The sequence below is a fragment of the Crinia signifera genome, chromosome 12 (genome assembly GCF_055691185.1).
Source record: "Crinia signifera chromosome 12, ASM5569118v1, whole genome shotgun sequence".
In the NCBI taxonomy this organism is placed as follows: domain Eukaryota; kingdom Metazoa; phylum Chordata; class Amphibia; order Anura; family Myobatrachidae; genus Crinia; species Crinia signifera.
Genome location: NC_139228.1, coordinates 77,458,278 through 77,584,418, shown reverse-complemented (window position 1 = coordinate 77,584,418; position 126,141 = coordinate 77,458,278). Strand labels below are relative to the sequence as shown.

The 126,141-nt window shown below is 44.5% G+C and overlaps 3 protein-coding genes across 3 annotated transcripts in view; all 3 read right to left on the bottom strand.

Moving 5' to 3' along the window:
* Positions 1–21,064: 21,064 nt before the first annotated feature.
* On the bottom strand, positions 21,065–44,912 carry LOC146049552 (embryonic protein UVS.2-like). Its single transcript, XM_083166079.1, has 14 exons — positions 44,695–44,912; positions 38,009–38,040; positions 32,798–32,845; positions 30,903–30,962; positions 29,717–29,851; positions 29,507–29,624; positions 28,996–29,174; positions 28,823–28,904; positions 28,561–28,688; positions 27,697–27,812; positions 26,164–26,389; positions 23,138–23,256; positions 22,529–22,739; positions 21,065–21,318 (listed from the first exon to the last, which is right to left on the bottom strand). The coding sequence occupies exons 1-14, from the start codon at positions 44,910–44,912 to the stop codon at positions 21,314–21,316; spliced, it is 1,677 nt and encodes a 558-aa protein (XP_083022205.1). The 3' UTR covers positions 21,065–21,313.
* A 16,913-nt stretch (positions 44,913–61,825) lies between these two features.
* On the bottom strand, positions 61,826–84,201 carry LOC146049551 (embryonic protein UVS.2-like). Its single transcript, XM_083166078.1, has 13 exons — positions 83,921–84,201; positions 82,549–82,673; positions 75,633–75,680; positions 73,207–73,284; positions 71,847–71,963; positions 71,640–71,757; positions 70,331–70,509; positions 70,158–70,239; positions 69,896–70,023; positions 68,693–68,808; positions 66,675–66,900; positions 64,467–64,585; positions 61,826–62,044 (listed from the first exon to the last, which is right to left on the bottom strand). Exons 1-13 carry the CDS (start codon positions 84,199–84,201, stop codon positions 61,826–61,828), a joined length of 1,836 nt encoding a protein of 611 aa, XP_083022204.1.
* Positions 84,202–110,232: 26,031 nt separating this feature from the next.
* LOC146050618 (embryonic protein UVS.2-like) overlaps positions 110,233–126,141 on the bottom strand; it is an 18,612-nt gene continuing 2,703 nt past the window's right edge. The window contains exons 3-13 of the mRNA XM_083167713.1: positions 123,072–123,119; positions 119,965–120,024; positions 118,564–118,698; positions 118,354–118,471; positions 117,042–117,220; positions 116,869–116,950; positions 116,607–116,734; positions 115,266–115,381; positions 113,220–113,445; positions 110,865–110,983; positions 110,233–110,451 (exon numbers count right to left, since the gene is read on the bottom strand). Coding sequence (XP_083023839.1) covers positions 110,233–110,451; positions 110,865–110,983; positions 113,220–113,445; positions 115,266–115,381; positions 116,607–116,734; positions 116,869–116,950; positions 117,042–117,220; positions 118,354–118,471; positions 118,564–118,698; positions 119,965–120,024; positions 123,072–123,119 — 1,430 coding nt within the window. The remainder of the gene's footprint in view (positions 110,452–110,864; positions 110,984–113,219; positions 113,446–115,265; positions 115,382–116,606; positions 116,735–116,868; positions 116,951–117,041; positions 117,221–118,353; positions 118,472–118,563; positions 118,699–119,964; positions 120,025–123,071; positions 123,120–126,141) is intronic.

Sequence of the window (126,141 nt, the reverse complement as noted above, 5' to 3'; positions counted from 1 at the left end):
TAGGCCCTCAGTCACGTACAGGATACTTGGCTGTAATATATACATATCTCCAGGTTGTGCAGGATACAGCGGCGGATTGGCATGCAGGGACACCGGGTCAGATTCCGGTGGGCAGGCCCTAATTCCGCCAGAACCTGCCGCTCACCCTACTTGCAGGTCCGCGGAGTGGCGATGGGGATTTCCAGTAATATGCGGCGCTACAGTGGCCAGGGTCGGTGCTAGCAGCACAGCAAGGTATGCAGTACAGGTGCAGGGAGGCGCTGGCATGGATAGGCGCTCTCTCAAAGGCTGCTGTGCACTACTAGCTGCCAGTCTGCGCTGCTTCGCTGCCTGTCACACAGATCATGCTGCTGACATATACGCAAGGCCACCACCCGGCTCTCTCCTCTCTCCTCCCCTCTCTTGACTCACGTGCACACTGGAGACTGGATTGAGTGAAGTCACCTGAGGAGCCCAGCGGATGAGATAAGTGCTGGCTGAAGCCAGCATTTCAGCCAGCTTTTTTTGCTGGCTGAAATGGTACCCAGGCTGGCTCAGAGGGGACCAGCTAATGCTCAGTGTCAGACCCCCTACCCTTCCAGAGTCCTGCAGCTTTCCTCACTGCCTGCAGTGCGGGAGCTCCTGCCAGGGCCACCGACAGGGGGGTCTGGGGGTACTTGAGTCCCTGGCCCCGCCGGCTCTGGGGGCCCGGGCAACTCTCTGGTTTCCAAGTGAGCAGCACCAGCCGCCTCTGGAAGAGCCCAGCCTGCCCAGGAAGGGCAGCACAGAGCCTTCATAGTCCAGCAGCCTGGGCTGGAAACATTGGCGCTGCGGAGAGCCCCTTCCGTGCGGGGATGGCTGAGCTGGAGGCCGGCAGCACGGAGCCATTCTCCTCAGACTCGGGCTGCCTCATCCAGCCGGACTCGCGATTGCAGTCTACAGACATAATGCCGTCTCCTCCCCGGGGCAGCAGTGAGCTAACAGCGGCAGCCCTGGCTCCTGCTAGCAGTCTAGGTGCGGGCTCTGTGCCTGATCCCCTCTATACCTCCAATAGGTAACTGCCCAGCTCATCTCCGGGATGTGTCAGCTGCTTTCACACCGCAAACCTGCTTTTTACCAGGTATTTACATGCGATGCAAAAGGGGTTTAACTTGCTCTGACCCGTTTAAAAAAAAAAAAAAAACGTTTTAAATACCTGGTCTAAGCAGGTTTTGTGGTGTGAAAGCAGCATAAGAATATAATTTTCTGTACTTTAATTAATATTAAAGTTATTAAAAGTGTGTATTTTGCTCTGTACCTGTGTTTATGTGCATATGAGTACAACATGTATTTACAGTAATTGCATACAAACACTTGTACAGCGCAAATCAAACTAATAACCTGCAAATAATTAATGACTGTTTCCAATGAGCAGTACCCAGGAAATAGCAGCCCCCCTTAAGCAGGGCTATTTTTTAGTAGGCTCCAGCAGGAACTGAGGCCCTTATTCTAGTTCACTCTTTCTGACAAAGTGCACATGGTTTTGTCCATCTAAGAAATATTTTGTCAGAAAGAGTGAACTAAAATATGGGCCTCAGTTCCTGCTGGAACCTACTGAAAAATAGCCCTGCCCTTAATTCTAAAGGCAGGAGCCGCCACTGGGTATAACTGTGTGCTTTGGGAGGGGATGGTGTATAATTATGTGTGCTGGCAAGGGGGTGTATATTGTGTGCTGGGAGTGGGGTTAATGGTGTATAATTATGTGCGATGGGAGTGGGTGGATCATGGATGGTGTATTATGTGGGTGGCGGAAAGACATAATTGTGAGGTGATATAAACCAAGCACTGCTACGTAAAGAAAGCTGGTGGATATTTCACCTGGGAACTCTGGCTCCCAATGGCCTCAATGAAGGAATAAACGTCAGTGCCTTTCTCTAAAACAAACCTAACACTGTATACTCCTCTATTGCTGTGCACACACGGGAGAGTGATAGGGGCTGAAATCGCTGGGAATATGGTTGCTGAGCGACCATATTGCCAGTGATTGGAGTGTGCACCAGCGATAAATCGCCGGGTGCGTGCTCCCGTTTTCAGCCCCTGAATGGTCGCTGGTCGGAGGAGCATGCTCCTCCGACCAGCGACATCCCCTGCCTCTTCACCCAGCAGTGTTTAAATTTTCATCTGCGACCATCTCTGGTCGCAGATGAAAACGGGACATGGGGCAATATGATTGCTGAGCAATATATTGCTAGCAATGTATTGCCAGCGATCATATTGCCCCGTGTGTACGCACCTTATCTGTTTGACACTAGTCAGGTGTGAATACAACCTGACAGCATCAAAGTCCTTTAAAAGAGAGACTCTTACCTAATACTAATAGGCGAAAAGTTACATTATTTCTTTCATTTTCTTTCATTTTCTTTTTCTTTTTAATTTTTATTTTATTTTCCTAGCACTTATCTCCGTGTAGTTAAACTTACGTACTGCCTTTGCTTTATATACTCTTAATTATGGAATCATAACTATACAAATCACAATAGATATGCAGGACATTGTTATTCTACACCATCAAATCCCCTGAACAAATGAGATCTACATTCATTTCCACACCCAGTATGACAACCTGTTCCATGCCAGTTCCATCTTAGATTATTTCACTTCATAAAGTTTATCCATTGTAAACTGCCTCATAAATCAAGAATAGGCTGTTACTATAACTCTGGCGCAAACCTTGCCTCAGCATGGCTCCATTATATAACATGCATTAGCATTATTGTCACTTAGCATACTCTAACGAACTGAATCCAGTACCGGAGCCTCCCACCAGATGGATCTTTTTCTCCATTCATGTTACCTTTCTTTCCTCTTTAAACCATAGTTTTATCCCATTTGCTGTGTTATGTGACTTGTTCATAAAATATATATCCCTATATTAGGACTATTAGTTCACGCCAATCTAACTTCTATTAACATGCTTCACATTAAACTTTAAATAACCCGCCCCTCCATTGGGCAATCCAGGGCTGGGATAGGCATTCGCTTACATCATGGAAAAAAGGGGTGTCGGTCAACAGGCTAGGCGCTCGATATTTCCAAAGTGGATATGATAATGATCTGGACCCACAGTTGGGAATTTTTACCAGAACAAAAATTTATTATACATAAAATTTACAATTAAAAGTGCAAATGCAAAAGACAGGTGATTTAAAGTGCAAGTGCAACAGCAGTACATTTGATGATTTCCAAAGTGACAATGCATAAATATTTCAAAGTGCATTAACAATGGATACGACGGGGAAATCTGATGTCTTATCTCACCATTCCAGGGAAGTGCGGTGGGCTAGGTGCTATAGATGGTGGGTCCCAGGTAGCAGGAAAGAAAGCACCACCGCACAGGCTTTGGATGGGGATACACAGGTATAACAGCAGAGTCCTCCCGTCAGAGCGTTGGCATCCTCATAACATGTTTCGGAATCAGGTTCCTTCTTCAGATGTGGATGCCAACACACTGAAGGACAGGGTTTTTATACCCTAGGTAATTGGCTAATCCAAATCACCTGTACAACACACCTCCGTTTTTCAGGAAGTGACTTTTTTTTTTTTTTTTTTTTTTTTTTAAAGAAGTGCACTACAGAATCTTTTCCCTGTTTGTGCATGGAATACAAGTCCTCCGCATTTTAGTTCCGCTTAGATGTGAACATAAATGGACAGAACATCAGAGGATGTTTGCGCAGCTTATTTCGCTCACGGATGACAATACATAATTTCCACAATGAAATTGGCGATTCTTGTTTATATTGACACCGGTGACATTGCATCCTTCAATGTGATTTATTCATATGAGGAATCTTTCAGCTTTAATTGGATGTTTCTTGTGAATCTCAAGTCTCCATTTTGAAAGCTGGCAGGTCAATAGATTTGAGCAAAACGTCCTCTATGGCCACATCTATAATCTAAGCCCTACTTCATTCAGGCTGAGTCCATCCCTGATGTGGCCATAATTAATGTGCAGATCCGACAAGTTCCATATAAAGTGAATAAATAGATAAAACAAAGAATTAAAATACTGATAATACATGTAATAATACAAGCTAAAATCTAATTAATCTAAAAACCACTTAAGCTCGAAATCAATATTGAGACCATGTGGTGTGAGGGTATTTAAATTAAAAATCCAGCGCATTTCATTCTGGGCGAGAAGTTTCTCCACATTTTTCTCTTTCCAGGAGTTTTTTGCGACTTGGATTCCTAAAAACCTTTTAATATGTTTTTCATTACTGCCGTGTTTTATTTTAAAGTGCTCTGACACTGAATGGCTCATCAGGCCTTTACGAATATTGTATATGTGTTCGGCAAGCCTCACTTTTAGGTTTCTGGAGGTCTTGCCAACATATACAAGGCCACAGGAGCACTCTAAAAAATAAATCACGTTTCGGGTATGACAGGTGATGAAATCTTTTATTTTGTAAGTTTTTTCATTAATCCTGAATTCAGTATATTTCCTATCAATGTTGGTTCTTGTGGTAGTTTTGCACATTGTGCACTCCCCACATCTATGAAAACCTACATTTCTAGTACTCGGGGGTTTTTCTATAAGCGCACTCCGTACTAGTTGATTTTTTAAAGATTTGGCCCTCCTATAGATAAAAGATGGTCTTTTCGGTATTTTTTCACCAATCACAGGGTCATCCTGAAGGATTCTCCAGTTTCTCTTTATAATATTTTCTAATTTTTTATGATGACTCCCATATTGACTAATGAACGACCATTCTGTTTTATTGTCTTGGGCTACTTTATTTTTTTCTATTAACAAAGTACTACGATCAACTTTTTCTAATTCAACCAAGGCTCTGTTTAGATTTTGCTCTTGGTAACCTTTCTGTTTAAAACGATCTTTCATATCCCCAATTTCTTTTTGGAGAATAATTGGGTCTGCACAATTCCTTTTTAGCCTCTTAAATTGACCCAAAGGTATGTTCTCTAACCACCTTTTATGGTGCTCACTTTGTATGTCAATATAAGAGTTGGAGTCAGTGGCTTTTTTAAAAATTTTTGTGCATATATGATTATCTTTAATATAAATCGTGAGATCTAAAAAACAGATTTCTTCCTGACTTGTTGTGAAGGTCAGGTTAATATTAAAATCATTAGAATTAAGGCTTACACAAAATTCTTTAAGATTCGCTTACATCAAACAGTTACAAGCCTTTACATTGAATTCCCAGCCTTTTTAAGACAGGCCCCTCAATCTCTCCAGTACAAATCACTGTGATCAAGCCAATCGAGAAACACGTGTCAAGAAGACGCCTCTGACATTCCCCCTGTCCACGGCTTGGATGTGGCAATGATCCCATACTCACGTCCCTGGCTGTTCAAACATCTGGCATCCAGGTCCTCGGGCGCCGTGCAGAGTGTGACCCATCCCGGCTCCCTGCAGACTAGGTGAGCCTGCACAGCTGCCGTGACCCGCTGGTCACAGGCGACGTGTACTCCCTAGGACGGGTGCCTTGCATGGTGGGATCATCTCCGGCTTCCCGTTCCCTCAGCTATTATAGCACAGCGGCTTTAAGCCATTACAAATAGCATTTTTTCAGCTAACTTGATGTGGCACAGGATAACTGTGCCTTTTTGTGCTGCGAGTACTTTCCTTAATTGCCAATTTACTCAGTGGAGCTCTAAAATAACACTGATTAACTGTGCTGCTTGTCTGCAATTACCAATGTACCTTGCTAATTTCAAGATGCTTCCGTCTGATATTTTTCTTTACTACTGTGTGTTGTTGAATGTCTAGATTATTCAGTAATCCAAAAACCTATTTAATGACACTGCCTACACTGCCAAGTTAGCTTCCAGTTAATAGACCCAGGTTAACAACTTAATGACCTATTAACCAATCCAACACCTGCCTCCTCAGGCTGATCACCCGGTATTACTCAGCTACATAAGCATGTGTATTTAAAGTGTTTTTATGGCAAATTTGTGCTGTTTGGCGAATTTCTGACTAAAACGGTGAATCATCCTATTCAATGACCACATGGCGAATACATTTCAAGGTTTTTTTCACCATGATTCACCGAGTAGCAATCGCTATCTTTTTATGGTGAAGCGGAATGTGAACTTTTAAAATAAAGTGTTTTGTTTTTTACATTTGGTGTCAAAAAATCAGGAATTTTATTCTGAGGAGGGGCATGCTATTTTTATTCATGTGCTGTAAGCACATGAATATATATTTAATTTATATTTAATTAAATTTTTTTTACACAGCAGCCAGCAGGGGGCGCTGGAGCCGAGCCGCTCATTACATATTCATATATTCACTGCACCCGATCGTTACGATCGAGTATAGTGAATATATGGTCCCCTGCTGGCACCCCTGGGGGGCAGCCTGTGCTGCCTGGCACCTGGGGAGCCCACCTCCCCCCCACAAAGTTCTGGGGCAGGCAGAGAGACTTCCATCTCTCTGCGTGCCACCGTCCTCAGGCTCCCTGCGGCAATCGCCGCAGGAGCTCATATTCGCCAGTCAGGGGCAGCGAGCCCCTGACACGTTGAATACCGGAGCCCGCCGGCTCCGGAACGTGGCGAATGTGCAGCGAATCCTAAAAAGGATTCGCTGCACCTCGCAGGTATTCTCATTGAATACCGCCCCATGGACAATATGCATTATATTTGATAATATTTCCCCGTGGGTGTAACCAGGTATTCAGTGACATCAATACTGACACCAGGTGCACCACTCCTCATTGGAGACTTGGGTACACTCTTACCAACTTTCTTCTTTTTCAGGTGGGATTCTTGTTGACCTCTATTACTCTCATTTACCATTTGATACCATAGGTAGATGGTGAACAGTAGAAGGGGGGTACAGCGATGCCCACCTCTTTCCTAAAACATTCTAATATTTGTTGCTCTATCCCCAATTCCTCTGCAATGCCATTTGGCAACAGAGGGGTGGAGGCTATATGTGATAAAAAGCAGAAGCACATCTGAGCAACTGTTCAAAAGACCCAGGTGCACTCTCATCTAACCGCTAGAATTACTGCCATACATCACTGGCACGCCTGAATTCCATTCCGAACTGAGAAGCTAAGCAGTAATAGGCCGGGTCAGTACCTGTGTGGGAGACCAACAGGAAATACCCGGTGCTGTAAGATACCAGACAGTAGAAACAACTCAGTCTGGTCAACGGAGCACCCTATACTGTCCCTCACAGTCTCTTATTGGCGATTGTACATATACATTATATATACAGTATATATATATTTCTTTGGACTACACCGCATTATAATCCAGACAGGGGTTGCAGTGTCAGGTGTTTTTTTCCTGACAATACACATATTGTGAGTCTATTCTTGTTATTTCGCACTTGAATTTAATATAGTGACCAGTACGTTATTACGTCATTGTATATTTTTTCTCTTGTACGTACTGATATTTTAGCTAAGATATCCAATAAAAGTTAAATTTTAATAATAACCCACTTTTCATTTGATAAGCGTGCCCCAAAAACCCTTTTTGGTTCTTCTTTGTCGTCACTCTTGTGACCCAACCCCTTTCATATTGCATGCTGAACTTTATATGGGAGCACCACCAACCAGACACTGTGAACCATTCTGAATATACAGTAAATACATTGGTATAACAATTTTAGAGTACTTATTGAATTATTACCTAATTTTCTTCGGCCAGTGCCAACCCCCACCCATATTGTATAGATATAATTGTGTTCGTTTGGGGGGGTGTATAATTATGTGCGCTGGGGGGTGGCATATAATTATGTGCACTGGGGGGGGTGTATAATTGTGTGCTGGGAGGGGGCAATGGGGCAGATGTATTAAGCCTGGAGAAGAGATACTGTAAACTGGAGATAAACTGGAGATAAAGTGAAAAGAGATAAAGCACCAGCCAATGAACTGTGTTTGAAACTGAAAGTTGGGAATTGATTGGCTGGTGCGTTATCTTCTTTTACTTTATCTCCACTTTATCTCCAGTTTATCTCTTCTCCAGGCTTAATACATCTGCCCCATTGTGTATAATTATGTGCACTGGTGGGAGGGTGTACTGTATGTATAATTTTATGTGTTGGGGGATGGCGTATAATTATGTGCACTAGGAGGGGAGATGGGGTATAATGATATGCACTGGGACGTGAGGTTAAGGTGTATAATTATGTGCCCTGGGAGGGCAGGTGGTGGATATGGCATAATAATGTGTGCTGGCAAGGATATTTATGTGCGCTGGAATGGGGGTGGCATATTAATGTGCGCTGGGTGGGGGAGTGGCATATTAATGTGTGCTGGGGAGTGGTGCAGGGAGGCAATGGTCGTGTGTGCAGAATGCAGGATAGCGGCTATAGTGTAGTAGAGGGGGTTCATTATAGCTGCAATAGAGGGTTGTGTGTGTGGAGATAAGGGTGCAGGATAGCAGCCCCTCGCGGGTAGGATGAGAGTGACCATATCTGTATTTGTAGGAGTACACAAAATTTATAGTCTGCAGGAGGGCGCCAGACACCCTACAACCACCCTGGTGGTGGCATCACTCACAGTAAGTGTCGCAGCCTGTCCCCCTGACATTGATGAATAGTATTAATATACATACTGTATATTATACAGCAGCAAGACTGTGTACTGTATACAGCATATTGATACTATTTTTGTAATATATTGATACTATTTTTGTAATATATGTATATATATTGGTAGATGTTGTAATTAATATGTTTTTGATAGAAGAATATAAATAGATAGATAGATAGATAGACAGATAGATAGATAGATCTATATATCTTTCTAGATATAATACACATATTTATAGTGTGCCTTCTAGGAACTAGGGCGGGCAGATCGTGCTGCATGGAAGCAGCATAAGGGGGGTGGACCGGGCCCGACGACATCACTGTTTTGGGTGGTCCCGGGCTGCCAAAGTCACAAAAGGGGCATGCCTGGGCCGCGTCATGATGAAAAGGGGTGGGCGTGGCAGCCGCCGTCAAGAAAATGGGCAGACCCGGCCGCCAGCAACACTAAAGGGGGTGGGCCCGGCCACCCCGAAGGCTCTACACTGCCGGGGAAGCACCGGGCATCGCTATCTACAATGGCACCTGGCTTCTCCGGTTACACCAGAGGGGTCGGAGGCGGGCTGTTTTAGTGGGGCGCTGCCAGAGGGGAAGGGCACACTTTGCCCTAAAACAACCTAGCGGGAACACTATATTTATATTCTATGTGTGTATATAGAGATAGATATGTGGGGTGCCCGGTTCTCATCTCTGCCACCGCTGGACCCCTGGTAGGTTTTCACAGCAAATAGTGCTTCACTGTCCCTGCGTCCCCGTTGCACTGTCCCATCCCCACCATCACTGTCCCTGCGTGCTCACTGTCACTGTCCCGTCCCCACCATCACTGTCCCTCTTGCTTTTGATTAGAAAATATCCTGCTCCATCACTAGACCGCGCCTCTCAACAGACCCCGCCCCTCATCAGACCCCGCCCCCATTAGGGCTGCTTCCAGATTTTTCCCGGGCTGGTTTTCCAACCCAATCCGACCCCTGGCAGGACATTCTGAACATACACAACAGGAAAGATTGCTACAAGATTGTTTATTACAGCGCCAACAATTTCCAGTTCCTAATGTGTTTTTGCCCATCTATTCTGTACCAAGGATCTATGTTTCGTTTGCTCCAAGCTTAGCCATAGATTGGGGCATAGGGTTATATCTGACAGCTCACTGATAAGCAGACAGCAATAAGGTCTTAACTGTCATTTCTCAAACACAGAGCAAGATGTTTTAAAGAAAAAATACATTTTCCATATGTACTAAGCCCTGAAGGCCCCCGTCCGCCACTGTCCGCCCCCAGCCCTCCCTCCCAGCTCCGAACATTGTAAATCACCAGGCCCCTTGCATTTGGGATGTGCACGTGCTTAGACCCTGATCACTAGGACAGGGGCCACATTTGTTTCTCTACATGTGATCCAGAAACAGCCCCTGAGTGTGTCCAATTGGACATAAGTTATTATACTTTGTGTATGTTTCAGTACTGACAGTTCTGCTGTGTGCATTATACTCAGTGTGACTGTGACCCAGTAATTATACATCCTCACACCTGACACCCTTAGTTATTAGGGAGTGTCTGTAATTTAGAAGAATTATATATATCCTGACTAGAGGCTAAGAGATGCTACATAAGCGGAGTTGCACTTTCCTATTGTTTGTTATACTTTGTACAGCAGCCTGGTGAGGGAATCTCCTAGCACCAAACAATGGAGGAAATTTACTAAGAAATATGAATACGGCCGATGCCGGGTACAGATTCATACGTCCGGCATCGGCCGTATTTTACCATTCATACATTTACTAATCTGCCCTATTATGGATTCATATTTCCACCATGGCTTTGGCGGCCGTATTTTTGTCCGTTCGTTTTCGTATACAAATATAAATGCTGCTATCCTCGTTCACAAGGAGACCGCGCAGCCCCAACAATGACATTTAACCCCTTAGAGAGCTGCAATAAAGTTTCCCTTTACTGGATTTCAAGAATAAAGTTACCCTTTATCTTTGCCTCTCAAGAAGTTCTCACCCCATTGCTCGCACGGCTGTGAATGGCAGCTGGATTTCTGGAGGTCCAAACATCTCGGATGTAGCCGTGCTCAAATCCTATTGTCTCTTGTAATCCCAGACAGACTCTATGATAATTAGATAAAGGATCTGAAATGGTCCTACAGTATAATCACTCCAGGACTCCAGGATTTTCTTTAGGGTAAAGATAGTTCTTAATTCATTTATTTACAGTGTCTTATATAGCGCAGGGGATTCCATTACAGTCACTTATATAGCGCAGGGGATTCCATTACAGTCACTTATATAGCGCAGCAGATTCCGTTAAAGCGTCTTATATAGCGCAGCAGATTCCGTTACAGTGTCTTATATAGCGCAGCAGATTCCATTACAGTCACTTATATAGCGCAGCAGATTCCGTTACAGTGTCTTATATAGCGCAGCAGATTCCGTTACAGCGTCTTATATAGCGCAGCAGATTCCGTTACAGTGTCTTATATAGCGCAGCAGATTCCGTTACAGTGTCTTATATAGCGCAGCAGATTCCATTACAGTCACTGATATAGCGCAGCAGATTCAGTTACAGTGTCTTATATAGCGCAGCAGATTCCGTTACAGTGTCTTATATTGTGCAGCAGATCCCGTTACAGTGTCTTATATAGCGCAGCAGATTCCATTACAGTCACTAATATAGCGCAGCAGATCCCGTTACAGCGTCTTATATAGCGCAGCAGATTCCGTTACAGTGTCTTATATAGCGCAGCAGATCCCGTTACAGCGTCTTATATAGCGCAGCTGATTCCGTTACAGCGTCTTATATAGCGCAGCAGATTCCATTACAGCGTCTTATATAGCGCAGCAGATTCCGTTACAGCGTCTTATATAGCGCAACAGATTCAGTTACAGTGTCCTATATAGCGCAGCAGATTCAGTTACAGTGTCCTATATAGCGCAGCAGATTCAGTTACAGTGTCTTATATAGCGCAGCAGATTCCGTTACAGTGTCTTATATAGCGCAGAAGATTCCGTTACAGTGTCTTATATAGTGCAGCAGATCCCGTTACAGTGTCTTATATAGCGCAGCAGATTCCATTACAGTGTCTTATATAGCGCAGCAGATTCCATTACAGTGTCCTATATAGCGCAGCAGATTCAGTTACAGTGTCTTATATAGCGCAGCAGATTCCGTTACAGTGTCTTATATAGCGCAGAAGATTCCGTTACAGCGTCTTAAATAGCGCAGCAGATTCCGTTACAGTGTCTTATATAGCGCAGCAGATTCCGTTACAGCGTCTTATATAGTGCAGCAGATTCCGCTACAGTGTCTTATATGGTGCAGCAGATTCCGTTACAGTGTCTTATATAGCGCAGCAGATTCCGTTACAGCATCTTATATAGTGCAGCAGATTCTGTTACAGTGTCTTATGTAGCGCAGCATATTCTATTACAGTGTCTTATATAGAGCAGCAGATTCCGTTACAGTGTCTTATATAGCGCAGCAGATTCCTTTATAGGTTCTTATATAGCTCAGCAGATTCCGTTACAGTGTCTTATATAGCGCAGCAGATTCCTTTATAGGTTCTTATATAGCGCAGCAGATTCCTTTATAGGTTCTTATATAGCGCAGCAGATTCCGCTACAGTGTCTTATATAGCGCAGCAGATTCCGTTACAGTGTCTTATATAGCGCAGCAGATTCCGTTACAGTGTCTTATATAGCGCAGAAGATTCCGTTACAGCGTCTTAAATAGCGCAGCAGATTCCGTTACAGTGTCTTATATAGCGCAGCAGATTCCGTTACAGCGTCTTATATAGTGCAGCAGATTCCGCTACAGTGTCTTATATGGTGCAGCAGATTCTGTTACAGTGTCTTATATAGCGCAGCAGATTCCGTTACAGCATCTTATATAGTGCAGCAGATTCTGTTACAGTGTCTTATGTAGCGCAGCATATTCTATTACAGTGTCTTATATAGAGCAGCAGATTCCGTTACAGTGTCTTATATAGCGCAGCAGATTCCTTTATAGGTTCTTATATAGCGCAGCAGATTCCGTTACAGTGTCTTATATAGTGCAGCAGATTCCGTTACAGCGTCTTATATAGTGCAGCAGATTCCGTTACAGCGTCTTATATAGCGCAGCAGATTCCGTTACAGTTTCTTATATAGCGCAGCAGATTCCATTACAGCGTCTTATATAGTGCAGCAGATTCTGTTACAGTTTCTTATATAGCGCAGCAGATTCCTTTATAGGTTCTTATATAGCGCAGCAGATTCCTATGCACTTTACAATTGTAGACAGTGATAAAACAAACTGGGTAACAACAGACAGACATAGAGATTGGAATCCCTTCTGCAGGCTTACAATCTATAAGGATAAAGGAGGGAAACACAAGGACAGGCACCAGTAATAACATAGCAATCAATGCAACCCGATGAGAGTCCTGTAATAGTGAATGGGAGCTGGTGATCCCTGCAGAAGAGACATACAGATCTTGCGCAGAGTGGAGTGGTCGATTTGGGAGATTTTTTTAGAAACAAAGCAGAAGTATTTTATATTGAATACAGTAAAATACAGGCAACCAATGGAGGGACTGGCAGAGCGGATCAGCATACGATAAGCATCTTGCTAGGAAGATCAGCCTAATAGCAGCATTTAAAATAGATTGCAGTGGCGCGAGTCTGTTCTTGGGAAGACCAGTTAGAGGACTATTGCAATCGTCAATGTGGAATATAATGAGTGCATAGATTTAGTAGTGGCTTATGTAAGATATGGTCCTATTTTTGATATTTATTTATGTTACTTGTTTCCTAGCACGGCGCCCATCGGGTCCCATCGCATACCTTAACTTAAGGTATGCGATGGGACCCGACGGAACCGATTTCGGGCTTTTTTTTAAGTTTATTGACAAATGTAAAATCGGGTCCATTGCATGCCATTATAATGGCATGCGATGCGACCGACGCGACCAACCCGATTTTACATTGTAAGCATTGTATGTAATGTTAAATTCCTATATAAAATCGGGGCCATTGTATTATAATGTCAGACAATGCAATGGACCCGATTTTACTTAGGAACCAATGTTAAATGGCCCCCCATACCCAATTTTTGATTGTTTACCCACCCTGATGGGTAATTTCTATGTCAAATGCCCCGAGCGCAGCGAGCCCGCGAGAGGCGGCGATACGCGTCCTCCGACCTTTTCATACCCCCACTATCAACGTCGTCATGGAGTTGACTCCCGAAGTGCGGCGAGCGCAGCGAGCCCTGCGAGGGGACGCGTAATACGTCTGAAGTAATGCCCTCTCCACGCTTCGGGCTCGCCACGCTATATAAAATCAACTCCACGCTGATGTGGGTAGTGGGGGTATGAAAAGGTTGGAGAACGCGTACCGCCGCCCCTCTCGGGCTCGCTGCGCTCGCCACGCTTCGGGTTCACGTTGATCGTGGCGTGGCGTTAACAATGGGGGGGCATACAATGAAAAATGGGGTCTGGGGGGCATTTAACATTGGGGCCAATGTAAAATCGGGTCTCAGGGACCATTTAACATTGGTTCCAATGTAAAAAATCGGGTTGGTCGGGTCAATCGCATTGCATGGAGTAGTCTGGGGTTGCTCCAAGGTAGGTAGCTCTTAGTTCAGATATATCATTATCATGTGGCTCCTTGCTGGTTAATTGTAGACCCAATTTAGGGTAATGGTGGTGTGGGTTGCGGTGCCCCTGGTCTGGTTGGGCTGCGTGGCTTTAGTGCGGCATCCCCTTACATTCTATTAACACTTTTCCCTTACTAACACTATCTTTCTCTTATTTTAATTGCATTCCATTTTTTATTTTATCTATCTCTCTTTATATATAGCTTCGGCTTCCTATCACTAATTATTAACACTATAGTATCTCACTGGCATGCCGCACTGGGCTTCCTAGCTTATGATAGTTTTTGGGGTGCCACACCCTGCACCTAGATATAGGGCTAGGGACCCCCAATAGACAGAGAAGCCTTGACGCGGCTTGGGGGCATGTCATACACCTGCGCAGGTATATGTAACCAATATCTCTGAATTCTATTATCATGTAGTGTTCAAGATTGGTTACTAATACTATTCAGTGTGCTAGGGGAACCAATGTCTTGTTACTAATTTACCCCTCCCTTGCATGCACCTGAATAGTATTACTGAACTAATTTGAGCATCTTCCACTATCTATCAGTAATAGCATAGCAGTCCCACCAAGTTACAAGTCCAGAAGGGGCACTATATAATACATAAGTGCCTCAGAGGGTTATGTGTGTGGTATATAAATATGATAGGCTTGCCTGAAGAGGTGAGTTTTCAGGGAACGCTTGAAAGTTTGGAGGCTAGTGGAGAGTCTTATTGTGTGTGGAAGGGCATTTCATAGGATGGGAGCAGCCCGATGAAAGTCCTGTAATAGTGAATGGGAGCTAGTGATCTGTGCGGAAGAGAGACGCAAATCTTGTGCAGAGCGGAGTGGTCCAGATGGGAGATATTTTGTGATAAGTAAAGAGATATAAGCTGGTGCAGTATGGTTAATAGCTTTATATGCAAGTAGAAGTGTTTTATATTGAATACGGTAAGATACAGTCAACCAATGAAGGGACTGGCAGAGCGGATCAGCAGACAATGAGTGTCTTGCAAGGAAGATCAGCCTAACAGCAGCATTTAAAATGGATTGCAGTGGTGAGAGTCTGTTCTTGGGAAGACCAGTTAGGAGACTATTGCAATATTCAATGCGGAATATAATGAGTGCATGGATAAGAGATTTGGTTGTGTCTTGTGTGAGATAGGGTTGTATTTTGGATGTTTTTTAGATGCATTTAACACGATTTGGAGACAGATTGAATGTGGGGAAGAAAGCACAGTTCAGAGTCGAGAATGACCCCTAAGCAACGAGCTTGTGGGGTAAGGTGGATTGTCAACAGCGATGGAGATGTCAGGATGGTAACTGTTCTTAGTTGGCGGGAATATAAGTAATTCCTTTTTGGAAATATTACGTTTGAGTTGGCGAGAAGACATCCAAGATGAGATGGCAGAGAGACATTAAGAGACTCGACCCAAAACCACTGGTGACAACTCTGGGGTTGATAGATTTGAGTATCATCTGCATATAAGTGATACTGAAATCCGAAAGAGCTGATTTGTTTGCCAAGAGAGGAAGTATAGATTGAGAAAAGCAGAGAACCTAAGACTGAGCCTTGCAGAACTCCGACTGACAGAGGTAGTGAAGAGGAAGTAGAGTCAGAGAAGCAAACACTGAAAGAGCGTTCAGATAGGTAAGATGTGAACCAGGAAAGGGCTGTATCCTTAAGACCTAGGGAGGAAAGTGTTAGTAAGAGAAGAGTGTGATCCACAGTGTCAAAGCAGAAAGATCTAGAAGAATAAGTAGTGAATAATGGCCTTTAGACTCAGCAGTTACCAGATCATTCACCACTTTAGTCAGTGCTGTCTCAGTGAAGTGTTGAGAGCGAAAGCCTGACTGAAGCGGGTCTAATAGGGTGTGAAAGTTAAGAAAGTTTGTGAGGCGAGAGTAGACAAGTCTCTCCAGTATCTTGGAGAGGGATGGAAGCTGAGAGATAGGACGATAGTTAGAGAGAGAGTTAAGGTCAGAATTGTGTTTTTTTTCAGAATGGGAGTAATCACTGCATGTTTGAGCAGAGAAGGAAAAGTACCAATACCAAGAGAGAGATTGCAGATTTTAGTTAAGGTTGGGATAAACACAGGAGATAGAGTTTTAATGACTTGTGCAGGTATAGGATCAAGAGGAGAGGTAGTGGAGTATTACTCTAATAAGTATTCTAGCTTGGAGACAATCTGGTGGTCAGTTTGAAGAAGCGCATATAGCGAAACACGTGTCATTATAGCGCTAGATAGCAGACTGTTAGAATGTAGATGCAGGAAATGTATTGTCCGGATGTCTAATATTTAAATCACATTTTTCACCTATCATATTCACTTACAGTATGCACAATATATATTAAATATACACATTCAAAGATATACCATCCATCCTCGTGTATACCAGTAAACATCCATATACACAGATAAGAAAGGTAATTATACAGAACACGGGGCCCCACACTCAACATGTATAAAGGTATAATATAGGGCAGTAAAACACAAGAGGATACATATCTGCGTAACCACTTAAAGGAAACCGATATTATGCTCATAGACTGTACATATATAAAAGTACACCTGCAGTCAGAGAAAACACAAAAGTTTATTTACATGATGATATTATTTAGCATATTCGGCAATACACATTCCAGGGCTATTCAACAAGCAGACATACTTCTGGGTCCAGACTACAAAGACCCAGGATTGGCCGCAGCCGCACATGTGACCCAACACGTGATCCGATGCTTGGACCACATGATCGACAGGGTGACATCACAGTTGGTGTGCAGCCGCAAGACACATAATACAGAGTGGCAATGTACACCGTACCAATACCCATATGATTGGAACAATTACCCCATGTGATCGGAGCAGATCCAGCCATTGGCTGGACACTCAAATAAGTATTATAGCTTAGAGACAATCTAGTGGTCAGCTTGAAGAAGCGCATATAGCGAAACACGTGTCCTGTCATTGTAGCGTTAGATAGCAGACTGTTAGAATGTAGGTGCAGGAAATGTATTGTCCATATGTCTATTATTTAAACCAGGATACTTATCTTCGCTTAGCAGGCTCATACATCAAATTAATTCACCTCCTGACAGAGGGCAATATCAGTAAGAACCATCTGAATACGGTTACTAATTACCTGTAAAATCCAGGTTCAAATCAGTTTTGACACTGCTATAAAAAATATAACCAGCAGGTTTCACCGGTAATCCAGGGTTCATTCACCGCATATACTCTAATAGTTACTTTCTCTTTCAGTCGATCTGGGCATACAGCCAAATTGAGAAATACTGTAGTTACTATTGAGTCAAATTTATTGTTTCCAATTTAGCCACAAGAGTTCTATGTGGAGATTATTTTCCTTGTTACACAATAAACAGCCAATTCAGGCAACAAATAAAATTGTAACTTGGAAATTCTTAATCAATCACAAATAAAATTGAGTTTATTCAATATTGGTCTTAGTACCCTGGTGGGAATTTTCTTTCCCAGTACAACAAGCACCACTTCTTTCAGCTACTTCTACCTACATTTTAAATCTAAATCACACAATTTCTTCCCTTTTGTTCACTACGTGTGTGTATGTCAATGTAATTCTAACCCCTCATTTCCCTACTTTTTTGTGGGTGTCTCCATATCCAAGTCATGTTTAATAAAGATAGAAGGAGCTCCCACAACTTTTAAAAAATAATCAAACTCGCTAAGGTTTGGTGGCATGAGAAGAGATGAGAGATTGAAAGTATGGTTGTTTGGCAGTGTCCAAAGCATTGCAGTAAGAGGTAGTCTTATACAGTATATGAGGAAATCACTCAGATTACGAGATTTACACCATTGGAGTTCTACTTTACGTGACTGATTTATAGTTGTCTTGTTATTTTTGAGTGCCACGGCTGGCATCTAAGCCTGCGTGGGGTGTAGTTGGTGGCTCACACTTGAAGAAGTAATAAGTAAACATTATAAAACATAAATTGAATATGTTCTATTAAAATATGCATAACTGTGAAACATTATAAAAAAATACACATGAAAGTGTGGGAAAATTTACAAATGTGATATTTAGGACTTTTGGTTGGTCACCTGCGCACTGAATCTCAATTTGTTTGGTTAGCAGCCGCACTTACAGATGACTGTCTCTGGTTCATACAATTTTTGGGTGGTTTGTGCTGCGGTCTACCTTTAATTGATTTGCATAATGATGTGGAAGCTACACAGTACAAATCTCATGCACTTTCTAATTTATTTAAAAATCCTTAATAGTAATTAACATTAATTGCGTGTATATACAGAACAAAACATTTAAAATGAAAACTAAATTATAAATGACAAAACCTGAAGATAGGAATAAAAATGTGTAGCAATAATGTCCTGTTGATATTGGTACTGATATACCAGTGCCGGTTTAACGGCTGAGTGAAAGTTCCTTAGTTCTCAGTCAATAGCTGAAGCGGCGTCCCGATTTTATAGTGACCAAACACCAAATTTGAGACAGAAACTGGATCAACATCTGAGACATGGCAGCAAAAAGGGCATTATCAACCAACAGGAACTAAAGTTCATTCAGTGATACCCGTGTTCTACTATCTACCCAAAATACACAAAAACCCAATAAACGCACCAGGACGACCCATCATATCGGTGATAAATTCACTGTCTTCAAATCTCTCTCAATACCTGGACACTCTCTTACAACCTTATGTACAAAATCAGAAATCTTACACACGAGACACATCCTTGGACATCTACAAGACATTGATTGGGAAGAAGACCTATGGTTAGTAACATCAGATGTAACCTCATTGGAGAGAACACCCCTGTAACACAGGTTCATTGACCAGACGTACTTTGGAAACAGCTACAGTGAACTGCATGGCAGCGGCAAGCAGTGTGTGCACACACTGTACAATGACCAGAGGGAGATCGCCAAGCAGGAAGTCCTGACAAGAGGTGAGTACAGAGAAGGGGAAGTGGTAAAGTGAACTACAGGACCTGTAAGGTGGTGAACAGTCACCGTGACGGGTAATTACAAAGCAGTGATCTCAGTAACCGCCGATAGACAAGGAGCAGCGTCTGGCTAGTCTCTGCCTGCACGGTTGGCTGTGTGATACACGCAGCTCTCCGTAGCAGACAGACGGTGCACGCAGCCCCAAGAGTCCAGGACCCAAAAGTGCACTAAGTAACTACAAGTACCTAATCGGGAAAACTGAAAAGTAAAGAGGTACCTGAAGTTTTGTTCCCAAAGTAAGACACTATAAAATGTGATATTTAAATCCAAAAAATTGTGGGAAGTCTAGTGCTGCAATCCCAATATCCAAAGAATATATTATAGAACAGTGGTATTAATAACCCAAATCCCATGATAACTGAGTAGTCAGTCATTCACTTTGCATTTACACTATGGCCCTTATTCTGATCGGTGTGGCCGGATCCGAATATGCGGCCAGGACCGTGCGTTCGAAACCCCGCCTTCCATACGGATCGCCAACTCCCGAAGCTGGCCGAACGGACCGCACGTGTATTTTTCATGGAATACGCCTCCTCCATCTCAGGGAACCTCCCACATAATTCGAGACCACACGAACATTTTCCCGTGCAAAAGCAGGGATCTGGGCGGGCAGCTGACATCCGGCAATGTCATATGTCCGCCCCCTACACGTGCGTCACGGCCGCATTACCATACGTACGCGCATTACCATGGGAACGCGCATGAAACGCGGGGCGTATGCATATGGTAATGAGCCCAAATAGCCCTTCACGCCCCTCTCCACCCCCTGTTCGGAGTGTTCACATTTCATGCAGGATTTGGCCGTACGCCCCGCTCGCACATGCGCAGAGACGCCTCTGCACATGCGCAGACACAAAAGATCGGCGGTACGAATGCACGCGGATATTACCGCACCAACCAGAATAAGAGCCTATGTGCTTCCATTGGAACTCGCTTTCTTATGTTACCACAAAAGTTGCTTACTGGCCCAGATCTCTCCTCCACCAGTTACCCCAGAAGGCTGAACCCCAGACAGCTCACTGAGACTCCTCCTTCAGTGAGCGTGGCTCTGCCTCCACACAACCCCCCTACAGCTTACCCAACGGCCTGTAACATTTCCCCTTTACATACCTCCCAACAGTCCTGAAAACCGCGGGAATGTCCCGGTTTTCGGGGACATTCCCGCGTCCCTCCTGCGGCCGGCAGTGTCCCACAGCGAGGGGGGGCTGTTGGGTGTTCCCCCTTTTGGCTGCTGAGCAGCAGGGAATAAACACTGTGCGCACAGCTTCTATTCCCGCAGCCAGGGGGCTGGGGGCATGGCTAGAGGCTCACAGAGCCTCTGAGTCATGCCCACATAGCGTAACAATGGGGGCGTGGCCTCATGGGAGAGCCACACATATAGACCACACCCCTAAATTAGGCCACATCCCCAAAATTTTAGGCGCGCCTGCGGCATGCAACACTCTGTCCCTCCTCCGTCCCCAAGAAAGTTGGAAGGTATGCCTTTATGTGGGGTGTTTATTTACTACAGTTCTCCTCCGTGAGGGGTACATAAATCTTATATATTATCAATATTAGCATAAACCTATTTATCTACAGTGTGTCCCTATAACCTATAATGTAATGTCCCAGACAGTATACAATATCCTTCAGCACCACCCCGGAAGGGGCACAAGTAGGCTTAATGGGGTGTCACATACTTAATACGTATTATGAGACATACTGTGGCTGCGTGCTGGTCTACAGTCAGGCATGGCTTGGGTCTGGTCTCATATATCCTGGTACAAATATCATAGAGTAAAGCAATAAGCTCTCTTTAATAATCATTGACCCCTTCAATGCTCCAACTTTCATTAGGTTTCCTTAGAGTCACGTAATATCGAGCATGATGTCATAAATCATATCACACACAGGTGTACCATTTGTCTGCTTTATTAATTGCACATTCTACTGTCCTAACTCTTACTGGTCCTCAGAAATACAGTGTAATCACAGTCATAAATATACAGGGATATAATAAATAACTGTCTTCATATTGCATACAATGGTTTTCATTTATGGTTCTCCGATGACATTTGTGAGAATGACGGAGATTTGCTGCACCACATATACAATGGTTATTATACTGTTCCTGTGATGTTCGTTGTACAGTGTGATATTGCTGCGGTGTGTGATATGCCTCACTTATACTGTAAGGAAACAGAAATAAACAGACGTTAGTAAATGATTTGTTACACATATGTACATACTTTAATAGGGTCCTTGATTATATAAAGTGTTGGGTTATGGGGCCTACACACATAGTGACGTGTGCCAGCGATCTGAGTGATGCTAGATGGCTCAGCACACAGCGATGCACCAGCAATGCGATAGCAATGCGTTTTTTCCATATATGAGGTCAGCAGCAGGGTCCCTGCGGAAGATGGGAACTAGCAGCAGTATTATGACCGCTACTAGTTACCATCCGCCGCAGGGACCCTGCTGCTGACAGCATATCCGCTGCTGGGACTCCACTGCCGTGGCCCGTGGGTGCTCCTCACTTTCCGTCAGTGCTCGGGCCCCGGAGCACCCACGGTTTCGGCGCCTATGCATACATCGGCTAGTAACAATAAAAAATATCACTATGTAATTCGTTTCACGTATCAGTGTGGACTTATCTCTTTCCAACTTTTGATAAATCACCCCTATATGATGTTATCAATGCAGAGACATTGGTCTGTGTGTTGAGCATTTATGTTCTTAGTCACCAAGACAAATAATTTCACCCCAGGTGTCATGTGGGACCATGATGTATCATTACCAATCAGTATTAGTCAGGGATGCTTACCTGACCCTCTCTATGAGGATGAAAATGCTCTGTTCCTGGGCTTCCCTGGCAATGTGTCACCCGTGGGGAGCTAGGTCATTGATAAGAAAGGTGTCACCATAGGTGCTGACAATCATACATTACCAGGGAAGCCCAGGAGCAGAGCATTGTGTACGCCTTGAGAGGGGAATGTTGGGAGGTATGGATAATGTATGATTACCAGCACCTGTGGGGAGCCAGGTAACTGATAAGAAAGGTGTCACCATAGGTGCTGGCAATCATACATTACCAGGGAAGCCCAGGAACAGAGCATTGTGTCCTCCTGGAGAGGGGCATGCTGGGAGGTATGGATAATGTAGGATTGCCAGCACCTGTGGGGAGCTAGGTAACTGATAAGAAAGGTGTCACCATAGGTGCTGGCAACCATACATTACCAGGGAAGCCCAGGAGCAGAGCATGTTCTCCCTGAAGGAGAGGGTCAGGTAGGCAACCCTGGTATTAGTATAGGAGAAAACCCCCAATTCTAGCTAATAAATGACACCAGTAAGACCAATAGTGTTTGTGTGGTGAATACATGGGGATATATTACTTACTGAAGGTGTAGGAAGCATGGAAACCCTTTCCCTGTGTGCTGCGATTACTGTGGAACTTCAATGTCAGAGTATTCCCAGAGGAGGTTATGGGAGGAATATCGTAATCAGCACAGAATGGACCATACACCGTATTGCGATCCCGGACCTGCATATAGTCTGAGATGCAGAATTGGGATTTCTCCAGTAGAAAATCTGTTACAGTCAGTGATATCTGTAAAATTCAGAAATATCATTTATGAGGAACAAATAGACATATAGAAAGCAGACAAGATGAATAAAACGTTGTTCTCAAAACTGTGCTGACGTCTCTTATAACACACAGTGGTCTGTATTTACATGTCCTACCCAGGTGCGCCATGTTTATAAGTATATTCTCTAAGTTAGATTCCAAGATTCAGTTATACAAGCTGTGATCTTATCAATATTAGCATCCTCCTCCTCCCCCTCCTCCTCCTCATCATGTGTCATATCTGTGACCACCCCCAGATCATGCAGGCACTGTAGAATGTAAACTGTAGGTATATGTTACACATTCCTGATAACACTAAAGCTCCAATACAATAACTGAAACCACTGCACAAATTATCTTAGGCCACAAAAGTTCCTTACCTTATATCCCACAGGGGCTGTGATGTTGAAGGTACAATCTAAGTTTGGACTGTACGCAACGGGGTATCCAGGAGATGTAAAGTTCTTCTCGGAGGCAAAGAAATTTCCTCCACATTGTACTATAGGGAGATATGGTATAAAACAGAGGAAAATAGCATTTAATATAAACCCAGTAACGTAGCAGGCTATGTAATAAGATCTGATAGATAAATGATAATAATGAATAGACTGAGAGAGGAAGACAGATGGCGTTGGCAGGACAGGAGCTTATGGGATGATTGGTAGAAGATGTCTCAGGTGAAGTGGAGGTATTTGAAGAGGTCAAATTTGACGGCCAGATTTGAGGTGAGGCGGTGAAGAGCCTATATATATATAACCTGGATTGTACATAGATGGAGAACAGTACAAGAGGATTCGCTTTGTGGAAATAGTGGCCCTTATTCAGATCTGATCACAGTACAAATTGTTCTCAAAATGGGAAAAACCATGTGCACTGCAGGTGGGGCAGATGTAACATCATGGGGTGGCATTACAGGGACTCATTACGCCATGAGCTTCGCAGCTTACGGACTCAATTACAATGATCCCCATAGTGTATTCCATTTTAGTTTTATTGTCAGTAATTAGTAAATCTTCTAAATAATTAATTAAAATCCAGATATAGTCACGCTCATTGTGGCTGCAACTATGCGCGGTTGTGACTAGTTTTCTGCACTGTGCACACGCCGCTGACAAGCCAATCTCACCATTCACACCCGTGGCCACTAAGATTTAATTAGACAAAAAAATGTAAAGGGACTATGAGTGCCGGTGCCGCTGCATCAGAGTACAATGACCTTGGCTACATCTGAATATATGCCACGGATCACCATTCAATGCAATAAGCTTGGCTACATCTGTATATATGCCACGGATCACCATTCAATGCAATAAGCTTGGCTACATCTGTATATGTGCCACGGATCACCATTCAATGCAATAAGCTTGGCTACATCTGTATATGTGCCACGGATCACCATTCAATGCAATAAGCTTGGCTACATCTGTATATGTGCCACGGATCACCATTCAATGCAATAAGCTTGGCTACATCTGTATATGTGCCACGGATCACCATTCAATGCAATAAGCTTGGCCACATCTGTATATATGCCACGGATCACCATTCAATGCAATAAGCTTGGCTACATCTGTATATATGCCACGGATCACCATTCAATGCAATAAGCTTGGCTACATCTGTATATGTGCCACGGATCACCATTCAATGCAATAAGCTTGGCTACATCTGTATATGTGCCACGGATCACCATTCAATGCAATAAGCTTGGCTACATCTGTATATATGCCACGGATCACCATTCAATGCAATAAGCTTGGCTACATCTGTATATATGCCACGGATCACCATTCAATGCAATAAGCTTGGCTACATCTGTATATGTGCCACGGATCACCATTCAATGCAATAAGCTTGGCTACATCTGTATATGTGCCACGAATCACCATTCAATGCAATAAGCTTGGCTACATCTGTATATGTGCCACGGATCACCATTCAATGCAATAAGCTTGGCCACATCTGTATATATGCCACGGATCACCATTCAATGCAATAAGCTTGGCCACATCTGTATATGTGCCACGGATCACCATTCAATGCAATGTGCTTGGCTACATCTGAATATATGCCACGGATCACCATTCAATGCAATAAGCTTGACTACATCTGTATATTTGCCACGGATCACCATTCAATGCAATAAGCTTGGCTACATCTGTATATGTGCCACGGATCACCATTCAATGCAATAAGCTTGGCTACATCTGTATATGTGCCACGGATCACCATTCAATGCAATAAGCTTGGCTACATCTGTATATGTGCCACGGATCACCATTCAATGCAATAAGCTTGGCTACATCTGTATATGTGCCACGGATCACCATTCAATGCAATAAGCTTGGCCACATCTGTATATGTGCCACGGATCCCCATTTAATGCAATGAGCTTGGATACATCTCTATATGTGCCACGGATCACCATTCAATGCAATAAGCTTGGCTACATCTGTATATATGCCACGGATCACCATTCAATGCAATAAGCTTGGCTACATCTGTATATGTGCCACGGATCACCATTCAATGCAATAAGCTTGGCTACATCTGAATATATGCCACGGATCACCATTCAATGCAATAAGCTTGGCTACATCTGTATATATGCCACGGATCACCATTCAATGCAATAAGCTTGGCTACATCTGTATATGTGCCACGGATCACCATTCAATGCAATAAGCTTGGCTACATCTGTATATGTGCCACGGATCACCATTCAATGCAATAAGCTTGGCTGCATCTGTATATGTGCCACGGATCACCATTCAATGCAATAAGCTTGGCTACATCTGTATATGTGCCACGGATCACCATTCAATGCAATAAGCTTGGCCACATCTGTATATATGCCACGGATCACCATTCAATGCAATAAGCTTGGCCACATCTGAATATGTGCCACGGATCACCATTCAATGCAATAAGCTTGGCTACATATGTATATATGCCACGGATCACCATTCAATGCAATCAGCTATGCTACATCTGTATATGTGCCACGGATCACCATTCAATGCAATTAGCTAGGCTACATCTGTATATGTGCCACGGATCACCATTCAATGCAATCAGCTAGGCTACATCTGTATATGTGCCACGGATCCCCATTCAATGCAATGAGCTTGGATACATCTCTATATGTGCTACGGATCACCATTCAATGCAATAAGCTTGGCTACATCTGTATATGTGCCACGGATCCCCATTCAATGCAATGAGCTTGGATACATCTCTATATGTGCTACGGATCACCATTCAATGCAATAAGCTTGGCTACATCTGTATATGTGCCACGGATCACCATTCAATGCAATAAGCTTGGCTACATCTGTATAACGTTACATAGGGTCATAGAGTAGGATAATATAACACTTACACATTTGATAACTTAGTATAGTACCTGAGGTGTAAGAAGCTTTGAATCCGACCCCTGTAACGCTGCTGTCACTGGCAAACTCCACCAGCATCTCACTAGTGGAAGCAATGATTAGTGGGATCAGACCAGTCCCACAGGTTCTGTCCAGCAACAAAGGATGATTCTTGCTGGGACCGTCATAAATCTTGATGTAGTCAGAGGAGCAATCAGTTGTGGATTGAACATCAAAAGCAAAGAAGTTTAGGGCAGCCTAAACAAGAAACCGTAATTGATCAAATGCTTGTATGTTGTCAATTAACTTTGACATTAAACTCACTCTGTATTTTCATGTATTTACTTTTTTATACCAAACTGGAGGACGGGAACACCTAGAGCAGAGGATCTCAAACTATTTTGCTCTTGGACCCGGTCAGACAATAAAAGTTATTAAAGGTCCCCAGCAAGTTACCACAGAATGGTTGCCAGACGTGTCTGGTTAGCAGATCCCACAAGCATGGCAGCATTGTGAGGGTATAACACAGAAGTGATGTGCCCGCTAATGCAATCCCTTCATTTCTCACATGATAGCGGGGAGGAGATCCCATTGGAGTCCCTGCCCTATATGTGTTATTTTTTGTAAATAATTATGCGATGGTAAAAGCGTATTCCTGACTTTATGGATGACAGAGGGGCAGTTGGGGAAAACTGGAGGCAGTGGGGACAAAGATGGCAGATAGACAGAGTGGCAGAGGGTGATTAGGGAGAGGCAAAGGGTGGCTAAGGAGAGTCAGAGGGAGACCAGATGAATGTGAGGAAGAGAGTGGCATGAGGAAGCAGTCGGAGGTGAGATTGACTGGTTGTGGCAGTAGGTGGAAGCAAGTACAAAGGTTATCTGTGAAAGAAGATAAAGCAGTGGCTGCATGGCGATGCAGAGGATGACAGGGAGAGGCAGAAGGTGACAAAAATGGGAGTGGGGAATTGTGAAAGGTAGATGGTGATAGAGGGATGTATAAGTTGGAAGGGTGATTTTTCATATTCGTTGTCATCAGCCTCATAGTCAGCAAAATCGAGTCATGACCCTATGCTGAGTTGGTCTTGACCCACTTTAGTTCCAAGACCCACAGATTGAGATCCACTGTCCTAGAGGATGTGAAGAACTAGGGGACGTGGTAAACTCTCCCACATATTTGTGACACAACCTCAGCTTCCTTCCTAACTGACCACCCCCAACTTCCCCGTATTGCTCCATCCAGCTCTCCCCAGTGGCGCCAAGAGGGGGTGGATTAGGTACTATTTACCAAGTCTGTTGGAGGAGTCTGAGTCCCGATTCCCCCACCACTGATGAGAGAATGAGAGAGCTAACCGTTGCAGCAGCAGCCTCTCTCTCTCCATCCCCGCAGACGTTGCTCAGTGCTGTGTGCTATGTGAGGAGAGAGGCAGCAGCAGAGGCAGTTTTTTTATTATCAAGGAGTATTGGATATGTCTCCCAAAAGTGACTGAACTGAAAAGCGTCAAATTATTCCTGTGTCTTACACCTTCCTTCTGTCTGTCACCCGATCCTCCCATTGATTACTGTACCTGTCCAGATGGGGTTCTGATCAACCAAACACAGCTGGCACTGTTGGGATAGGCGGAGGGATAGTTGGCGGAAGTCAGAGTTCCATTATTATCATTCAGCAAATTAGCACAAACACCTAAGGGGCAAAACGTGACATCAATAAATGACTGTACATGAGGTAATGCATAACACGTTACATATTACTAGGAATTATTGTGTGGTATCTGACATAGAGGCAGCCGTTGTTACTCATCCTTCCAGAATATAAAACATATAAGCCAGGAATTGTACAGTATTGTGTAGTATGATCACTAATCTGATAGCAGACACATTCCCTATTGTTGGGAACCTACCAGTATGTTCACCATTATATATACAGTATAGAGGTAAGCATCGCACGGTGGTGATATGCACTATTTATTCTCATAGTCTTCGGTCCTCTTATAATGAAGCAAGATAGTCCCCCAGATGATCATTGCTCCAGAGAAACTACAAAGATGAAGCTGATGAACTAGAATACTACCTACAATAAGGTGGTCTTACGTCAGTGATATTTCTAATACTAACTATAGTCCTATGTTGTTTGGAACATGCCCCATCTAATGACTGGCCAGCCATGTCTTGTGGTTAAGCATTCCTATCTGATGGTTGGTAACTACACCTCATTACGTGCCCCCATGTCACTTTGGGCACTCCATGCTCCAATCTGCCAGTTGATTTTCTAAGGAGATAATATGTCCTTTCCAAAATAAATAATAAAAACTATATATACACACATATACCAGATAGAAAGCACGGGCACTCAGGGACTCACGCAGTGAAAATAATGACCAAGTTTATTCCATAAATAGGTCTGTCACACATATATATATATAATTACTTACTGCACTGGTAAAGCCGGTTAATTTTAGAAATGTCCAAGATACTCAGTCCATTTTTTTGACCAAGGGGCACGGTTGGGTCAGGCTTGGGTACAATGGTGAGTTTATTTGTAGTGTTAGAGAATGCATAGCTGTCAGATAGATAAGAGACAAGATATAGGTGTAATCAGCACAATATAGTAATAGGGACCATTATAAGACCAATGTGCACTAATTACATACAAGCATCATCCTCTATCAGGTAATAACTGTGGGCACAACTTACTTGGCATAATGCATCACTGAGCCATAGTCATACTCCATACCCAGGTTATTAGTGTTTACCTTCTGAAAGTTTATCTGATCACCTGTAACAAGGAATCTGTCATTACTACAAAACACATTCGCATGGAAATAACGCAAAGCACAACAGCTATGGAGTTGTTCTGTGTATAATACCTGGTGAGATGTACTGGTAATTGATGGTGACATAGTTATCACGGTCACTCCGCATATGCTCATGGTAAAATCCCAAGGCATGATCTAGCTCATGTTGTATGGCCCCTCTGGACATACAGCCATTAATAGCTATTCCAACCATCTGAGGTCCACCTAGTCGTCCAACAAATGAGGTACAGCTGGAAGCAGGGAGGAAGGTATTAGATTGTGTTCTATGGTTACAGGCTCGGACACTGTATACAGATACGGAGACTCAGTCACACACAGATATACAAGATGTATAGTCAGCACAGTCAGCAGAATCTCCCGGGACCAGGGGGACCTAGATTGGCTGTTTGACACCACAGCAGCAATGATGTATGAGGACACATCTGTACTTCCACCATTATCACTGCCAATTGGCTGAATGTCCACAGACTTCATAAAGTTTAATAATTTCCTAATTAGGCTTATTTGTCTCACCTAGACTCTAAGTGGACATATTTCTGTAACATAGAATGGAAGAACCTACCCATATGATGTATTAATGAAGATGTAATCCTTCTCTGTTGTCCGAGGTACAAACCTCACACACGTCAGTGTCTCAATTTCCTCCATAGCATTTGTAAACACCTTGACTTGATCGGCATCTGTAGGGAAAGGAGGTTGGATATATATTAATATAATAGAACAGAAGTTGGCCATGACTACTTCAGGACACTGCTATGATGAGGATACTCACTATAAGCAGTGGATAAGGTGTACGGAACAGGCACAGTCCCATCTGCAGCTTTTTTCCACAGGCAACTTGTACAGCTGATTGCGCTGCGTCCAGTTTTCACAAGCATATCTCCTTCATGTACGGTGAGGTTGTGCTCTACAGTAACCAGACATGGACAGGAAGCATTCATATGTGGTGTACGATATGACATTCATTTCAGGGGATTCATTTCATCTTGTAATATTATAAGAGAGATAAAGTAACCAGCTGACTGCATGTTGTATGAGCTTTATAGCCTGTCATAGCTTTGGGCCTGGTCATTGAGGGGTGCCCAGCGCCAGTGGCACAGAGTAGTTACAGCTGCACCTCCCTGCAGGATTACTGACAGGGGACCAGGAACAGCTGCTTGTGGGTGCAAATAAAGATGGCAGCAAAATACTAAAGCAATGAAAAAGATTGGGAGATATTATCTTGAGACCAGTGCTGTCACTGAGGGGTGCGGGCTGCACGTGGGACGCACTAGCTAAGCTGAGGGGTGACACAATATCTCATGCTTAGTGACAGCAGCCAGGAGCCGCACTATAACATTACTGTACACAGACTGATCCCAGAGGGCAGCCCGCATCTATAGGATTCCCAGACGATGACAACCGGGGTTGGGCCCACAAGACTGTCCCCCTTAATCTTGAGACTTCACCCCTATACCAGTAAGTGAATGCCCATTTTTTTCCAAGGCACTCCAAGGGCATGCGAGCAGTGTTAACTTTACTTTTATACCTGGTCTAATAGTTAATTTCTATGTGTGACCACTAGTAGTGTACCAACCTCGGGCATTTACACAGCAGTGAGTCCCAACCGTCATTTGGTAACAATCTCTCATGTGTAATTGGCTGAGCTGTGTAAGAGACTCTTCCTGATTGGCTGACTGTCTACTAGTTATCCATGTTCATAAGAGATTAAACCCTTTAGCAATTGATACTACTTAAGAACAGCCCATTGTCATCATAAACATATTTCATGTATAAAGCGTAATTCTTCTAATTGGGGATGCGATGTATAAATGCGGTACACACCCGGGTTATTTTTAGGGTTTATTGCATTTCAGTGTTTGGTTACCCTACAGAAGCCCACATTTCACCCTTACATCTTTTAGTTACAGTAATGTTTCTGCAGTATTTTGGCATTATATATCTCTGCATTGTTTTACCTTTGTTGGTTGCAATAATCTTGCTGAAGATATTTTCTTGTTCTCCATCATCTGAATGTTCTGTAAATATAATTATAATAAATTAACCACAAATAACGTATCTGAATATAATGTGACCTAAACATATGTTGCAGATGGTGAAGTGTAAAACACAGCATCATTCTAGATTAATAATATATTGTTTCATTTGTGTTTTATTTGCCACACATACCCTTACGTAAGACAAGATATAAACAGTTATATAATATTAATGAGCTCTCATGACGCAGTGGCGACAGCTAATACATACAGTTGCAAATGGATTAAAGGCATTCATTGGAATTGGGTACTACTGGAGGCTTGGCTCTGGGGGAGATCAAGCTCTGGGAACTGAGGATATGAGATGACGTGCCGCTGGCCCCCTCTCCTACATTCTCTGCTGCGCCAGGAGAGCAGGCTGGCAGGTGATGCAGAGTCTCCATTCATATTCAGATGGAGACCCTGCACCCCTCCTTCACCTCTAGCATCTGCCAAGGGAGTGTAGAGCACACAGCACTAGCCGTAAGTGTGAAATTTGGGAGTTTGGTGGCCCTACAACCCCTGGTCATGAGCATGTAACCCCCCTAGCAATGAGCAGGCAATCACCTGGAAATGAGCATGTAAACCCTTCTGGCAACACAAGGAAAAGGAAGCCATTGTGGTTTGCGAAAAAGAAGTAGCAAATATTGTAAAAGCAAAAAAGTTGGCCTTTATGAAATTTAACAGACGCAGAATAATGAGGGCAAAGAGGTTTATCTTGTTAGACAGAAGTAGGCTAAGAAGGTAATCAGATGTGCAAAAGCACAGGCTGAAGAGAAAATGGCCCAGTCAGTGGGTAAATGGGGGGAAACTTTTTTTAGGTACAGTATACTGTATAAGTGAAAGGAGAAAAACAAAAAGTGGAATAATAACACTAAAGACAGAGAGTGGAAGTCTTCTTCAAGGGGACAATGTAATAGCAGATAATATTAATAATTATTTCTGCTCAGTATTCACTGCTGAAAGAGAGGGGAAGGGGCCACAGTTAAGTTGCAAGTATAGCCAGAAAACTGAGGGAGAGACAAGTACATTTACAGAGGAGAAAGTCCTCACAGAACTCTAAAAACTGAAAGTGGATAAATCAATGGGGCCAGATGGGATACATCCAAGGATACTAATAGAGCTTAAAGGGGATCTGATAAAACCATTAACAGAATTATTCAACCAGTCACTAGCTACTGGAGTAATCCCAGAGGACTGGAAAACAGTGAATGTAGTCCCACTGCACAAAAGTGGAAGAAAGGAAGAGGTAAGCAACTATCGACCAGTGAGCCTTACATCACTAGTAGGGAAATTGATGGAAACACTCTAAAAAAAAAGAGTTGTAGAATATTTCAAAACCAGCAATTTACAGGATCCAAAACTGCATGGGTTTACTGGGGAAGATCATGTCAAACAAATCTTATTGACTTTTTTGACTGGGTGACTAAAGTAATAGATCAAGGTGGGGCTGATCCGTCACGTGGTCCAAACTACATTTACAGGATCAGCAATGGTTGCTACCGATCTCACTGCTGCCAAAGGCTAATCTGACCCGGGTTATAAAAATGTCAGTCTGTATAATGGGTGACCTGAGTTTAATGTGAAAGTGCCAGACCTCAGTCAGTCCCGGCAATGTTAAAGAGACATTACTGTCACAATCATCTGCCTGATTGCTGGCGATGACTGTACACTGTAATAAAATCCCTATATTATTTAATTTCCAGTCAGTGCTAATTGCACCCTTCCGACAATGCACCCCCTAATAAAATGTGCTACGCACGCCTATGATTGCATTGTACTGTACATGTCTATTGTGTATATAAAATAAGATAATGATTAATTCTCAAAATACATACCTGGGGGGGAATGTGATGTCTCATTTGCCATTTTCAGGGCTTTTGGATCTGTAATACACAAAGTCAAAAATATTTGTGATACATAAAAACAGCTACATAAGGTAAGAGATTGCCTTGGCCGTACACTAGCTGTATAGTGTGTAACTGGGGTCAGGTGTTGCTTTGTGGTAGTGAGTCCCCTGATATCTGTACCGGGTCACTGATATATTCCATCATATGTGTGTAAAATGCACACAAAACAACCCTAGTAAATGACCATAACAATGGACACTACATTTACCTCATACTGTAGTCTCCTGAGTGGGGTCAGATTATAATATGGACCAACAGCAAGTTTGGGTAATTCAGATGCTAATTTACCTAATGTTTTAATTAACCAAACCTACATAAAATGTCTCAGTGATGACTGAGAAGCTGCGTACACACGGTGCGATTTCAGCATATATCGCTGGCAATATGGTCGCTGAGTGCGCGCTCCCGTTTTCAGCCCTTAATGGTCGCTGGTCGGAGAAACGTGCTCCTCCAACCAGCGACTTCCCCGCCTCTTCTCCCCGCAGTGCCATTTTCATCAGTGACCATCTCTGGTCGCAGATGAAAACGGACCACTGAGCAATATGATTGCTGAGCAATGTATTACTAGCAATACAGTATATTGCCAGCGATCATATTGCTCCATGTGTACGCACCATAAGGGTGTAATTAAACACTGCTGGTGATAGTGGCAGTGGGTATAATCTAGGATTGTAGTTCCCAAACTATCATCAATCACAGCGCACTAACGAGTTAGCATTGGTTTCACAGCGCACCTACATTGTCTATTGATAAATCTGATAAACCATCACTGAATTGTCCAACACATTAACACAGAAACAATATGATTGTGCACACTATTCATTAAAGAGAAACAAACATATCTACTGTACAGTGCGATTTCAGCATATATTGCTGGCAATATGGTCGCTGAGCGCGCGCTCCCGTTTTCAGCCCCTTATAGTTGCTGGTCGGGGGAGCGTGCTCCTCCAACCAGCGACTTCCCCGCCTCTTCTCCAGGCAGTGTCATTTTCATCAGTGACCATCTCTGGTTGCAGATGAAAACGGACCATTGAGCAGTATGATTGCTGAGCAATATATTACTAGCAATACAGTATATTGCCAGCGATCATATTGCTCCATGTGTACGCACCATAAGGGTGTAATTAAATACTGCTGGTGATAGTGGCAGTGGGTATAATCTAGGATTGTAGTTTCTATTGATAAATCTGATAAACCATCACTGAATTGTCCAACACATAAACACAGAAACAATATGATTGTGCACATTATTCATTAAATAGAAACAAACATATCTACTGTACAGTATATACCATATATACTCGAGTATAAGCCTACTTTTTCAGAACATTTTTTATGCTGAAAAAGCCCCCTTCGGCTTATACTCGAGTGAGGGTCCCACTTGAGTCAATAAGTTTTCCCAGTTTTTTTGTTGTAAAATTACGTGCCTCGGCTTATATTCGGGTCGACTTATACTCGAGTGTATACGGTACCATGTACTGTGTATATAACCATGGGAATATATATTTTGCCTATTTTTAAAATTCATACCTGAATGGGATTTTGCAATCACATTGATCATTGTCAGTGTATTTGGATCTGTTAAATATACAGAGAGAGATATTGGTAAAGGAAACATTACATAGTAGGGGATTAAAAACAAAAAGTGAGGAGAGAGACAGAGAGAGAGAGAGAGATACAGTAGGTTATTGAACTACTGTACTGTGCTATAAGAACTGAGATCTGATAAGAATTCTCCCTAGTGATACATTTAATGAATTTGACTTCAATTGGTAAATTGTCATTTTGGGTCTATTTACTCTGATTCTCGGCATCTCAGTGACTCCCGTTATCTCTCTGTGTACCTGCTTCTGTTTTCCTACTTACATGAAGGCCAATTTCTAAAAAAAAATATTACTAAAATAATCTGAAAAGGGGTTTTCACAGCTTGTTCACATTTCTTTAGTATAAAAAAAATTAAATAAATAAAACACTTTAATTCACATTTGTAAAGTACCCAGATCACATTTCCCATACTTAAAATTGGAAATGGGATCTGTCCAAATTTAGTAAAATAATAAATGTAAAACCCCAGCTTCAGCTGGCGAATTCCCCGGACCCACATATAAACCCGCTACGCCTGCACAGCTTTGTCTATTATTTCTCTGGCATCCCAGACATGATAGAATCTGATTGGTTGCTATGAGCAATGTCACCTCTTCATGTTTCAGAAGCTTTAGTAAATTTACCCCTATTTCCAACAGTCCAGACAAAAAGAGCCGCCGTCTATTTAATGCTGCCATTTCAGACAGCATTGTAGGCGGATCCCGACAAAACAGATCCAACATTTAATCCAGTCAGATCTATTTTATCAGAAACTGTCGTGGGTTGTCAAATTCACGCTCGGATCTCAACAATCCACGGCTGTTTTCCTTTTTGCCACTCGACAGGCGGAACATTGAATTCCACCTGTCGATAAACTGTCCAGCCGGGTGAAAATGGGCCAGGATTCCACCTGTCAGAACATTCAGAAATCAGAATTAAATACCGCCTGAGTGTCTCCAATATTATTTTGTACATTTTAATAAATTGTGATATTGACTCCCAAACTTTTATTTTGCATTGAAAATTTCCTTTTAAATTGACCATTTAGTGGATCGTGGTATTGTCTGTAGTGGTATAACCTGCCAGACACTGAGAGAAGTAGTAATAATACAGCAAAGGAGAGTATGAGAAGTGTATAATTACATGAAAATACAAATGTCAGACACAATAATCAGTAATGTAGCAGAAAGTGACAGCGGCAACATTACAGACAAAATAAAATGCTAGTTATGAAATGCAGCTTACCCAAACCATTCATTTCATGCTGGGAAAGCTGGAAGACAAATACATTGTGGTTTATGTGACATTGCCATTTGTGATACCCACTGGTCTCACCTGGAGATGGTACATTTTGTGAGGACATCACATGGTACATTTCCTGAGGCTGAAGAGATGAAGTTCCAGCTCATTGCTACTGGACTCGTTCTCACCCAATACCGCTATGTAGTCAGTCACTGACCTCCCCAACCAGTAGTTATATATGGAAGTGCAGCGAGACGTGTCACTGTGAGCTTCCTCCTGCAGTCACTGGTCGCTGAGTATGATGACTGACAGGTACTTGTACTCACTCCTCTATAGAGTGCCACATATAATCCCAATACCGCTATGTAGTCAGTCACTGACCTCCCCAACCAGTCAGGGCCGGATTAACAATGGGGCTGATGGAGCTACAGCTCCAGGCCCATTCTCCAAATAGGCCCATTCTGTAGCTGAGGGCCAGAGCTTTCCAACGAGCCCAGCCCCGTGTCGGTAGCCCCCCGGGAACCAGAGATACCGACAGGCAAACCTGGAACGTTTTCCCCATAGGATAACATGGGACCCGCTAATTCTGACCTCCACCCGGTTCCAACGGCTGCCAGTTCCCCCTACGGCATCACAGAAGCTTGAGGTTGATTTCAGTCGAACTCAAATCGCTGGGCCTTCAATCTGATACCTGGTCCATATGGGTTCATTGGTTCTACAGATATTGCGGGTAAACCAATTTTTTTTCATTTCTGAAATGTAATTTCATGGCTGTTCATGTTGTTTGACAGATTTCTCTGGAACCAAATGGCCCAGTTTCACGGGACCAAAATCATTTGAAGCCTACATGTAAATCAGTCATTTGGTTCCGAAGATGGTTGTTTAAAGGGGGACGGGGGTTGTTTTCTCTCCCCCTCACACAAAAAAATGCAGGGACTAGGCTGGTGTAAAACGGTCCAGTCCGGGAATGTCCCTGCATGATCTTGGGGCCATATTCCCAGGTAAATCCCTGCATTTTCTGGTGTGAAAGGGGTATTATTACAAATAGCCGGGACATTCAGTGCTCTGAATACAGCCAGGCAGCCCCTGCTCTCTGCCCAGCTGTCAATGGCTGTCATTTCTGCCCGGCGGCGGCTATCCCCCAGTTACCGCAAGCATGTATTCCCCCTTGGCAATGAGCATGTAATCCCACATGGCAATGAGCATGGAACCCCTGGCAATAAGCATGGAACCCCTGACAATGAACATGTTGGTAAGCAACACTTAAGTAGCATCATTTTTCATAGGCATTATGGTGTTTGGCATAATACGTAATGGAGAATATGGTGTTTGGCTTAATGGGCATTATGGTGTAAATTTTTAATGTGCGCCTTCAGTGCGCAATGCCCCTATTTATAAAGCATATTGTGCATTATTGCTCAATCTGTTTGGTATAATAATGTGTATTTTGGCTCAATCCATGTGGCAAAATGTGTATTTTGCCTTAATCTGTGTGGCATAACGTGAATTTTGACTCAATCTGTGTGCCATAGTGTGAATTTTGGCTCAGTCAGTGTGAATTTTGGCTCATTCCATGTGGCACAATGTGTAAGAGGCAAGTACAGTATAAGGGGGTTACTATTTTGTTGCATGATTTGTATAAGTGGTATATGGTGTGGTAAATTTAGGTAGCCACATAAAAGGTGCTGAAATGTTGTCTACCAAGTTTCGGCTTTCAGTATTTTTTTTATGACTGGAGTGCTGCCTCACTCCGCAAGTATCTTAGAATATCGGTATCCTGCATGTGCACCTTTGGAGGGCGCCCGCCAATATATCTCCCTGCATTTTTCGTATGCCAGCCCCCTGCCTTTTCCAGGCATATATATTTAGTTGAAAGTACTTACACAAATACAGACACACCCATGAGCAGACCACCCAAACAGAACACTGGTCACGCCCCCCACATTATTAGGTGCTGGCCAAAACCCCTTTTATTGTGCATAAAAGGCCATTGATAATTTTCAGCTCCAGGCCCATTTAGACCTTAATCTGGCTCTGCAACCAGTAGTTATATATAGAAGTGCAGTGAGATGTGTCACTGTGAGCTTCCTCTGCAGTCACTGGTCACTGAGCATGGTGACTGACCGGTACTTGTACTCACTCCTCTATAGAGTGCCACATATAATCCCACTACCCCTATGTAGTCAGTCACTGACCTCCCCAACCAGTAGTTATATATGGAACTGCAGTGAGACGTGTCACTGTGATCTGAATATTAAATCCCTAAACAATAAGATACAGCAAGGAGACATTGTACTATTCATAGTAACTCACCTGTAGTGATGGAGCCACAGGTAGACTGGTCACTGAGTCCATAACACAGAGAAGAAGACACAAGGAGAACATTGTACTATTCATAGTAACTCACCTGTAGTGATGGAGCCACAGGTAGACTGGTCACTGAGTCCATAACACAGAGAAGAAGACACAAGGAGAACATTGCATCCATCTTGTTCATCTATTGCTCTCTATGTTGTCCTGTCTGTCTGTGTATTGTAGAATCCCCCTAGCTGTATGGTAACCTCAGTCTCTGGTGCAGCTTATATACTGGTCCAGGAGAACATGTAACCAATCACAAGGCAGAATGATGGATGTCAGGAATGACCAGAAGCGATGCCTGGGGTCAGTGCATGGCTGTTATATATGTGTAATTAGCTGTATGTGTATAAAGGGATTATAGTATAATACATATTAATATAATATACATAGGGATTATAGTAATGAGGACCTACAGATAATTAGTGTCACAGAGTCACTATTAGATTGTCCAACTGATAATCCTTATACAATATTGGGCCTGATTCAGATAAAGGCCCTTATTCAAGTTCGTGCGGTACGGCCCGCGTGCGGCCGTACCGCCGATGTTTTAACACTGCACATGCGCAGAGGTGAATCTGCGCATGTGCAGCCCCCTTCGCCGCAGACGGATTTCGTCCGCCGCAAAGGGGGCGGATAGGGGCGTGAGAGGCATCATGCCCTCATTTCCCTATGTGTACGCCCCGCGTTTCATGGGCGTTCCCATGCAAACGCGGGGCGTATGCATGGTAATGAGGGCATGACGCCACTCATGGGGGCGGAAAGCTGACGTCGCCGGATGTCAGCTTTCAGCCCCCATACAAGCTACCACACGGACGATTGTCCGTGTGGTCTTAGCTTGCGGGAGCTGCCGCGGCGTGCGGACCTGCCTTCGATGGTCGACGACCATCGAATGCAGGGGGCAGCTCCCACCATGGTGGAGGCGTAGCCTCCACCATTTTAATGCGGATCGCCAGCCGTCCGTGTACGGACGGCCGTGGCGATCCGTCTGGTGGGCGGCCCTTGGTTTGTGCGGTCGGAGCCCCGTGTGCGGCTCTGACCGCACCAACCAGAATAAGGGCCAAAGTGCTGTCCTGTGCTGCATTGTAGGGGTGATGAGTGCTCTGTGCATGCGTGGGACCAATACTGCATGTGACCAAACAGGTCTGATGAACAGACATAGTACAACTGCAATGTCAGTGATTGACAGTCTGCCACGGGGGACTGGGCAGTGATGGCATCCGTTTCTCAAAACGAGGACTGTCACCACAATTGCGGGGGAGGTATGATTCCAGGCCGCCGATAACATCAGCGTTGTGTATGTACAGTATAAGAATTAGGCCCTCAGTCACGTACAGGATACTTGGCTGTAATATATACATATCTCCAGGTTGTGCAGGACACAGCGGCGGATTGGCATGCAGGGACACCGGGTCAGATTCCGGTGGGCAGGCCCTAATTCCGCCAGAACCTGCCGCTCACCCTACTTGCAGTGGCGATGGGGATTTCCAGTAATATGCGGCCCTACAGTGGCCAGGGTCGGTGCTACCAGCACAGCAAGGTATGCAGTACGGGTGCAGGGAGGCGCTGGCATGGATAGGCGCTCTCTCAAAGGCTGCTGTGCACTACTAGCTGCCAGTCTGCGCTGCTTCGCTGCCTGTCACACAGATCATGCTGCTGACATATACGCAAGGCCACCACCCGGCTCTCTCCTCCCCTCTCTTGACTCACGTGCACACTGGAGACTGGACTGAGTGAAGTCACCTGAGGAGCCCAGCGGATGAGATAAGTGCTGGCTGAAGCCAGCATTTCAGCCAGCTTTTTTTGCTGGCTAAAATGGTACCCAGGCTGGCTCAGAGGGGACCAGCTAATGCTCAGTGTCAGACCCCCTACCCTTACCCTTCCAGCGTCCTGCAGCTTTCCTCACTGCCTGCAGTGCGGGAGCTCCTGCCAGGGCCGCCAACAGGGGGGTCTGGGGGTACTTGAGTCCCGGGCCCCGCCGGCTCTGGGGGCCCGGGCAACTCTCTGGTTTCCAGGTGAGCAGCACCAGCCGCCTCTGGTAGGAGCCCAGCCTGCCCAGGAAGGGCAGCACAGAGCCTTCATAGTCCAGCAGCCTGGGCTGGAGACATCTGCGCTGCGGAGAGCCCCTTCCGTGCGGGGATGGCTGAGCTGGAGGCCGGCAGCACGGAGCCATTCTCCTCGGACTCGGGCTGCCTCATCCAGCCGGACTCGCGATTGCGGTCTACAGACATAATGCCGTCTCCTCCCCGGGGCAGCAGTGAGCTAACAGCGGCAGCATGCAGCGGCCAGGAGGGCTCGGTCCTGCTGCTGCTATCTCCGGGCTGCAGCCTGATTCACATCGGCGCCTCTGCCGCCCTGATCCTCTCTCCAAGCCCGGGCTGGGAGACTCGCTGGGGCTGTTGTGGGCTGCGGACCCCCCGGGTGGAGGCTGAGTGTCGGGGTGTCCGTGCTCCTAGTGACGGAGAACAGTGGTCAGTGCGCTGCCGATCTAGGACAGAGCACAGGGATGCGGGCACTGGCACATGCTGATGCACAGGTGATCACTATGGTAAGCAGCACACCCCTGCTGCCAGGCTCCCCACCCAATGCGGGGGGGGGGGGGATGCCCAATGCTCACCAATGTGTTTTTTTTTTTTTGTTTGGGAGTGGGGGGGGGGGGGGTGGCGATCTTTCTGGGCTGTCCTGGGCCCCACAATATGTAGTGGCAGCCCTGGCTCCTGCTGGCAGTCTAGGTGCGGGCTCTGGTGCCTGATCCCCTCTATACCTCCAAGAGGTCACTGCCCAGCTCATCTCCGGGTTGTGTCAGCTGCTTTCACACCGCAAACCTGCTTTAGACCAGGTATTTACATGCGATGCGAAAGGGGTTAAACTTGCTCTGACCCGTTTAAAAAAAACAACGTTTTAAATACCTGGTCTAAGCAGGTTTTGTGGTGTGAAAGCAGCATAAAATTATCATTTTGTGTACTTTAATTAATATTAAAGTTATTAAAAGTGTGTATTTTGCTCTGTACCTGTGTTTATGTGCATATGAGTACAACATGTATTTACAGTAATTGCATACAAACACTTGTACAGCGCAAATCAAACTAATAACTTGCAAATAATTAATGACTGTTTCCAATGAGCAGTACCCAGGAGATTGCAGCCCCCCTTAAACAGGGCTATTTTTCAGCAGGCTCCAGCAGGAACTGAGGCCCTTATTCTAGTTCACATTTTCTGACAAAATATTTCTTAGATGGACAAAACCATGTGCACTGCAGGTGAGGCAGGTGCTACTTGTGCAGAGATGATTAGATTTGGGTGGGGTTTTACACCTGCCTCACCTGCAGCCCTTAAGTCTAAAGGCAGGAGCCGCCACTGGGTATAACTGTGTGCTTTGGGAGGGGATGCAGGGCTGGTGTAAGGCTTCTCAGCACCCTAGGCAAAACTTCAACCAACTCCCCCCCCCCCCAACTGCTACCAATACCCACTTTCCGGAATGGCAGGTCCTCCCAGCCCACCGGGAAGGTGGGAAAGTCCCATGTTTTCCATGGAGGCTTCCCTTTGCCATCCACAATACAATAAGATGCTGGCAGATATGTAGGGAAGTAAGCCTCAAGGGAAAGTATGGGGGTGAGGTCTTAGAAGTTCCACAGCAGCCACCTGCATTAGGTACAACAAAGATCCTCATGGACGTCCTTGATTTTTTTGATAGGTAGACTTGATGGCGCCCCCACAGATCTTGGCGCCCTAGGCAGCTGCCTAAAGCTGCCTAATGGTAGAGCCGGCCCTGAGGGGATGGTGTATAATTATGTGTGCTGGCAAGGGGGTGTATATTGTGTGCTGGGAGTGGGGTTAATGGTGTATAATTATGTGCGATGGGAGTGGGTGGATCATGGATGGTGTATTACTGTATGTGGGCGGCGGAATGACATAATTGTGAGGTGATATAAACCAAGCACTGCTACGTAAAGAAAGCTTGTGGATATTTCACCTGGGAACTCTGGCACCCAATGGCCTCAATGAAGGAATAAATGCCAGTGCCTTTCTCTAAAAACAAACCTTACACCGTATACTCCTCTATTGCTGTGCACACACGGGGGCGATAGGGGCTGAAATTGCTGGGAATATGGTCGCTGAGCGATCATATTGCCAGTGATTGGAGTGTGCACCAGCGATAAATCGCCGGGTGCGCTCTCCCGTTTTCAGCCCCTGAATGGTCGCTGGTTGGAGGAGCATGCTCCTCCGACCAGCGACATCCCCTGCCTCTTCACCCAGCAGTGTTTAAATTTTCATCTGCGACCATCTCTGGTCGCAGATGAAAACGGGACACGGGGCAATATGATTGCTGAGCAATATATTGCTAGCAATGTATTGCCAGCGATCATATTGCCCCGTGTGTACGCACCTTATCTGTTTGACACTAGTCAGGTGTGAATACAACCTGACAGCATCAAAGTCCTCTAAAAGAGAGACTCTTACCTAATACTAATAGGCGAAAAGTTACATTATTTCGGTACTTGTTTCCTATCTGGGCGCCCGCTAAGTTAATTGCGCACCATGCTATTCTCCGTAGAGAAATCTGATCGCATCGCATCGTTTACATACACGATATTGAACGATGCGATGCGATGCGATGCGATCCGATTCGATTTCCCGTAGAAAACAATGTTAAATGGATCAATTTACCCAAATCAGCATAGGGAAGAATGGTAAATGGGCCAGAAACCCCAAAAAAACCCACAGAGCAGTGGAATGTCCCCCCAAAAGTAGTTGACGCCACCCCGCCATCAACGTGAACCCGAAGCGTGGCGAGCGCAGCGAGCCCGCGAGGGGCGGCGGTACGCGTCCTCCGACCTTTTCATGCCCTACTATCCACTAGGGCGTGGAGTGAGAATAGAATAGTGTGGCGAGCGCAGCGAGCCACCGAGCCCGAAGCGTGGCGAGCGCAGCGAGCCCCGCGAGGGGACGCGGATATCTTCACAGGTAAACGCGTCCCTTCGCGGGCTTCCCAGATGTCCGCGTCGCCATGGACACCTGGGAAGCCCGCGAGGGGACGCGTATAACTGTGAAGGTATCCGCGTCCCCTCGCGGGGCTCGCTGCGCTCGCCACGCTTCGGGCTCGGTGGCTCGCTGCGCTCGCCACACTATTCTATTCTCACTCCACGCCCTAGTGGATAGTAGGGCATGAAAAGGTCGGAGGACGCGTACCGCCGCCCCTCGCGGGCTCGCTGCGCTCGCCACGCTTCGGGTTCACGTTGATGGCGGGGTGGCGTCAACTACTTTTGGGGGGACATTTCAATGTTCAGGGGTGTTTTTGGCCCATTTACTATTGTTCCTATGATAATTTGGCTAAATTGAGCCATTTCACATTGTTTCCTATGGGAAATCAAATCGGATCGCATCGCATCGCATCGCATCGTTCAATATCGTGTATGTGTACGATGCGATGCGATCCGATTTCATTACGGTGCCGTACGTAGAAAACCTGGGCGCCCAGATAGGAAACAAGTACCATTATTTCTTTCATTTTCTTTCATTTTATTTTTATTTTTAATTTTTATTTTCCTAGCACTTATCTCCGTGTAGTTAAACTCACCTACTGCCTTTGCCTTATATACTCTTAATTATCAAATCACAATAGATATGCAGGACATTGTTATTCTACACCATCAAATCCCATGAACAAATGAGATCTACATTCGTTTCCACACCCAGTATAACAACCTGTTCCATGCCAGTTCCATCTTAGATTATTTCACTTCATAAAATTTATCCCATTGTAAACTGCCTCATAAATCAAGAATAGGCTGTTACTATAACTCTGGCGCAAACCTTGCCCCAGCATGGCTCCATTATATAACATGCATTAGCATTATTGTCACTTAGCATACTCTATCGAACTGAATCCAGTACCAGAGCCTCCCACCAGATGGCTCTTTTTCTCCATTCATGTTACCTTTCTTTCCTCTTTAAACCATAATTTTGTCCCATTTGCTGTGTTATGTGATTTGTTCATAAAATATATATATCCCTATATTAGGACTACTAGTTCACGCCAATCTAACTTCTATAAACATGCTTCACATTAAACTTTAAATAACCCGCCCCTCCATAGGGCAATCCAGGGCTGGGATCGGTATTCTCTTACATCAAACAGTTACAAGCCTGCAGATTGAATTCCCAGCCTTTTTAAGACAGGCCCCTCAATCTCTCCAGTACGCATCACTGTGATCAAGCCAATCGCGAAACACGTGTCAAGAAGACGCCTCTGACATTCCCCCGTCCACGGCTTGGATGCGGCAACGATCTCATACTCATGTCCCTGGCTGTTCAAACATCTGGCATCCAGGTCCTCGGGCGCCGTGCAGAGTGTGTCCCATCCCGGCTCCCTGCAGACTAGGTGTGTTGCACGCCGCCGCCCGGTATTCACTGCACCCGGGTGGGCGGCGGATGTGACGCAGGGTGACGCGGCTGGGGATGTTGCCGGGCAGCGTCCCAAGCCTCACTCTGAGACTGGGCGTCGGGGCGTTGGCAGGCAATGTCCCCGAACTTCCGCCCGGCGGCCGGGAACGCGCGCACCTGACGTCACTCAGGCGGCGCGGTTTTCAAATAAATAGCCGGCGTCTGCTGGGCACAGACGCCGGTTATAGCTCTTTGCTCACCAAGCATCCAGCCTGTAAATCCGGTTCCCATGGTCTTGGTCCTCGGTCCTTGTCTGTGGAGATCTGCTTCCAGCTTCTTCCTGTCTCCCAGCCTTCCGTGGGTGTCCTGTCCCTCGGTCCTTTTCTGTGGAGATCTGCTTCCAGCTTCTTCCTGTCTCCCAGCCTTCTGTGGGTGTCCTGTGCCTGGGTTGAGCCTGCGTCTGACCCACAGTCTCCATCCTGCCGTGGGTCACGTAAGTGCTCCAGTGGAGCCCCGGTCTTCTCTTTCTCTTCCCAGCAGCCCTCCGTGGCTTCGCCCCTCCGTGGGCCTGTTGTTATATTTATCCTGTTCAGGTACTTCTTTGAATCCCTCCTGGATCCTTTCCCTGCCTGTATTCATTAGATTCTGTTAGACAGGAATTGTCCCCTTCCTTCTGATCCCTGCTTTGAGGAGTCACTGTCCCAGGGGTGTGTTGTGTGGGACTCCTCGCTGTCAGTTGTGCCTGCGACTAGGTCGCAATCCCGTCTTGGCCTGGTGCCGGCAGTCAGGGGTCATTTCCCAGCTAGGCCCAGTAGTCAGATTGTCCTCTCGGGCTACCCCTTGGCGATCGCTTTCCCCTTGTCAACACCTAAGACCTAGCTGCATCGGGGTCGCAGCGGGCTTAACTCGCTCCTTCGGACGCGGCGGCCACAGACGAAGCCTAGCTCTGCAGGGGTTTGCCATCTGCCTCGGGGACTCAACAGAGTGAGTGTAGGATCCGCTGTGGCCGTCCTAACCGGCGGTCCCAGCTACGGGCTCACGCCTGATCTCCTGTCTCCTGTAGTCAGCAGTTGCCACCTGCGCCCCGGTGGGCATCGTAACAAGGTGAGCCTGCACAGCTGCCGTGACCTGCTTGTCACAGGCGACGTGTGTACTCCCTAGGACGGGTGCCTTGCATGGTGGGATCCTCTCCGGCTTCCCGTTCCCTCAGCTATTATAGCACAGCGGCTTTAAGCCATTACAAATAGCATTTTTTCAGCTAACTTGATGTGGCACAGGATAACTGTGCCTTTTTGTGCTGCGAGTACTTTCCTTAATTGCCAATTTACTCAGTGGAGCTCTATACTCTTTAAAATAACACTGATTAACTGTGCTGCTTGTCTGCAATTACCAATGTACCTTGCAAATTTCAAGATGCTTCCGTCTGATATTTTTCTTTACTACTGTGTGTTGTTGAATGTCTAGATTATTCAGTAATCCAAAAACCTATTTAATGACACTGCCTACACTGCCAAGTAAGCTACCAGTTAATAGACCCAGGTTAACAAAGTAATGACCTATTAACCAATCCTACACCTGCCTCCTCAGGCTGATCACCTGGTATTACTCAGCTACATAAGCGGGTGTATTTAAAGTATACTAAAACGTTGTTCAACTTTATTATTCAGCCTTGTGACATTGTAGCTCTCCAATCTTTAAAAAAAAAAGTGCATATCTCACATGGACAATATGCACTATATTTGATAATATCTCCCTGTGGGTGTAACCAGGTATTCAGTGACATCAATACTGACACCAGGTGCACAACTCCTCATTGGAGACTTGGGTACACTCTTACCAACTTTCTTCTTTTTCAGGTGGGATTCTCGTTGACCTCTATTACTCTCATTTACCATTTGATACCATAAGTAGATGGTGAACAGTAGAAGGGGGGTACAGCGATGCCCACCTCTTTACTAAAACATTCTAATATTTGTTGCTCTATCCCCAATCTCTCTGCAATGCAATTTGGCAACAGAGGGGTGGAGGCTATATGTGATAAAAAGCAGAAGCACATCTGAGCTACTGTTCAAAAGACCCAGGTGCACTCTCATCTAACCGCTAGAATTACTGCCATACATCACTGGCACGCCTGAATTCCATTCCGAACTCAGAAGCTAAGCAGTGATAGGCCGGGTCAGTACATGTGTGGGAGACCAACAGGAAATACCCGGTGCTGTAAGATACCAGACAGTAGAAACAACTCAGTCTGGTCAACGGAGCACCCTATACTGTCCCTCACAGTCTCTTATTGGCGATTGTACATATACATGTCTATATATACAGTATATATATTTCTTTGGACTACACCGCATTATAATCCAGACAGGGGTTGCAGTGTCAGGTGTTTTTTTCCTGACAATACACATATTGTGAGTCTATTCTTGTTATTTCGCACTTGAATTTAATATAGTGACCAGGACGTTATTATTACGTCATTGTATATTTTTTCTCTTGTACTTACTGATATTTTAGATATCCAATAAAAGTTAAGTTTTAATAATAACCAACTTTTCATTTGATAAGCATGCCCCAAAAACTCTTTTTGGTTCTTCCTTGTTGTCACTCTTGTGACACAACCCCTTTCATATTGCATGCTGAACTTTATATGGAAGCACCACCCACCAGACACGGTGAACCATTCTGAATATATGGTAAATACATTGGTATAACAATTTTAGAGTACTTATTGAATTATTACCTAATTTTCTTCGGCCAGTGCCAACCCCCACCTATATTGTATAGATATAATTGTGTTCGTTTGGGGGGGTGTATAATTATGTGTGCTGGGGGTGGCATATAATTATGTGCACTGGGGGGGGGGGGTGTATAATTGTGTGCTGGGAGGGGGCAATGGGGCAGATGTATTAAACCTGGAGAAGAGATACTGTAAACTGGAGATAAACTGGAGATAAAGTGAAAAGAGATAAAGCACCAGCCAATGAACTGTGTTTGAAACTGAAAGTTGGGAATTGATTGGCTGGTGCGTTATCTTCTTTTAATTTATCACCACTTTATCTCCAGTTTATCTATTCTCCAGGCTTAATACATCTGCCCCATTGTGTATAATTATGTGCACTGGTGGGAGGGTGTACTGCATGTATAATTTTATGTGTTGGGGGATGGCGTATAATTATGTGCACTAGGAGGGGAGATGGCGTATAATGATATGCACTGGGAAGTGAGGTTATGGTGTATAATTATGTGCCCTGGGAGGGCAGGTGGGGGGGTATGGCATAATAATGTGTGCTGGCAAGGATATTTATGTGCGCTGGAATGGGGGTGGCATATTAATGTGCGCTGGGTGGGGGAATGGCATATTAATGTGTGCTGGGGAGTGGTGCAGGGAGGCAATGGTCGTGTGTGCAGAATGCAGGATAGTAGCTATAATGTAGTAGAGGGGGTACATTATAGCTGCAATAGTGGGTTGTATGTGGAGATAAGGGTGCAGGATAGCAGCCCCTCGTGGGTAGGATGAGAGTGACCATATCTGTATTTGTAGGAGGGCACAAAATTTATAGTCTGCAGGAGGGCGCCAGACACCCTAAAACCACCCTGGCGGTGGCATCACTCACAGTAAGTGTCGCAGCCTGTCCCCCTGACATTGATAAATAGTATTAATATACATACTGTGTATTATACAGCAGCAAGACTGTGTACTGTATACAGCATATTGATACTATTGTTGTAATATATTGATACTATTGTTGTAATATATGTATATATTTTGGTAATTAATATGTTTTTGATAGAAGAATATAGATAGATAGATAGATATATCTTCTAGATATAATACATATATTTATAGTGTGCCTTCTAGGAACTAGGGCTGGCAGGGCGCGCTACATGGGAGCAGCGTAAGGGGGGTGGACCGGGCCTGCCGACATCACTGTTTTGGGTGGTCCCAGGCTGCCAAAGTCACAAAAGGGGCATGCCTGGGCCACGTCATGGTGAAAAGGGGTGGGCCCGCCGGCATCACTGAACGGGGCGGGCCCGGCCACCCCAAAGGCTCTACACTGCCGGGGAAGCACTGGGCATCGCTATCTACAAAGGCACCGGGCATCCCCACTCACACCAGAAGGGTCGGAGGCGGGCTGTTTTAGTGGGGCGCTGCCAGAGGAGAAGGGCGCATTTTGTCCTAAAACAGCCTAGCGGGAACACTATATTTATATTCTATGTGTGGGTATATAGAGATAGATATGTGGGGTGCCCGGTTCTCAACTCTGCCACCACTGGACACCTGGTAGGTTTTCACAGCAAATCGTGCTTCACTGTCCCTGCGTCCCCGCTGCACTGTCCCGTCCCCACCATCACTGTCCCTGCGTGCTCATTGTCACTGTCCCGTCCCCACCATCACTGTCCCTCTTGCTTTTGATTAGAAAATATCCTGCTCCATGACTAGACCGCGCCTCTCAACAGACCCCGCCCCTCATCAGACCCCGCCCCCATTAGGGCTGCTTCCAGATTTTTCCCGGGCTGGTTTTCCAACCCAATCCGACCCCTGGCAGGACATTCTGAACATACACAACAGGAAAGATTGCTACAAGATTGTTTAGTACAGGGCCAACATTTTCCCGTTCCTAATGTGTTTTTGCCCATCTATTCTGTACCAAGGATCTATGTTTCGTTTGCTCCAAGCTTAGCCATAGATTGGGGCAAAGGGTTATATCTGACAGCAATAAGGTCTTAACTGTCATTTCTCAAACACAGGGCATGATGTATTAAAGAAAAAATACATTTTCCATATGTACTAAGCCCTGAAGGCCCCCGTCCGCCACTGTCCGCCCCCAGCCCTCCCTCCCAGCTCCGAACATTGTAAATCACCGGGCCCCTTGCATTTGGGATGTGCACGTGCTTAGACCCTGATCACTAGGACAGGGGCCACATTTGTTTCTCTACATGTGATCCAGAAACAGCCCCTGAGTGTGTCCAATTGGACATAAGTTATTATACTTTGTGTATGTTTCAGTACTGACAGTTCTGCTGTGTGCATTATACTCAGTGTGACTGTGACCCAGTAATTATACATCCTCACACCTGACACCCTTAGTTATTAGGGAGTGTCTGTAATCTAGAAGAATTATATATATCCTGACTAGAGGCTAAGAGGTGCTACATGAGCGGAGTTGCACTTTCCTATTGTTTGTTATACTTTGTACAGCAGCCTGGTGAGGGAATCTCCTAGCACCAAACAATGGGGGAAATTTACTAAGAAATATGAATACAGGCGATGCCGGGTACAGATTCATACGTCCGGCATCGGCCGTATTTTACCATTCATACATTTACTAATCTGCCCTATTATGGATTCATATTTCCACCATGGCGTAGTCGGCCGTATTTTTGTCCGTTCGTTTTCGTATACAAATATAAATGCTGCTATCCTCGTTCACAAGGAGACCGCGCAGCCCCAACAATGACATTTAACCCCTTAGAGAGCTGCAATAAAGTTTCCCTTTACTGGATTTCAAGAATAAAGTTACCCTTTATCTTTGCCTCTCAAGAAGTTCTCACCCCCATTGCTCGCACGGCTGTGAATGGCAGCTGGATTTCTGGAGGTCCAAACATCTGGGATGTAGCCGTGCTCAAATCCTATTGTCTCTTGTAATCCCAGACAGACTCTATGAGAATTAGATAAAGGCTCTGAAATGGTCCTACAGTATAATCACTCCAGGACTCCAGGAATTTATTTAGGGTAAAGATAGTTCTTAATTCATTTATTTACAGTGTCATATAGCGCAGCGGATTCCGTTGCAGCGTCTTATATAGCGCAGGGGATTCCATTACAGTCACTTATATAGCGCAGCAGATTCCGTTACAGCGTCTTATATAGCGCAGGGGATTCCATTACAGCGTCTTATATAGCGCAGGGGATTCCATTACAGTGTCTTATATAGCACAGCAGATTCTGTTACAGTGTCTTATATAGCGCAGCAGATTCTGTTACAGTGTCTTATATAGCGCAGCAGATTCCGTTACAGCGTCTTATATAGCACAGCAGATTCCGTTACAGTGTCTTATATAGCGCAGCAGATTCCATTACAGTCACTTATATAGCGCAGCAGATTCAGTTACAGTGTCTTATATAGCGCAGCAGATTCCGTTACAGTGTCTTATATAGCACAGCAGATTCCGTTACAGTGTCTTATATAGCGCAGCAGATTCCGTTACAGCGTCTTATATAGCGCAGCAGATTACGTTACAGCGTCTTATATAGCGCAGCAGATTCCGTTACAGTGTCTTATATAGCGCAGCAGATTCCGTTACAGTGTCTTATATAGCGCAGCAGATTCCGTTACAGTGTCTTATATAGCGCAGCAGATTCCATTACAGTCACTTATATAGCGCAGCAGATTCAGTTACAGTTTCTTATATAGCGCAGCAGATTCCGTTACAGTGTCTTATATTGCGCAGCAGATCCCGTTACAGTGTCTTATATAGTGCAGCAGATTCCATTACAGTCACTAATATAGCGCAGCAGATCCCGTTACAGCGTCTTATATAGCGCAGCAGATTCCGTTACAGCGTCTTATATAGCGCAGCAGATTCCGTTACAGCGTCTTATATAGCGCAGCAGATTCCGTTACAGCGTCTTATATAGCGCAGCAGATTCCGTTACAGTGTCCTATATAGCGCAGCAGATTCAGTTACAGTGTCTTATATAGCGCAGCAGATTCCGTTACAGTGTCTTATATAGCGCAGAAGATTCCGTTACAGTGTCTTATATAGTGCAGCAGATCCCGTTACAGTGTCTTATATAGCACAGCAGATTCCGTTACAGTGTCTTATATAGCGCAGCAGATTCTATTACAGTGTCCCATATAGCGCAGCAGATTCAGTTACAGTGTCTTATATAGCGCAGCAGATTATGTTACAGTGTCTTATATAGCGCAGAAGATTCCGTTACAGCGTCTTAAATAGCGCAGCAGATCTCGTTACAGTGTCTTATATAGCGCAGCAGATTCCGTTACAGCGTCTTATATAGCGCAGCAGATTCCGTTACAGTGTCTTATATAGCGCAGCAGATTCCGTTACAGCGTCTTATATAGTGCAGCAGATTCCGCTACAGTGTCTTATATGGTGCAGCAGATTCCGTTACAGTGTCTTATATAGCGCAGCAGATTCCGTTACAGCATCTTATATAGTGCAGCAGATTCTGTTACAGTGTCTTATGTAGCGCAGCATATTCTATTACAGTGTCTTATATAGAGCAGCAGATTCCGTTACAGTGTCTTATATAGCGCAGCAGATTCCGTTACAGTGTCTTATATAGCGCAGCAGATTCTGTTACAGTGTCTTATATAGCGCAACAGATTCCTTTATAGGTTCTTATATAGCGCAGCAGATTCCGTTACAGCGTCTTATATAGTGCAGCAGATTCCGTTACAGCGTCTTATATAGCGCAGCAGATTCCGTTACAGTTTCTTATATAGCGCAGCAGATTCCGTTACAGTTTCTTATATAGCGCAGCAGATTCCTATGCACTTTACAATTGTAGACAGTGATAAAACAAACTGGGTAACAACAGACAGACATAGAGGTTGGAAGTCCCTGCTGCAGGCTTACAATCTATAAGGATAAATGAGGAAAACACAAGGACAGGCACCAGTAATAACATAGCAATCAATCCCACCCGATGAGAGTCCTGTAATAGTGAATGGGAGCTGGTGATCCCTGCAGAAGAGACATACAGATCTTGCGCAGAGTGGAGTGGTCGATTTGGGAGATTTTTTTAGAAACAAAGCAGAAGTATTTTATATTGAATACAGTATAATACAGGCAACCAATGTAGAGACTGGCAGATCGGATCAGCAGACGATAAGCATCTTGCTAGGAAGATCAGCCTAATAGCAGCATTTAAAATGGATTGCAGTGGCGCGAGTCTGTTCTTGGGAAGACCAGTTAGAGGACTATTGCAATCGTCAAAGCGGGATATAATGAGTGCATAGATTTAGTAGTGGCTTATGTAAGATAGGGTCCTATTTTAGATATTTATTTATGGTACTTGTTTCCTAGCACGGCGCCCATCGGGTCCCATCGCATACCTTAACTTAAGGTATGCGATGGGACCCGACGGAACCGATTTCGGGCTTTTTTTGAGGTTTATTGACAAATGTAAAATCGGGTCCATTGCATGCCATTATAATGGCATGCGATGCGACCGACGCGACCAACCCGATTTTACATTGTAAGCATTGTATGTAATGTTAAATTCCTATATAAAATCGGGGCCATTGTATTATAATGTCAGACAATGCAATGGACCCGATTTTACTTAGGAACCAATGTTAAATGGCCCCCCATACCCAATTTTTGATTGTTTACCCACCCTGATGGGTAATTTCTATGTCAAATGCCCCGAGCGCAGCGAGCCCGCGAGAGGCGGCGATACGCGTCCTCCGACCTTTTCATACCCCCACTATCAACGTCGTCATGGAGTTGACTCCCGAAGTGCGGCGAGCGCAGCGAGCCCTGCGAGGGGACGCGTAATACGTCTGAAGTAATGCCCTCTCCACGCTTCGGGCTCGCCACGCTATATAAAATCAACTCCACGCTGATGTGGGTAGTGGGGGTATGAAAAGGTTGGAGAACGCGTACCGCCGCCCCTCTCGGGCTCGCTGCGCTCGCCACGCTTCCGGTTCACGTTGATCGTGGCGTGGCGTTAACAATGGGGGGGGCATACAATGAAAAATGGGGTCTGGGGGGCATTTAACATTGGGGCCAATGTAAAATCGGGTCTCAGGGACCATTTAACATTGGTTCCAATGTAAAAAATCGGGTTGGTCGGGTCAATCGCATTGCATGGAGTAGTCTGGGGTTGCTCCAAGGTAGGTAGCTCTTAGTTCAGATATATCATTATCATGTGGCTCCTTGCTGGTTAATTGTAGACCCAATTTAGGGTAATGGTGGTGTGGGTTGCGGTGCCCCTGGTCTGGTTGGGCTGCGTGGCTTTAGTGCGGCATCCCCTTACATTCTATTAACACTTTTCCCTTACTAACACTATCTTTCTCTTATTTTAATTGCATTCCATTTTTTATTTTATCTATCTCTCTTTATATATAGCTTCGGCTTCCAATCACTAATTATTAACACTATAGTATCTCACTGGCATGCCGCACTGGGCTTCCTAGCTTATGATAGTTTTTGGGGTGCCACACCCTGCACCTAGATATAGGGCTAGGGACCCCCAATAGACAGAGAAGCCTTGACGCGGCTTGGGGGCATGTCATACACCTGCGCAGGTATATGTAACCAATATCTCTGAATTCTATTATCATGTAGTGTTCAAGATTGGTTACTAATACTATTCAGTGTGCTAGGGGAACCAATGTCTTGTTACTAATTTACCCCTCCCTTGCATGCACCTGAATAGTATTACTGAACTAATTTGAGCATCTTCCACTATCTATCAGTAATAGCATAGCAGTCCCACCAAGTTACAAGTCCAGAAGGGGCACTATATAATACATAAGTGCCTCAGAGGGTTATGTGTGTGGTATATAAATATGATAGGCTTGCCTGAAGAGGTGAGTTTTCAGGGAACGCTTGAAAGTTTGGAGGCTAGTGGAGAGTCTTATTGTGTGTGGAAGGGCATTTCATAGGATGGGAGCAGCCCGATGAAAGTCCTGTAATAGTGAATGGGAGCTAGTGATCTGTGCGGAAGAGAGACGCAAATCTTGTGCAGAGCGGAGTGGTCCAGATGGGAGATATTTTGTGATAAGTAAAGAGATATAAGCTGGTGCAGTATGGTTAATAGCTTTATATGCAAGTAGAAGTGTTTTATATTGAATACGGTAAGATACAGTCAACCAATGAAGGGACTGGCAGAGCGGATCAGCAGACAATGAGTGTCTTGCAAGGAAGATCAGCCTAACAGCAGCATTTAAAATGGATTGCAGTGGTGAGAGTCTGTTCTTGGGAAGACCAGTTAGGAGACTATTGCAATATTCAATGCGGAATATAATGAGTGCATGGATAAGAGATTTGGTTGTGTCTTGTGTGAGATAGGGTTGTATTTTGGATGTTTTTTAGATGCATTTAACACGATTTGGAGACAGATTGAATGTGGGGAAGAAAGCACAGTTCAGAGTCGAGAATGACCCCTAAGCAACGAGCTTGTGGGGTAAGGTGGATTGTCAACAGCGATGGAGATGTCAGGATGGTAACTGTTCTTAGTTGGCGGGAATATAAGTAATTCCTTTTTGGAAATATTACGTTTGAGTTGGCGAGAAGACATCCAAGATGAGATGGCAGAGAGACATTAAGAGACTCGACCCAAAACCACTGGTGACAACTCTGGGGTTGATAGATTTGAGTATCATCTGCATATAAGTGATACTGAAATCCGAAAGAGCTGATTTGTTTGCCAAGAGAGGAAGTATAGATTGAGAAAAGCAGAGAACCTAAGACTGAGCCTTGCAGAACTCCGACTGACAGAGGTAGTGAAGAGGAAGTAGAGTCAGAGAAGCAAACACTGAAAGAGCGTTCAAATAGGTAAGATGTGAACCAGGAAAGGGCTGTATCCTTAAGACCTAGGGAGGAAAGTGTTAGTAAGAGAAGAGTGTGATCCACAGTGTCAAAGCAGAAAGATCTAGAAGAATAAGTAGTGAGTAATGGCCTTTAGACTCAGCAGTTACCAGATCATTCACCACTTTAGTCAGTGCTGTCTCAGTGAAGTGTTGAGAGCGAAAGCCTGACTGAAGCGGGTCTAATAGGGTGTGAAAGTTAAGAAAGTTTGTGAGGCGAGAGTAGACAAGTCTCTCCAGTATCTTGGAGAGGGATGGAAGCTGAGAGATAGGACGATAGTTAGAGAGAGAGTTAAGGTCAGAATTGTGTTTTTTTTCAGAATGGGAGTAATCACTGCATGTTTGAGCAGAGAAGGAAAAGTACCAATACCAAGAGAGAGATTGCAGATTTTAGTTAAGGTTGGGATAAACACAGGAGATAGAGTTTTAATGACTTGTGCAGGTATAGGATCAAGAGGAGAGGTAGTGGAGTATTACTCTAATAAGTATTTTAGCTTGGAGACAATCTGGTGGTCAGTTTGAAGAAGCGCATATAGCGAAACACGTGTCATTATAGCGCTAGATAGCAGACTGTTAGAATGTAGATGCAGGAAATGTATTGTCCGGATGTCTAATATTTAAATCACATTTTTCACCTATCATATTCACTTACAGTATGCACAATATATATTAAATATACACATTCAAAGATATACCATCCATCCTCGTGTATACCAGTAAACATCCATATACACAGATAAGAAAGGTAATTATACAGAACACGGGGCCCCACACTCAACATGTATAAAGGTATAATATAGGGCAGTAAAACACAAGAGGATACATATCTGCGTAACCACTTAAAGGAAACCGATATTATGCTCATAGACTGTACATATATAAAAGTACACCTGCAGTCAGAGAAAACACAAAAGTTTATTTACATGATGATATTATTTAGCATATTCGGCAATACACATTCCAGGGCTATTCAACAAGCAGACATACTTCTGGGTCCAGACTACAAAGACCCAGGATTGGCCGCAGCCGCACATGTGACCCAACACGTGATCCGATGCTTGGACCACATGATCGACAGGGTGACATCACAGTTCGTGTGCAGCCGCAAGACACATAATACAGAGTGGCAATGTACACCGTACCAATACCCATATGATTGGAACAATTACCCCATGTGATCGGAGCAGATCCAGCCATTGGCTGGACACTCAAATAAGTATTATAGCTTAGAGACAATCTAGTGGTCAGCTTGAAGAAGCGCATATAGCGAAACACGTGTCCTGTCATTGTAGCGTTAGATAGCAGACTGTTAGAATGTAGGTGCAGGAAATGTATTGTCCATATGTCTATTATTTAAACCAGGATACTTATCTTCGCTTAGCAGGCTCATACATCAAATTAATTCACCTCCTGACAGAGGGCAATATCAGTAAGAACCATCTGAATACGGTTACTAATTACCTGTAAAATCCAGGTTCAAATCAGTTTTGACACTGCTATAAAAAATATAACCAGCAGGTTTCACCGGTAATCCAGGGTTCATTCATCGCATATACTCTAATAGTTACTTTCTCTTTCAGTCGATCTGGGCATACAGCCAAATTGAGAAATACTGTAGTTACTATTGAGTCAAATTTATTGTTTCCAATTTAGCCACAAGAGTTCTATGTGGAGATTATTTTCCTTGTTACACAATAAACAGCCAATTCAGGCAACAAATAAAATTGTAACTTGGAAATTCTTAATCAATCACAAATAAAATTGAGTTTATTCAATATTGGTCTTAGTACCCTGGTGGGAATTTTCTTTCCCAGTACAACAAGCACCACTTCTTTCAGCTACTTCTACCTACATTTTAAATCTAAATCACACAATTTCTTCCCTTTTGTTCACTACGTGTGTGTATGTCAATGTAATTCTAACCCCTCATTTCCCTACTTTTTTGTGGGTGTCTCCATATCCAAGTCATGTTTAATAAAGATAGAAGGAGCTCCCACAACTTTTAAAAAATAATCAAACTCGCTAAGGTTTGGTGGCATGAGAAGAGATGAGAGATTGAAAGTATGGTTGTTTGGCAGTGTCCAAAGCATTGCAGTAAGAGGTAGTCTTATACAGTATATGAGGAAATCACTCAGATTACGAGATTTACACCATTGGAGTTCTACTTTACGTGACTGATTTATAGTTGTCTTGTTATTTTTGAGTGCCACGGCTGGCATCTAAGCCTGCGTGGGGTGTAGTTGGTGGCTCACACTTGAAGAAGTAATAAGTAAACATTATAAAACATAAATTGAATATGTTCTATTAAAATATGCATAACTGTGAAACATTATAAAAAAATACACATGAAAGTGTGGGAAAATTTACAAATGTGATATTTAGGACTTTTGGTTGGTCACCTGCGCACTGAATCTCAATTTGTTTGGTTAGCAGCCGCACTTACAGATGACTGTCTCTGGTTCATACAATTTTTGGGTGGTTTGTGCTGCGGTCTACCTTTAATTGATTTGCATAATGATGTGGAAGCTACACAGTACAAATCTCATGCACTTTCTAATTTATTTAAAAATCCTTAATAGTAATTAACATTAATTGCGTGTATATACAGAACAAAACATTTAAAATGAAAACTAAATTATAAATGACAAAACCTGAAGATAGGAATAAAAATGTGTAGCAATAATGTCCTGTTGATATTGGTACTGATATACCAGTGCCGGTTTAACGGCTGAGTGAAAGTTCCTTAGTTCTCAGTCAATAGCTGAAGCGGCGTCCCGATTTTATAGTTACCAAACACCAAATTTGAGACAGAAACTGGATCAACATCTGAGACATGGCAGCAAAAAGGGCATTATCAACCAACAGGAACTAAAGTTCATTCAGTGATACCCGTGTTCTACTATCTACCCAAAATACACAAAAACCCAATAAACGCACCAGGACGACCCATCATATCGGTGATAAATTCACTGTCTTCAAATCTCTCTCAATACCTGGACACTCTCTTACAACCTTATGTACAAAATCAGAAATCTTACACACGAGACACATCCTTGGACATCTACAAGACATTGATTGGGAAGAAGACCTATGGTTAGTAACATCAGATGTAACCTCATTGGAGAGAACACCCCTGTAACACAGGTTCATTGACCAGACGTACTTTGGAAACAGCTACAGTGAACTGCATGGCAGCGGCAAGCAGTGTGTGCACACACTGTACAATGACCAGAGGGAGATCGCCAAGCAGGAAGTCCTGACAAGAGGTGAGTACAGAGAAGGGGAAGTGGTAAAGTGAACTACAGGACCTGTAAGGTGGTGAACAGTCACCGTGACGGGTAATTACAAAGCAGTGATCTCAGTAACCGCCGATAGACAAGGAGCAGCGTCTGGCTAGTCTCTGCCTGCACGGTTGGCTGTGTGATACACGCAGCTCTCCGTAGCAGACAGACGGTGCACGCAGCCCCAAGAGTCCAGGACCCAAAAGTGCACTAAGTAACTACAAGTACCTAATCGGGAAAACTGAAAAGTAAAGAGGTACCTGAAGTTTTGTTCCCAAAGTAAGACACTATAAAATGTGATATTTAAATCCAAAAAATTGTGGGAAGTCTAGTGCTGCAATCCCAATATCCAAAGAATATATTATAGAACAGTGGTATTAATAACCCAAATCCCATGATAACTGAGTAGTCAGTCATTCACTTTGCATTTACACTATGGCCCTTATTCTGATCGGTGTGGCCGGATCCGAATATGCGGCCAGGACCGTGCGTTCGAAACCCCGCCTTCCATACGGATCGCCAACTCCCGAAGCTGGCCGAACGGACCGCACGTGTATTTTTCATGGAATACGCCTCCTCCATCTCAGGGAACCTCCCACATAATTCGAGACCACACGAACATTTTCCCGTGCAAAAGCAGGGATCTGGGCGGGCAGCTGACATCCGGCAATGTCATATGTCCGCCCCCTACACGTGCGTCACGGCCGCATTACCATACGTACGCCCAGCGTTTGCATGGGAACGCGCATGAAACGCGGGGCGTATGCATATGGTAATGAGCCCAAATAGCCCTTCACGCCCCTCTCCACCCCCTGTTCGGAGTGTTCACATTTCATGCAGGATTTGGCCGTACGCCCCGCTCGCACATGCGCAGAGACGCCTCTGCACATGCGCAGACACAAAAGATCGGCGGTACGAATGCACGCGGATATTACCGCACCAACCAGAATAAGAGCCTATGTGCTTCCATTGGAACTCGCTTTCTTATGTTACCACAAAAGTTGCTTACTGGCCCAGATCTCTCCTCCACCAGTTACCCCAGAAGGCTGAACCCCAGACAGCTCACTGAGACTCCTCCTTCAGTGAGCGTGGCTCTGCCTCCACACAACCCCCCTACAGCTTACCCAACGGCCTGTAACATTTCCCCTTTACATACCTCCCAACAGTCCTGAAAACCGCGGGAATGTCCCGGTTTTCGGGGACATTCCCGCGTCCCTCCTGCGCCCGGCAGTGTCCCACAGCGAGGGGGGGCTGTTGGGTGTTCCCCCTTTCGGCTGCTGAGCAGCAGGGAATAAACACTGTGCGCACAGCTTCTATTCCCGCAGCCAGGGGGCTGGGGGCATGGCTAGAGGCTCACAGAGCCTCTGAGTCATGCCCACATAGCGTAACAATGGGGGCGTGGCCTCATGGGAGAGCCACACATATAGACCACACCCCTAAATTAGGCCACATCCCCAAAATTTTAGGCGCGCCTGCGGCATGCAACACTCTGTCCCTCCTCCGTCCCCAAGAAAGTTGGAAGGTATGCCTTTATGTGGGGTGTTTATTTACTACAGTTCTCCTCCGTGAGGGGTACATAAATCTTATATATTATCAATATTAGCATAAACCTATTTATCTACAGTGTGTCCCTATAACCTATAATGTAATGTCCCAGACAGTATACAATATCCTTCAGCACCACCCCGGAAGGGGCACAAGTAGGCTTAATGGGGTGTCACATACTTAATACGTATTATGAGACATACTGTGGCTGCGTGCTGGTCTACAGTCAGGCATGGCTTGGGTCTGGTCTCATATATCCTGGTACAAATATCATAGAGTAAAGCAATAAGCTCTCTTTAATAATCATTGACCCCTTCAATGCTCCAACTTTCATTAGGTTTCCTTAGAGTCACGTAATATCGAGCATGATGTCATAAATCATATCACACACAGGTGTACCATTTGTCTGCTTTATTAATTGCACATTCTACTGTCCTAACTCTTACTGGTCCTCAGAAATACAGTGTAATCACAGTCATAAATATACAGGGATATAATAAATAACTGTCTTCATATTGCATACAATGGTTTTCATTTATGGTTCTCCGATGACATTTGTGAGAATGACGGAGATTTGCTGCACCACATATACAATGGTTATTATACTGTTCCTGTGATGTTCGTTGTACAGTGTGATATTGCTGCGGTGTGTGATATGCCTCACTTATACTGTAAGGAAACAGAAATAAACAGACGTTAGTAAATGATTTGTTACACATATGTACATACTTTAATAGCGTCCTTGTTGCATTGTTTATTTTAATAAAGTGTTGGGTTATGGGGCCTACACACATAGCGACGTGTGCCAGCGATCTGAGTGATCTGAGTAACCCTCTGAGGCACTTATGTATTATATAGCTTCCCTTCTGGACTTGTAACTTGTTGGGACTGCTATGCTATTACTGGTGCCTGTCCTTGTGTTTCCCTCCTATATCCCTATAGATTGTAAGCTTGCAGCAGGGCCCTCCTACCTCCATGTCTGTCTGTTGTTACCCAGTTTGTTTTATCACTGTTTACTATTGTAAAGCGCAACGGAATCTGCTGCGCTATATAAGAAACTGCAAATAAATAAATAATAAATAAATAGATGGCTCAGCACACAGCGATGCACCAGCGATGCGATAGCGATGCGTTTTTTCCGTATATGAGGTCAGCAGCAGGGTCCCTGCGGAAGATGGGAACTAGCAGCAGTATTATTACCGCTACTAGTTACCATCAGCTGCAGGGACCCTGCTGCTGACAGCATATCCGCTGCTGGGACTCCACTGCCGTGGCCCGTGGGTGCTCCTCACTTTCCGTCAGTGCTCGGGCCCCGGAGCACCCACGGTTTCGGCGCCTATGCATACATCGGCTAGTAACAATAAAAAATATCACTGTATGTAATTCGTTTCACGTATCAGTGTGGACTTATCTCTTTCCAACTTTTGATAAATCACCCCTATATGATGTTATCAATGCAGAGACATTGGTCTGTGTGTTGAGCATTTATGTTCTTAGTCACCAAGACAAATGATTTCACCCCAGGTGTCATGTGGGACCATGATGTATCATTACCAATCAGTATTAGTCAGGGTTGCTTACCTGACCCTCTCTATGAGGGAGAAAATGCTCTGTTCCTGGGCTTCCCTGGCAATGTGTCACCCGTGGGGATCTAGGTCATTGATAAGAAAGGTGTCCCCATAGGTGCTGACAATCATACATTACCAGGGAAGCCCAGGAGCAGAGCATTGTGTACGCCTTGAGAGGGGAATGTTGGGAGGTATGGATAATGTATGATTACCAGCACCTGTGAGGAGCCAGGTAACTGATAAGAAAGGTGTCACCATAGGTGCTGGCAATCCTACATTACCAGGGAAGCCCAGGAGCAGAACGTGTTCTCCCTGAAGGAGAGGGTCAGGTAGGCAACCCTGGTATTAGTATAGGAGAAAACCCCCAATTCTAGCTAATAAATGACACCAGTAAGACCAATAGTGTTTGTGTGGTGAATAAATGGGGATATATTACTTACTGAAGGTGTAGGAAGCTTGGAAACCCTTTCCCTGTATGCTGCGATTACTGTGGAACTTCAATGTCAGAGTATTTCCAGAGGAGGTTATGGGAGGAACCCTGTAATCAGCACAGAATGGACCATACACAGTATTGCGATCCCGGACCTGCATATAGTCTGAGATGCAGAATTGGGATTTCTCCAGTAGAAAATCTGTTACAGTCAGTGATATCTGTAAAATCCAGAAATATCATTTATGAGGAACAAGTAGACATATAGAAAGCAGACAAGATGAATAAACCATTGTTCTCAAAACTGTGCTGACGTCTTTTATAACACACAGTGGTCTGTATTTACATGTCCTGTCTACGTGCGCCATGTTTATAAGTATATTCTCTAAGTTAGATTCTAAGATTCAGTTATACAAGCTGTGATCTTATCAATATTAGCATCATAGGCGTGCGCACGGGGGGTGCCGGAGGTGCACAGGCACCTCCTAATGACGCCACCGCCGCCTCCTTCCCCTGTGAGCGCTGGCCGGATCCTGCCTGCCACCCCCTTCGCCCGACAGCTGCAAATGTCCCTCCAGCAGCATGAGCGCCTTCCCCCACTGCCTGGCAACTTTAGCTCCGTCCGACCGTCCCTTCTCCGCCCAGCACCTCCATCCCCCAGCCACCCATCAATGGCAGCTTCCCCCCCCACCGTCCGTCAGCGGGAGCTCTGCCCGCCCGGCGCCTCTTTCTCTCCCCTGCCCGGCAATGGCAGCTCTCCCCCCTGTCAGCGGTAGCCACAGTTTCACACTGAGGGGGTGTTCATTTATGTTTCCTTGGTGGCTGCTCCTCTATGTAGCCACTGGTTGGGGGGTCCAGCCATGCTGATCATTCAGGCAGCAGGACAGACACTGGGCAGCTGCTGCTTGGTCCCCACACCCTGCGGCAGTGGAAGCTAGGTCTCCCCTCCCTCAGCAAGTTCCAGGCAGCTCCTGTGATAGCTTTATGGGGCCATTATATGTGTGGCAGTATGGGGCATTATATGTGGGGCAATATGGGGCATTATGCATGTGGCACTACAGAGGGCATTATGCATGTGGCACTACAGAGGGCATTATGCATGTGGCACTACAGGGGCATTATGCATGTGGCACTACAGGGGCATTATGTGTGTGGCACTATGGGGGGCAGTGTGTATGTGGCACTATTGGGGAACTGTGTGTGGCACTAAAGGGTCAGCATTATCTGTGTTTCACCCCAGGGGCATTATGCAAGTGGCACTACAGGGGCATTATGTGTGTGGCACTATGGGTGGCAGTGTGTATGTGGCACTATTGGGGAATTGTGTGTGGCACTAAAGAGTCAGCACTATGTGTGTGGCTCTACAGGGGGCATTATGCGTGTGACACTATGGTTGGCATTGTGAATGTAACACTATGGGGGGGGGCATTATGTATATAGAATTAAGGGGGGCATTATATGTAGGCAACACGCATGTAATCCCCCAGACAATGAGCATGTAATCCCCCTGGGCAACAAGCATGTAATACCTTTGGCAATGTGCATGCAACACCCCCCCCACACCCTCGTGTCAAGGAGTATGTAACCGCCTCGCAAGGTGCATGTAAACCCTGGCATCAAACATGTAACTCCTAACAAGGAGCAAGTAGGTAAGCACACTTATATGGCATAATATGTAATGGGCATTATGGTGTGTGACATAATGTGTAATGAGCAATATGGTGTGTGGTATAATATGTAATGTATACACCAAAATACGTGTGGTATAATGTGTAATAGGTATTTTGGTGTGTGGCATAATGTGCAATGGACATTACAGCATGTGGCATAATGTGTAATAGGCAATTCGGTGTGGGGCGTAATATGTAATTGGCATTACAGTGTGTGGCGTAATAGGTAATTGGCATTACAGTGTGGGCCATAATATGTAATTGGCATTACGGTGTGTAGCCTAATATGTAATTGGCATTACGGTGTGAGGTGTAATGGGCATCACAATGTGAGGCGCAACGTGTAATGGGCATTACTGTGTGTGGTATAACGTGTTTGGGCATTAGAGCATGTGGTATACTATGAAATGGTTGTGTGACGAGTAATAGGCATTACAGTGTACATTGTTGGTGCATGCCTTCGGTGCGCACTGTCCCTAATTTACAAAAATTTGTCAAGCCCTGGCGTAATGGGCATTAAGGTGTGTGGCATTATGTGTGATGGGCATTACAGTATGTGGCATTATGCGTAATGAGCATTACAGTTCATATTTTTGCAGTGTGCCTGTGGTGCGCACTGTACCTGTACCTGATATGTGTAGGGGGGAATTCATTCTGGAGTGCATATACATAAATAAGTCACCTTCTATTTAGTTTTCATTTATGCCAAATAGGCGGTGATGGACACGCCCAGTAGGCGGTGATGGACACACCCCTCCAATGGTGCACCTCCTAAGAAAATGGGCTGCGCACGCCTATGATTAGCATCCTCCTCCTCCTCATCATGTGCCATATCTGTGACCACCCCCAGATCATGCAGACACTGTAGAATGTAAACTGTAGGTATATGTTACACATTCCTGATAACACTAAAGCTCCAATACAATAACTGAAACCACTGCACAAATTATCTTAGGCCACAAAAGTTCCTTACCTGATATCCCACAGGGGCTGTGATGTTGAAGGTACAATCTAAGTTTGGACTGTACGCAACGGGGTATCCAGGAGAGGTAAAGTTCTTCTCGAAGGCAAAGAAATTTCCTCCACATTGTACTATAGAGAGATATGGTATAAAACAGAGGAAAATAGCATTTAATATAAATCCAGTAACGTAGCAAGCTACGTAATAAGATCTGAAAGCTAAATGATAATAATGAATAGACATAGGGGGAGATTCTCTAAGCTAAAAATGCGGTAAAAAGCCGTTATCGTAGTTTTTACAGCATTTTGGGATGCTGTAAGCATCCCCCGCCAGGTTACCGGGTTACCTGGTTACTGGCGGGGGGGCATCGCCAGAAAAATCTGGCGATGCCCTATAGAAGCCAATGGGCTTCTACCGCATCCTACCGCTGCCCCGCAATGACCCCACGCCACCCCGCACGGACCCCCGCCGTCCCGCATCGCCCCCTCCCCCCTCACCTGGGTCCGGGCAGCACAGCTCTGTGACCGCCTCCCTGCTCTGATCCTCTTCCGGGTGCAGGGAGGAGGAGAGTCCTTCCAACGCGTTTCGACCCTGCATACAATGGGTCTTTCTCAAGGCTGAGAAAGACCCATTGTATGCAGGGTCGAAACGCGTTGGAAGGAGTGAAGTGGCAGCTATTTTGACCAGCACCAGGACCTTACCTTTGGTATTCTACACCCAGGACTGCTACCCGGGACCAGACTGGTGACTATTATACCATGCGCATGAACTGATTAACACCCAGTTCTGATACTTTATTTGGTAATTGCACCTGTGTACCTTGACTGCTGGACTTTGTATTGCTGGATTCATTGTTATATTTTTATTTCTATTTTGTGTCCATGTATGTATATGTATATTAAAAAACTGGCTTCACTATTTTAAGCCTTTTCCTCTTTTGCATATACTGGAGTACACCATCTGACAGGGATACTCCGCATATGGGATGTGATCACCGTGCAAAAAGGAAGTATATTTTTGCATTATCCCTCATTGTATTATTGACCATTATAAGATCATATTGACTCACTGGCGCCATTTGGAGTTACAAAACTGTTGTTGTTTAGTTGTTTTGGACTTGGAAGGTGAATTTGGATACCCTTCTTTGTAATTTCTGTGGCAGCCTAGCGCAGAACTGTAATAGACACTGTCTGTATTGTATTTCTCTGAAAATAATGTAGTACGACTATGTGTGGCAAAATGCCGCTGCATCAGAGTACAATGGCCACATCTGTATATGTGCCACGGATCACCATTCAATGCAATCAGCTTGGCTACATCTGTATATATGCCACGGATCACCATTCAATGCAATAAGATTGGCTACATCTTTATATATGCCACGGAAAACCATTCAATGCAATAAGCTTGGCTACATCTGTATATATGCCATGGATCACCATTCAATGCAATAAGCTTGGCTACATCTGTATATGTGCCACGGATCACCATTCAATGCAATAAGCTTCGCTACATCTGTATATGTGCCACGGATCACCATTCAATGCAATAAGCTTGGCTACATCTGTATATATGCCACGGATCACCATTCAATGCAATAAGCTTGGCTACATCTGTATATGAGCCATGGATCACCATTCAATGCAATCGGCTTGGCTACGTCTGTATATGTGCCACGGATCACCATTCAATGCAATCGGCTTGGCTACGTCTGTATATGTGCCACGGATCACCATTCAATGCAATACGATTGGCTACATCTGTATATGTGCCACGGATCACCATTCAATGGAATAAGCTTGGCTACATCTGTATATGTGCCACGGATCACCATTCAATGCAAAATGCTTGGCTACATCTGTATATGTGCCACGGATCACCATTCAATGCAATAAGCTTGGCTACATCTGTATATGTGCCACGGAACACCATTCAATGCAATGAGCTTGGCCACATCTGTATATATGCCACGGATCACCGTTCAATGCAATAAGCTTGGCTACATCTATATGCCACGGATCACCATTCAATGCAATAAGCTTGGCTACATCTGTATATGTGCCACGGATCACCATTCAATGCAATAAGCTTGGCTACATCTGTATATGTGCCACGGAACACCATTCAATGCAATAGGCTTGGCCACATCTTTATAATGTTACAAAGGGTCATAAAGTAGGATAATATAACACTTACACATTTGATAACTTAGTATAGTACCTGAGGTGTAAGAAGCTTTGAATCCGACCCCTGTAACGCTGCTGTCACTGGTAAACTCCACCAGCATCTCACTAGTGGAAGCAATGATTAGTGGGATCAGACCAGTCCCGCAGGTTCTGTCCAGCAACAAAGGATGATTCTTACTGGGGCCGTCATAAATCTTGATGTAGTCAGAGGCGCAATCAGTTGTTGATTGAACATCAAAAGCAACGAAACTTAGGGCAGCCTAAACAAGAAACAGTAATTGATCAATTCCTTTTTGTTGTCAATTATTATAAAAATTAAACTCACTCTGTATTGTCATATATTTACTTTTTACCAAACTGGAGGACGGGAACACCTAGAGCAGAGGATCTCAAACTATTTTGCTCTTGGACCCGGTCAGACAATAAAAATTATTAAAGGACCCCAGCAAGTTACCACAGAATGGTTGCCAGACGTGTCTGGTTAGCAGATCCCAATTTCATGGCAGCATTGTGAGGGTATAACACAGAAGTGATGTGCCCGCTAATGCAAACCCTTCATTTATCACACAATAGCGGGGATGAGGATTTGAGTACCTGCCCTGTATGTGTTTTTTTGTTTATAATTATGCGATTGTTAGGGGCAGATTTATTAAGCTTGGAGAAGAGATAAACTGGAGATAAAACAGAGAAAAGGTAAAAGGAGATAAAGCACCAGCCAATCAGCTGTGTTTGAAAAAGACATTTGGGAGTTGATTGGCTGGTGCTTTATCTCCTTTTACTTTTTCTCCGCTTTATATCCAGTTTATCTCTTCTCCAAGCTTAATAAATCTGCCCCTAACAATCGCATAATTATATACAAAAAAACACATACAGGGCAGGTACTCCAAAAATGCCCCTGTAAGTGTACACCTGACTTTATAGAGAGGCAGTTGGTGAAAAAAAGAGAAAGTGGGTGACACAGATGAAGCAATGAATGACAGAAAAGAGGTTGATGGGGTGGCACCGGGTGTCATCAAAAGGCAGTGGGAGCTTGGGGAGGTAGGGAATGACAGGTAGTGGCAGCTGACAGTAGGGAGTCATGTAGAGTAAGAGCGGGAAAAGGGGTGAGTCAGTGGCTGGCAGGGGGATGCAGAGGGTGACTGGGGGAGACATATGGTGACAAAGATGGCAGAGAGACAGAGAGTGGCAGAAGGTGATTAGGTAGAATCAAAGGGTGGTTAAGAAGAGTCAGAGGGATACATAGGATGAATGTGAGGCAGAGAGTGGCATGAGGAAGCAGTGGGAGGTGAGGTTGACAGGTTGTGGCAGTAGGTGTAAGCAAGAGCAAAGGGTAGGCGTGGGACAGAGGATGAAGCAGTGGCTGCATGGCGATGCAGAAGATGACAGGAAGAGGCAGAAGGTGACAAAGATGGGAGTGGGGGATAGGGAAAGGTAGAGGGTGATAGGAGGATGTGTAAGTTGGAAGGGGGATTTTTTATACTCCTTGTCATCAGCATCATGCTGAGATGGTCTTGACCCATTTTAGGTTCAAGGCCCATAGATTGAGAACCATTGACCAGGAGGATGTGAAGAACTAGGAGACATGGTAAACTCTCCAACATGTTTGTGGCACAACCTCCGCTCCATTCCTAACTGACCACCACAAACGTCCCCATTTTTCTCCATCCAGCTCTCCTCAGTGGCACCAAGGTGGAGCAGGCATTACTACCAGGTCTGTTGGAGGAGTCTGGGTCCCGCTTCCCCCCTCTGCTATTGCAGAGAGAGAGAACTAACTTGCTGCAGCAGCCTCTCTCTCCATCCCCAAAAATGCTGCTCAGTGCTGTGTGCTTAGTGGGGGACAGAGGCAGCTGCAGCGGCAGCCATTCCTCTCCTTCTCTTTACATGCAAAATCAGAACCCCGTCACCCACTACATTAAACTAGATTGTCTATTATCAAAAAGTATTGGATATGTCTCCCAAAAGTGACTGAACTGATATGAAAAGTGTCATATTATCCCTGTGTCTTGCACCTTCCTTCTGCCTGTCACCTGATCCTCCCATTGATTACTGTACCTGTCCAGATGGGGTTCTGATCAACCAAACACAGCTGGCACTGTTGGGATAGGTGGAGGGATAGTTGGCGGAAGTCAGAGTTCCATTATTATCATTCAGCAAATTAGCACAAACACCTAAGGGGCAAAACGTGACATAAATAAATGACTGTACATGAGGTAATGCATAACACGTTACATATTACTAGGAAGTATTATATATATATATATGTATGTATGGTATCTGACATAGAGGCTGCTGTTGTTACTCATCCTTCCAGAATATAAAACATATAAGCCAGGAATTGTACAGTATTGTGTAGTATGATCACTAATCTGATAGCAGACACATTCCCCATTGTTGGGAACCTACCAGTATGTTCACCATTATATATACAGTATAGAGGTAAGCAATGCACGGTGGTGATATGCACTATTTATTCTCATAGTCTTCGGTCCTCTTGTAAACGCTGCCTCTATTGTACACACAAACCAAAAAATCCAATCCACTTCTGTGTATTTTTTGTGTTTTCTTTGAGGTATAAAAACTCCTAGAGGACAATTCAACTGTCAAAAAAAACAAAGAAAAAAGAAAAGGAACATTTACATCATCTTTATACCCCAAGTGGAAGTGCTCTATCCGATTTTTTGGTTTGTGTGTATAGATATTGGGATAGTTTGGTGACTATCGTTTGTGCTAGGGCTGCACCCTTTGTGTAGAGCGCAGGTTAACTCACTTTTTTCTTTAACATTTAGCTGCCTCTATTGTGTATAGGATGGAGATACATTATATGCCGGGTATTCTATATATACTGAGAAGCCTTTAGATATCATATTTGTGATTACATATATAAATGTTTACTGTGTACAGTGAAGCAAACAAGTCCCCCAGATGGTCTCCAATACTTGCTCCAGAGAAGCTACAACGATGAAGCTGAAGAACTAGAATACAACCTACAATAAGGTGGTCTTCCGTCAGTGATATTTCTAATAACTATAGTTCTAATCTTTTCCTATGTTGGTCGGAACATGCCCCATCTAATGATTGGCCAGCCTTGTCTTGTGGTTGAGCATTCCTATTGGATGGTTGGTAACCACAAATCATTACGTGCCCCCATGATATCATCTCACTGTGGGCACTCCATGCTCCAATCCACCAGTTTATTTGTTAGGGAGATAATAAATAATAAAACCTATATATACACATATATATATAATTACTTACTGCACTGGTAAAGCCGGTTAATTTTAGAAATGTCCAAGATACTCAGTCCATTTGTTTGACCAAGGGGCAGGGTTGGGTCAGTCTTGGGTACAATGGTGAGTTGACTTGTAGTGTTAGAGAATGCATTGCTGTCAGATAGATAAGAGACAAGATATAGGTGTAATCAGCACAATATAGTAATAGGGACCATTATAAGACCAATGTGCACTAATTACATACAAGCATCATCCTCTATCAGGTAATAACTGTGGGCACAACTTACTTGGCATAATGCATCACTGAGCCATAGTCATACTCCATACCCAGGTTATTAGTGTTTACCTTCTGAAAGTTTATCTGATCACCTGTAACAAGGAATCTGTCATTACTACAAAACACATTCAAATGGAAATAACGCAAAGCACAACAGTTATGGAGTTGTTCTGTGTATAATACCTGGTGAGATGTACTGGTAATTGATGGTGACATAGTTATCACGGTCACTCCTCATATGTTCATGGTAAAATCCCAAGGCATGATCTAGCTCATGTTGTATGGCCCCTCTGGACATACAGCCATTAATAGCTATTCCAACCATCTGAGGTCCACCTTGTCGTCCAACAAATGAGGTACAGCTGGAAGCAATGAGGAAGGTATTAGATTGTGAATAATTGGATTGCAAGGTGCTCCCTGGGGTGCACGGACAGGCGCTAACACGGGTGCTATGCCAAGAGCTGCCACTTGTTGATGGGGTAGTCAGCCCCACGAAAACCAAAGTAAAAGAAAAAAAAAAACCTTTGAAAAGCTGCACCTCCACAAGCAGCGAATCGCGTTAGTTTACAGCCTGGACCGGATCAGCTGATTACCATTGGACCTTCACTATTTGGACCTTTCAGCACCCTGGGCTGCCCACTCCCAATCCTGAGGGATATCAATTTATCCACACCCCGCAGTTGCGGTTTATTATTGCTGCTACCACGTGGGTACATCTTCATGCAGCAATCAAGGTTGGTTACAACAAATCTAAACCACTGACCAGTTAGTCCCACAATCCACCAACCCTGAGGACACCTTCCATCATATGCCATCCCTGATATTGGATCCTCTAGCGACCTGAGACAACTGTGGCTATAACAGCTTCCAGCCCTATCACACTATTTGGGTCCTTGACCAACTGTGGCCCCACTGTCGCGTCTATTTGAGGACCACTCTGCAATTCAGCGTTCGGGATTGGACTAAAATCACCATCAATGGTAACTATCAGCCCACTGGGCAACCTGAATTATTCCAGACAATAACCTTAAGTTCCTTTACCATCCATTGTTCCCACTCCATTCAGCCTCCGGTCCAGTAATCCATTCACCATTTTATCTGATTGTTTCATTTATTTATTCATGTTATGTTGTTTTAATTGATATTAAATATTTGCATGATTATTTCATCAAAACCAGGTATTAGAGTGTGTTCTGTGGTTACAGGGTCGGACACTGTATACAGATACGGAGACTCAGTCACACACAGATATACAAGATGTATAGTCAGCACAGTCAGCAGAATCTCCCGGGACCAGGGGGACCTAGATTGGCTGTTTGACACCACAGCAGCAATGATGTATGAGGACACATCTTTACTTCCACCATTATCACTGCCAATTGGCTGAATGTCCACAAACTTTATAAAGTTTAATAATTTCCTAATTAGGCTTATTTGTCTCACCTAGACTCTAAGTGGACATATTTCTGTAACATAGAATGGTAGAACCTACCCATATGATGTATTAATGAAGATGTAATCCTTCTCTGTTGTCCGAGGTACAAACCTCACACACGTCAGTGTCTCAATTTCCTCCATAGCATTTGTAAACACCTTGACTTGATCGGCATCTGTAGGGAAAGGAGGTTGGATATATTAATATAATAGAACAGAAGTTGGCCATGACTACTTCAGGACACTGTATGATGAGGATACTCACTATAAGCAGTGGATAAGGTGTACGGAACAGGCACAGTCCCATCTGCAGCTTTAATCCACAGGCAATTTGTACAGCTGATTGCGCTGCGTCCAGTTTTCACAAGCATATCTCCTTCATGTACGGTGAGGTTGTGCTCTACAGTAACCGGACATGGACAGGAAGCATTCATATGTGGTGTACGATATGACATTCATTTCAGGGGATTCATTTCATCTTGTAATATTATAAGAGAGATAAAGTAACCAGCTGACTGCATGTTGAATAAGCGTTATAGCCTGTCATAGCTTTGGGCCTGGTCATTGAGGGGTGCCCAGCGCCAGTGGCACAGAGTACTTACAGCTGCACCTCCCTGCAGGATTACTGACAGTGGACCAGGAATAGCTGCTTGTGGGGGCGATTCTCTATCACAGAAATGCGGTAAAAACCCTGTTATCGGGGGTTTTAACGCATTTCTGTATGCTGTACTGTGCCTCCGCAGTGGCAGCGCTGCGGAGGGAATCGCCAGCAAAAGCTGTCGATTCCCTGCAGAAGCCTATGGGCTTCTTACCGCAGCGCTGTTTGAGGGATCCGTCACGGATCCCTCCCAGCATGCCCTGCGGCCGGCGCGTCACTCTACGCATGCGCAGATGGACTCCCGGGTCACAGACCCGGAAGTCCAGTGCTGGCACCGTATCGCAAGGGACAGCTCTTATCGCAAGAGCTGTCCTTGCGTTAATAACCGCATATGTTACAGCATATGCCGTTATTAATAATGCGATGCCCGGCGAAGGGGGGCTGCGGATGTTACAACATGATTCAATAATGTGATTTATAGTATGACTATTTTTTATTGTAAATTCCTTACGTTATAGCTTTTATGTTCTCTTAGTTTCTTTTGTTATTTGTAATATATAATGTATAAAATCACTTGATTTAAAAGAAATGACGTATCAGTTTTGGTGTAAAGGTAAAGGACAGGCGAACATCACAGTTTCGTGATAACTGGTAGTGTACCAACCTCGGGAATTCACACAGCAGTGAGTCCCAACCGTCATTTGATAACAATCTCTCATGTGTAATTGGCTGAGCCATGTAAGAGACTCTTCCTGATTGGCTGACTGTCTACTAGTTATCCATGTTCATAAGAGATTAACCCTTTAGCAATTGATACTACTTAAGAACAGCCCATTGTCATCATAAACATATTTCATGCATAAAGCGTAATTCTTCTTATTGGGGACGCGATGTATAAATGAGGTACACACCCGGGTTAATTTTAGGGTTTAATGCATTTCAATGTTTGGTTACCCAATAGAAGGCCACATTTCACCCTTAGATCTTTTAGTTACAGTAATGTTTCTGCAGTATTTTGGCATTATATATCTCTGCATTGTTTTACCTTTGTTGGTTGCAATAATCTTGCTGAAGATATTTTCTTGTTCTCCATCGTCTGTATGTTCTGTGAATATAAATATAATAAATTAACCACAAATAACGTACAGTATCTGGATATAATGTGACCTAAACATATGTTGCAGATGGTGAAGTGTAATACACAGCATCATTCTAGATTAAAGTTATATTATTTGTTTTATTTGCCACACATACCCTTACGTAAGACAAGATATAAACAGTTATATAATATTAATGAGCTCTCATGATGCAGTGGCGACAGCTAATACATACAGTTGCAAATGGATTAAAGGCATTAATTGGAATTGGGTACTACAGGAGGCCTGGCTCAGGTGGAGATCAAGCTCTGGGTACCGAGGATGGGAGAGGACGTGCCGCTGGCCCCCTCTCCTAAATCCTCCACTGCGCCAGGAGAGAAGGCTGGCAGAGGATGCATTCATATGCAGATGGAGACCCTGCACCCCTCCAAAAAGGTATGCTCGAGGTGCTCCTTCACCTCTAGCATCTGCCAGGGGAGTGTAGAGCGCTCAGCACTAGCAGTAAGTGTTGAATTTGGGAGTGTTGTGGCCCTGCAACCCCTGGCCATGAGCATATAACCCCCCTAGCAATGAGCAGGCAACCACCTGGATATGAGCATGTAAACCCCCCCCTGGCAACACAAGGAAAAGGAAGCCAGTGTGGTTTGCGAAAGATGTAGCAAATATTGTGAAAGCAAAAAAGTTGGCCTTTAAAAGATTTAAGCAGACGCAGAATAATGAGGACAAAGAGGTTTATCTTGTTAGACAGAAGGAGGCTAAGAAGGTAATCAGATGTGCAAAAGCACAGGCTGAGGAGAAAATGGCCCAGTCAGTGGGTAAAGGGGGGGGGGGGGGGTTAGGTATATAAGTGTAAGGAGAACAACATAAAGTGGAGCAATAAGACCAAAGACAGAGAGTGGAAGTCTTCTTGAGGGGGACAATGTAAAAGCAGATCGTATTAATAATTATTTCTGCCCAGTACTCTGCCCCAAAATTGAAAGTTGACGAATTAGTAGGGCCAGATGGGATACATCCAAGGATACTAAAAGAGCTTAAAGGGGATCTGGTAAAACCATTAACAGAATTATTCAACCAGTCACTAGCTACTGGAGTAATCCCAGAGGACTGGAAAAAAGGGAATGTAGTCCCACTGCACAAAAGTGGAAGAAAGTAAGAGGTAAGCAACTATCGACCAGTGAGCCTTACATCAGCAGTAGAGAAATTGATGGAAACACTCTAAAAAGTTGTAGAATATTTCAAAACCAGCAATTTACAGGATCCAAAACAGCATGGGTTTACTGGGGAAGATCATGTCAAACAAATATTATTGACTTTTTTGACTGGGTGACTAAAGTAATAGATCAAGGTGGGGCTGTAGATGTAGCTTATCTAGATTTTAGTAAGGCTTTTAACACTGTCCCACATCGCAGACTGTTAAATAAACTTGAAAGCTTGGGATTGGATTCTAAGATGGTTGAATGGATAAAATCTTGGTTGCAGGACAGAAAACAGAGAGTTGTAGTAAACGGAGTACAGTCAAAGGAGGGAAAGGTTACAAGTGGAGTACCCCAGGGATCTGTACTTGGACCGGTGCTTTTTAATATCTTTATTGGTGATATTGCAAATGGAATTGAGGGTAAAATGTGCCTTTTTGCAGATGACACAAAGGTATGCAACAGGGTAGACACACCAGGAGGGGTAAAACAAATGATTGATGATCTAGGTAGATTAGAGGAATTGTCAAGAGCATGGCAACTACAGTTTAATGCCAAAAAATGCAAAATCATGCACTTGGGTCTCAGAAATCCAAAGACTAAATATAGTATAAATGGCACTATAATGGAAACTACTGAGGAAGAGAGGGATCTAGGTGTCACTATTTCAGGGGACTTAAAAGCAGGTAGGCAATGTAACAAAGCAATGAAGAAGGCAAGTCAGATGCTTGGTTGCATAGGGAGAGGTATCAGCAGTAGAAAGAAAGAAGTAATAATGCCACTGTATAGGTCATTGGTACAACGTGATCTAGAGCAGTGGTTCCCAACCTCGGTCCTCAAAGACCCCCAACAGTGCACGTTTTCCAGGTCTCCACACAGAATCACAGGTGAACTAATTAGCTCCACCTGTGATCTTTTAAAATGTGTCAGTGAATAATGAGTGCATCTGTGCTACTGCCAGGAGACCTGGAAAACATGCACTGTCGGGGGTTCTTGGGTACTGAGGTTGAGAACCACTGATAAAGAGTATTGTGGTCAGTTCTGGCGGCCATATCTCCAGAAGGATATAAACACATTAGAGACAGTACTTGTTCTTGTTATTGTACTGTACATGTGTATTGTGTATTTAAAATAAGATAATGATTAATTCTCAAAATACATACCTGGGGGGGAATGTGATGTCTCATTTGCCATTTTTAGGGCTTTTGGTTCTGTAATACACAAAGTAAAAATATTTGTGATACATAAAAACAGCTACATAAGGTAAGGGATTGCTTTGGCCGTACATTAGCTGTATAGTGTGTAACTGGGGTCAGGTGTTGCTTTGTGGCAGTGAGTCTCCTGATATCTGTACCGGGTCACTGATATATTCCATCATATGTGTGTAAAATGCACACAAAACAACCGTATAGTAAATGACCATAACAATGGACACTACATTTACCTCGTACTGTAGTCTCCTGAGTGGGGTCGGATTATAATATGGCCCAACAGCAAGTTTGGGTAATTCAGATGCTAATTTACCTAATGTTTTAATTAACCAAACCTACATATAATGTCTCAGTGATGACTGAGAAGCTGCATACACACGGGGCGATTTCAGCATATATCGCTGGCAATATAGTCGCTGAGCGACCATATTGCCAGCGATTGGAGTGTGCACTGGCGATAAATCGCAGAGTGCGCGCTCCCGTTTTCAGCCCCTTATGGTTGTTGGTCGGAGGAGCGTGCTCCTCCAACCAGCCACTTCCCCGCCTCTTCTCCCCGCAGTGTCATTTTCATCAGTGACCATCTCTGGTCGCAGATGAAAACGGGCCACTGAGCAATATGATTGCTGAGCAATATATTACTAGCAATACAGTATATTGCCAGCGATCATATTGCTCCATGTGTACGCACCATAAGGGTGTAATTAAACACTGCTGGTGATAGTGGTAGTGGGTATAATCTAGGATTGTAGTTCCCAAACTATCATCAATCACAGCGCACTAACAAGTTAGCATTGGTTTCACAGCGCACCTACATTTTCTTTTGATAAATCTGATAAACAATCACTGAATTGTCCAACACATTAACACAGAAACAATATGATTGTGCACATTATTCATTAAAGAGAAACAAACGTATCTACTGTACAGTATATACCATGTCCTGTGTATATAACCATGGGAATATAGATTATGCCTATTCCTAAAATTCATACTATACCTGGATGGGATTTTGCAATCACATTGATCATTGTCAGTGTATTTGGATCTGTTAAATATACAGAGAAGGATATTGGTAAAGGAAACATTACATAGTAGGGGATTAAAAACAAAAAGTGAGGGGAGAGACAAAGAGAGAGAGAGAGAGAGAGAGAGAGAGATACAGTAGGTTATTGAAGTACTGTACTGTGCTATAAGAACGAAAGGTGCCCATACATGTACCAATTACCCGGTACTTTTTGTGCTAAAATAGCATCGTTGTGCATGGGATGCAATGCTATTTTAGCACAAAAAGTACTGGGTAATTGGTACATGTATGGGCACCTTGAGATCTGATAAGAATTCTCCTTAGTGATACATTTAATGAATTTGACTTCAATTGGTAAATTGTCATTTTGGGTCTATTTACTCTGATTCTCGGCATCTCTGTGCCTCCCGTTATCTCTCCGTGTACCTGCTCCTGTTTTCCTACTTACATGAAGGCCAATTTCGAAAAAATTTTTTACTAAAATAATCCGAAAAGGGGGTTTTCACAGCTTGTTCACATTTCTTTAGTATAACCTGAATGCAATTTTGGTTTTGGGGCAATTTTTGCAAAAAAAAAAAAAAAAAAAACTGTTTAAAATACTTTAATTCACATTTGTATAGTACCCATATCACATTTCCCATACTTAAAATTGGAAATGGGATCTGTCCAAATTTAGTAAAATAATAAATGTAAAACCCCAGCTTCAGCTGGCGAATTCCCCGGACCCACATATAAACCTGCTACTCCTGCACAGCTTTGGTCTATTATTTCTCTGGCATCCCAGACATGATAGAATCTGATTGGTTGCTATGAGCAATGTCACCTCTTCATGTTTCAGAAGCTTTAGTAAATTTACCCCTATTTCCGACAATCCAGACAAAAAAGCTGCCGTCTATTTAATGCTAACATTTCAGACAGCAATGTAGGCGGATCCAGACAAAACAGATCCAACGTTTAATCCAGTCAGATCTATTTTATCAGAAACTGTTGTGGGTTGTCAAATTCACGCTCGGATCTCCACAATCCACGGCTGTTTTCCTTTTTGCCACTCAACAGGGGGAACATTGAATTCCGCCTGTCGATAAACTGTCCAGCCGGGTGAAAATGGGCCAGGATTCCACCTGTCAGAACATTCAGAAATCAGAATTTAATACCGCCTGAGTGTCTCCAATATTATTTTGTACATTTTAATAAATTGTGATATTGACTCCCAAACTTTTATTTTGCATTGAACATTTCCTTTTAAATTGACCGTTTAGTGGATCCTGGTATTGTCTGTAGTGGTATAACCTGCCAGACACTGAGAGAAGTAGTAATAATACAGCAAAGGAGAGTACGAGAAGTGTATAATTACATGAAAATACAAATGTCAGACACAATAATCAGTAATGTAGCAGACAGTGGCGTAACTACTTATTATGCGCCCCCCCCCCCCCCGGCCGCCCAAAATAAAATCGCCCCCCCCCCACTCCCCCTCCCCTCGGCGCCCCCCCCCCCCCCATGTCCATACCTGCCCACCCGCTGCTATCTGCGGTAGGTACCTGCCTGCTGTGCCGTTACGGTCCCGTAGCGCTGGCTCCTGCTGCTAATAATGAAAAGTGACTCTTAGAAAATGGCTGCCCCCATACTGCAGTCAGAAAACTGTCTGCAGTATGGGGGCAGCCATTTTCTATGTGTCCGTTTTAATTATAGAAGCAGGAGCCAGTGCTAACAGAAACGGGACTGTGACGGCAGTCACGGCACGGCAGGCAGGTACCGCAGACAGCAGCGGGTAACTAAAGCCCCGCAGACCCCCGGCGCCCAAACTTTCTCTGCGCCTCCCTGCCACCGCAGGGGCTGCGGAGCTATAGTTACACCACTGGTAGCAGAAAGTAACACCGGCAGCATTAGAGACAAAATAAAATGCTAGTTATGAAAAGCAGCTTACCCAAACCATTCATTTCATGCTGGGAAAGCTGAAAGACAAATACATTGTGGTTTATGTGACATTGCCATATTTGATACCCACTGGTCTCAACTGGAGATGGTTAATTTTGTGAGGACATCACATGGTACATTTCCAGAGGCTGAAGAGATGAAGTTCCAGCTCATTGCTACTGGACTCGTTCTCACCCACTATCTCTATGTAGTCAGTCACTGACCTCCCCAACCAGTAGTAATATATGGAAGTGCAGTGAGACGTGTCACTGTGAGCTTCCTCTGCAGTCACTGGTCGCTGAGCATGGTGACTGACAGGTACTTTTACTCACTCCTCTATAGAGTGCCACATATAATCCTTCTTCCCCTATGTAGTCAGTCACTGACCTCCCCAACCAGTAGTTATATATGGAAGTGCAGTGAGACGTGTCACTGTGAGCTTCCTCCTGCAGTCACTGGTCACTGAGCATGGTGACTGACAGGTACTTGTACTCACTCCTCTATAGAGTGCCACATATAATCCCACTACCGCTATGTAGTCAGTCACTGACCTCCCCAACCAGTAGTTATATATGGAAGTGCAGTGAGACGTGTCACTGTGAGCTTCCTCCTGCAGTCACTGGTCACTGAGCATGGTGACTGACAGGTACTTGTACTCACTCCTCTATAGAGTGCCACATATAATCCCACTACCCCTATGTAGTCAGTCCCTGACCTCCCCAACCAGAAGTTATATATGGAAGTGCAGTGAGACGTGTCACTGTGAGCTTCCTCCTGCAGTCACTGGTCGCTGAGCATGGTGACTGACAGGTACTTGTACTCACTCCTCTATATAGTGCCACATATAATCCCACTACCCCTATGTAGTCAGTCACTGACCTCCCCAACCAGTAGTAATATATGGAAGTGCAGTGAGACGTGTCACTGTGAGCTTCCTCCTGCAGTCACTGGTCACTGAGCATGGTGACTGACAGGTACTTGTACTCACTCCTCTATAGAGTGCCACATATAATCCCACTACCACTATGTAGTCAGTCACTGACCTCCCCAACCAGTAGTAATATATGGAAGTGCAGTGAGACGTGTCACTGTGAGCTTCCTCCTGCAGTCACTGTTCGCTGAGCATGGTGACTGACAGGTACTTGTACTCACTCCTCTATAGTGCCACATATAATCCCAATACCCCTATGTAGTCAGTCACTGACCTCCCCAACCAGTAGTTATATATGGAAGTGCAGTGAGACGTGTCACTGTGAGCTTCCTCCTGCAGTCACTGTTCGCTGAGCATGGTGACTGACAGGTACTAGTACTCACTCCTCTATAGAGTGCCACATATAATCCCACTACCACTATGTAGTCAGTCACTGACCTCCCCAACCAGTAGTAATATATGGAAGTGCAGTGAGACGTGTCACTGTGAGCTTCCTCCTGCAGTCACTGGTCGCTGAGCATGGTGACTGACAGGTACAGTACTCACTCCTCTATAGAGTGCCACATATAATCCCACTACCCCTATGTAGTCAGTCACTGACCTCCCCAACCAGTAGTAATATATGGAAGTGCAGTGAGACGTGTCACTGTGAGCTTCCTCCTGCAGTCACTGGTCACTGAGCATGGTGACTGACAGGTACTTGTACTCACTCCTCTATAGAGTGCCACATATAATCCCACTACCACTATGTAGTCAGTCACTGACCTCCCCAACCAGTAGTAATATATGGAAGTGCAGTGAGATGTGTCACTGTGAGCTTCCTCCTGCAGTCACTGTTCGCTGAGCATGGTGACTGACAGGTACTTGTACTCACTCCTCTATAGAGTGCCACATATAATCCCACTACCACTATGTAATCATTCACTGACCTCCCCAACCAGTAGTAATATATGGAAGTGCAGTGAGACGTGTCACTGTGAGCTTCCTTCTGCAGTCACTGGTCGCTGAGCATGGTGACTGACAGGTACTTGTACTCACTCCTCTATAGTGCCACATATAATCCCACTACCCCTATGTAGTCAGTCACTGACCTCCCCGACCAGTAGTTATATATGGAAGTGCAGTGAGACGTGTCACTGTGAGCTTCCTCTGCAGTCACTGGTCGCTGAGCATGGTGACTGACAGGTACTTTTACTCACTCCTCTATAGAGTGCCACATATAATCCTACTACCCCTATGTAGTCAGTCACTGACCTCCCCAACCAGTAGTTATATATGGAAGTGCAGTGAGACGTGTCACTGTGAGCTTCCTCCTGCAGACACTGGTCGCTGAGCATGGTGACTGACAGGTACATGTACTCACTCCTCTATAGAGTGCCACATATAATCCCAATACCCCTATGTAGTCAGTCACTGACCTCCCCAACCAGAAGTTATATATGGAAGTGCAGTGAGACGTGTCACTGTGAGCTTCCTCCTGCAGTCACTGGTCGCTGAGCATGGTGACTGACAGGTACTTGTACTCACTCCTCTATATAGTGCCACATATAATCCCACTACCCCTATGTAGTCAGTCACTGACCTCCCCAACCAGTAGTAATATATGGAAGTGCAGTGAGACGTGTCACTGTGAGCTTCCTCCTGCAGTCACTGAGCATGGTGACTGACAGGTACTTGTACTCACTCCTCTATAGAGTGCCACATATAATCCCACTACCACTATGTAGTCAGTCACTGACCTCCCCAACCAGTAGTAATATATGGAAGTGCAGTGAGACGTGTCACTGTGAGCTTCCTCCTGCAGTCACTGTTCGCTGAGCATGGTGACTGACAGGTACTTGTACTCACTCCTCTATAGTGCCACATATAATCCCAATACCCCTATGTAGTCAGTCACTGACCTCCCCAACCAGTAGTTATATATGGAAGTGCAGTGAGACGTGTCACTGTGAGCTTCCTCCTGCAGTCACTGTGAGCTGAGCATGGTGACTGACAGGTACTTGTACTCACTCCTCTATAGAGTGCCACATATAATCCCACTACCACTATGTAGTCAGTCACTGACCTCCCCAACCAGTAGTAATATATGGAAGTGCAGTGAGACGTGTCACTGTGAGCTTCCTCCTGCAGTCACTGGTCGCTGAGCATGGTGACTGACAGGTACAGTACTCACTCCTCTATAGAGTGCCACATATAATCCCACTACCCCTATGTAGTCAGTCACTGACCTCCCCAACCAGTAGTTATATATGGAAGTGCAGTGAGATGTGTCACTGTGAGCTTCCTCCTGCAGTCACTGTTCGCTGAGCATGGTGACTGACAGGTACTTGTACTCACTCCTTTATAGTGCCACATATAATCCCAATACCCCTATGTAGTCAGTCACTGACCTCCCCAACCACTAGTTATATATGGAAGTGCAGTGAGACGTGTCACTGTGAGCTTCCTCCTGCAGTCACTGTTCACTGAGCATGGTGACTGACAGGTACTTGTACTCACTCCTCTATAGAGTGCCACATATAATCCCACTACCACTATGTAGTCAGTCACTGACCTCCCCAACCAGTAGTAATATATGGAAGTGCAGTGAGACGTGTCACTGTGAGCTTCCTCCTGCAGTCACTGGTCGCTGAGCATGGTGACTGACAGGTACAGTACTCACTCCTCTATAGAGTGCCACATATAATCCCACTACCACTATGTAGTCAGTCACTGGCCTCCCCAACCAGTAGTTATATATGGAAGTGCAGTGAGACGTGTCACTGTGAGCTTCCTCCTGCAGTCACTGGTCGCTGAGCATGGTGACTGACAGGTACAGTACTCACTCCTCTATAGTGCCACATATATTCCTACTACCGCTATGTAGTCAGTCACTGACCTCCCCAACCAGTAGTTATATATGGAACTGCAGTGAGACGTGTCACTGTGATCTGAATATTAAATCCCTATACAATAAGATACAGCAAGGAGACATTGTACTATTCATAGTAACTCACCTGCAGTGATGGAGCCACAGGTAGACTGGTCACTGTGTCCATAACACAGAGAAGAAGACACCAGGAGACATTGTACTATTCCTAGTAACTCACCTGTAGTGATGGAGCCACAGGTAGACTGGTCACTGAGTCCATAACACAGAGGAGAAGACACAAGGAGAACATTGCAGCCATCTTGTTCATCTATTGCTCTCTATGTTGTTCTGTCTGTCTGTGTATTGTAGAATCTCCCTAGCTGTATGGTAACCTCAGTCTCTGGTGCAGCTTATATACTGGTCCAGGAGAACATGTAACCAATCACAAGGCAGAATGATGGATGTTAGGAATGACCAGAAGCGATGCCTGGGGTCAGTGTATGGCTGTTATATATGTGTAATTAGCTTTATGTGTATAAAGGGATTATAGTATAATACATATTAATATAATATACATAGGGATTATAGTAATGAGGACCTACAGATAATTAGTGTCACAGAGTGACTATTAGATTGTCCAACTGATAATCCTTATACAATATTGGGCCTGATTCAGATAAAGTGCTGTCCTGTGCTGCATTGTAGGGGTGATGAGTACTCTGTGCATGCTTGGGACCAATACTGCATGTGACCAAACAGGTCTGATGAACAGGACATAGTACAACTGCAATGTCAGTGATTGACAGTCTGCCACGGGGGACTGGGCAGTGATGGCATCCGTTTCTCCACAATTGCGGGGGAGGTATGATTCCAGGCCGCCGATAACATCAGCGTTGTGTATGTACAGTATAAGAATTAGGCCCTCAGTCACGTACAGGATACTTGGCTGTAATATATACATATCTCCAGGTTGTGCAGGACACAGCGGCGGATTGGCATGCAGGGACACCGGGTCAGATTCCGGTGGGCAGGCCCTAATTCCGCCAGAACCTGCCGCTCACCCTACTTGCAGGTCCGCGGAGTGGCGATGGGGATTTCCAGTAATATGTGGCGCTACAGTGGCCAGGGTTGGTGCTACCAGCACAGCAAGGTATGCAGTACGGGTGCAGGGAGGCGCTGGCATGGATAGGCGCTCTCTCAAAGGCTGCTGTGCACTACTAGCTGCCAGTCTGCGCTGCTTCGCTGCCTGTCACACAGATCATGCTGTTGACATATATGCAAGGCCACCAACCGGCTCTCTCCTCTCTCCTCCCCTCTCTTGACTCACGTGCACACTGGAGACTGGACTGAGTGAAGTCACCTGAGGAGCCCAGCGGATGAGATAAGTGCTGGCTGAAGCCAGCATTTCAGCCAGCTTTTTTTGCTGGCTGAAATGGTACCCAGGCTGGCTCAGAGGGGACCAGCTAATGCTCAGTGTCAGACCCCCTACCCTTCCAGAGTCCTGCAGCTTTCCTCACTGCCTGCAGTGCGGGAGCTCCTGCCAGGGCCGCCGACAGGGGGGTCTAAGGGTCTCTGGTTTCCAGGTGAGCAGCACCAGCCGCCTCTGGTAGGAGCCCAGCCTGCCCAGGAAGGGCAGCACAGAGCCTTCATAGTCCAGCAGCCTGGGCTGGAGACATCGGCGCTGCGGAGAGCCCCTCCGTGTGGGGATGGCTGAGCTGGAGGCCGGCAGCACGGAGCCATTCTCCTCGGACTCGGGCTGCCTCATCCAGCCAGACTCGCGATTGCAGTCTACAGACATAATGCCGCCTCCTCCCCGGGGCAGCAGTGAGCTAACAGCGGCAGCATGCAGCGGCCAGGAGGGCTCGGTCCTGCTTCTGCTATCCCCGTGCTGCAGCCTGATTCACAGCGGCACCTCTGCCGCCCTGATCCTCTCTCCAAGCCCGGGCTGGGAGACTCGCTGGGGCTGTTGTGGGCTGCGGACCCCCCGGGTGGAGGCTGAGTGTCGGGGTGTCCGTGCTCCTAGTGACGGAGGACAGTGGTCAGTGCGCTGCCGATCTAGGACAGAGCACAGGGATGCGGGCACTGGCACATGCTGATGCACAGGTGATCATTATGGTAAGCAGCACACGCCTCCCCCTGCTGCCAGGCTCCCCAATGAAGGGGGGGATGCCCACTGCCCACCAATGTGGGTTTTTTTTGTTTGGGAGTGGGGGGGGGGGAGGGCGATCTGTCTGGGCTGTCCTGGGCCCCACAATATGTAGTGGCAGCCCTGGCTCCTGCTGGCAGTTTAGGTGCGGGCTCTGGTGCCTGATCCCCTCTATACCTCCAAGCGGTCACTGCCCAGCTCATCTCTGGGATGTGTCAGCTGCTTTCACACCGCAAACCTGCTTTAGACCAGGTATTTACATGCGATGCAAAATGGGTTAAACTTGCTCTGACCCGTTTAAAAAAAAAAAAAAAACGTTTTAAATACCTGGTCCAAGCAGGTTTTGTGGTGTGAAAGCAGCATAAGAGTATCATTTTCTGTTTTTAAATTAATATTAAAGTTATTAAAAGTGTGTATTTTGCTCTGTACCTGTGTTTATGTGCATATGAGTACAACATGTATTTACAGTAATTGCATACAAACACTGGTACAGCGCAAATCAAACTAATATCCTGCAAATAATTAATGACTGTTTCCAAAGAGCAGTACCCAGGAGATTGCAGCCCCCCTTAAGCAGGGCTATTTTTCAGTAAGCTCCAGCAGGAACTGAGGCCCTTATTCTAGTTCACTCTTTCTGACAAAATATTTCTTAGATGGACAAAACCATGTGCACTGCAGGTGAGGCAGGTGTTACTTGTGCAGAGATGATTAGATTTGGGTGGGGTTTTACACCTGCCCCACCTGCAGTGCACATGGTTTTGTCCATCTAAGAAATATTTTGTCAGAAAGAGTGAACTAGAATAAGGGCCTCAGTTCCTGCTGGAGCCTACTGAAAAATAGCCCTGCCCTTAAATCTAAAGGCAGGAGCCGCCACTGGGTATAACTGTGTGCTTTGGGAGGGGATGGTGTATAATTATGTGTGCTGGCAAGGGGGTGTATATTGTGTGCTGGGAGTGGGGTTAATGGTGTATAATTATGTGAGATGAGAGTGGGTGGATCATGGATGGTGTATTATGTGGGCGGCGGAATGACATAATTGTGAGGTGATATAAACCAAGCACTGCTACGTAAAGAAAGCTGGTGGATATTTCACCTAGGAACTCTGGCACCCAATGGCCTCAATGAAGGAATAAACGTCAGTGCCTTTCTCTAAAACAAACCTTACACCGTATACTCCTCTATTGCTGTGCACACACGGGGGAGTGATAGGGGCTGAAATCGCTGGGAATATGGTTGCTGAGCGACCATATTGCCAGTGATTGGAGTGTGCACAAGCGATAAATCGCCGGGTGCGTGCTCCCGTTTTCAGCCCCTGAATTGTCGCTGGTCGGAGGAACATGCTCCTCCGACCAGCGACATCCCCTGCCTCTTCACCCAGCAGTGTTTAAATTTTCATCTGCGACCATCTCTGGTCGCAGATTAAAAAGGGACACGGGGCAATATGATTGCTGAGCAATATATTGCTAGCAATGTATTGACAACGATCATATTGCCCCGTGTGTATGCACCTTATCTGTTTGACACTAGTCAGGTGTGAATACAACCTGACAGCATCAAAGTCCTTTAAAAGAGAGAGACTCTTACCTAATACTAATAGGCGAAAAGTTACATTATTTCTTTCATTTTCTTTCATTTTATTTTTATTTTTAATTTTTATTTTATTTTCCTAGCACTTATCTCAGTGTAGTTAAACTCACCTACTGCCTTTGCTTTATATACTCTTAATTATCAAATCACAATAGATATGCAGGACATTGTTATTCTACACCATCAAATCCCCTGAACAAATGAGATCTACATTCATTTCCACACCCAGTATGACAACCTGTTCCATGCCAGTTCCATCTTAGATTATTTCACTTCATAAAGTTTATCCCATTGTAAACTGCCTCATAAATCAAGAATAGGCTGTTACTATAACTCTGGCGCAAACCTTGCCCCAGCATGGCTCCATTATATAACATGCATTAGCATTATTGTCACTTAGCATACTCTAACGAACTGAATCCAGTACCGGAGCCTCCCACCAGATGGCTCTTTTTCTCCATTCATGTTACCTTTCTTTCCTCTTTAAACCATAGTTTTATCCCATTTGCTGTGTTATGTGACTTGTTCATAAAATATATATCCCTATATTAGGACTATTAGTTCACGCCAATCTAACTTCTATTAACATGCTTCACATTAAACTTTAAATAACCCGCCCCTCCATTGGGCAATCCAGGACTGGGATAGGCATTCGCTTACATCAAACAGTTACAAGCCTTCACATTGAATTCCCAGCCTTTTTAAGACAGGCCCCTCAATCTCTCCAGTACAAATCACTGTGATCAAGCCAATCGCGAAACACGTGTCAAGAAGACGCCTCTGACATTCCCCCTGTCCACGGCTTGGATGTGGCAATGATCCCATACTCACGTCCCTGGCTGTTCAAACATCTGGCATCCAGGTCCTCGGGCGCCGTGCAGAGTGTGACCCATCCCGGCTCCCTGCAGACTAGGTGAGCCTGCACAGCTGACGTGACCCGCTGGTCACAGGCGACATGTGTACTCCCTAGGATGGGTGCCTTGCATGGTGGGATCATCTCCGGCTTCCCGTTCCCTCAGCTATTATAGCGCAGCGGCTTTAAGCCATTACAAATAGCATTTTTTCAGCTAACTTGATGTGGCACAGGATAACTGTGCCTTTTTGTGCTGCGAGTACTTTCCTTAATTGCCAATTTACTCAGTGGAGCTCTATACTCTTTAAAATAACACTGATTAACTGTGCTGCTTGTCTGCAATTACCAATGTACCTTGCTAATTTCAAGATGTTTCCGTCTGATATTTTTCTTTACTACTGTGTGTTGTTGAATGTCTAGATTATTCAGTAATCCAAAAACCTATTTAATGACACTGCCTACACTGCCAAGTTAGCTACCAGTTAAAAGACCCAGGTTAACAACGTAATGACCTATTAACCAATCCTACACCTGCCTCCTCAGGCTGATCACCTGGTATTACTCAGCTACATAAGCGCGTGTATTTAAAGTATACCAAAACGTTGTTCAACTTTATTATTCAGCCTTGTGTCATTGTAGCTCTCCAATCTTGATGAAAAAAAAATTGTGCATATCTCACATGGACAATATGCACTATATTTGATAATATCTCCCCGTGGGTGTAACCAGGTATTCAGTGACATCAATACTGACACCAGGTGCACAACTCCTCATTGGAGACTTGGGTACACTCTTAAGAACTTTCTTCTTTTTCAGGTGGGATTCTCGTTGACCTCTATTACTCTCATTTACCATTTGATACCATAGGTAGATGGTGAACAGTAGAAGGGGGGTACAGCGATGCCCACCTCTTTCCTAAAACATTCTAATTTATGCTGATCTCTCATTTGTTGCTCTATCCCCAATCCCTCTGCAATGCAATTTGGCAACAGAGGGGTGGAGGCTATATGTGATAAAAAGCAGAAGCACATCTGAGCTACTGTTCAAAAGACCCAGGTGCACTCTCATCTAACCGCTAGAATTACTGCCATACATCACTGGCACGCCTGAATTCCATTCCGAACTCAGAAGCTAAGCAGTGATAGGCCGGGTCAGTACATGTGTGGGAGACCAACAGGAAATACCCGGTGCTGTAAGATACCAGACAGTAGAAACAACTCAGTCTGGTCAACGGAGCACCCTATACTGTCCCTCACAGTCTCTTATTGGCGATTGTACATATACATGTCTATATATACAGTATATATATTTCTTTGGACTACACCGCATTATAATCCAGACAGGGGTTGCAGTGTCAGGTGTTTTTTTCCTGACAATACACATATTGTGAGTCTATTCTTGTTATTTCGCACTTGAATTTAATATAGTGACCAGGACGTTATTACGTCATTGTATATTTTTTCTCTTGTACTTACTGATATTTTAGATATCCAATAAAAGTTAAGTTTTAATAATAACCAACTTTTCATTTGATAAGCATGCCCCAAAAACCATTTTTGGTTCTTCCTTGTTGTCACTCTTGTGACCCAACCCCTTTCATATTGCATGCTGAACTTTATATGGGAGCACCACCAACCAGACACCGTGAACCATTCTGAATATATGGTAAATACATTGGTATAACAATTTTAGAGTACTTATTGAATTATTACCTAATTTTCTTCGGCCAGTGCTAACCCCCACCTATATTGTATAGATATAATTGTGTTCGTTTGGGGGGGTGTATAATTATGTGTGCTGGGGGTGGCATATAATTATGTGCACTGGGGGGGGGGTGTATAATTGTGTGCTGGGAGGGGGCAATGGGGCAGATGTATTAAACCTGGAGAAGAGGGGATGCTGTTAATTTCCCGGCGGTCGGGATCCCGGCGGTCGGAATCCCGACACTGGAATCCCGACCGCCGAAATCCCGAAACTTTCTCCCTCCGTGGGTGTCCACGACACCCATAGAGGGAGAATATAATAGCGTGCCGAGCGTAGCGAGGCACCGGGCCCGCTGCGTGGCGAGCGCAGCGAGCCGGCAAGGGGGGGCGATCCATGTCCCCCCCTTGTCGGGATTTCGGCGGTCGGGATTCCAGTGTCGGGATTCCGACCGCCGGGATCCCGACCGCCGGGATATCATATCGGATCCGGAGAAGAGATACTGTAAACTGGAGATAAACTGGAGATAAAGTGAAAAGAGATAAAGCACCAGCCAATGAACTGTGTTTGAAACTGAAAGTTGGGAATTGATTGGCTGGTGCGTTATCTTCTTTTAATTTATCACCACTTTATCTCCAGTTTATCTCTTCTCCAGGCTTAATACATCTGCCCCATTGTGTATAATTATGTGCACTGGTGGGAGGGTGTACTGCATGTATAATTTTATGTGTTGGGGGATGGCGTATAATTATGTGCACTAGGAGGGGAGATGGCGTATAATGATATGCACTGGGAAGTGAGGTTATGGTGTATAATTATGTGCCCTGGGAGGGCAGGTGGGGGGGTATGGCATAATAATGTGTGCTGGCAAGGATATTTATGTGCGCTGGAATGGGGGTGGCATATTAATGTGCGCTGGGTGGGGGAATGGCATATTAATGTGTGCTGGGGAGTGGTGCAGGGAGGCAATGGTCGTGTGTGCAGAATGCAGGATAGTAGCTATAATGTAGTAGAGGGGGTACATTATAGCTGCAATAGTGGGTTGTATGTGGAGATAAGGGTGCAGGATAGCAGCCCCTCGTGGGTAGGATGAGAGTGACCATATCTGTATTTGTAGGAGGGCACAAAATTTATAGTCTGCAGGAGGGCGCCAGACACCCTAAAACCACCCTGGCGGTGGCATCACTCACAGTAAGTGTCGCAGCCTGTCCCCCTGACATTGATAAATAGTATTAATATACATACTGTATATTATACAGCAGCAAGACTGTGTACTGTATACAGCATATTGATACTATTGTTGTAATATATTGATACTATTGTTGTAATATATGTATATATTTTGGTAATTAATATGTTTTTGATAGAAGAATATAGATAGATAGATAGATATATCTTCTAGATATAATACATATATTTATAGTGTGCCTTCTAGGAACTAGGGCTGGCAGGGCGCGCTACATGGGAGCAGCGTAAGGGGGGTGGACCGGGCCTGCCGACATCACTGTTTTGGGTGGTCCCAGGCTGCCAAAGTCACAAAAGGGGCATGCCCGGGCCACGTCATGGTGAAAAGGGGTGGGCCCGCCGGCATCACTGAACGGGGCGGGCCCGGCCACCCCAAAGGCTCTACACTGCCCGGGAAGCACTGGGCATCGCTATCTACAATGGCACCGGGCATCCCCACTCACACCAGAGGGGTCAGAGGCGGGCTGTTTTAGTGGGGCGCTGCCAGAGGAGAAGGGCGCATTTTGTCCTAAAACAGCCTAGCGGGAACACTATATTTATATTCTATGTGTGGGTATATAGAGATAGATATGTGGGGTGCCCGGTTCTCAACTCTGCCACCACTGGACACCTGGTAGGTTTTCACAGCAAATCGTGCTTCACTGTCCCTGCGTCCCCGCTGCACTGTCCCGTCCCCACCATCACTGTCCCTGCGTGCTCATTGTCACTGTCCCGTCCCCACCATCACTGTCCCTCTTGCTTTTGATTAGAAAATATCCTGCTCCATGACTAGACCGCGCCTCTCAACAGACCCCGCCCCTCATCAGACCCCGCCCCCATTAGGGCTGCTTCTAGATTTTTACCGGGCTGGTTTTCCAACCCAATCCGACCCCTGGCAGGACATTCTGAACATACACAACAGGAAAGATTGCTACAAGATTGTTTAGTACAGGGCCAACATTTTCCAGTTCCTAATGTGTTTTTTGCCCATCTATTCTGTACCAAGGATCTATGTTTCGTTTGCTCCAAGCTTAGCCATAGATTGGGGCATAGGGTTATATCTGACAGCAATAAGGTCTTAGCTGTCATTTCTCAAACACAGGGCATGATGTATTAAAGAAAAAATACATTTTCCATATGTACTAAGCCCTGAAGGCCCCCGTCCGCCACTGTCCGCCCCCAGCCCTCCCTCCCAGCTCCGAACATTGTAAATCACCAGGCCCCTTGCATTTGGGATGTGCACGTGCTTAGACCCTGATCACTGGGACAGGGGCCACATTTGTTTCTCTACATGTGATCCAAAAACAGCCCCTGAGTGTGTCCAATTGGACATAAGTTATTATACTTTGTGTATGTTTCAGTACTGACAGTTCTGCTGTGTGCATTATACTCAGTGTGACTGTGACCCAGTAATTATACATCCTCACACCTGACACCCTTAGTTATTAGGGAGTGTTCTGTAATTTAGAAGAATTATATATATCCTGACTAGAGGCTAAGAGGTGCTACATGAGCGGAGTTGCACTTTCCTATTGTTTGTTATACTTTGTACAGCAGCCTGGTGAGGGAATCTCCTAGCACCAAACAATGGAGGAAATTTACTAAGAAATATGAATACAGGCGATGCCGTGTACAGATTCATACGTCCGGCATCGGCCGTATTTTACCATTCATACATTTACTAATCTGCCCTATTATGGATTCATATTTCAACCATGGCTTTGGCGGCCGTATTTTTGTCCATTCGTTTTCGTATACAAATATAAATGCTGCTATCCTCGTTCACAAGGAGACCGCGCAGCCCCAACAATGACATTTAACCCCTTACAGAGCTGCAATAAAGTTTCCCTTTACTGGATTTCAAGAATAAAGTTACCCTTTATCTTTGCCTCTCATCATTGCTCGCACGGCTGTGAATGGCAGCTGGATTTCTGGAGGTCCAAACATCTCGGATGTAGCCGTGCTCAAATCCTATTGTCTCTTGTAATCCCAGACAGACTCTATGAGAATTAGATAAAGGCTCTGAAATGGTCCTACAGTATAATCACTCCAGGACTCCAGGAATTTCTTTAGGGTAAAGATAGTTCTTAATTCATTTATTTACAGTGTCTTATATAGCGCAGGGGATTCCATTACAGTCACTTATATAGCGCAGCAGATTCCGTTACAGCGTCTTATATAGCGCAGCAGATTCCGTTACAGCGTCTTATATAGCGCAGCAGATTCCGTTACAGCGTCTTATATAGCGCAGCAGATTCCGTTACAGTGTCTTATATAGCGCAGCAGATTCCGTTACAGTGTCTTATATTGCGCAGCAGATTCCGTTACAGCGTCTTATATAGTGCAGCAGATTCCATTACAGTCACTAATATAGCGCAGCAGATCCCGTTACAGCGTCTTATATAGCGCAGCAGATTCCGTTACAGCGTCTTATATAGCGCAGCAGATTCCGTTACAGCGTCTTATATAGCGCAGCAGATTCCGTTACAGTGTCTTATATATAGCGCAGCAGATTCCGTTACAGTGTCCTATATAGCGCAGCAGATTCAGTTACAGTGTCTTATATAGCGCAGCAGATTCCGTTACAGTGTCTTATATAGCGCAGAAGATTCCGTTACAGTGTCTTATATAGTGCAGCAGATCCCGTTACAGTGTCTTATATAGCGCTGCAGATTCCATTACAGTGTCTTATATAGCGCAGCAGATTCCATTACAGTGTCCTATATAGCGCAGCAGATTCAGTTACAGTGTCTTATATAGCGCAGCAGATTCCGTTACAGTGTCTTATATAGCGCAGAAGATTCCGTTACAGCGTCTTAAATAGCGCAGCAGATTCCGTTACAGTGTCTTATATAGCGCAGCAGATTCCGTTACAGCGTCTTATATAGTGCAGCAGATTCCGCTACAGTGTCTTATATGGTGCAGCAGATTCTGTTACAGTGTCTTATATAGCGCAGCAGATTCCGTTACAGCATCTTATATAGTGCAGCAGATTCTGTTACAGTGTCTTATATAGCGCAGCAGATTCCGTTACAGTGTCTTATATAGCGCAGCAGATTCTGTTACAGTGTCTTATGTAGCGCAGCATATTCTATTACAGTGTCTTATATAGAGCAGCAGATTCCGTTACAGTGTCTTATATAGCGCAGCAGATTCCTTTATAGGTTCTTATATAGCGCAGCAGATTCCGTTACAGTGTCTTATATAGTGCAGCAGATTCCGTTACAGCGTGTTATATAGTGCAGCAGATTCCGTTACAGCGTCTTATATAGCGCAGCAGATTCCGTTACAGTTTCTTATATAGCGCAGCAGATTCCGTTACAGTTTCTTATATAGCGCAGCAGATTCCGTTACAGTTTCTTATATAGCGCAGCAGATTCCTATGCACTTTACAATTGTAGACAGTGATAAAACAAACTGGGTAACAACAGACAGACATAGAGGTTGGAATCCCTTCTGCAGGCTTACAATCTATAAGGATAAAGGAGGGAAACACAAGGACAGGCACCAGTAATAACATAGCAATCAATGCAACCCGATGAGAGTCCTGTAATAGTGAATGGGAGCTGGTGATCCCTGCAGAAGAGACATACAGATCTTGCGCAGAGTGGAGCGGTCGATTTGGGAGATTTTTTTAGAAACAAAGCAGAAGTATTTTATATTGAATACAGTAAAATACAGGCAACCAATGGAGGGACTGGCAGAGCGGATCAGCATACGATAAGCATCTTGCTAGGAAGATCAGCCTAATAGCAGCATTTAAAATAGATTGCAGTGGCGCGAGTCTGTTCTTGGGAAGACCAGTTAGAGGACTATTGCAATCGTCAATGTGGAATATAATGAGTGCATAGATTTAGTAGTGGCTTATGTAAGATATGGTCCTATTTTTGATATTTATTTATGGTACTTGTTTCCTAGCACGGCGCCCATCGGGTCCCATCGCATACCTTAACTTAAGGTATGCGATGGGACCCGACGGAACCGATTTCGGGCTTTTTTTTAAGTTTATTGACAAATGTAAAATCGGGTCCATTGCATGAAATTATAATGGCATGCGATGCGACCGACGTGACCAACCCGATTTTACATTGTAAGCATTGTATGTAATGTTAAATTCCTATATAATATCGGGGCCATTGTATTATAATGGCATACAATGCAATGGACCCGATTTTACTTAGGAACCAATGTTAAATGGCCCCCCATACCCAATTTTTGATTGTATACCCACCCTTATGGGTAATTTCTATGTCAAATGCCCCGAGCGCAGCGAGCCCGCGAGAGGCGGCGTTACGCGTCCTCCGACCTTTTCATACCCCCACTATCCACGTCGACGTGGAGTTGACTCTATATAGTGTGGCTAGCACAGCGAGCCACCGAGCCCGAAGTGCGGCGAGCGCAGCGAGCCCTGCGAGGTGACGCGTAATACGTCTGAAGTAATGCCCTCTCCACGCTTCGGGCTCGCCACGCTATATAAAATCAACTCCACGCTGATGTGGGTAGTGGGGGTATGAAAAGGTTGGAGGACGCGTACCGCCGCCCACCTCGGGCTCGCTGCGCTCGCCACGCTTCCGATTCACGTTGATCATGGCGTGGCGTTAACAATGGGGGGGCATACAATGAAAAATGGGGTCTGGGGGGCATTTAACATTGGGGCCAATGTAAAATCGGGTCTCAGGGACCATTTAACATTGGTTCCAATGTAAAAAATCGGGTTGGTCGGGTCAATCGCATTGCATGGAGTAGTCTGGGGTTGCTCCAAGGTAGGTAGCTCTTAGTTCAAATATATCAAGTAAGGAGCCATTATCATGTGGCTCCTTGCTGGTTAATTGTAGACCCAATTTAGGGTAATGGTGGTGTGGGTTGCGGTGCCCCTGGTCTGGTTGGGCTGCGTGGCTTTAGTGCGGCATGCCCTTACATTCTATTAACACTTTTCCCTTACTAACACTATCTTTCTCTTATTTTAATTGCATTCCATTTTTTATTTTATCTCTCTCTCTTTATATATAGCTTCGGCTTCCTATCACTAATTATTAACACTATAGTATCTCACTGGCATGCCGCACTGGGCTTCCTAGCTTATAATAGTTTTTGGGGTGCCACACCCTGCACCTAGATATAGGGCTAGGGACCCCCAATAGACAGAGAAGCCTTGACGCGGCTTGGGGGCATGTCATACACCTGCGCAGGTATATGTAACCAATATCTCTGAATTCTATTATCATGTAGTGTTCAAGATTGGTTACTAATACTATTCAGTGTGCTGGGGGAACCAATGTCTTGTTACTTACTCAGTAATAACCCCTCCCTTGCATGCACCTGAATAGTATTACTGAACTAATTTGAGCATCTTCCACTATCTATCAGTAATAGCATAGCAGTCCCACCAAGTTACAAGTCCAGAAGGGGCACTATATAATACATAAGTGCCTCAGAGGGTTATGTGTGTGGTATATAAATATGATAGGCTTGCCTGAAGAGGTGAGTTTTCAGGGAACGCTTGAAAGTTTGGAGGCTAGTGGAGAGTCTTATTGTGTGTGGAAGGGCATTTCATAGGATGGGAGCAGCCCGATGAAAGTCCTGTAATAGTGAATGGGAGCTAGTGATCTGTGCGGAAGAGAGACGCAAATCTTGTGCAGAGCGGAGTGGTCCAGATGGGAGATATTTTGTGATAAGTAAAGAGATATAAGCTGGTGCAGTATGGTTAATAGCTTTATATGCGAGTAGAAGTGTTTTATATTGAATACGGTAAGATACAGTCAACCAATGAAGGGACTGGCAGAGCGGAACAGCAGACAATGAGTGTCTTGCAAGGAAGATCAGCCTAACAGCAGCATTTAAAATGGATTGCAGTGGTGAGAGTCTGTTCTTGGGAAGACCAGTTAGGAGACTATTGCAATATTCAATGCGGAATATAATGAGTGCATGGATAAGAGATTTGGTTGTGTCTTGTGTGAGATAGGGTTGTATTTTGGATGTTTTTTAGATGCATTTAACACGATTTGGAGACAGATTAAATGTGGGGAAGAAAGCACAGTTCAGAGTCGAGAATGACCCCTAAGCAACGAGCTTGTGGGGTAAGGTGGATTGTCAACAGCGATGGAGATGTCAGGATAGTAACTGTTCTTAGTTGGTGGGAATATAAGTAATTCCTTTTTGGAAGTTTACGTTTGAGTTGGCGAGAAGACATCCAAGATGAGATGGCAGAGAGACATTAAGAGACTCGACCCAAAACCACTGGTGACAACTCTGGGGTTGATAGATAGATTTGAGTATCATCAGCATATAAGTGATACTGAAATCCGAAAGAGCTGATTCGTTTGCCAAGAGAGGAAGTATAGATTGAGAAAAGCAGAGGACCTAAGACTGAGCCTTGCAGAACTCCGACTGACAGAGGTAGTGAAGAGGAAGTAGAGTCAGAGAAGCAAACACTGAAAGAGCGTTCAGATAGGTAAGATGTGAACCAGGAAAGGGCTGTATCCTTAAGACCTAGGGAGGAAAGTGTTAGTAAGAGAAGAGTGTGATCCACAGTGTCAAAGCAGAAAGATCTAGAAGAATAAGTAGTGAATAATGGCCTTTAGACTTAGCAGTTACCAGATCATTCACCACTTTAGTCAGTGCTGTCTCAGTGAAGTGTTGAGAGCGAAAGCCTGACTGAAGCGGGTCTAATAGGGTGTGAAAGTTAAGAAAGTTTGTGAGGCGAGAGTAGACAAGTCACTCCAGTATCTTGGAGAGGGATGGAAGCTGAGAGATAGGACGATAGTTAGAGAGAGAGTTAAGGTCAGAATTGTGTTTTTTTTTTCAGAATGGGAGTAATCACTGCATGTTTGAGCAGAGAAGGAAAATTTCCAATACCAAGAGAGAGATTGCAGATTTTAGTTAAGGTTGGGATAAACACAGGAGATAGAGTTTTAATGACTTGTGCAGGTATAGGATCAAGAGGAGAGGTAGTGGAGTATTACTCTAATAAGTATTCTAGCTTGGAGACAATCTGGTGGTCAGCTTGAAGAAGCGCATATAGCGAAACACGTGTCATTATAGCGCTAGATAGCAGACTGTTAGAATGTAGATGCAGGAAATGTATTGTCCGGATGTCTAATATTTAAATCACATTTTTCACCTATCCTATTCACTTACAGTATGCACAATATATATTAAATATACACATTCAAAGATATACCATCCATCCTCGTGTATACCAGTAAACATCCATATACACAGACAAGAAAGGTAATTATACAGAACACGGGGCCCCACACTCAACATGTATAAAGGTATAATATAGGGCAGTAAAACACAAGAGGATACATATCTGCGTAACCACCTAAAGGAAACCGATATTATGCTCATAGACTGTACATATATAAAAGTACACCTGCAGTCAGAGAAAACACAAAAGTTTATTTACATGATGATATTATTTAGCATATTCGGCAATACACATTCCAGGGCTATTCAACAAGCAGACATACTTCTGGGTCCAGACTACAAAGACCCAGGATTGGCCGCAGCCGCACATGTGACCCAACACGTGATCCGATGCTTGGACCACATGATCGACAGGGTGACATCACAGTTGGTGTGCTGCCGCAAGTCAAATAATACAGAGTGGCAATGTACACCGTACCAATACCCATATGATTGGAACAATTACCCCATGTGATCGGAGCAGATCCAGCCATTGGCTGGACACTCAAATAAGTATTATAGCTTAGAGACAATCTAGTGGTCAGCTTGAAGAAGCGCATATAGCGAAACACGTGTCCTGTCATTGTAGCGTTAGATAGCAGACTGTTAGAATGTAGGTGCAGGAAATGTATTGTCCATATGTCTATTATTTAAACCAGGATACTTATCTTCGCTTAGCAGGCTCATACATCAAATTAATTCACCTCCTGACAGAGGGCAATATCAGTAAGAACCATCTGAATACGGTTACTAATGACCTGTAAAATCCAGGTTCAAATCAGTTTTGACACTGCTATAAAAAATATAACCAGCAGGTTTCACCGGTAATCCAGGGTTCATTCACCGCATATACTCTAATAGTTACTTTCTCTTTCAGTCGATCTGGGCATACAGCCAACTTGAGAAATACTGTAGTTACTATTGAGTCAAATTTATTGTTTCCAATTTAGCCACAAGAGTTCTATGTGGAGATTATTTTCCTTGTTACACAATAAACAGCCAATTCAGGCAACAAATAAAATTGTAACTTGGAAATTCTTAATCAATCACAAATAAAATTGAGTTTATTCAATATTGGTCTCAGTACCCTGGTTGGAATTTTCTTCCCCAGTACAACAAGCACCACTTCTTTCAGCTACTTCTACCTACATTTTAAATCTAAATCACACAATTTCTTCCCTTTTGTTCACTACGTGTGTGTGTATGTCAATGTAATTCTAACCCCTCATTTCCCTACTTTTTTGTGGGTGTCTCCATATCCAAGTCATGTTTAATAAAGATAGAAGGAGCTCCCACAACTTTTAAGAAATAATCAAACTCGCTAAGGTTTGGTGGCATGAGAAGAGATGAGAGATTGAAAGTATGGTTGTTTGGCAGTGTCCAAAAGCATTGCAGTAAGAGGTAGTCTTATACAGTATATGAGGAAATCACTCAGATTACGAGATTTACACCATTGGAGTTCTACTTTACGTGACTGATTTATAGTTGTCTTGTTATTTTTGAGTGCCACGGCTGGCATCTAAGCCTGCGTGGGGTGTAGTGGGTGGCTCACACTTGAAGAAGTAATAAGTAAACATTATAAAACATAAATTGAATATGTTCTATTAAAATATGCATAACTGTGAAACATTATAAAAAAATACACCTGAAAGTGTGGGAAAATTTACAAATGCGATATTTAGGATTTTTGGTTGGTCACCTGCGCACTGAATCTCAATTTGTTTGGTTAGCAGCTGCACTTACAGATGACTGTCTCTGGTTCATACAATTTTTGGGTGGTTTGTGCTGCGGTCTACCTTTAATTGATTTGCATAATGATGTGGAAGCTACACAGTACAAATCTCATGCACTTTCTAATTTATTTAAAAATCCTTAATAGTAATTAACATTAATTGCGTGTATATACAGAACAAAAAATTTAAAATGAAAACTAAATTATAAATGACAAAACCTGAAGATAGGAATAAACATGTGTAGCAATAATGTCCTGTTGATATTGGTACTGATATACCAGTGCCGGTTTAACGGCTGAGTGAAAGTTCCTTAGTTCTCAGTCAATAGCTGAAGCGGCGTCCCGATTTTATAGTGACCAAACACTAAATTTGAGACAGAAACTGGATCAACATCTGAGACATGGCAGCAAAAAGGGCATTATCAACCAACAGGAACTAAAGTTCATTCAGTGATACCCGTGTTCTACTATCTACCCAAAATACACAAAAACCCAATAAACGCACCAGGACGACCAATCATATCGGTGATAAATTCACTGTCTTCAAATCTCTCTCAATGGGCATTATTCTGGTCGGAGCGGCCAAACGTGCGTACGTTCGCCATTACCGCACGCTAGCCGTACGCGGCCGTTAGGGTTAAGTCCACCCACAAATCAGCCGCTTACGTACGGGCAGAAATAACGTAGAAGGGGAGTGGCGTACAAATGAGCGTACGGCAACGTACGCGGACGGGCCAGCCCTTGCACTCCGACAACAGGCGTACAACTGAGCGTACGGCGCCGTGTACGGCCGTCTTTCCTCCGTCTCCCCACCGACTTCTTGCGGAGATCTGAGCGTACGCCAGTTTGCACGGACGGGTCCCTATTGTTTTCAATGGAAAACTCAGCTTATGTCACCGCTCGTGAGAGTGAGCGTACGTCCGTGCACGCTGGCATACCCTTCACATATATGGACCTGCAAATCTTGCCTCTCAACTACTAATCTGACAATTGATTAATTAATCTATTTGTTATTCACGTATTGTTTTCTATTAACTCAATTGTCTACCTTAATAAAGACCTAATAAAACTACATTTGAACCCTCATTACATGTATATTTGTTATGTTCTAATGTGGCATTTTAATCACTATCTATGTGTCCCCATATTGCTGTTACTTTTAAATCAAGTTATGTTGGTGTTTCTGTATATGTACTAAATTATGTACGTAATTACTTTGTCCAAAATGTGTAACATGTATACCTACCCTGATGTTATGTGTGATGTTTTAATCGAACAACATTAAACATTCATGCATTTTCACTATGTGTTATTTTACTCAAAAACACACACATTCACACATCAATCATTACCCCTCACCTCAAATTACAAGTATAACTTACAGTACACATCTGTATGTACCTACCCTTACACGCCCTCTAACATATTTATTATTAAAAACACAGGCAATTTCGAACTGTAATCCAACTTTTATTTTATACCAAAAAAAAAAGGGGGGGGGGATAAATAAAAAATTAAAGGCGGGCCTCCAGAAGCCCAAAAAGGAGCTGGAGGTAGACAAGGGTCAGCATTATTTCCCGCATTATTGCTGCCACCTCCTCCTGCTGCTGTTCAGTGTCTGTAATGAAGGGATAAAACAAAAAATTTATATATAACATACACAAATGTTTGTTGTATTTGTACCTAAAAATAAGTTGAGAGTTATGTGTGAAGGCCACATACATTTTTAAACTACATTGAAGATGGGTCTGCTGTAAACACAGTACTACAAAATAATATACTTAATTAACTGCAGGGGATATATATATATATATATATATATATATATATATATATATACACACACACACACACACACACACCACATGAAAAGCCTGTGTTTGTCCCTCTGCCCCTTACTCTGGTGGAGACCTCACAGTCCTAGTGCTGCCTCTGATTAAAATCCCTCCCATGACTAAGCTGCTGCTGCTGTTCTCCATGGACCTGAGAAGCATGTAATGAGCTCCACCAATCAGAGCTCAGCACAAACTTCTCAGCCTCTGTCCTCTGGTGTCATGGGACTTAGTCAACTCCCAGAAATGCACTGCACACTTGTGCAATCAGTGTGCCTTGGCTCCCGCTGCTCAGCACCATAAATCATTGTCACATTGGCAGATAGGTGAAGCTGCAGCACTACCCCACCCATGCACAAAACATTTAGCTAAAAAAGAAAAAAAACAACTTACACATTTTTTTGGTCAAAAATACATGACAACCACAGGGGGCCCCTAGCTAGAGGGGGGCCCAGGGGCACTGACCCCTTGTGCCTCCATTATAATCCGGCCCTGTGTTGCACATCATGCTGGGAACTGGAGTTACCCAACACCTGGAGCCACATAACTACCACACCACTAATGTCGGATATCTCATTGGATGTACTGTTATGTCAATTATTCAAGGGGTGAGGCATGGCCACACTCAAAAAAACCACCAAGGGGACCCTTGTTCCTGGAGAAGGACAGGACACACCTCATGTTCGCCCTGCAGTGATATGTTGCAACTAATGTTGATGTTGGATACACATATGTGGTTGTTGTGATTGTTGATGTGTAGAAATGTGTAGGTAAACATTAGACAAATTATTTACTTACGGCTACTTGAGCCATCCTGGTCACCGCTGGTTGGCTGTGCGGTGGTTGGGGGGGTCTGGAGCAACGAGAATGATGGTCCCGGAGTCTGGACCACGGTAGTGGCTGTTACTGGGGAGTGGAGAGGTTTGGGGGTGGGTGGTGGAGAGGTATAGGGGGGTTGGAAATGGGGTGGGGAGGGGGGGGGGGGGTTGGGGAGGTGGTGGGGGTGGGGGTTGTGGAGGGGGAAGGGGATGGGGAAATTGTGTGGGTCCAAACAGCACCCTGTGTCTCTTCTTCCTCCTCCTCTTCTTCCTCCTCCTCCTCTTTCTTCTCCTCCTCTTCCTCTTCCTCCTCCTCCTCTTCCTCCTCCTCCTCTTTCTTCTCCTCCTCTTCCTCTTCCTCCTCCTCCTCTTCCTCCTCCTCCTCCTCTTCCTCCTCCTCCTCTTCCTCTTCCTCCTCCTCTGGCTGCTCCGGGGCTGCCTGGTCCCGGCGTGCCTGCTCCCGGGCTTCTCTGGCGGCTCTTGCCCGTGCTGCAATGTTCATGTTAATGGCATAGAAATCGAAGATTGGGATTCATAAAAAAGGGGGAAAGAAAAATTCACATTAGTCATGCTCATAACCTTCCAAATGATCATTGCTGTGATATTTCAGACATTTATCATGCTAACTATTTGATATCCTACACCAAAAAACTGAGCAACTACTTAAACCCCCCCTATACCCCCCGTATACACCCATATACACCCATATACACCCCCCTATACCCCCCATATACACCCCATATACACCCATATACACCCCCCTATACCCCCCATATACACCCCATATACACCCATATACACCCATATACACCCCCATATACACCCCATATACACCCATATACACCCATATACACCCCCATATACACCCCATATACACCCATATACACCCATATACACCCCCATATACACCCCATATACACCCATATACACCCATATACACACCCATATACACCCCCATATACACCCCATATACACCCATATACACCCATATACACCCCCATATACACCCCATATACACCCATATACACCCCATATACACCCCATATACACCCATATACAGCCATATACACCCCCATACTCAGCAACCTATTTTTAAAAAGTACACACAACATTGCTAAAAAACGCTGACATACTAGTAATCAAAACTTACATCGGGCAATATGGCGGCGAAGGCTGCACAGTAGAACGGGCTGCCGCCGGCGCAGGTCTGACCAGCGCCGCTCAACCTGCCCCAGGCTTCTGCGGACGCCGGTCGTGGAAAATATCAGGCGGCGGGCAGCATTATACGCCCGCCGCTTGTCCGCATTCGAAACATATGGGCCCCTGGGCCCCAGGTGACGGTCCATGACGTGGACCAGGGCCAACAGCTCAGGGGTCGAGAATGGCCTAGCTCTGGTTGCTGTCATGGTGGCAATGGCGCAGTTATTAATTGCAGGTACATATATCACTTTTGGTGCTTGCTGATTGGTTGAAAAAATTGTTTGTTTGGTATTAACTTTATTAATCCCTCTTACATTTACAAACTGGATGCGAATAGAAACTTACGCGGACCGTTCCGATATACACACCACAACCAACAGCATGCATTCAATGTATAGAGAGGAACTGTATATATACAGTGTGCGGAAAATAATACACGCACCCCGTCTACTCATAACTACGCTGCTTAAAGGGGGCTCAATACACCGATTGCCATGAAGAGAAAAGTACTGTATATATAGTATGCGGAAATTAATACACGCAACCGTCTACTTAGAACTACGCTGCTTAAAGGGCCACAATGCAACATGTTGCTGTATGACAATTGCATAGACATTACATATGCAAGGCAAGCATTATAACGTGATGTTTTGAAATGTGACTCACAAAGCATACACGAACTCCAACAGATACCAGCTGACAACACTCATCATTGGAATGACAGGTGCACACATTTCACGATGTAGCCCACAATGCTCCACAACCTGTGTATATACATATACGGGTGATTGATCAGGTGCATTGAGACCTGCGTAATTTAAGCGGCAATTATCGGCGGGAAATATCGGCGTAAATTTGCATCTACCTTGCGGGGAAAAATATACGCCCCCTTGTTCGTGGCGGGAGATTAACATATAAATATTCAGTCAGATGCAGCCCACAATTGCTGCAAACATGTCTGACTCAGACGATTCTGCAGCAGAGGACGCTCTGCAGAGAGCTACAGCACAATCCATGCTTGATGCACTCAACAAGAGGGAACAGGAGCGGAGAAGGAGGGCCCAAGAGAGGAGTCGCCTGCAAGATCAAGCGGGCCCCTCAGTAACAGGCCCTGGTGAACCTCCACCAGCTCCACAAGGGCCAAGCAACCAGCCAGAACAAGAGGTTGCATCTCTCCAAACAGGTGTGACCCAGCAGGTGCATGGTGAGAGAACTGGGGCCACCAGAAAACGTGCTGCAACATCTAGGGTGATGACTGAGCAGGATACCACCACCAGAAGGAGAAACCCTGCATTTGTAGAGGCCGAAATGCGAATTCTAGTGCCCAGGGCACGCGAATGGATTGAATTGGCAACCAGGAAGCCGGGTGCCAGTGCAAGGAGAAACCTTTGGGACAAGATCACAGAGGAAGTGAACCAGGTGTCACCAGTGGTCAGAACTTGGGACGCGGTGAAGAAAAGGTTAGTGTGTTTGTCAGGGCAATTTTTCAGCAGTCTCCAGCAGGAACTGAGGCCCTTATTCTAGTTCACTCTTTCTGCCCAAATATTTCTTAGATGGACAAAACCATGTGCACTGCAGGTGAGGCAGGTGTTACTTGTGCAGAGATAATCAGATTTGGGTGGGGTTTTACACCTGCCTCACCTGCAGTGCACATGGTTTTGTCCATCAAAGAAATATTTGGCCACACATGGCAAAAAAACATAAGATCACCCACACTAGGAAATGTCACGTAGCTAGGGGTACCACATAGTCCCTTTAATTCCGGACACATATTAATTACACAGGTTCTGTGGCTGGCTGACTTCAAGACTCCACTTCACCTAATTTTAAACTGCCACAGAACCTGTGTAAGTAACATGTGTCCGGAATTAAAGGGACTAGGTGGTAACCCTACACGTAGCACAGTGGTGCACATATCTCATGGTGATATTTGTATTTTTAAACTTGTAGGTGGACTGACTTCAAAAGTGCCCTGAAGAGGAAGATGACTGACCGGTACAACCACAGCATGTCCACCGGGAGCGGTCCTATGCCTGACCATTTGGAGTATACCCCCCTGGAGCTGGACTCCTGTGACGTGATCGATGTGGGGGAGATCAGGGGGATCTCCAATATGGACAGTGAGCTCACGGCGGAGGTATTTGCTGCTGCTTTTGATGGTAAGTCACAGTAATGCATTGTATTTAGAAAGATATTTTTTATTGCGTATGTGATGGTGACATTCTTTTCAATTCTTATCCTAGCAGAAGCAGAAAGTCAGGATGTACCGGCAGCATCTTCCTCTGCAGAGCCACAGGTGGAGCAGGTGGTCCAGCCTCCACCAAGACGTCGCCCCCAGCCCCAGCCACAGGACACATGGAGTGAGAGCCTGTTGGTGACGCTGGACAGGATCGAGCAGCAAGGGGTGGATGCTGCGATCCGTCAGCAGCAGGTGGCGGATTTTCTGGCGGAGTGGAAGGCCACAAACCAGCTGCAGGTTGAGGCGTTGAACCGCATTAATGAAACTCTGGCGGCTGGCATGCTAAGCATTGGCCAACACCTCAGCCGCCAGAATGAACTTCTTGCGGAGCAGCTGTCCACCGCCAGGTCCCTAAGGGACAATCCCCCATCTGCTGCCCCACCCCAAGCTGCTCCCCAACCTTCCACCTCGGCTGACCCTCCTGTGTCGACTAGGGGAAGACGCCGAAAGGCAGCTGAGCCAAAGGCCCCTGTCCCCAAGGCCCCATCTAAAAGGGGCAAAAAAGGGCCCAAATGAGACCTGGTTCACTTCCTCTGTGGTTGGAGCCCAAAGGTTTAAATTGCACTGGACATCCGCTTCCTGAGTTGCCCATCGATCCATTTGCGTGCCATGGGCATGAAAGTTCGTATTTTGACCTCTACAAATGCAGGATTTTTTTTTTTTGGTGGTGTGTATCTTGCTTAGTATTCACCCTGGTTGTTGCAGTACGTATTCTGGTGTCCCCATTTCTTTCACCATTGCATTTGCAGGGTAACACATGTTTGGAGATATGCAACCTCTTGTTCTGGCTGTTTTATTATTTGTGTGTCTATTTTATTTGTTTATTTGATTTCTCACATTAAAGTGTCAAGCTGTGATGCTGAACAGCAAATAAATTTATTTTACAAATTAAATCTAAATTGTGGTATGTGTAATTTCTTGTGTGAAACAAATACTAGATTTATGTGTACTTACTGACCAGGGTATTTTTGAACATTTGTTGAAGTGTGGTCAAAGTTTCCCATGTGTAACCCTCTCCATGGCCATTCCCATGTTCCTATCCAACTTTTCCCTGCTAATTAGTTTGTGTCAGCACATGTGCAGAGCAACTTAATAGGTGAGAAAGCAGTTTGTGTGCAGGTGAGGTAGCTCCTACAGTAGTAGGTAAAAGCAGGTCCAGAACAATGCTTTCCTCATGGAGTGGGTGAGGCAGACAAACAAGGGTGAAAAGGAATGCATATGTGTCCTCCCTAAAAAAAGATGTGTGAATGGGCCAAACATGATAAATTAGCTTGTGAACAAACATGCATAACTTTTTAAATATATATGATTTGACAGTGTCATAAGCAGATGTAGGAATCCTTTGTTAGAGAGATGAGAGTGCAATAATGTGATTGGTGGCATCTTACATCCAGAGTGTAGTCAAATCCAAATCATAGCAGATGAGATAGTGGTACAGGTCATTATTTTGGGTACTATACAAAGATTGTGTGCAAAATAGTGGTCATGGGCTTCAAACATTGCTGAAACATCCTTTGTAGGTGTTAGATGTGGTTTATGTTATTGTATCCTAAATACAAAACCTATGTTAGTATTAGAGTGAACACGTTGACACATGTCGACTTGTGTAGATTGAGTGTGCTACTGCGTAAAGTCTATGAAAGCACGTAGTGAATGTGTCTGTTTAGCAAATACCTACCTTAGCGTATAAAAAGATTCTTACCTTAAATTAAACAAACCTTTAAATGTGGAGAAGTATAGAAACATAAGCTTCCAATGTGTTTGCGTGCTGTATGTGTGGCTTGCAGGCAGTGAAATCATGGTTTGGAGTTAATAGACTGCAGCATTGCTTATTACATTCAGGTGTATGTGTTTGAGTAGTAATCAGCGTTAATTAGCCAACTCAGGCGCACGCTGGCATGCGGTATCTGTAGGGGTGGTTTGAGCTGGCGGCTGGCGGCCGCCTGTTTGGTGTCCGAAATGAACGGTGCCTTAGTCGATCGTGCGGTAGTAGCACCGCTCATTTTTGGTGCACACCCCCGTGTACGCCCATATTTACGCCCATTTTCCCACATTATTTCGGCCGCTCCCATCAACACGCCCCTATGCCGCCCCATTACCCGTACACTCGCGTACAGGTTTTTTCGCACGTTGAGACACCGGCCGTAAGCGTTGTGGAGTGTTCGCGCCGGCGCATTAGCGTATCTGCACATGCGCAGATCGTAAAAAACCCCGGGACGTACGCGTACGGCCCGGACGCTCCAACCAGAATAAGGCCCAATACCTGGACACTCTCTACAACCTTATGTACAAAATCAGAAATCTTACACACGAGACACAATGCATATCCTTGGACATCTACAAGACATTGATTGGGAAGAAGACCTATGGTTAGTAACATCAGATGTAACCTCACTGGAGAGAACACCCCTGTGACACAGGTTCATTGACCAGACGTACTTTGGAAACAGCTACAGTGAACTGCACGGCAGCGGCAAGCAGTGTGTGCACACACTGTACAATGACCAGAGGGAGATCGCCAAGCAGGAAGTCCTGACAAGAGGTGAGTACGGAGAAGGGGAAGTGGTAAAGTGAACTACAGGACCTGTAAGGTGGTGAACAGTCACCGTGACGGGTAATTACAAAGCGGTGATCTCAGTAACCGCGATAGACAAGGAGCAGCGTCTGGCCAGTCTCTGCCTGCATGGTTGGCTGTGTGATACACGCAGCTCTCCGTAGCAGACAGACGGCGCACACAGCCCCAAGAGTCCAGGACCCAAAAGTGCACTAAGTAACTACAAGTACCTAATCCGGAAAACTGAAAAGTAAAGAGGTACCTGAAGTTTTGTTCCCAAAGTAAGACACTATAAAATGTGATAATTAAATCCAAAAAATTGTGGGAAGTCTAGTGCTGCAATCCCGATATCCAAAGAATATATTATAGAACAGTGGTATTAATAACCCAAATCCCATGATAACTGAGTAGTCAGTCATTCACTTTGCATTTACACTATCTGCTTCCATTGGAACTCGCTTTCTTACAGTATGTTACCACAAGGTTGCTTATTGGCCCAGATCTCTCCTCCACCAGTTACCCCAGAAAGCTGAACCCCAGACAGCTCACTGAGACTCCTCCTTCAGTGAGCGTGGCTCTGCCTCCACACAACCCCCCTCCAGCTTACCCAACGGCCTGTAACATTTCCCCTTTACATACCTCCCAACAGTCCTGAAAACCGCGGAATGTCCCGGTTTTCGGGGACATTCCCGCGTCCCTCCTGCGGCCGGCAGTGTCCCACAGCGAGGGGGGCTGTTGGGTGTTCCCCCTTTCGGCTGCTGAGCAGCGGGGAATAAACGCTGTGCGCACAGCTTCTATTCCCGCAGCCAGGGGGCTGGGGGCATGGCTAGAGGGTCACAGAGCCTCTGAGTCATGCCCACATAGCGTAACAATGGGGGCGTTTCCTCACGGGAGAGCCACGCGTATAGACCAAACCCCTAAATTAGGCCACGTCCCCAAAATTTTAGGCGCGCCTGCGGCATGCAACACTCTGTCCCTCCTCCGTCCCCAAAAAAGTTGGAAGGTATGCCTTTATGTGGGGTGTTTATTTTCTACAGTTCTCCTCCGTGCTTATATCTATAAGCATAAACCTATTTATCTACAGTGTGTCCCTATAATGTGATGTCCCAGACAGTATACAATATCCTTCAGCACCACCCCAGAAGGGGCACAAGTAGGCTTAATGGGGTGTCACATGCTAAATACGTATTATGAGACATACTGTAAGACAACCCGTCTTATCTAGTGGCTGCGTGCTGGTCTACAGTCAGGCATGGCTTGGGTCTGGTCTCATATATCCTGGTACAAATATCATAGAGTAAAGCAATAAGCTCTAATTAATAATCATGGACCCCTTCAATGCTCCAACTGTCATTAGGTTTACTTAGTCACGTAATATCGAGCATGATGTCATAAATCATATCACACACAGGTGTACCATTTGTCTGCTTTATTAATTGCACATTCTACTGTCCTAACTCTTACTGGTCCTCAGAAATACAGTGTAATCACAGTCATAAATATACAGGGATATAATAAATAACTGTCTTCATATTGCATACAATGGTTTTCATTTATGGTTCTCCGATGACATTTGTGAGAATGACGGAGATTTGCTGCACCACATATACAATGGTTATTATACTGTTCCTGTGATGTTCGTTGTACAGTGTGATATTGCTGCGGTGTGTGATATGCCTTACTTATACTGTAAGGAAACAGAAATAAACGTTAGTAAATGATTTGTTACACATATGTACATACTTTAATAGCGTCCTTGTTGAATTGTTTATTTTAATAAAGTGTTGGGTTATGGGGCCTACACACATAGCGACGTGTGCCAGCGATCTGAGTGATGCTAGATGGCTCAGCACACAGCGATGCACCAGCGATGCGATAGCGATGAGTTTTTTCCATATATGAGGTTAGCAGCAGGGTCCCTGCGGAAGATGGGAACTAGCAGCAGTATTATTACCGCTACTAGTTACCATCCGCCGCAGGGACCCTGCTGCTGACAGCATATCCGCTGCTGGGACTCCACTGCCGTGGCCCGTGGGTGCTCCTCACTTTCCGTCAGTGCTCGGGCCCCGGAGCACCCACGGTTTCGGCGCCTATGCATACATCGGCTAGTAACAATAAAAAATATCACTTTATGTAATTCGTTTCACGTATCAGTGTGGAATTATCTCTTTCCAACTTTTGATAAATCACCCCTATATGATGTTATCAATGCAGAGACATTGGTCTGTGTGTTGAGCATTTATGTTCTTAGTCACCAAGACAAATAATTTCACCCCAGGTGTCATGTGGGACCATGATGTATCATTACCAATCAGTATTAGTCAGGGGTTGCTTACCTGACCCTCTCTATGAGGGAGAAAATGGTCTGTTCCTGGGCTTCCCTGGCAATGTGTCACCCGTGGGGATCTAGGTCATTGATAAGAAAGGTGTCACCATAGGTGCTGACAATCATACATTACCAGGGAAGCCCAGGAGCAGAGCATTGTGTACGCCTTGAGAGGGGAATGTTGGGAGGTATGGATAATGTATGATTACCAGCACCTGTGGGGAGCCAGGTAACTGATAAGAAAGGTGTCACCATAGGTGCTGGCAATCCTACATTACCAGGGAAGCCCAGGAGCAGAACGTGTTCTCCCTGAAGGAGAGGGTCAGGTAGGCAACCCTGGTATTAGTATAGGAGAAAACCCCCAATTCTAGCTAATAAATGACACCAGTAAGACCAATAGTGTTTGTGTGGTGAATAAATGGGGATATATTACTTACTGAAGGTGTAGGAAGCTTGGAAACCCTTTCCCTGTATGCTGCGATTACTGTGGAACTTCAATGTCAGAGTATTTCCAGAGGAGGTTATGGGAGGAACCCTGTAATCAGCACAGAATGGACCATACACCGTATTGCGATCCCGGACCTGCATATAGTCTGAGATGCAGAATTGGGATTTCTCCAGTAGAAAATCTGTTACAGTCAGTGATATCTGTAAAATCCAGAAATATCATTTATGAGGAACAAATAGACATATAGAAAGCAGACAAGATGAATAAACCATTGTTCTCAAAACTGTGCTGACGTCTCTTATAACACACAGTGGTCTGTATTTACATGTCCTGTCTATGTGCGCCATGTTTATAAGTATATTCTCTAAGTTAGATTCCAAGATACAGTTATACAAGCTGTGATCTTATCAATATTAGCATCATCCTCCTCATCCTCCCCCTCCTCCTCCTCCTCCTCCTCATCATGTGCCATATCTGTGACCACCCCCAGATCATGCAGACACTGTAGAATGTAAACTGTAGGTATATGTTACACATTCCTGATAACACTAAAGCTCCAATACAATAACTGAAACCACTGCACAAATTATCTTAGGCCACAAAAGTTCCTTACCTGATATCCCACAGGGGCTGTGATGTTGAAGGTACAATCTAAGTTTGGACTGTACGCAACGGGGTATCCAGGAGATGTAAAGTTCTTCTCGGAGGCAAAGAAATTTCCTCCACATTGTACTATAGGGAGATATGGTATAAAACAGAGGAAAATAGCATTTAATATAAATCCAGTAATGTAGCAAGCTACGTAATAAGATCTGAAAGCTAAATGATAATAATGAATAGACATAGGGGGAGATTCTCTAAGCTAAAAATGCGGTAAAAACCCGTTATCGTAGTTTTTACAGCATTTTGGGATGCTGTAAGCATCCCCCGCCAGGTTACCGGGTTACCTGGTTACTGGCGGGGGGCATCGCCAGAAAAATCTGGCGATGCCCTATAGAAGCCAATGGGCTTCTACCGCATCCTACCGCTGCCCCGCAATGACCCCACGCCACCCCGCACGGACCCCCGCCGTCCCGCATCGCCCCCTCCCCCCTCACCTGGGTCCGGGCAGCACAGCTCTGTGACCGCCTCCCTGCTCTGATCCTCTTCCGGGTGCAGGGAGGAGGAGAGTCCTTCCAACGCGTTTCGACCCTGCATACAATGGGTCTTTCTCAAGGCTGAGAAAGACCCATTGTATGCAGGGTCGAAACGCGTTGGCAGGAGTGAAGTGGCAGCTATTTTGACCAGCACCAGGACCTTACCTTTGGTATTCTACACCCAGGACTGCTACCCGGGACCAGACTGGTGACTATTATACCATGCGCATGAACTGATTAACACCCAGTTCTGATACTTTATTTGGTAATTGCACCTGTGTACCTTGACTGCTGGACTTTGTATTGCTGGATTCATTATTATATTTTTATTTGTATTTTTATGTCCATGTATGTATATGTATATTAAAAAACTGGCTTCACTATTTTAAGCCTTTTCCTCTTTTGCATATACTGGAGTACACCATCTGACAGGGATACTCCGCATATGGGATGTGATCACCGTGCAAAAAGGAAGTATATTTTTGCATTATCCCTCATTGTATTATTGACCATTATAAGATCATATTGACTCACTGGCGCCATTTGGAGTTACAAAACTGTTGTTGTTTAGTTGTTTTGGACTTGGAAGGTGAATTTGGATACCCTTCTTTGTAATTTCTGTGGCAGCCTAGCGCAGAACTGTAATAGACACTGTCTGTATTGTATTTCTCTGAAAATAATGTAGTACGACTATGTGTGGCAAAATGCCGCTGCATCAGAGTACAATGGCCACATCTGTATATGTGGCACGGATCACCATTTAATGCAATCAGCTTGGCTACATCTGTATATATGCCACGGATCACCATTCAATGCAATAAGATTGGCTACATCTTTATATATGCCACGGAAAACCATTCAATGCAATAAGCTTGGCTACATCTGTATATATGCCATGGATCACCATTCAATGCAATAAGCTTCGCTACATCTGTATATGTGCCACGGATCACCATTCAATGCAATAAGCTTCGCTACATCTGTATATGTGCCACGGATCACCATTCAATGCAATAAGCTTGGCTACATCTGTATATATGCCACGGATCACCATTCAATGCAATAAGCTTGGCTACGTCTGTATATGTGCCACGGATCACCATTCAATGCAATACGATTGGCTACATCTGTATATGTGCCACGGATCACCATTCAATGGAATAAGCTTGGCTACATCTGTATATGTGCCACGGATCACCATTCAATGCAATAAGCTTGGCTACATCTGTATATGTGCCACGGATCACCATTCAATGCAATCGGCTTGGCTACATCTGTATATGTGCCACGGATCACCATTCAATGCAATCGGCTTGGCTACGTCTGTATATGTGCCACGGATCACCATTCAATGCAATACGATTGGCTACATCTGTATATGTGCCACGGATCACCATTCAATGGAATAAGCTTGGCTACATCTGTATATGTGCCACGGATCACCATTCAATGCAATAAGCTTGGCTACATCTGTATATGTGCCACGGATCACCATTCAATGCAATAAGCTTGGCTACATCTGTATATGTGCCACGGAACACCATTCAATGCAATGAGCTTGGCCACATCTGTATATATGCCACGGATCACCGTTCAATGCAATAAGCTTGGCTACATCTATATGCCACGGATCACCATTCAATGCAATAAGCTTGGCTACATCTGTATATGTGCCACGGATCACCATTCAATGCAATAAGCTTGGCTACATCTGTATATGTGCCACGGAACACCATTCAATGCAATAGGCTTGGCCACATCTTTATAATGTTACAAAGGGTCATAAAGTAGGATAATATAACACTTACACATTTGATAACTTAGTATAGTACCTGAGGTGTAAGAAGCTTTGAATCCGACCCCTGTAACGCTGCTGTCACTTGTAAACTCCACCAGCATCTCACTAGTGGAAGCAATGATTAGTGGGATCAGACCAGTCCCGCAGGTTCTGTCCAGCAACAAAGGATGATTCTTACTGGGGCCGTCATAAATCTTGATGTAGTCAGAGGCGCAATCAGTTGTGGATTGAACATCAAAAGCAATGAAACTTAGGGCAGCCTAAACAAGAAACAGTAATTGATCAATTCCTTTTTGTTGTCAATTATTATAAAAATTAAACTCACTCTGTATTGTCATATATTTACTTTTTACCAGACTGGAGGACGGGAACACCTAGAGCAGAGGATCTCAAACTATTTTGCTCTTGGACCCGGTCAGACAATAAAAATTATTAAAGGACCCCAGCAAGTTACCACAGAATGGTTGCCAGACGTGTCTGGTTAGCAGATCCCAATTTCATGGCAGCATTGTGAGGGTATAACACAGAAGTGATGTGCCCGCTAATGCAAACCCTTCATTTATCACACAATAGCGGGGATGAGGATTTGAGTACCTGCCCTGTATGTGTTTTTTTGTATATAATTATGCGATTGTTAGGGGCAGATTTATTAAGCTTGGAGAAGAGATAAACTGGAGATAAAGCAGAGAAAAGGTAAAAGGAGATAAAGCACCAGCCAATCAGCTGTGTTTGAAAAAGACATTTGGGAGTTGATTGGCTGGTGCTTTATCTCCTTTTACTTTTTCTCCGCTTTATATCCAGTTTATCTCTTCTCCAAGCTTAATTAATCTGCCCCTAACAATCGCATAATTATATACAAAAAAACACATACAGGGCAGGTACTCCAAAAATGCCCCTGTAAGTGTACACCTGACTTTATAGAGAGGCAGTTGGTGAAAAAAAGAGAAAGTGGGTGACACAGATGAAGCAATGAATGACAGAAAAGAGGTTGATGGGGTGGCACCGGGTGTCATCAAAAGGCAGTGGGAGCTTGGGGAGGTAGGGAATGACAGGTAGTGGCAGCTGACAGTAGGGAGTCATGTAGAGCAAGAGCGGGAAAAGGGGTGAGTCAGTGGCTGGCAGGGGGATGCAGAGGGTGACTGGGGGAGACATATGGTGACAAAGATGGCAGAGAGACAGAGAGTGGCAGAGGGTGATTAGGTAGAATCAAAGGGTGGTTAAGGAGAGTCAGAGGGATACATAGGATGAATGTGAGGCAGAGAGTGGCATGAGGAAGCAGTGGGAGGTGAGGTTGACAGGTTGTGGCAGTAGGTGTAAGCAAGAGCAAAGGGTAGGCGTGGGACAGAGGATGAAGCAGTGGCTGCATGGCGATGCAGAAGATGACAGGAAGAGGCAGAAGGTGACAAAGATGGGAGTGGGGGATAGGGAAAGGAATAGGGTGATAGGAGGATGTGTAAGTTGGAAGGGGAGTTTTTCATACTTCTTGTCATCAGCATCCTGGTCAGCAAAATTGAGTCGCGACCCCATGCTGAGATGGTCTTGACCCATTTTAGGTTCAAGGCCCATAGATTGAGAACCATTGACCAGGAGGATGTGAAGATCTAGGAGACATAGTAAACTCTCCAACATGTTTGTGGCACAACCTCCGCTCCATTCCTAACTGACCACCACAAACGTCCCCATTTTGCTCCATCCAGCTCTCCTCAGTGGCACCAAGGTGGAGCAGGCATTACTACCAGGTCTGTTGGAGGAGTCTGGGTCCCGCTTCCCCCCTCTGTTATTGCAGAGAGAGAGAACTAACTTGCTGTAGCAGCCTCTCTCTTCATCACCAAAAATGCTGCTCAGTGCTGTGTGCTAAGTGGGGGACAGAGGCAGCTGCAGCGGCAGCCATTCCTCTCCTTCTCTTTACATGCAAAATCAGAACCCTGCCACCCACCACATTAAACTAGATTGTCTATTATCAAAAAGTATTGGATATGTCTCCCATAAGTTACTGAACTGATATGAAAAGTGTCATATTATTCCTGTGTCTTGCACCTTCCTTCTGCCTGTCACCCGATCCTCCCATTGATTACTGTACCTGTCCAGATGGGGTTCTGATCAACCAAACACAGCTGGCACTGTTGGGATAGGCGGAGGGATAGTTGGCGGAAGTCAGAGTTCCATTATTATCATTCAGCAAATTAGCACAAACACCTAAGGGGCAAAACGTGACATAAATAAATGACTGTACATGAGGTAATGCATAACAAGTTATATATTACTAGGAAGTATTGTATATATATATATATATATATATATATATATATATGTATGGTATCTGACATAGAGGCAGCCGTTGTTACTCATCCTTCCAGACTATAAAACATATAAGCCGGGAATTGTACAGTATTGTGTAGTATGATCACTAATCTGATAGCAGACACATTCCCTATTGTTGGGAACCTACCAGTATGTTTACCATTGTATATACAGTATAGAGGTAAGCATCGCACAGTGGTGATATGCACTATTTATTCTTATAGTCTTCGGTCCTCTTATAAACGCTGCCTCTATTGTACACACAAACCAAAAAATCCTATAGGGCGCTCCCACTTGGGGTATAAAGATGATGTAAATGTTCCTTTTCTTTTTTCTTTGTTTTTTGACAGTTGAATTGTCCTCTAGGAGTTTTTATACCTCAAAGAAAACACAAAAAAATACACTTCTGTGTATTTTTTGTGTTTTCTTTGAAGTATAAAAACTCCTAGAGGACAATTCAACTGTCAAAAAACAAAGAAAAAAGAAAAGGAACATTTACATCATCTTTGTACCCCAAGTGGGAGCGCTCTATCCGATTTTTTGGTTTGTGTGTATAGATATTGGGATAGTTTGGTGACTATCGTTTGTGCTAGGGCTGCACCCTTTGTGTAGAGTGCAGGTTAACTCACTTTTTTCTTTAACATTTAGCTGCCTCTATTGTGTATAGGATGGAGATACATTATATGCAGGGTATTCTATATATACTGAGAAGCCTTTAGATATCATATTTGTGATTACATGTATAAATGTTTACTGTGTACGGTGAAGCAAGCGAGTCCCCCAGATGGTCTCCAATACTTGCTCCAGAGAAGCTACAACGATGAAGCTAATGAACTAGAATACAACCTACAATAAGGTGGTCTTACGTCAGTGATATTTCTAATAACTATAGTTCTAATCTTTTCTTATGTTGGTCGGAACATGCCCCATCTAATGATTGGCCAGCCTTGTCTTGTGGTTGAGCATTCCTATTGGATGGTTGGTAACCACACCTCATTACGTGCCCCCATGATATCATCTCACTGTGGGCACTCCATGCTCCAAATCCACCAGTTTATTTGTTAGGGAGATAATAAATAATAAAACCTATATATACACATATATATATATAATTACTTACTGCACTGGTAAAGCCGGTTAATTTTAGAAATGTCCAAGATACTCAGTCCATTTGTTTGACCAAGGGGCAGGGTTGGGTCAGTCTTGGGTACAATGGTGAGTTGACTTGTAGTGTTAGAGAATGCATTGCTGTCAGATAGATAAGAGACAAGATATAGGTGTAATCAGCACAATATAGTAATAGGGACCATTATAAGACCAATGTGCACTAATTACATACAAGCATCATCCTCTATCAGGTAATAACTGTGGGCACAACTTACTTGGCATAATGCATCACTGAGCCATAGTCATACTCCATACCCAGGTTATTAGTGTTTACCTTCTGAAAGTTTATCTGATCACCTGTAACAAGGAATCTGTGATTACTACAAAACACATTTGAATGGAAATAACGCAAAGCACAAAAGTTAGGGAGTTGTTCTGTGTATAATACCTGGTGAGATGTACTGGTAATTGATGGTGACATAGTTATCACGGTCACTCCTCATATGTTCATGGTAAAATCCCAAGGCATGATCTAGCTCATGTTGTATGGCCCCTCTGGACATACAGCCATTAATAGCTATTCCAACCATCTGAGGTCCACCTTGTCGTCCAACAAATGAGGTACAGCTGGAAGCAATGAGGAAGGTATTAGATTGTGAATAATTGGATTGCAAGGTGCTCCCTGGGGTGCACGGACAGGCGCTAACACGGGTGCTATGCCAAGAGCTGCCACTTGTTGATGGGGTAGTCAGCCCCACGAAAACCAAAGTAAAAGAAAAAAAAAGAAAAAAACTTTGAAAAGCTGCACCTCTACAAGCAGCGAAACGCGTTAGTACAACCTGGACCGGATCAGCTGATTACCATTGGACCTTCACTATTTGGACCTTTCAGCGCCCTGGGCTGCCCACTCCCAATCCTGAGGGATATCAACTTATCCACACCCCGCAGTTGCGGTTTATTATTGCTGCTACCACGTGGGTACATCTTCATGCAGCAATCAAGGTTGGTTACAACAAATCTAAACCACTGACCAGTTGGTCCCACAATCCACTAACCCTGAGGACACCTGCCATCCTATGCCATCCCTGATATTGGAGCCTCTAGCGACCTGAGACAACTGTGGCTATAACAGCTTCCAGCCCTATCACACCATTTGGGTCCTTGACCAACTGTGGCCCCACTGTTGCGTCTATTTGAGGACCACTCTGCAATTCAGCGTTCAGGATTGGACTAAAATCACCATCAGTGGTAACTATCAGCCCACTAGGCAACCTGAATTATTCCAGACAATAACCTTAAGTTCCTTTACCATCCATTGTTCCCACTCCGTTCAGCCTCCGGTCCAGGAATCCATTCACCATTTTATCTGATTGTTTAATTTATTTATTCATGTTATGTTGTTTTAATTGATATTAAATATTTGCATGATTATTTCATCAAAACCAGGTATTAGATTGTGTTCTGTGGTTACAGGCTCGGACACTGTATACAGATACGGAGACTCAGTCACACACATATATACAAGATGTATAGTCAGCACAGTCAGCAGAATCTCCCGGGACCAGGGGGACCTAGATTGGCTGTTTGACACCACAGCAGCAATGATGTATGAGGGCACATCTGTACTTCCACCATTATCACTGCCAATTGGCTGAATGTCCACAGACTTCATAAAGTTTAATAATTTCCTAATTAGGCTTATTTGTCTCACCTAGACTCTAAGTGGACATATTTCTGTAACATAGAATGGAAGAACCTACCCATTTGATGTATTAATGAAGATGTAATCCTTCTCTGTTGTCCGAGGTACAAACCTCACACACGTCAGTGTCTCAATTTCCTCCATAGCATTTGTAAACACCTTGACTTGATCGGCATCTGTAGGGAAAGGAGGTTGGATATATATTAATATAATAGAACAGAAGTTGGCCATGACTACTTCAGGACACTGTTATGATGAGGATACTCACTATAAGCAGTGGATAAGGTGTACGGAACAGGCACAGTCCCATCTGCAGCTTTAATCCACAGGCAATTTGTACAGCTGATTGCGCTGCGTCCAGTTTTCACAAGCATATCTCCTTCATGTACGGTGAGGTTGTGCTCTACAGTAACCGGACATGGACAGGAAGCATTCATATGTGGTGTACGATATGACATTCATTTCAGGGGATTCATTTCATCTTGTAATATTATAAGAAAGATAAAGTAACCAGCTGCCTGCATGTTGTATAAAAGTTATAGCCTGTCATAGCTTTGGGCCTGGTCATTGAGGGGTGCCCAGCGCCAGTGGCACAGAGAAGTTCCTGATTCCAGGTGCATAGTTACAGCTGCACCTCCCTGCAGGATTACTGACAGGGGACCAGGAATAGCTGCTTGTGGGGGTGATTCTCTATCACAGAAATGCGGTAAAAACCCTGTTATCGGGGGTTTTAACGCATTTCTGTATGCTGTACTGTGCCTCCGCAGTGGCAGCGCTGCGGAGGGAATGGCCAGCAAAAGCTGTCGATTCCCTGCAGAAGCCTATGGGCTTCTTACCGCAGCGCTGTTTGAGGGATCCGTCACGGATCCCTCCCAGCATGCCCTGCGGCCGGCGCGTCACTCTACGCATGCGCAGATGGACTCCCGGGTCACAGACCCAGAAGTCCAGTGCTGGCACCGTATCGCAAGGGACAGCTCTTATCGCAAGAGCTGTCCCTTGCGTTAATAACCGCATATGTTACAGCATATGCCGTTATTAATAATGCGATGCCCGGCGAAGGGGGGCTGCGGATGTTACAACATGATGCAATAATGTGATTTATAGTATGACTATTTTTTATTGTAAATTCCTTACGTTATAGCTTTTATGTTCTCTTAGTTTCTTTTGTTATTTGTAATATATAATGTATAAAATCACTTGATTTAAAAGAAATGACGTATCAGTTTTGGTGTAAAGGTAAAGGACAGGCGAACATCACAGTTTCGTGATAACTGGTAGTGTACCAACCTCGGGAATTCACACAGCAGTGAGTCCCAACCGTCATTTGGTAACAATCTCTCATGTGTAATTGGCTGAGCCGTGTAAGAGACTCTTCCTGATTGGCTGACTGTCTACTAGTTATCCATGTTCATAAGAGATTAAACCCTTTAGCAATTGATGCTACTTAAGAACAGCCCATTGTCATCATAAACATATTTCATGTATAAAGCGTAATTCTTGTTATTGGGGACACGATGTATAAATGCGGTACACACCCGGGTTATTTTTAGTGTTTATTGCATTTCAATGTTTGGTTACCCTACAGAAGCCCACATTTCACCCTTACATCTTTTAGTTACAGTAATGTTTCTGCAGTATTTTGGCATTATATATCTCTGCATTGTTTTACCTTTGTTGGTTGCAATAATCTTGCTGAAGATATTTTCTTGTTCGCCATCATCTGTATTTTCTGTGAATATAATTATAATAAATTAACCAGAAACATCGTATCTGGATATAATGTGACCTAAACATATGTTGCAGATGGTGAAGTGTAATACACAGCATCATTCTAGATTAAAGTTATATTGTTTCATTTTTGTTTTTTTTGCCACACATACCCTTACGTAAGACAAGATATAAACAGCTATATAATATTAATGAGCTCTCATGATGCAGTGGCGACAGCTAATACATACAGTTGCAAATGGATTAAAGGCATTAATTGGAATTGGGTACTGCGGGAGGCTTGGCTCCGGGGGAGCTCAAGCTCTGAGAACTGAGGATATGAGATGACGTGCCGCTGGCCCCCTCTCCTACATTCTCTGCTGCACCAGGAGACAATGCTGGCAGGTGATGCAGAGTCTCCATTCATATGCAGATGGAGATCCTGCACCCCTCCTTCACCTCTAGCATCTGCCAAGGGAGTGTAGAGCACACAGCACTAGCCGTAAGTGTGAAATTTGGGAGTTTGGTGGCCCTACTACCCCTGGCCATGAGCATGTAACCCCCCTAGCAATGAGCAGGCAACCACCTGGAAATGAGCATGTAAACCCCTCTGGCAACACAAGGAAAAGGAAGCCATTGTGGTTTGCGAAAAAGAAGTAGCAAATATTGTGAAAGCAAAAAAGTTGGCCTTTATGAAATTTAACAGACGCAAATTAATGAGGGCAAAGAGGTTTATCTTGTTAGACAGAAGGAGGCTTAGAAGGTAATCAGATGTGCAAAAGCACAGGCTGAAGAGAAAATGGCCCAGTCAGTGGGTAAATGGGGGGGGGGGCAACTTTTTTTAGGTACAGTATACTGTATAAGTGAAAGGAGAAAAACAAAAAGTGGAATAATGACACTAAAGACAGAGAGTGGAAGTCTTCTTGAAGGGTACAATGTAATAGAAGATAATATTCATAATTATTTCTGCTCAGTATTCACTGCTGAAAGAGAGGGGAAGGGGCCACAGTTAAGTTGCTAGTATAGTCAGAAAACTGAGGGAGAGACAAGTACATTTACAGAGGAGAAAGTCCTCACAGAACTCTCAAAACTGAAAGTGGATAAATCAATGGGGCCAGATGGGATACATCCAAGGATACTAATAGAGCTTAAAGGGGAGCTGATAAAACCATTAACAGAATTATTCAACCAGTCACTAGCTACTGGAGTAATCCCAGAGGACTGGAAAACCGTGAATGTAGTTTCACTGCACAAAAGTGGAAGAAAGGAAGAGGTAAGCAACTATCGACCAGTGAGCCTTACATCAGTAGTAGGAAAAATTGATGGAAACACTCTAAAAACAAAGAGTTGTAGAATATCTCAAAACCAGCAATTTACAGGATCCAAAACTGCATGGGTTTACTGGGGAAAGATCATGTCAAACAAATCTTATTGACTTTTTTGACTGGGTGACTAAAGTAATAGATCAAGGTGGGGCTGTAGATGTAGCTTATCTAGATTTTAGTAAGGCTTTTAACACTGTCCCACATCGCAGACTGTTAAATAAACATGAAAGCTTGGGATTGGATTCTAAGATGGTTGAATGGATAAAATCTTGGTTGCAGGACAGAAAACAGAGAGTTGTAGTAAACGGAGTATAGTCAAAGGAGGGAAAGGTTACAAGTGGAGTACCCCAGGGATCTGTACTTGGAACAGTGCTTTTTCTTATCTTTATTGGTGATATTGCAAATGAAATTGAGGGTAAAATGTGTCTTTTTGCAGATGACACAAAGGTATGCAACAGGGTAGACAACCAGGAGGGGTAAAACAAATGTTTGATGATCTAGGTACATTAGAGGAATGGTCAAGAGCATGGCAACTACAGATTAATGTAAAAAAAATACAAAATCATGCACTTGGGTCTCAAAAATCCAAAGAATAAAAATAGTATAAATGGCACTATAATGGAAACTACTTAGGGATCTAGGTGTCACTATTTCAGGGGACTTAAAGACAGGTAGGCAATGTAACAAAGCAATGAAGAAGGCAAGTCAGATGCTTGGTTGCATAGGGAGAGGTATCAGCAGTAGAAAGAACGAAGTAATAATGCCACTGTATAGGTCATTGGTACGACCTCACCTAGAGTATTGTGTTCAGTTCTGGAGGCCATATCTCCTGAAGGATATAAATACATTAGAGACTGTACAGAGAAGGGCAACTAAAATGGTGCATGGCCTACATCACAAAACGTACCAGGAAAGACTAAAAGATCTTAATATGTATAGTTTAGAGCAGAGAAGGGAAATGGGGGGACATGATAGAAACTTTCAAATATATTAAGGGTTATATAACAAGGTACAGCTGGGAGACATTCTTCACAGGAAGAGGAGCAACAGAACACGAGGACATGCACTGACACTAGAGGGAGGAAGATTCAGGGGAAATTTGAGGAAGAATTACTTCACAGAAAGAGTAGTAGATAAGTGGAATAGCCTCCCATCAGAGGTGGTAGAGGCAAATACAGTAGTACAATGTAAACATGCTTGGGATAGGCATATTGATATCCTTACAAAAAAATAAGGATCAAATATGGTTTGAGGTAACATGTTTAAAAAAGGGGCAGACTAGATGGGCCAAGTGGTTCTTATCTGCCGTCAAATTCTATGTTTCTATATTTCTACCCTGCCTGCCACATGGTATGTTCCATCCGTCACGTGGTCCAAACTACATTTACAAGATCAGCAATGGTTGCTACGGATCTCACTGCTGCCAAAGGCTAATCTGACCCGGGTTATAAAAATGTCAGTCTGTATAATGGGTGACCTAAGTTTAATGTGAAAGTGCCAGACCTCAGTCAGTCCCGGCAATGTGAAAGGGACGTTACTGTCACAATTATCTGCCTGATTGCTAGCGATGAGTGTACACTGTAATAAAATCCCTATATTATTTAATTTCCAGTCAGTGCTAATTGCACCCCTCCGACAATGCACCCCCTAATAAAATGTGCTATGCACGCCTATGACTGCATTGTACTGTACATGTCTATTGTGTATATAAAATAAGATAATGATTAATTCTCAAAATACATACCTGGGGGGGGATGTGATGTCTCATTTGCCATTTTCAGGGCTTTTGGATCTGTAATACACAAAGTCAAAAATATTTGTGATACATAAAAACAGCTACATAAGGTAAGAGATTGCCTTGGCCGTACACTAGCTGTATAGTGTGTAACTGGGGTCAGGTGTTGCTTTGTGGCAGTGAGTCCCCTGATATCTGTACCGGGTCACTGATATATTCCATCATAGGTGTGTAAAATGACACAAAACAACCGTATAGTAAATGACCATAACAATGGACACTACATTTACCTCGTACTGTAGTCTCCTGAGTGGGGTCGGATTATAACCCCTTCACGACATTTGACGTACATGTACGTCATGGTCGGGAAGTACTTCCCGACATTTGACGTACATGTACGTCATGGATTCTAACTGTCACTGCGTCTATAGACGCGGTGACAGTTAGGAGATGTCTGCTGTCCCTGACAGCAGACATCCCCCCTCGTCGCCCAGGGGGGGCAGGGGTGCCCCCCCCGGTCGGCGATCGCTGTGATTGGCTGTTCAAATCTGAACAGTCAATCACAGCGTTTCCTGTGTTACCGGCGGCTAAGCCGCTCGGTAACACAGAAAACGGTGGTGATCGGTGCAGCACCGATCACCACCGAGCGGCAGCACCCCCCTCCCACCCGCCGGGCACTCACCCGGCAGCAGCAGCAGCTCCAGCGGCTCCACCGCTACGTCCGGAGCGCACGCTGCGCTCCCCTCCTCCCCCCTCCCCCCCGCAGCAGCAGCAGCAGCAGCAGCAGCATCATGCTGCTGCTGGAAAAGTTAAAAATAAATTAAAATTAAAAAATGTGCAAATGTGTGTATATATATATATATATACACACACATATATATATATATATATATATATATATGTGTGTGTATATATATGTATATATATGTATATATATATATATATATATATATACACACATATATATATATATATATATATATATATATATGTGTGTGTGTGTGTGTGTGTGTGTGTGCGTATACCGCACCGATCACCAACGATCGCCAGCCCCCCCCCCCTCCCACCCGGCAGCCCCCCTCCCTCCCACCCACCCGGCTGCCGCAGCGCCAGCACCCCTCCCACCCCCCCGCCAGCCGCAGCGCCAGCCCCCCTCCCAAAGCTGGTGACCAAAATGGGGTCACTTGTGGGGGGGTTCCACTGTATTGGTGCTTCGGGGGTCTTGCTAATGCGACATAGCACCCGCCATTCATTCCACCACCAAAAATCACTCCTTCCCTTCTGAGTCCTGCCATGCACCCAACTGGTATTTTTTGGTCACATGTGAGGCATTGCCGTACCCGGGAGAAATTGGGGCACAGATTTTGGGGTGCTTTGTCTCCTTCATTCCTTGTGAAAATTAAAAATTTTGAGCCAGAACTGCATTTTTGTGTAAAAAATTAAATTTTTTTACACAAAAATGCAGATCTGGCTCAAAATTTTTCATTTTCACAAGGAATGAAGGAGACAAAGCACCCCAAAATCTGTGCCCCAATTTCTCCCGGGTACGGCAATGCCTCACATGTGACCAAAAAATACCAGTTGGGTGCATGGCAGGACTCAGAAGGGAAGGAGTGATTTTTGGATTTTGCAGCACAGATTCTGGTTGAATGACCCCCGAAACACCCATACAGTGGAACCCCCCCACAAGTGACCCCATTTTGCAAACTACACCCCTCAGGGAATTCATCTAGGGGTATAGAGTACATTTCAAACCCCCCGGGGTTTCACCAATTTTGATACAACTGAGCTGTGAAAATGAAAAATTATTTTTTTTCATTTTCACTGCCCAGTTGTACCACAATTGGTGAAACCCCTGGGGGTTTGAAATGTACACTATACCCCTAGATGAATTCCCTGAGGGGTGTAGTTTGCAAAATGGGGTCACTTGTGGGGGGGTTCCTAACTTTTAGCATCTTATGGTGCCTAGAAACCTACATGGTGCCTAAAAAATAATCTCATAAAAAGGAGTCTCCAAAATCAAGTAGGTGCTCCTTCTATTATGAAGCCTGTGGTTTGGTCACCGTGCACACTAGGGCCACATATAGGATATTTATGAAAACCAAAGAATTGGGGGAATCAATTTTTAGTCACATTTCTCTAGTAAAATGTACTGTGTTCCTTAGAAAAATGTATTAAAATTGAAAATCCGAAAAAAAAATGAAATTTTGAAATTTCACCTACACTTTGTTTTAATTCCTGTGAAACACCTAAAGGGTTAACAAACTTCCAAAATGCTGTTTTGAATACTGTGAGGGGTGCAGTTTTTGAAATGGCATCATTTATGGGGGTGTCTCACATACAAGTCCCTCAAAGTCACATCAGAACTGAACTGGTCCCTAAAAAAATCAGTGTTTGAAATTTTCTTGAAAATTTGAGAATTTGCTAGTCATATTTGAAGCCTCCTAGTGTCCAAAAAAATTAAAAGGAAGTTGAAATAATGATTGCAACATAAAGTAGACATATGGTCTTTGTTAGTTATTAACTATTTTGAGTGGTATGATTATTTGTCTCACAAGCAGAAAATGTGACATTTTGCATATTGCTAAATTTTCCATTTTTTCACGATATTTTGGTATTTTTCACAAAAAAACACAGACTGTATCGACCCAAATTTACCACTAACTTGAAGTACAATGTGTCACGAGAAAACAATCTCAAAATCACTGGGATAAGTAAAAGCAAAAAAAAGTTATCCCCACTTAAGTGAGACATGTCAGATTTGAAAAAAAGGGCTCTGTCATGAAGGCACAAACTGGCTCTGTCATGAAGGGGTTAATATGGCCCAACAGCAAGTTTGGGTAATTCAGATGCTAATTTACTTAATCGTTTAATTAACTAAACCTACATAAAATGTCACAGTGATGACTGAGAAGCTGCGTACACACGGAGCGATTTCAGCATATATCGCTGGCAATATGGTCGCTGAGCGCGCGCTCCCGTTTTCAGCCCCTTATGGTTGCTGGTCGGAGGAGCGTGCTCCTCCAACCAGCGACTTCCCCGCCTCTTCTCCCCGCAGTGTCATTTTCATCAGTGACCA

Excerpts from the sequence above, each read along its gene's own strand:
- LOC146049552 (XM_083166079.1), bottom strand. The coding sequence starts at position 44,912 with ATGGAGACTGTGGGTCAGACGCAGGCTCAACCCAGGCACAGGACACCC. Across the intron at positions 29,852-30,902 it reads GATTATTGCAACCAACAAAG|AGCACAACCTCACCGTACAT; the intron begins GTAAAACAATGC and ends TGGTTACTGTAG. Across the intron at positions 28,689-28,822 it reads TCAGTGATGCATTATGCCAA|CTATGCATTCTCTAACACTA; the intron begins GTAAGTTGTGCC and ends TCTATCTGACAG.
- LOC146049551 (XM_083166078.1), bottom strand. The coding sequence starts at position 84,201 with ATGTCTGTAGACTGCAATCGCGAGTCTGGCTGGATGAGGCAGCCCGAG. Across the intron at positions 75,681-82,548 it reads CTGTGGCTCCATCACTGCAG|AACCAAAAGCCCTAAAAATG; the intron begins GTGAGTTACTAT and ends TGTGTATTACAG. Across the intron at positions 71,758-71,846 it reads CACCTTATCCACTGCTTATA|ATGCCGATCAAGTCAAGGTG; the intron begins GTGAGTATCCTC and ends CTTTCCCTACAG.